Below are 130,461 nucleotides of genomic sequence, written 5' to 3'. Positions count from 1 at the left end.
TATAACTAAAGGGGATAACAATAAACAGATCTGCCAAGATTCAAAAATTCATATACTAAGCGTCGTATTCTTGTGCCGCTTGTCTACAGTGTGCGATCTTTACAGCCAAATTTGGATGTGAGTAGCGAAGGACGTTGGATTGTTTTATTTTATTTACGTTTTCTTTTTTTCTTGTTCTTCAATGATGGAAATTTCTAGCATTAGAGCGATGAGGTGTGTTTACTTGGCTAATTATGTTTTTTTCGTAGATGCCGCGCGCACTTCAGAGTCTCTTCGTTTAGCGTACTTTAAACGCTGTTTTCCTAGCGTTGTTGTTTTATAATATGGTTCAAGCGCAAAATGCATAAGATGCATAATTTTGATATTGACAGGGGTGCTAGTCCAGAAGGCCCAAGTTTGAGCGAAACTCGGGCAAGGCGGAGCTGTGGTGATAATAATAAGCTCATTATAATATTTCGGGGCATGGTTAAAACGCATTAAAAATGCGATTCATGCTATTTGCTGATTATTGAGGTTACGTAATCGGTCTAGGGCAGCGCGCACAAAGGTTGGGCCACTAGGACGTGGCGCATCTTTCAGTGCTTTCTCTCGCTCCACTGATCCACTGGGGGCTACAGGGGACACGCAAATCCAATTACTTCATTTTATTGTACTTTCACTTTATTAATCTGTATTTCACCGCAAAGTCTATTGTATTTTTTATTTTATGCGTTCATATAATCTTTTTGTTTGGAATTTTTCTTCCTAAGAGGCTGTTTGTGCCGTTGGTGGCACACAGTGCAATCACGTGACTATGGCCGACTGGCAAAACAAGAAAGCGGTCGATAAAAGAATGCACATTCAACACAGTTGGTGCTGGTATTGGGTTATCGAAACTCTCCGGTTTCCGGCACAAAATTTCCTCGGCGCGGTCCAGTATGCTTACATGCTTTTAAGTCGAAACCTTGGTGAGACGTATTAGCAAGTTCTTCTTTAATTTATTGTACTTGCGCCTTTTTCCTCGCTTTCGTTTCTTTTCTTTTGGCATGGATTACTTTAAACGACTTTTTTTTCTGCTGTGGCGTGTTTGCGTCAGTTTCTTCTCGTTCATTTGTTCTTCTTAGTGCGCAAGCAGACTGGAACACGCCACCGCCTCCCTAGAATCGGGGTTCTGCGAGGGTGGTGTGCACCTGTCCTACTCCCATAACATCATGTTCAGGCTTCACGCGGCACGCACTATTCTACAAATGTTACTTCTCAAATTCATAGTGTTATGAATTTCGCGAGCCGGGCACGTTCGTTTCTTAAAGGTCCATATTTTGGGCCCATCCCCCAAGTGGCCAAGTGTTGCGAAGGAAGGAACAGCAACAAGAAAAACGACTTTTCAGGTTTCTTTGCTTTATTTCATTTTGCTCTTCACCGCTCTTGTTGGAAGAAGCTCTCCACAGTCGGTTTTTTTTCGTAGAGCTCAATCCACTCACAACCCTCTCTTCATTCGAGCCCTTCCCACTCCCGCTTACCCTCCCTCTGGCGTAGCGCGGTTGCTTTAATTACAAACTCTCCCCTTTACACGCTTTTAATGCTCTGCTTCCTACCACACGACGGTGACGCTGAACAACACCCATTGAAAGGTGTTAAGATCGCTTCTCACAATAGGCACGCGCCGTTGATTGTATTGTAGAGAGGATAATGAAAATATGCAACAGGCCATCAAGCTATCGGGGTATTTGTTGTACCAACATCGACCGTGTGGAAGAAGAAGGCAGGATTATGTCCAATCCAGACACGGGGATATGCGCCACAGACGTGCCAGGGGAAGAAGATGAACCCCATAATGGGAATGCGCGCAAAACGAGCTAGGTTGTCTCAACGCTCGGACCGGCGTTCCTATCGGCTTCACCCCTGCGAATACACCACTTCAACCGACTATCGGTGCGTCGGCTGTCTCCTTGACAGCATATGTAATACGTATAAGCTATCCTGTCAGTAACGTTTTCACAAGAGGTGCGCGCTACGCAACCCCTCGAGGGAGACTGTCCGCCGCGTTGATGAAAAACGAAACGCCCGGTCATTCGAAACTGCTTAGTTCGAAACTGCTTTGCGAGCAGACGATAACTAAAGCGCACGCTACGGCTGCACACGGATAGTCGTGCGGTAGGAACCTGCGGAAGCTATCTCCGCTAAACCGCTTAAAAGAAAGGCGACGTCTGCAACACACGTCTCCACTGATTATATTGCGCACACACCCGCTCACAGTCAACTGGTGACGGGCGATTGAGCGGTCACCACCAACGCTTCTGTAAAAGCTGCCCGCCGCATAAAACCCCAGCGCACACTTCACTTGCTCCTCGGCGGTCATGGAGCTAAAGCCATTTCTAAGTCACCACAAACAGGGGTCTCTCGCCAAACGCCTTCACAACGAATGCAAAGCACTTTTCGGGAGAAATAAACAAACTCGAAATTCCTATTTCGTGTGAAAGACCTGTCGGGGCTGAAATATGCGTGCTACGGAGGCCATAAATTTAAACCACGTCGTAGCAGTGGCCACCACAGGCGTCCCGAGTTCAACTCGGCCGTGCTAAACCATGCCCGAGTTTCTTTCGAGTTCTAATGTTAGTCAAACACATCCAGCCCATTCGGTGGCGCCGCGTAACCACCGAAGCCACACCCACCCATGGCGCGCACTTTGTGTGGGCACAGCGTCGTAGCTACGAATTTGTCATTTGATGCCCTTAGCACAAAACAAAAAAGGATGCCCCCAGGTCACCGTGAGCGAACGGTGCCACAGTCACGGGAGTGTACGGTCCAAACTGGATTTCACTATTGTACAAGCCGACAATAGAGGCAAAAACGACGCGATTTTTCCATGGGAGCCTTTTTTATACACCGTGAGAGCATAGTCGATGACTAATTATGATGACCTCAACGTCATAGTCGATGATATCAACGCGTAAAACGCACTCGCCAATTCTCAAACGCACTCTTCAATTGACACGGGACGATTTCTGGTAAGCGCCAGCCGTGAACCCTCAAGAAAGCCGTAAACAAAAGCCATATTTGATGGTCGGGAGCACGGCGCGTTCCGTTCGCTACAGTGAACCCGTCTGATTACTTGGTTTTCGCTTGCGCAGACCTGCACTGGGACTGCCCTTAGGCCACGTTGCAAACATAATTCAGTGGAAGAACAGAACACCGAGAAAAAGTGACCGCCCCTTAAACGGCGCGGCCAACAGCCACGCTGCGGATTTCAAAGTAGAAGCGGGGTTATCTAGTTTATGCTCGGGAATGAGTATTGGAGAGCGATTTCAGAGGGTGCTGCATGCGGAAGATAGCACACGCCGTACTTCATCAACGTAAGCGGCCCCAACACAGCGCGCTGAGCATACAAGGCGTGCTCCGTGTGATTCCGGTGGTTTTGCTAAAGGTGTATCGAATGCCCCTCTATCTCTACTTTCATAACCCAAGCCGCTGGAAACTCGAGCCTTCTGGAATAGCGCCCCAGGACTTTTTTGTAATTTTGAAACACGATAGTCCTTTTTTGACCACTTAAACGTAGAAATTTTGGTCTGTCTGTCTGTCTGTCTGTGAATCGATTCAGCCACCCGGTCAAAGGAAACAGAAACTGCGCAATAGTCTTATACACCCACAGCCAAATCTAAACGGGTAAGTTCGCCGTTAATGTTCATAGTTGTCAACATTGTTGAACAATAACAAGACATTACGCAAATTAAAGGCGATAAATCAACACATGAGTGGTACTTGCAGTGTTCCTTCATTAAAAAATTCACGGATACTTGGTTTTCGCGACAGCAAATCAGCTGCAGAAAACCGCCGCCTGCTGTCGCCCCGTTACCTGGCGGCATTTAAAAAATTCAGGCGGCTACAGCAACCAAAGGTTCCACTAGATAGGTTTCACGTTCCCCTTGGAACGCTCTTGGAGTAGGGCAACGTGGTTCTATAAACGCTGTAGTAAAGTGCCTCGATTGACGCGCGCCTCCGCCGTACGGCAGCCCTGCCATTGAGGCACCCGACTTTGAGCAGTGGAACACGCTAAATTTAAATTGACTTGATCAAACGCCTAGCCTGCTCTTTTGGGAAGAACGAGACGGGAGAGGAACATCATAAGAGATGAGCGGTAAAGAGAAGGGAGGCATTTACTTGCCCGGGGCGCCAGTCGATCCGTCTTTCGTTGACATTTGCAACGAAAGAAGCAGATACGCGGTCAATTTTTTTGTGTTTTTCTTATTTTGTGATTTTTCAAAATTTATTCAACCATTTACTTGCATTTACGCTTTTATAACGATTACAGGTGTTACTTCCGCCAAATCTGTATTTTGTTGAAATGTCGGCTGGTACACGGTTCGCCATTTTCGGTTTTTTAATTCGTATTGTGAACGTTCTTTCCCCTACATTTTTCGCTTAGTCTTCAGGTTTTGGAGGATAAGTATAATAATATAATATGCATAATATGCTTATGAACATAGCAGATCATTTTTGGGAACGTTTCATTTTTCTCTATGTTTCCTACTCTTTGGTTTACAAAAATTGTGAACCACCACTTATTTACACATACATTGTGATTACCATTTAAGGGGTCGCTTCCGCCAAAGCTTCATTTTTGGGGGAATGCTGGGCATTACATGGTTCTGGCTGCGGGGGGACTCCGGAAAGAATGCTACGCATTAAACCAAACGCGGCCATTTCAATCGCCCGTATCCTTTTGTAAAAAATTAGTAGTGGCTTAGCTCTGCTATGCCAGGATATACGTGGAGTGAGCTAAGGTTCAGCAATCCAGTCCAATCCAGTCCAATTCAGTCCAGTCCTGTGCAGTCACTGCTCCTCGCGCATGCTCAGCACGGCTCTTCACGAGCGACGCGAAACGGCTATCAAGTGGCTCCGGTGCAGCGTCAGACTTGGCTACTGCGCAATTGAGGCGCATACCTGGGCTCGCGCCGGTGCCAGTGCGTCTGCCGCGGCTATGACCCAACACAAACCAACACAATCAACTTTAATCCAATTCAATCCAAATTCAATCCAATTCAATGGAAGGCAAGGCAAGGCAAGCCAAGTCAATCCAATCCAATCCAATCCAATCTAATCCAATTCAATGTCCCTCGCGCTTGCGCAGAAGGGCCCTTCACGGCACACGCGAAACTGCCCAACCTCGGCCTGTGAAGCTTACGCTACAAAAAGAGCATCTCTATGTTCATATTGCAGTGAAATGTTGAGACTTGCCTACAATAAGCAGCAAATTTAATAGCAAAAAATTCCTCCGCACCTCCCCGAAGGGAATCGTGCAGGAATGCGAATGCATTGGGTGCACCGATGAGTGTGTTGCGAGTAATGGCGTAATTAATGACGAGAGTGTGAACGTAATCATTTATTCATCAGCACCTGTTTGTGTTATCGTTGTACCTGACGGCCACAATCACTGCCTTGTGATCGCTAAAGTGCACGGTCAAAGGGTCTTTGAGAAGCATACGCGCGTCACAGTTTCGCGTAAAGACCAGATCAATGCAACTCCCGTGAATGGTAGTGGGGCACGTGTCAAAGCCGGCAGAGAGACAATGCGTAGAGTGCCTGGTCTGCATGTACTCGAACAGCCACTCGCCACTCTTCTTGCGCACGTCAACGTTGAAGTCGCCAACCAAGACTATGGGGTCAGAGGGTTTGGAGCGCACGCGCACACTTTCCATAGCCGCGTCCAGAAATGCATTCGCATTTACGACGACGACGACGACGAAGGCAGAACTACGAGGCGCGAGCGCACGTGCGACGACGACGATGACGGCGAAAGAAATGCATTCGCATTTACGACGACGACGACGACGAAGGCAGAACTACGAGGCGCAAGCGCACGTGCGTGCGCTCACGTGCGCTCGCGCTGGAGGAATGCAGGCGCACGCCGGCCAACGGAGCAAGACAACCCCCGGCTAATAAATGCATTCGCATTTAAAAGGACCTGAATTCCTGAACAGTCTACTGGCGATGCTGTGACAGCGGGAAGAACATACGAGGGACACGTCGACTTCTTATTTAAGCCGGGGTGCACCCACCCGCTCTCACGCGAAGGAGGGATTGACGGTATGGCCACCCTGTGCAATTGAATGCCTCTGAGCTGTCGTCGAATGGCTGGACTTGGATAATATGGACACAGTTAGCTAGCTGATAGTGTTTCAATCGTTGCAAGTTTTCGTGTGTTGCCATGTATACCTTCTTAACTGCATGGAATCATTATATGGGGTACTACTATTCGCGTTGATGCCGCTCTGCGCTGGCGATAAACGCAACTTCCGGGAATTGTACCAGTTAGCTCGTCGAACGAATCATTTGGAAGTGTGAGGTTTTCTGAGGCCAACATGCGAATGATTTTGCGTGGCTTCGGTGAATATCTAAGCTAAACTTGAAAGATACTTCTCTTTGTATATTGTGGTCCATAATGCACACACTGCACTCGAGGGGATAATTCGCATCAGAGAAGTTATTGCCGGGAATATTTGACATTTGAGCGGCTAGCAGTGTTCACTGCACTGGTTGTCAGTGAGCCCATCTTGGTCTCTGGCACAACTTGCATTCATAACGCAACGTTACCTTTTCTTGGGGACTTGAACGGTGGTTGGCTACACCGTGGCTGTTGACGACACCAGGCTGCCAGAATTAGGCGCTTGTTACGCTTTGCAAAAAATTACCCCACCTTCCCGCGACGGGAACCCTGTGGAGATGCGACGCATATTGGGGGTTCACTTGGTGTTTCCGTTGCGTTGATTCTCTAATTTCGTGAAACGTGTGAGGAACGCGTATGATGTATTCTTTATTTAACACGCGGCGTAAGGTTAACGATGACGGCCTTGTGGTCGCTGAAGTGTACGGGTAGTGGATGGTGAAGTAACGGGACCACCGTGCAATTTGCAGCGAAGATTAAGTCTATGCACGTGCCCGAAATCGGAACGCCGGTGCTGGAACGACCGCGGCTATGACGCAACGTGGCGCGGCTATGACGCAACACAATCCACTTTAATCCAAGTCAATCCAACTCCAATCCAATCCAGTCCAATACAATACAATCCAAGCCAAGCCAAGCCAACCCAATCGAATTCAATCCAATGCCCCTCGCGAGGGAGTGTTCGCTATCGAAGAGGAGAAGGGGTGAGCGGCGGAGAGCGCAGCTCGCGCGGCGAGGAGAATGGGGGAGGGGTGTGGACGGACAACAACAACGCCGTATGGAGGGACAAGGCGAGTGAATGAGATGCAGTCGCATCTAATTGGGGCTCGCTGAGGAAAATATAGATTGGACGGGCGGCACTGTAAAGCGCCAAGGCAGGCATAGAGAAATGGGCTTTTAACTACGATTAGTGAAGTTATTATTTACATTTATGCAGCAAAAAAAAGCGATAAAAAGCAAGCGTCAAGAGAGGAAACCGGGACAGGGCGTGATGCTGTTGAAACTGGCCGGTGTTGAATGCAGTGAAAACCGCGTAATAAAAAATTGGCTGCGTCTCTGCTCCTTTCGTTGCAAATGCCGTCAAAACACGATTGTCTTTGTAGACATTTGCCAAGGAAATGCCCCCCTTTGCTTTCCCGCTCACCTATCTTGCTGTTCCTGTTCCGTCGCGCTCATCCGAAGGTAAACACACTAAATGTTTGCTCAAGGCCATTTGAATTTACCGCGTTCCACTGCTCCAGACCAGTTTCCTCGATGCCAGCGCTGCAGTACCACGGAGGCGCGCGTGAATCTAGGCGGCCGACTTCAAGATTTATAGAACCGCGTTGTTGTGCTTCCCTTGCGTTGCACAGAACGTGGGACCTAGATAGTGGGACCTTTCGCTGCTGTTGCCGCGTGATTTCTCATGTGCCGCCAGAAGGTGGCGCGGGTAACAGCTGGCGGCGGTTTTCTGCAGTAGATCTAGAATGTCATTTCCTACCGAAAAAGCAAGCATCCATGAATTTTTAATAAAGGAACCCTGTAAATATCGCATGTGTGCTAATGTTCTGTCCTTTATTTGCGTAGTGTCTTGTTCTTGTTCAAAAAAGTTCACAAGTATGAACATATAAGCTAGGCTTAGACGTTTACATATGGCTGCTAGTAAATAAGACTATTGCGCAGTATTCATTTTACTTTGGCCGGGTGGCTAAATCGAGTCACAGACAGGCAGACAAACAGACGTACAGACAGACCAAAATTACTGGGTTTAGGTAGCCCAAGAAAGACTATCGTCTTTGAAAGAGACGTATAAGTGCTCGGCGAGGATGTACACAACAAACGTGTGCACGTTGCAAGGAAGGAAGGAAGAAAGGCTTTGTTGAACGCCTGCAACAGACACAGTGTGTACTCTGCACCCGGACCACTTACACCGTGGCCCGGACGTAGCCACTCGACGATCCCGACGTCACCCCTACTCGGACCACCCCTTCGCTACTCCCTATGGGGTTGGACGCCGCTGCCCCGTAAGGGAGGGCGTCTCCCCGCAGCTTTCGCTCCGGTGCTGCTATTCGAGGGCCGCCAGGACCTGCTGGACGGCTGATAGTTGGGTGTCCTCCAGATAACTACGCACTGCTTCTTGGATCCACGGCGGTAGGTCTGTCCTGGTTGTCGCCTAGTTCGGTCGCACTTCACAGTCCCACAGCAAGTAGACGTTGTGTGACAACGTGGCGTTGTCACACAACAAGCACGTGTTGTCCGTATAGAGTTCTGGCTGTATGTGTTTCATGACGACCGGGGTCATCAGGGAATTCGTCTGCAGCTGTCTGAACGTGGACGCTTCCTCCTTGGTTAGCTGGGGGTGCGGCAGTGCCAGCCCTCCTGCTTTTTCCATAATATTTGGTGATACCATGAAAAGTATCGTACCTGTCCTTCGTCTCGGTCCACCGCTCTGCAGACGGGTCCACTGCTGTCGAGCGGCCAGGTAATCCTTGCGCGACTGTGTTCGCCGTCTCGTTGTGGTTCGTGGCGAGTTCCGATACCTCGTTGCCCGCGTGGGCGGGAAACCACTTGATTGTCACCTTGCGTCCGTTGATGTTCACCCGCTCAAGCACCCGCACTGCTTCACAGCACAGCCATCTCTCGGCTAAATTGCGCACCGCACTCTATGAGTCGCTAAGCACCAGCGTCGTCTCTGTGTCCGCGAAAGGCCTTATAGGTTGTGTAGAAATTCTCCCTCAGTAATGGTGTGAAGCAAGGACATACAGTCTCAGCGAAATGATAAACTCCAAATCCCGAAGGGTGTTTGCGAATATTGATTTACAGAAATCATTGGTACACGCAAACGCAGAAAATTTCAGTCACCGGAGTTTTGAGGACTGCACTGTTTTGTTCTGCGAATTTCGAGAAGACCCGCAAAAATGCTTACGAGATTGTCCACAATTAGTTCACTGAAGTGTTAGGTTTAAATATCGCTGTATAGAAAGTAGTTTTACGATTCAAGCGCTAAGCAGTTCTCCCAAGTATGCTACGGTGGGTCTCTGCACTACCAAAGTTAACATAGACGTTTCTAGCCCCCGGGAGACGTACCGCCATTTACACTCTCGCATCCGCTTGCTGAATACTTCAATGAAGATGTAGTGACCCAAATATTCAAAAAGCGCTAACGCCCGAGCTCAAACCTTGTGGCGGCATTCCTACAAGTCGAGCAGTAATGAAATTTTCTACTCTACTGCGTGTGTGCAGGGGAACCAAGGAAAATAGAAATGACTGGAACAAACTTCCCTTCTCTTTACGGCGAGAGGAGGAGAAACGATTGAGCGTACAAGCTTACCTTAGGACGTCTTAATAGTAACTAAAGACGAGGTAGTAAATGCTCTCAAGGGTATTAAAAAATTAAAAGCTCCAGGTGATGGCGGCTAGCCGTGGCTGTTTTAAAACAGGGGGGAAGGTCATACTGGAACAACTGGGCAATATGTGCAAAATGCACGAGGACTATAAAAACGTGAAAATAATTCTGATTCCCAAGAAAGGAGATACCTAAACCCTTAAGAACTACCGACCTATCAGGCTACTCTCACTTCTATGGAAGCTTAATACCAAAGTAATAGTAAACAGCTGAAGTGGCAGCCTAGACTTCAAACAGCCAAGAGAGCAGGCTACGTTTAAGCACGGATACTAAACAATTGATCACATTCATGACAACAATCAAGAAACAGAAAAATTTGCAGAGTAGAGTAAACTCCTTTACACGACATTCATATACTGCGAAATACTGTTTGATTTAGTAGACATCCGAACACTGTTGAAGGCGTCCAAGGATTTAAGATACCTACGTTAGACTTTTAGATGACATATCGTCACATACCCCTCCCCTCGATAATTGTGTCCGCTAGCACTAACCAATGAAGAAGGGCGCAAGACAACAGTTATTTATATTTTAGCAGGGTGGCGGGCCCATGCGTTTTCTCGTGTGCTGTGATTACTGGAGTGAATGAAATCACAGCGGAGATGCACGACTACGTTTTTGACAATATATGTTTACTGCAGGAACAAGAGACTACAAGGCAACGCCCGGCAAAAGAACAAGAAGAAGAAACCTTAACACTGACGTCGGCCCTTTGCGCGCAGGCACCAATCTGCCGTACAATAAGCGCAAGCGTGCGCTGGGCGGCTAACGCACGGCGCTCACTAGACAAGTAACAACAACAAACAAGAGCCAAATACGCAATGTGGCCAAAACGGAGACACTCTATCCGCCGTGGCCTACACCTTATAACCTTCAACCACAAAAACATAGCAACTACAGGGAAATAATAACAATTAAGCAACACGGAAAACACTCTAGGGGACAAACATCGTTACCCCCGACAACAGCAACTACTATATACGTCTAGCAGCTATGCAAGCTATACACGACACGCGAAATGCCCTCAAACATCGTTACCCTCGACAACGACAACTACTACAAAAAAAAAAACTCTCAACTCGTTAGCTACAATTGACACCCGAAAAAAACCATTGAGGAGGCAGATAACTTAACCCGAGTCAACAAAGAAATTACGACGGTGGGGCACGGCTCAAGAAACACTCTACGAGGCAAACGTCTTAGCCATAGATGTGGCAATGAGAGCCCTCAGGTTCAAAGACAGCAGGTCATGAAGTCGAGCCGGCCTCGCCGGGCAGCCGGTTACGTGTTTCGGGGCTCCGGGGTGCGGAAGCTGGTCGACCATGGGACCCGTGGCGACAGGCGAACTCAAGCGCGAAGCCGAGGCGTTGGTCGTTTCGTCGCGAGCCTGCCGACGTACTTCCGCTAAAGCGCGTCACCCCGGACCATTCCCAGCTTCTTGCACGTGGTAAAATCTCAAGCCGTCTGCCCCGCTGAAATAACCCCCGCCGGCCACCGGCCGGTCCCGTAGACCTGCTCTGACCCCGTCCCCATTGTTCCTCTTTTCCTCCCTCCAGGGGCCCCGGCCGCGAATAGGCGTTTCCTAGTCAGCACAGCCAAGCGACGCATGGCGCCATCTAGGGGCATGTTTGAGGCTATCTCCACGTGCTTGTGGCCCTCAATTTAATCTTCCAGAACCGCTTGGTCTCCTAGCGTAGTAGTTCCGCTACTGCGAAGCGAACATCCTAACCCGGGGTCAACATCCATTACCGCTTTTTTTTATTTGCGAGGGTTTGTCATATTTGAATATTAACATTCGTTATCGCGCAGATATTCTATTTATGACATCTTTATGCATTCTAGATGAGACTGCGAGTATTTTCGTTGCTTTTTGGTCACTTTCAGCTAGTGGTTCTTGTGCGCTTTGGCGGGTTTTGCTCTTTTAGGCAGGTTTCGGCTATTTATGTAGAATATTTTTCTACACCGTGGTTTTCAACCATTGCAGGTCTGTTCTGCCTGTTATTTAATTCAGTTCGGGTGGTTTTGTACGCTTTATGTGCGTTTATGCTGTGATATAACCCCCATAAGCAAGCTCAGGTTATGGCTGGCTGTACTGACCAGGAAACGCATATACGCTCCCCGGCCACTCGTGACCATCGCTAGCGCGCCCCCTAGCGCGCGATCGTGACGTCAGCCCCTCGCACCTGCATGCGCGCTGGAATGGCGCAGCTCGCTTTGTCCTCGTAGCAGGCACAAGGTAAATATAAATGGTAGCGAAGGTTCGGGCAAAAAGCGGTTCAGAACCTATTGCCAGCGACATTAGCATGGGGGCTTATGGGAGTGGCGATTGAAGCGCGACTAGGTGAGGAGGGAACAAACACTAGTAACAAAAAACCAAGTTTTGTTCAACAATAAAACAAGATTTATATTTTGCGAACTGTACTTATTTCTCAATCACATTTATTTAGGCACAGTATATAAATAATTTATAAAAATGCTGTTCATTCTCAAAAACCTTTTTTGTAGCGCCCTCTGAAGAATGGCACATGTCATTGCTCTGTGATGCAGTCCTTGTAGTGATCGGAAAGGCGCTCCTAAAGTTCGTCTGCTAGGAAACGCCCTTCGCGTGTTTTGGTGGTGCGCATTTGCATTCGTTTTTTCTTGTTAATTTGGTGTGCACTTAATTTTTGCTGTGCGTGGAGTTGCGAGGTGCGTTGTATCGTCGGTGAACACGTGTAGTACCGTGCCCGGCGGGCACGATGAACTACGGGACGATGCTGCCAACGGTTGGAGCGGAGCGCTTTCGTCGGTACCTACAGAAACGGTGTGCAAGGTGGCAACAGCAACTCCCGTACACATGGCGTTTTACTGCACCATTTTCCTCTCATTTCCACAGGTAACGCGAAACTATTGTACTGTTAATATGTGCACGGGGAGTTGTGTAAGGGGACGTGGTGGTGCTTCGAAAAAAATGGGTCTAAGCTTTGTTATTTCACAGTTATCTCTTGATTTCACCTCAGGCTGGCTCAGAGCAAGTTGTCTCAATTACTCTAGGACTTTTCGGCGTAGTACCACTAGAATTTAAACGAGTCGCTTTAATTGTCTATCTCAGTGTCTTCTCTATTGCATTACAACGCTTGTAGTGCTCGTTGCTTCCCGCACTTGTATGCGCAAGCATTATTTCCATCGCAGTACTGTGTTGTGCGGCTCCGTGCTGCGCTGCTGCCACATCTTTCCTGCTATGTGCTTTTACATACTGCCGTCGCTTTCGTTTGCATTCATCCATTTTTCCTCTTTTTACTTATCTGTTGCGACACTTGCCTAATAATGCAACCAGGAAATTGCAGGCGTGAATGCTGAGTGAACTTCTGTATAAACCCTTGTCTACTTGATAAGACGCCGGGACAGCTGCAGTGTGCTCGCTGCACTTTCGTGAATCGGCATTCCTGCGGCCCGGTTTTCTATGTCAAGATGCAGTGCCTAGTTCTTTTCTCTTGTTTCGAAGTAGTTCTGCTGTTGACGCTTTCATTGCTCATAATGCAATGTGTTACGGGTAAAGTCAATTTTTCGGCGCGTAAGGAAAATCATAATGCACGTAGTGCCCACGAACATTTTGTATTTATTGTATACGTGCTCATTTTGTGCAGTGTGGTAAATTTGTTTTATGTTTATCCTGGAATAAAATTCAAATGTCTTGATTATAGCATGACTATGCGTTATTTCTTCTCTTAGAACAGAAGTACATAAACTGAGCAAGCATTATACAACCTTGATCTATACTTAAGGCACGCACGCAACCTGCGTATGTGCGACGCAATTAAACTTAGCAGTGGCGTTGGTAGAAATTGGTATCGGGGTAAGGAGTGGGCACGTTTTTTATATAAAAGGGGGGTCGGGGAGAGTGGTCAAGTGTCATTTTGGGCTCTGTATCCCAAGGCAGAAAATAAATTCCAGTCGGGGGGGGTGGGGGGGGGGTACGTTTGCCACCCGCTGCAATCAAAATAAACAACTTATTGCTTTTATACAGCAGTGGAAGGCATGAATACAGAATAAGGGTTCAGAGAAGATGCTTTTATAAACACCGAGGCGAATCACACGACAGTATCTAAAGTACGTTTCTCTAGTCGCGAGTATAAGCTGGCGTTGACTTGAAGCACACACGCCAAGTGCTCGCCAACTTGCGTCAGATGGCAATGACATGAGCCCTCAGCGATCAGAGTCCTGCTAAGGATATATTGAAGTCAAATTTTCCCGCTAATGCCACTAAAATGACGTTACCTTCTGACCGGATCTTGCGTGACATCCTGTTTATTTTTTGTTCCGCCGGAAGTGTTCCCTCCTCACACAGATGGCGCTAAGCCCCATGAGCAGCTTAAGAGCCGCCATTTTCTGAACGTATGGGCTTCTATGGAAGCTTCGCTACCAGTTATATTTACCTTGGCAGGCACGCCGAAACAAATGAAGCGAGCACAACGCCGAAGGGGGGCTAGACACTGTAGGGTGTCCCCGTATCTCGCAGCGTGCCTGAAAATCCCGACCCTCATCGGGGAGGCCGTTACGTCGGCCGCCCGAATGTAAAAAATGGAGGGCCTGGCCCAACGTTACTAGAACCTAGTCTAGTAACGTTGTGCCTGGCCTGCACTTTGGGACACTTGCTCCCTCCTAAAGAATATTCTCCCAGAATATTCTAACCTACACAAACAATAGGCCCCCGCCGCACATACACACTGCTCTAGACAGGCAATCAGGAAAAGCAACAAAAAAGTTCGTGACGAATCAGTGTTTTGGTCGCGCAGCTCCGATGAATCGTTGAAACGTGCACTCACGTACCTGAGCACGCTCCCACCTGCAGAGCACTTTCGGTCGACTGCACTGCGCAAGTTCACGCACCACCACATCGCGCACACAACTGTTCGAGATTTTCGCGCACCGTGGGCGCTCGCCATTGACGCACACTTCGTCCTCGGAAAAATAACAAAAAAAATAAACGCATCCTCCACTAAAGCACATTTCACGTGCTTAGAAGAGACGCGTGCGCTCCACTAGTTGCGAAAAGAATGAACGCGCACCACACTGAAAAAGTCATTCCCGCACACACACACACACACACACACACACACACACACACACACACACACACACACACACACACACACACACACACACACACACACACACACACACACACACACACACACACACACACACACACACACACACACACACACACACACACACACACACACACACACACACACACACACACACACACACACACACACACACACACACACACACACACACACACACACACACACACACACACACACACACACACACACACACACACACACACACACACACACACACACACACACACACACACACACACACACACACACACACACACACACACACACACACACACACACACACACACACACACACACACACACACACACACACACACACACACACACACACACACACACACACACACACACACACACACACACACACACACACACACACACACACACACACACACACACACACACACACACACACACACACACACACACACACACACACACACACACACACACACACACACACACACACACACACACACACACACACACACACACACACACACACACACACACACACACACACACACACACACACACACACACACACACACACACACACACACACACACACACACACACACACACACACACACACACACACACACACACACACACACACACACACACACACACACACACACACACACACACACACACACACACACACACACACACACACACACACACACACACACACACACACACACACACACACACACACACACACACACACACACACACACACACACACACACACACACACACACACACACACACACACACACACACACACACACACACACACACACACACACACACACACACACACACACACACACACACACACACACACACACACACACACACACACACACACACACACACACACACACACACACACACACACACACACACACACACACACACACACACACACACACACACACACACACACACACACACACACACACACACACACACACACACACACACACACACACACACACACACACACACACACACACACACACACACACACACACACACACACACACACACACACACACACACACACACACACACACACACACACACACACACACACACACACACACACACACACACACACACACACACACACACACACACACACACACACACACACACACACACACACACACACACACACACACACACACACACACACACACACACACACACACACACACACACACACACACACACACACACACACACACACACACACACACACACACACACACACACACACACACACACACACACACACACACACACACACACACACACACACACACACACACACACACACACACACACACACACACACACACACACACACACACACACACACACACACACACACACACACACACACACACACACACACACACACACACACACACACACACACACACACACACACACACACACACACACACACACACACACACACACACACACACACACACACACACACACACACACACACACACACACACACACACACACACACACACACACACACACACACACACACACACACACACACACACACACACACACACACACACACACACACACACACACACACACACACACACACACACACACACACACACACACACACACACACACACACACACACACACACACACACACACACACACACACACACACACACACACACACACACACACACACACACACACACACACACACACACACACACACACACACACACACACACACACACACACACACACACACACACACACACACACACACACACACACACACACACACACACACACACACACACACACACACACACACACACACACACACACACACACACACACACACACACACACACACACACACACACACACACACACACACACACACACACACACACACACACACACACACACACACACACACACACACACACACACACACACACACACACACACACACACACACACACACACACACACACACACACACACACACACACACACACACACACACACACACACACACACACACACACACACACACACACACACACACACACACACACACACACACACACACACACACACACACACACACACACACACACACACACACACACACACACACACACACACACACACACACACACACACACACACACACACACACACACACACACACACACACACACACACACACACACACACACACACACACACACACACACACACACACACACACACACACACACACACACACACACACACACACACACACACACACACACACACACACACACACACACACACACACACACACACACACACACACAAATTCACCCTACACCGAAACTCCATTTGTATGCTTCGAGGACGCAAGCTGCAGTACCCTGTCAATAAAAGAACCTGCAGCGTATACAAACATGCACCACGTGTTTAACCATCCAAAACACTCAAATTACGACAAGCTGCCCCGACACGCCTAGGCAGATTACACTTCGTCCTGGCGGCTCATGTAATCCGCCCCCATCCTATCCAGGTGAGCTTTCCCTTTCTCGTTAGATCAGAACGGGGGATGGCCACGTGGGAGTAGTTTGGTACGAACTCCCTGTAGTACCCTGGCAAATCGGTGAATATCTCCCTGAACTCCTGCAGTAAGTTCCGTGTCTCCCCCTGCTGTCGTTCAGTGAGGCCGGTCCCAACGTCCACGCCCCAAACAAAATGCGATTGGCGTGGTGGTGGGAGCTCCATATCACTCGAGTCTCCATCTTCCCATGTAATGGCCGTTCCTGCACCTGCCACGCTGGCCTTCGCTTACCTCTCTTGCTTTTGACAATTTGACCGACGTGTTCATAGCAGGTCCTCAAGGTTGGGTCGCCCTTCTGTTCTTGCACGAGCTAGCTGCGACTAACCTTCGGAATGTAGCCCGTCACCTTCAGTTTCCGGAGCGGCGCCGCCCGGGTGCCCACGGGGTTTGCCATCGCACCGCCAGACTCGAGCGTATAGGCGGTGCCCTTCTCCTGTGGCCGCGGCCCCTGGGCCTGTTTTCAGGGTGCCTCTCAAGCTCGTTGCCATGTTCCGATGCTTGGAGTTTTGCCTCCTTGTCTCAGTGTGGACCCGGACAATTTACGGGGAGGGCTCCCTCAACGTTCCCCAAAACGCGGTCCTAAATCGGGTTTTCTAGGCACTTAGCCTTCAGGCGACCGGAAAAGTAGGGGGTGGCAACCGTTATGGAAGCCTCAGGCAGCATTAGCACCGAGCGGTCCAAGAGGTGGGCAGGCGATTTTGCCCCGATTAGGTCCTTGTCCGAAACCAGGCACCGCTTCACGATGACCGTATTGCAGCCCGTATCCCTAAGAACGCGCGCCTTTCTCTCGCCGACGAACCCCTCCACTTCTGGCAGGCCTTGGTTCTCTGCCGGAGACTCCCCGACGAAACCGCGCCGACGATTCGGGGCTCCCCTCCGTTCTTGGCTCGTCGAACGCGTCCTCCACACATACTGAGGTGGATTTTTTTTGAAGTGCCGTGGGTTTCTGCGGCGCCTCCAGACTGCACTTACAGCCATGGTGGCCCATTTTGCCACACTTGAAACATCTCGTCTGATCCTCCCCCTGACCGGGCTGCACGCCGCGGCAGTCTTTCGCAAAGTTCCCCACGTGGGAGCACAGGTAGCACTGCCTCGCCTCCGAACCCTTGCTCGCGAGAGACGCAGGGATAGGACCCGTTTTCCCATCGGTACCGGTCGCATCCCCAGCGGCCTTGTGCTTCGGTGCGGCGCGTCTCGCAAAATTGCTCCATCCGTGAGTCTCGACGTACTGCTCCACCCTAGCCAAGAGATACGCTAACCCGGCATCCTTTCACTGCTTCAAAAACAGTTCCAGACTCGGGGCGCACACAGACAAAAGCTGCCCCCTCAGGAACAACTCAAAAAGGGCCTCATAGGTCTTTTCTGCTCCCGCATGCTCGACCCACCAATCCAGGAAGTTGCGCAGCGGAGTCACAAACTAAGAGCACGTTTCCTCGTTCAAGGGCGTGCTTCCCTGAAACCTTTCCCGGAAACCCTCCTTGGTCATCCGGAACCTCCCCATCAGGACCTGCCGCAGCTTATCACAATCCGCACACTACACTGCGGGCATACGGCTGAACACATACAATGCCTCGCCACTCAGACAGAGGCTCCGGGCGGTCGCCCACTGAACCCTAGGCCAGTTCTGGCTCGCGGCGACGCGTTCGAACCGTAAAGCGTGAACCGCATGGAGCGTTTTCTGCTCGCAAAAACGCACCGCGCACGCCACAGGTGCGCTGACATTTCCGCGTACCCACCCGCACGCTGCGCGCGCCACGGCCGGCGGCGGAAACATGGCGGCGGCTTCGGCAGCGAAGTGGTGTCGGGAGCTCGAGCGACCGCTTCTAAGCGCTCTCTAAAATCCCGCTCAAGAACGAACGATGTTGCTTGTGCGGTAAAGGAGCTTATAATCTGGGTGAAAACGGTACTATAACACATCAACCGCGCCGTTAGTGAAAGCGCCCATTCAATATCTGCTGGTGTGGTAAGCCTAAACATCCCCGGCGGAGCCAGCCGGCTGTCTCGGGCGCTTCTAAACCGCCGCCATGAGGCGCGCCTCCCCATTTCCGCAAGTCGCCAGGCTCCTCCCACTGCCGCGCGCGACGCGTGTCAAAATCTAGCCAAGGCAGATGCTGCCGCGGGGGCGGAATCGGCGACGCGGGCGTCGAAAAAACGCACGCGCAACGCCGACGCGCGCGAATCGCGTGAAAAAACGCTCCATGCGGTTCGGCATTAAGAGGTACGCGTCTAAATCATCGCGTCGCTCATTAAAGGGCGGCATAAATTTGTGCGGGCTCATTCTTCTCGTCCCGAAACGGCAGACCCCTCTGACGCGGCGCCGGAAGCTGGGCTATCACGTTTGCGACGCTGCAACACCAGCTCATGTTTCCTGTCTATTTCTCGATTCGTAACTGGGATTCCTGCTCTTTCTTCGGGAGATCCTGTTCGACTCCTCTTGCCTTCTCTGATGCTCACTTTCCTCTTCTTCTTTCTTTCTCTGCCGCTCCCTGTCTTCTTCCTCTCTGCTCTACGCGCGTTCCGCATTCCGCTCGTCCCGGCACCATCCCGTCTCCTCCTTCACATACTCCTGCAGGTCCTCTCCCTCAAAGCCGAGGGCTCGTCCCAGTTCAATTAACTTTGGCGTCTCCGCCATTATTCGCACGATAGATGGAGGCCACAATTAAATTATGTTAGTGCCTTTCCATTCTGGAAGAAGGATGAACTGCAAAGCAAGAAGCAGTCCACGGAGTGGTCGAAACAAAGTACGCTTTCGTAACTTGCGATTAAGCATAATTAATAGATAACTAGCTGAATGAACCTCTGAAGGATCCAAGCTTTGTTCTGGCATATAAAAATAGAACTGCCTGTGTATGCTGTGTGAGCTGTCTGTATAACACCTCATCCAACACGAGACAGGCAGCTCGCCGCTGTAACTGCGCTTCCTGGGCTCCATTCGCTCAATTTTTTTTTCTGTTACTTAACTTTATTTCGAGTTTTTTCCTTGAACTTCATTGCGTGCCATTTTTATTTAACCTTTGTTTGCTCTCTATTGCTGCTTTGCTGATCTCTCACATTCACTTCACTGCATTGTAAACATCCCCATCTGGCGTAGCAAGCACTGCCGCTAGCAGAGCTGACCTCTCCAGCCCACATTAAAGAGTTCTCTCTCTCTCTCTCTCTGTATAACACCTCAACCCACACGCGAGCCTCTAGATTAAAGAGGACAGCCGACAAACCGCATTGAGCCATGTAATGTCGACATCTAAATCTCCCACCAGCACAACCGCCATTTCATCGGAAGTGGCATGAGCCCTATCTGTCCGTGCACGCCCCCCCCTTTTCCACCAGCAAACCGTGCACGCATAAACTGGCAACCGATGATTTTGCATACTTAGGCGTGAAAGACACCGGCGAAAATGTCACTTAGACGGCCTTCCAAACTGAAAAATAAATATGGGCTCACGCCGGATCTCCAACTGGGCGTTTCTTTTCAACCGGGAGCTCCCGCGCAAATGTCACGTGGTTCGGATTAACGGAGAATGGAACAGCGTCTGGGGAAAGTGTCAGGGGGAGGGCGCTCCTTGGTAGCGACGCATGAGAGATGTGTGACGGAAAGACAGCGAAAGAGATGACGCCGTAGCCGCACGTGTGGTACTCCACCTCAGCCTTTGCTAGACCATCCACTCCATTGTCTTTCTTTCATCGCTGCTGCGTTCTCTCACTTGGTTACACGAACATAAACGTACACGACTCCCGCGAAGCCCTGGTAACAGCTGATAAAAGGCTGGCCCCTTAAACTACGGAAACCCGTTGTCACTGTTCCCGCTGAAATTCCACTTCGCCACGTAGCTGCGAATCAAACACCATTTGCAACATGCTGGCCGGCGCCGGGGGCGCGCTGCGTGTTTGGAGCAGGGTAGCGCACGCCTCTGTGCGTTCGCTGATCACGCGAACACTTCCTGAGGCGCACCAGAGATGCTCCGTGACCGAAAATAGTGCAGCTGGCACTGCGCACAAATTTGTTATTACGGAGTATAGTAATCGTCAGTGCATGTTACGTCCATCCGTGATACTGTTTAGTTTTGGCAATCATCTGATAACTACCGTTAGCTGCCGACTGTGCAACTTTCCAAAGGGGCATCGGTGGAGACGAGGGGAAAAATAGTTGTGAAAGACGTGTCAGCTGTGGTGAGGAGGAGCCGTGCAGCTGCGCAGATTAAATCGATGACACCGGAATGAAAACTGGGGGTGGGGTGGGGGGGGGGGTGGTAAACATATACGGCTTTGCAGTAAAAACAAACGCGCGACCCAGCAGCTACAACATGTGGCCGACCCGTCCTGCCGTGGACGCCACTTATTGTCACATACTCCTCCCCGCGATAATTGTGTCCGTAGCACAAACCAATGAAGAAGGGCACGAGACAACAGTTAATTTTATTTTAGCAGGGTGGCCGGCACGTGAGTTTTCACGTGTGCCGAGATTGCTGGAGTGAAAGAAATCACAGCGGAAATACACGACTACGTTTTTAACTATATCTGTTTACTGCAGCAACAAGAGATTACAAGGCAACGCCGGACACAAGAAAAAGAAGAAGAAACCTTCACACTGACATCAGCCCTGTGCGCGGAGGCATCAATCTTCCGTACAATAAGCGCACGCGTGCGCTGGGCGGCTAACGCACCGCGCTAACTAGACAAGTACCAACAACAAAGAAAAACCAAATACATAATGTGGCCAATGCGGAGACACTCTATCCGCTGTGGCCTAGGCCTTAACCTACGACCACAAAAACATAGCAGCTACAAAAAAATAACACGTAAGCAACACGGAAAACACTCTAGGGGACAAACATCGTTACCCCCGACAACAGCAACTACTATAAAACTCTAGAAGCTCTACAAGTTGTAGAGGACACGCGAAATGCCCTCAAACATCTTTACCCTCGACAATTCGACAACTACTACAAACAAAACAAAAAAATCTCATGGCGAAAATACATTCGCATCCCGCCACTACCAAGGAATATGCATCCAGAGCTAAATGTCGAAAGAAGACAAGGTAGAGTACGAGCCCTTTTACAAACGTTTCCGAACCCATTGTGAGCCACGGGAGATTGTCTACGTTGACGCAGCCGACTACTACAACGGCGGCTCTTGTCTCAACGCCATGGCAATTGCGGTCGTCAGCAATGACGGCGTCACGGTGACGTCAGCATCCACGCCGGCCAAACATCCCACTCAGGGAGAGGAAATGGCCATAGCCCTAGCTATAAATTCTACCCGCGCAACCACTATCATAAGCGACTCGAAGTCCGCCATTCTTAACTTCTCGAAAGGCAGGATCTCCCCTGCAGCAGCCTTGTTGTTAGAGAAGACCCCTAACCAAAGAAAGTTTTTTTTTTATATATGGGCTCCGGCCCACTGCGGCCTACAGGGGAATGAACTGGCCCACGCAACCGCTCGAGCTCTGGTCAAAAGAGCTGTGTTGCCTACGACGCCACCACAACCACCATCATCCCCACGCAAGACGTCGCAGGAAAGCCAAGAACAAGCACACGTTACGAGATCTCACCAAGACAGGCTAGTCACATACAGGAATATATTATATCACTACAGGTTATCCAGATGCAAATATCCACCGGCCCAGAACCCGCAGGTTCAACGACTGAAGGTCACGGCGAAGTCGAGCCGGCCTCGCCGGGAGCCGCTTACGTGTTTCGGGGATCGGGGGTGTGGAAGCTAATCGGCCATGGGACTCGCGGTGACGGGCGAACTCCAGCGCGAAGCCTAGGTGTTGCTCGTTCCGTCGCGAGCCTGCCGACGTACTTCCGCTAAAGCGCGTCACCCCCGGACCCTTCCCAGCGTCTTGCATGTCGTAAAAGCTCAAGCCGACTGCCCCCAGCGACCACTTGCTTCCGCGTAAATACCCTCCGGCAGCCGCGGCCTGTCCCGTAGACCTTCTCTCACGCCGTCCCCATTTTTCCTCTTTTGCTCCATCCTGGGGCCCCCGGCCGCGTATAGGCGTTTACTAGTCAGCACAGCCAAGCGACGCATGCCGCCATCTAGGGACATGTTTAAAGCATGTTTAAAGCATGTTTAAACGTGCATGTGACCCTAAATTTAATATCCCAGAACCGCTTCATCTCGTAGCGTAGTAGTACCGCTTCTGCGAAGCGAACATCCTAAACCGTGTTCAACTCCCGTTACCGCTTTTTTTTTTATTTTCGAGGATTTGTCATATGTGAATATTAACATTCGTTATCGCGAATATAATCTATTTGTGACATCTTCATGCATTCTAAATGAGACTGCGGGTATTTTCGTTGCCGTTTAGTCTTTTGCAGCTACAGGTTCTTGCACGCTTTAGCGGGTTTTGCCCTTTTAGGTCGGTTTCGGCTATTTCTGTAGAATATTTTTCTACGCCGTGGTTTTCAACCATTGCAGGTCCGTTCTGGCTGTTATTTATTTCAGTTCGGGTGGTTTCGTATACTTTAGGTACGTTTATGCGGTGATATAACCCCCATAACAAGCTCAGGTGACGGCGTGCTGTACTGACTAGGAAACACATCTGCGCTCCCCCCCCCGGCAACTCGCGACCATCGCACGCGTGCGCCCGAGCGCGCGATCGTGACGTCAACCCCTCGCACCTGCACGCGCGCTGGAATGTCGCAGCTCGCTTTGTCCTTGTAGCAGGCACGACGAAACAAAGAAAGCGAGCACAAAGTCGAAGGGGTGCCCCGTATCCCGCAGCGTGACGCAAAATGGCCGACCCTCGTCGGGGAGGTTGTCATGTCGGCCGCCCGAGTGTTAAAAATGGAGGGCCTGGCCTTCAGTTTTTGACAGATATGCGATTGACGCACAGGCAGGATAATCCGTCACTAGCAAAGCAAAAAATTCGCTAACCAAAAGGAGTGCGACAGGGCGATATCATCTTGCCGAAGTTGTTCACAGCATATCTGGGAGGGTATTCAGGGAGCTTAGCTGGGAAAACGTAGGGTTACGAATAAACGAAGAATACTTGAACTATTTGAGGATTGCAGACCACATAGCCTTGCTCAGTGAATTTAACGAACTATTGCGAAAAGATATTGAACAACTACAATCACAAAGCTTCGCTTTTGGGCCAAAAAAATATATGTGAATAAATTGCAGGTAATTATAAAAAAAATGCTGAATGCACCCTCTGCAGCATAGGTAACAAAATGCTAGAACAAGTAAATGAGCATAACTATTTTGGCCAGATGGTCGGAGTTTATCGCAACCACAACGGAGAAACCCGGCGCAGAACAGGAATGGACTGCAGCGCTCAAAAATAATGAAGGGTAAACTGCCTACATCCCTAAAAAGAATGGTTTTCAACCAATGCGGGCGGCTGCTGATGACGTAAGGAGCAGTAACCTGGCACCTTACGAAACAACTGGAAAGCTGTCGAAGATGAGCCCAACGGGCCATGGAGCGAATAATGATAGGAGTAGCACTTAGGAAAATGAAACGAGCATCGTGGATCAGGGAGCAAACTCGAGTAGAAGATATCATCGCTCAAATTAGGAAAAAGAAGTGGACTTGGGCTAGCTATGCAGCATGACGAACCGACAACCGTTGGACCACGAGGGTAACAGAATGGACGCCGAGAGACGGGACTCTAAGATGGGTAGCCCGTTAACTCGACTGAGCCAAGAAATAAGAAAATTCTCATGCAGAGAATGGACTATGGCAGCGCTAGTTCAGGAGCGGATGAAGGTTAATGGGAGAGGCCTTCGCCCTGCAGTGGACCTTAATAGGCTACTGCTGCTGATGATGATGATGCTGAGCGAGACGAGCGGGGCAGGGCATGAGAAGTGGGCGAGAGGAGACCAAGCGCATTTACGCGGGCGGGGCGGCAGAAGACGGTCTTTTTTTGGCGACATTTGCGGCGAAATGAGCAGACACGAGGCCAAATGTTTTTTTGCCCAATAAAATTATTCTGCTGTTTACTCTAAACCATCCCATGTTCCGCAGGCCTTGTCCTGCAGATGGGCCTATATACACCCGGAAAATTATTCTCTTTGGTTGACGCTCTTTGATTTTGTCTCATTGTCTCGGAACTGTTCACTGTAGCACTATGAATCATTTTTTATATTTGGCACCTTGGACACTTGTCTTTTGTGCCTCACTCTTTTGTGTCCTTTTTTATTCACCCAGAAAGATTATGAATATAGGCGTGATGCGTTTATGTACGCTCGCCTGGCCTTCTACCCCCACTACCGAAATGTAAAGATAGCCCTTACGTCGGCGCATATCTTTCCCCTGTCGCGTTCTTGGGGCAAGCATGGAGTTGGCTGTACCTCAAACTCAATTTTTTGTATATTTCTTGATCATTTGTTGATGCATCCTTATTAAATGCTGTTTATTTATTCCACCTATCTCTCAAACGTCTGCCTCTTTGCTGTCTTAGTCGTATATGGCTGTGTTAGGACTCTCGTTCGTGAGAGCAAATCTCCACTTGCCAAAACTTGACAAAACTTTCTTACATCTCTTGGTCCCCATGCACGTGGTGTGGGCCGAGGCAACCGAGATTTTCGAGCCTGTTCACCTCTTTCGCACTTCTGTCATGGAATCCGTCGAGGTCTCGATACCTCCTATTCGTACGGTCATGCCCTCTCTGCACTAGCCGCTTTGTGATGACAACCGTATATATTCTATGGCGCCAAAAGCAGCGTTCGAATAAATATAAATTGTTTCACCGTTCAAACTTCCCCAGCGAATGTTTCCAAACTGCTAGCAAATTTAAACTGCATCTTTCTTTGTCGTCGCATTTCTTTCTCTGGAGCAATACATTGAAGTCAGAACCGAAAAGCTCCATTTTAACCCTCAACGGTCAGAATAAACCATAGCGCAATCTTTTAAGTGTAATTTCTCTGTCTCTACAGTTAATGAAAGCTTGCTTCTGGGCTAGTTGCTACAGTTGCTAGTTCTACAGTTGCTGTGCTTGAAGCTCCCTCCCTGTGGTTAGCATGGTCGTCCCCGAAAGCGCGTTCTTTAAAACCTGTATTGGCATTGCCCATGGCGTTCCGAAACGTGTTTTGCTTGACTTTCTAGAAGCTGAATTAATACGTAGTTGTTGGTTTACCGCGCAGAGAAGGGAGTGGGTGAAGGGGGCAGAATACAAAAGTACAAGTTGTGATCTCTCGGCCGTGTCGTTTCGGCTCATCTGCCTTGACGAACACCTTCAAATTTACCGTTGCTTATGGTGGGAAGGCAAGGGACCTAGAAAGAGTGGTCATTGAAGGACGTATGTTTTATTCTTGCAAACTTAAACACAAATGGGGTGATGTGGGCAGTCTACGTTGGTAGTATGCACAAGTGTTTGTAGACAACTCGGTAGCTGTGCAAATGGTGGCGAACGCTGACGTCAGAAACATGTTTTCTTGTGCTTCCGGTTTTCTGGCCTGGTAGTGCTCACAGCTTTCAGCCAGCCAGGTTTGTCAGATTAGCCGGTAGCAGCTGCGGGGGGAAAAAACGGGAAAGCCACCATTATGCGAGCATTAGACACTGCTTAAAACCACAATACCGACATACTATAGTTGATCATAGTCGATTCGTAATGCGCGGTTTTAGTCAGAGAACCTGACACTCCTGCTCCACCGCGGACAAACACCTGACAGTGCATAGTTTCCAACCTAATGTTTGTCAGAACTAAATATAAGCTGTGCTCCCGATTACCCTTTTGGTTTGTGCCGATACAAATTACTCACGCGCGTTTGAAGGTTCTAACATATATCTCCCCAGCCACATCCGCAATCCCTAAGAACGTGTTAAGAAAGGGAGCCCAGTCAGGTCAACCCGCCGCGGTAGCTCAGTGGCTAAGGCGTTACGCTACTGAGCACGAGGTCGCGGGTTTAATTCCTAGCCGCAGCGGCCGCGTTTCTGATGGAGGCGAAAAGCAAAAATGCCCGTGTGTACGACATTTCGGCGCACGTTAAAGATCCCCACGTGGTCAAAATGAATCCGAAGCCCACCACTAGGGTGCGCCTCTTCGCCTGCGTTGCGTCGGCGCGTTAATCCCTACAATCAAACAACCATGTCAGGTCAAAGATTTCTGCACATGTTTCAGGCACGCGTCGGTTGGTGACGCGAAGAGGACCACTTTTTTAGTGCATGTTTGAAGCTCTCCTCTCTCAATCTCGTTCATTTCGCTGATTCCTGCCTTAAACACACGCTAATTTTTCGGCCGGGTGACACACGCGCAACACATATTTAAAAGAAGAATTTTTGAGACTTAAAAGATGCTGAACTTAAACAACAGCGCAAATGACAAGGACTCAGAAAGAAGCACAGACAAGCGCTTATGGTGGGAAGGCTTGTCTGTGCTTGTTTGTGCTTCTTTCGCTAGTCTGTGCTTTATTCTTAGTCCTTGTCATTTGCGCTGTTGTTTAAGTTCAGAATGAACCAACTGGCCCCAGTCGAGGCGTTAAAAGATGCATACGCAATGGTTAATCTAGGTTTGTTCACTTTGCTTTTTTGCTATAGCCGCTCCGTTTTCAGAGAAGTCTACCAGTTCTGAGTTATCCGCGGTTTAGCCGAACTGCACTTCTTTGACTGCTCTCCACCCAGGATACCTGCCAAATAATGTTGTTCCTTAACCCACAAATCTCGTTTGTTATCCCCAAAATTTACCCCTATTATTCCTTGGGTTGTCCGACCTTCGTATGTATCCACACAAAATTATTCGTAAGTACCTAGGCTCCTGCGTATTAAGTACTACTGGCTGCAGGCATTGACTGTATGACTGTTTCTAACGCGAAAGCCTTAAGTGTCTCATCAAACGCAAAAAGTGAAAAATGCAAGAATTTCTGTCACTGCCAGAGAACACAGTGAACTATTAGCTAGATAAAGCACGCACATAAGGATGTCAAACCCAGAAAGGCACTGGTGGGAAAAAGAATGTTCGCATATGGAGCTCTCAACCACTCTTTTGGGATTGTACTGTTATTCAGTCCGTGCTCCTATAGTTGCATTCGCGACAGACAAAAATTGCAGTATGTTTTAGAAATTGCTGCCAGCGTTTTTTACGCCCTGTTATATCAGGGCTATTTGGCCTCAAGAAAAAAGTTTACTTCAAAATAGTTGGTTTTATTTGAGGTGGACGCGCTAAACAACGAAAGGAAATTAAAGTGAAAGAAACAGATATCTGGGAGCCCAAACTAAGAATTACTCTATTTTGGGAGTAATATACTGAGGCATGTCCTGAAAATTTTCGGGTCCATTCGTTCACGGAAGGAGCGAAAGAAGACCAGATAATAGGATAGTGTGAAAAGCGCGTAGAGAGAGCACGTGCACCTTTCAAGCTCTGTCAATGTTCAAGGCATACATTAAGCCCGAGGCTAAGGCGTTGTGCTGCTGAGCACGAGTTAGTGGGTTCGATTCCCTGCCGCGGCGGCCGCTTTTTTGATGGAGGCGAAACTAAAAAAATGGCAGCATCCCCACTTCGTGGATGATGGCGAGGGTGCGGAGTACGGGGACTCGAAATGACATCCAAGTTGCGCCCCGAGAGTGACATCCGTTTGCGCCCCGACCGTCATTCGATTTGAGCCGTGAGTTGCACCTTCATGCCTCCCTAAATGAAACTGCAACTCACGGTTCAAATCGAATTTAACTTGATTTTCGCTTGATGGTGGTGTGCGTAGGGATGGACGCGGATGGACATTGGGAGGTGCTAAGATACTCCTTACCGTTACAGGCGGGGGAGTAAGGCGTTTGACTCTAACGTACTAACTCCTGCTCGTAGCCCAATGGGTAAGTCGACTGACCCTAACTCTGGTCTACCAGACACAGGCTCGAATCCTGCCGGTGCTGTGTGATTTTTTTTTTGCGATAGCAAATGCTATGCGCACGGATGCGGACGGACGTTGTGTGGTCCTGAGGAGCTCCGCACCAAAAACGCCCGTGTGTTCTAGATTCCGGCACACGTTAGAGATCCCCAGCTGGTCAAAATTAATCTGGAGCCCTTCACCATGGCGTGCCTCATCGCCTGCGTTGCGTCGGTGTGTTAAATCCGACAATCAACCAATCAGATATGAAGCCGAAGCACAGCTGGGTGTCTGCTCGTGTATACACGCCGATCCCACATCGTTTCGACGGTTTCCGCGACTAATTCTGCCAGTGGTACGCGTAGTAAAATTGAGCGTGCACACAGTGCAAGGCTGCCAAACAAGAGTGAAAACGAATAACGCCGAATAAATGCCGATCCTGGTAAACAACAAAAGATGCGAGAGGGAGCCAATGCAGCTCTTAGAGTGAGCGAACTCAGGGACTCTGCAGCCCTTCCGATAAACGCTTCCACTTTTTCCTTCGCGTCTGGCAGCACTGCAAAAGCTGTAGTTTTCGCCAGTACAGAGCGGCACTGCGTGATTTGCTCTTCGCTGCAGGTAGACATTCCGTTTCTGCGTTGCTCTCACGGCTCTCCTTTTAAAGTGGCCATTGAACGCGTTCACTGCTGCAACTAAAGGAAAACCGGCCAATACCAGCTAAGCATCTATAATAACGTTATTGGAGCGGTGGAAGAACGACAATACCGGGAAAGAGAGAAAGATTGCTTGAACAAACTTTCAAGTTATTAGATGGGCATATAGCAGTAGTTTTTGGTAGAGGTACTTTGCGAGCCCCTTATCTATGCACTGGATGTGTTGGTTGACTGCGGTGTGCAAACATTTAGAATTACAAAAAACATTGAAAAAAGTGTTGTAGGGTCCCTTTAATAGCGGGAATATCAAGAGCGGTAATCGCGGGTGGCGGTGTATACAGATGACGTGTAAACACTGAAGCCTTTCGACTTCCGAGGAACGAGAAAGGCGTGCGTGTCAAGCTGCGCCTCAAATTTGCTGAAGTGAGGGGCGCGATGGTGACGCATTAATAATATCCATTGATGAATCTTAAATTGTTTATATTGAAAAGAAGTAATAACGTCGCAAACGTTGTTTGCATTATCACTATGAAATCATTTCCCCTTTATCTGCTTGTACGGTGAGCTCCTGGGAGGGACACCCCGGTAAAGTGTACACGGCATAAAAAGCTCATCATGCAAAATTTGTAGTAAGCTAGTGCTACGGATAGCTTACCTGCTGCGTTCCTCATACGGGACAGCTCTTACACTGTGATTTCGTTCCTTGGCTCATCTCTTCTAAAAGATGAACGTTCAGCTGGGCGATTTGTTGCATGGACAGTACGAGCCCACAGTGTCTCTCTATGGTATCCTGTACTTTCACTCCGATCATAGAGTCCAGGCCAAGTTCACCAAGGGTGACGTGGGGCTTGAGGCTCGAGGAATCGTTCATGCCTGGAAGATAATGAATCCAGGTGAGGTACGCTGCTGGTCCTGGTCATGCTCAACCTTCGTAGAGTAAATTATGACTACACTCCTAAATGTGAACCTCGCCTCATTGAGCATTATTTTAATTGGACTTTAGCTGCATAGATCAGTATTTTAACCACGTGAGAAGCCTAGCTTGCTTGTCGTGGTCAGAGGTTTTGATCCTAATTTAGTCTTTGCATATCAAAGCCTGGCACAAAAGTTAGTTGTGGCACTTACTAGATTTTTAGGGTTCTGGATCATTCGTTTAGAACACTTACCAGTGGAAGGGGACGAAAAATATTGTTTTATACCAGCTTGGAAAATTAAAACTGCTCCTAAGTGCAATGCAAAACGGGACAAATCAGCATTCAAAGAAAGTATAGTCTCCTTTTAGCCAGCTTCAACTGGCCGTACCGGTTACACAGCTTAGCGAGAAGACAACTAAAACCCCAAAAGTGCGCAAATAGGACGTACCCAGAATCTGAGAAATTAACTCGACGAGATCTTGCGTGTTTTCACTGGGGGTCTCGGGGGACTGGTCAGCCTTTACCGAGCAGGACACTACTGGGACCTTCTGGTTTAAAAGGCGGTCCAATACTTCCAGGCAAGACTTTATTCGCTGAGGGCGTGTGCCATGGATCCCAGCGTCCAAACCAGTGGCCTCGTGGAAAAACCCAACGTCAGCAATGGCTCCCCATTGGATGGCAAGTGCTGGGACGAAACAACGCGTCGTAGAGATGTCAGCCACTTCCAAATTTGAAGTAAACATAAATCATTCGCTGGATAAATGGTGCTTAAAAGCAAGGCAAGGTGCACAATAGCAACGCCAGGCAGTCTTTTCTAGGATCCGGAGTTCATTACAGCTCTACGACGCTGTCAGAGAATTCTGCGCCATTCAAAATTACGTAAACTGACAAAACATTGCCGCAGCTTGCAGTGGAGGTACAAGGCTGGAGAAACAGCAGAGCTGGAAGCCCCTTTTTCTTCACCGGAGACATAGCTGTTTCATCATCATAATCAGCACCAGGCTACTAGGTGTACTGCAGGACGAAGGCCTCTCCCATTGACCCCCAACCGCGCCTGCCCCGCGCCGCTCGAGTTCTGCCTCCGAATCTCTTTATTTGGTGCCTCCATCGAGTAATTGATCTGATCCCTTTTTCTAAACCCGACCCTCAGTGTCCACTCTGTCGCCCTCGTAGTCCGCCAATTGTCATTTCTCCTTCTTACGTGGCCAGCCCAAGTCCATGTTTCTATCTTTATTTGAGCTATGATATCTTGTACTTGTAATTTGTTCTATCATCCACGAGGCTTGTTTGCTGTCTCAAAGTGTTACTCCGATCGTTATTGCTTCTATGGGCCGTTGTGCCTACCCAATTTTGCGTTAAAGTTGTCCAGTAAGGCGTCGAACCTCCGCTGCATGCGTCATCACCCCACATTTATTTCCAAGCTAAAAACTCGTCACTAAATGTTCTCCACGACTGGCGGGCCGCAATCGTTTCTTCCCCAGGCATTGACATCTCTCTCAAAGTGGACCGCGTTAGCACCCGCTCAAACCCGCTTGCAAGTCCCAAGCCAACGCCCGTGCTACGAACCGAAAGGAAATTCTGCCTGCACGGAATGAGATTATACCTCATTCGGATAGACGCCGGTTTCATAACGGCTGGAAACCCAGGTTCGATTTGCACCTAGGGAAGCATTTTGTCTTTCCGATTGACTGCACATGTACTCTTCCCCACCGCTTCTAATCTGTACCACTCAATCCTTTGGGGTGGCCCACTTGTTAGGTTTTCGGTTTCAGGCGCAAGTTCCATGTTCGATCCCCAGGACATCCTTTAAAATATTTTTTTTTGCGGCATCGGCGTGTTAAGGTACGACGGACAGACTTGTGTCGGCCTAAAAAGCTTTGCTGTTAAAAAGGCCCGAGCGTTTGGACCACCACCTGCAAAAACGCTCTTCACTGTATGAACGGGGACGAAGGAGACACAAAGTGTCAAATAGATGCCGAAAACTTCTACCCTTTTTTTCGGAATTTATAGTTTGAATTCGACACCTACGTATATCGTTGATGTTTTGTTTGCCCTCGTTTGTTTACCGGGGTACATTTTCAGCACTTGGTAATTTGAATCTTCATTATACCGAACATTCACTGGACAGAAAAATATCGGATCTCGCCCTCCCCATGAATTGCAAATTGGCCAAAGAGCTTCTACACTTTCAAATGCCTATGCGGCTTTAGAGCCAAACCTTTAACAAATCAGCCTCTAAAATCTCTTGACCGCTGTAGATAACCTATTGTGTTTTGTGGACGCGATTCATCATTGACAGCTCACCTGGAAATCCGTCAGCCACACGACGCTCGCAGATGTGTTCCATCACTGAGTTAGCGTAACCGTAGTTTGTCTGTCCTCCGTTGCCCCGACCGCAAACCACAGACGAGAAGACGACGAAGTGGTCGAGCTCAGGACAAAGTCTTCTGGTCAGAACATCGAAGCACCGAGTTACGTCCACTTTAGGCTTGCAGACAGCGCCGTAGGTCTCTTCAGTCTGGTTTTCAAGTAGGGCATCACGAAGCACCTGCGGAGAAACAAACAATGCTGTTCTCTGTGTTGAGGCAATATTGTTGCAAATATAGATTGCAAATACTACGATAAATTTTCCCTTTTCAAGAACACAAACTGCTGTTGCAGGCGTGATTCATAGGAATCCAGTTCAGTAGGCTAACTCATCGAGGCCGCTTTATGTAGCCACAAGCCGCCGTGGATTGTACACTGAACGCACGTGCTACCTGCTCGCGGGAACCAAACACGGGTAAGTTTTTATAGAAGGTAAAACTACTTTCGTCGCAGAACCAAACGCGCAGCTGTGGTTATTGCGCGATAAGTATATATTTGCGAGATAATGGTGTGAGTGAGGGGTAACTTTCAAAACCCATACGGTCTTGCACGGCCGGACTAAACGAAACGTGTTCAGGAACACATGGCGCGCACACTCCTGAAAGGCGTTCCTTGTGTGCGCATTCGCATGACGACGTTCTCTGGCCCGAAGCAGTTTCACGGCCGTGCAGACTACAGTGAAATTTTGTGAATTCGGTCCCCGTTAATTCGGAAATTGGGATAATTCGGCGTTCTCAGTCCCTCCTTTCAAAAACCTACATTGCCCTGTGCTCACGGACGTTTGTTATTTCGACAAAAACTTACTGGCGCACCGATTAATTTGGACCAATGCCTTCTCGCAGCGTGAGCCGCCACGAGGCGTCCTTCACTCACTCCCTCTCTCCTCCTTGCCTTAGGGAAGATACCAGAGAACAACGCCGATAGTAAACAACCGTACTGTTAACAGCAGCGGAGGGTCGTGCTGCGTAAGAAACTGGGGGTGCTCTTGTTGTTCAGGAGTATAGATGCGATGACGCTCCAGGCAATACTCTTGCTCTGCCCGGATCGTCGCACTTCATGCAACTTGTTTTGTTTTCTCCCAGGTATCCACCAAAAGGCAAACTAGTATCACCGACTTCTTTGAAAAGTAAAGGTACACATAAAATAATTTTAAATGAGTTGTTTTTATGGTTCGATCAATGTTTCGACACTCGGATAATTCGTACATTTTTTCCACCATAGATATTCGAATAAACGAGCTTTCACTGTATTAGTCGACAAAGCAGTGTTTCTCTATGGTGCACATTGTGATTGTCTCGCTGTTGTTGTGTTGCAAAAATTGTTACGGTGGCTTCACAGTTTTAAATGGTTTTCATCACCACTAGCACGTCGGCGCACCCAACGCCCCTTTTTGTTGTGCAATCCTCTTCGTGACCGCATTTTTATTGTAGAAATGGCCACGTATCTCCTCAAACAGTTGCAAATGTAACCGAAATACGAGTCTTTTGCCGCCTCTGCCCGCAAAATGACTCTTTACTTTTCCCCGACCCACCTCTCATGCACTTCCTCTCTCGTATTGCTCCTACTAAACACAGGGGAGAAATGCTACTGGCAATTCATTTTTCCTGCGTTTCGCTGCTCACGCGCCATCAATTGCAACTTTTTCTTGTGGTTCGACTCGAAATACTGCCATAAAGGCAGGGATTGCGGGCAATGTTCTTTTTTGCAATTTAAGGTCGGTATATTGTTTTGAACGCGCTTTTTTTTTCATTTTCAAACACAAATATAAACCCAAAATATAGTTATTACTTAGAAAGCAATGCCTAGAACCAGTTATGAATTGAAATGTTCCCTGGAATATGCTAATGTTTTCATTTTGCTTATCAGCGTTGACAAACATAAAGTGTGGCAACCAAATCAAATCGTGTAGTTTTGCTTTGACCATGTAAGCATTCCAGTTTCAAGTTGCCTTTATATTTTGGCTCGCTGGCGGAGTCGTGGGACAGACAGACAGAGACAAGCCGCCGAAGCAGAACTATTGTTTTTAAAAACCGCACGCCGCAGTTTTTACCAAAGTTCAGGTTGGTCACAACCTGCAACCTCTCCACTGAACGTCCCTTTCGAAAAAAAGCTGGGAAGTGCAAAAAAAGGAAACAGGGCAATGCCTCCGGGGTGCTCACGTGACCTCACACGAACTGTCATGGTTCCACTTTAGCAAAAGAGGTAGAAAACAAAGCGCTCTTTTGCTCTCAGAGAGTGCACAGCTGCGAGAAGGGGGGCACTGAGTGTTGGCAACGCCATCGGGATCAGGGCCTATACCTGCTTAAGCGCTGTGGTGTGCACCGTTTTTTATTGCAGCAGGTTTGTAGCGATGAGATTGTTATCCTGTTTTCTCTATTTTCACTTACCGCGGCAAGATTAAAAACTCCGCCAACAGGTCCTAAAGACTTGGCTTTTTCGATGGTCTCCGTGGCACCCTTCTCTGTAGATACCTCGGCCGTGCTGACCAGGACTTCAGCACCGGCGCGCTTCCAACGGTGCAGGCAGAGTCTCTGGTATCCGTTTCGCACACCGGACCGCGAGCAGAGCAGGAGCTTTCGGCATCCTCGTGACACCATCCAGTCAGCGAGCTCCAAACCGACACCACCCAGTCCCCCAATGATGATGTACGACTTGTCCTCGTAAAAGTGGGTACGCGCCACAGCTTCCACGGTGAGCAGCGAGGCAGGAACAGCGTTACGCTCGCTTTCCTCTGCCCGTATCTGAAAACAGGGGATTTTTTTCGCAGTCCAACATCAGTTTGAAGGAAGGCACTTTGATTAACAAGATAATCATGCTTAAAGCACGCCACCACATGCTGTGCACCGGAGCTTAATAAAATTTTTGTTTGGGGGATTAGGTTCATGGCTTCACAAAACTTTGAACGAGCGCAATGTACCAGGACAGAAAAATACAAGTAGATTGCGCCCTTTTTTATTTTTTGACAATGATGGAACCCTGAGATTGCAAACGAATATTGCTGCTTGTAATATCATATACTAGAAGAGAGTAACAAGCAGTCGACGATCAAAACTTATTTGGTGGCAACAGGACACATTTCGCCATAAACGTTACTCTATTTCATACGCGTTTCAAGTGACTGGGCTATTTGAAGTAAACAAAACACCGGTCCATCGGCACTAACGTGAAACCTGGAGAGGGCGAAGCATGCAGTGTGTAAGCGTACTCTTGGCGTCTTAGTGTTTGTGCCCACGGGGAAGAAACCGTTGGGGGTAGAGGTATACAGCGTTGCTGTAAAGGTCTCGTGTCTTTGAAGCACTAAGCTTTGCAGCGCGAGCTGTTGGTAGACGTGTCCCGGTATCTTCTCTTACTGCACGCTTTTGCACACAAGATGAAATGTCATAGCGCGAGGCGTCGGAAAAGCAGTGTCCCGGTGTTTGCCTTAGTATCGTGACTGCATGAAACGACGGCGACGACAGGAGACGGTGACAGCCCGAGCCCCTAAGGATATTCACCCCTAAAAAGTGATCATTTTGTGGGGAGCACTAGGTGAACGGAAAGATAGCGTTCCTTGTATATTTTTGTATCACTACATAAACATAAATCTGCCGTTACTCATAAATGCGGGCACAAAATAACCATACCAATTTTTTTGGCGGGTTTAGAGCGGCTTTGACCGTTGAACATTTATGTTTATAATTGCAATCTTCAATGAAACGGAAAGAGAAATGACCATGCTGAGCAGTACTGGAATCAAAAATTGCACTCAACGAAAAATCGTATACAACGATGCACAGTGACAAAGAGTTTGGCAGTAGAGAAAGGTGTGCGATGTACATAAAAAGAAGGGCTGGTAGGAAGTGAGTACTACACGCAGCTATCGACAGGCTGCACTTGGAGTGAAATTATATCATCTGAAAGGCTTAGCCAGACAAAGAGAGAATAAGTAAACGGTAAGTTGGATCGTAAGCTCGTGCCGGGGCTGTCAAACAATCAGGGGACTGTTCAGAAAGAGTCAATTTTAAAAATTTTCAAATTCAACAGTATCGCCCCTTGAATTAAGAATTCAAACACTTTCACATTTAGGCCATAGCAAGTTAGACGCGACAGCGCTACATGCCATTAAAAATTGTTTTGTTTGAATCATTGCTCCTGCTTTCGCAATTCACGTTGTTCAAGCTGTGAAGGCGAGCGTGGAGTGAAGACTACCAGGAAGGGTTTTTGGATACAGTGCAAAAAAAAAAAAATGGGCGGAAGCAGGGCTTCCTGATTTTTGGTGCGACTTTGTGGGCCAAGAAAAAAATGTTGCATCCACAAAGGTAAGCAATGCTGTGCGCTAATAGCATGATACGTAAATGGTGCATCCAGTACGAACTGTAGGGGAGTCTCCCGTGCCGTCCTGTCATCACGGCAAAAATATGAGCGGGAAGCCTTCGTCCGGGCTTGTCACCAACGCCATATTTAGAATGTATACTATCACATATCACGTAAGACAGTTTTGGGGTAGACTTGCAGCACTAGCGCATTTATTCCCTAGTGCGTTTTGGGCTGCTTCGCTAAAGTGGAAAAAAGTGCTTGTCAGGGTTGTGGGCTCTATCACGTTGGGGCGGTGAAAGCTCACCATGAATCCATGGGAATGACCTCGGTTCGTAAAGGGAAAGTTCCTCATAATTCTGCCGTGTTCAAATCGTTGGCGTTAAATGAGGCTGGCCTGCTTTGGCAGCTACCGCTCTCCCCACTCTGTATAGGAAGGCGTAGCATGGGTGAGCACTACAGTACCGTATTATTATATTCTTCCTTGTCCCCGCTGTAAGCATTAGGTTCCACGGCAAATTTGGGTCATTCGTCTCCAAGCTATTTTCTTCCATTCTTTCAGAAGGTTGTGAGCCTGGCAAGAAAAATAAACTGCTGTTTTATAAAACAAAAGTCGGGCGTTTAACTTAGAAGAAAATCAGTTCCCAAAAACCTTAGCCATAATGAACGTAGAAACAATTTGTGCACTCCTTATTGCATTCAAATCAAACTTTACATTATTCTGTCTTTCCGAATGTTTCTCGAAAATTTGTGAACATTTCTGTGCAAGTTTTCTAGACGTTTGAAGGAGGACACGAAAGGAGTGACATCCTAGCTGATGGTTTACCTCAAGAACCACTTTTCCAGTGTGTGTTCTAGATGCCATGAAGCGGAAGGCATCCTGGGCATTGTCCAAACCAAACAGGGTACTGTCCAGGGGTCGAACCGCACCGGATGCGATACCACCACGCACGAGTTGTGCAACGTGGCTTTTGACTCCAGCCGCAGAGGCGTCGTTGCCCAAGAGTTCATTTAGCGAAATTCTGTGAAAGGTAATGTTCTTGAGAAGTGTGAAATTCCCAAGCTTGATGTCATCAGAGATGTCTTCGAGGGGGCGCATATCCAGGAACCGGCCATACGGCGATAGGCAGCACATGCTCTCCTGGAATCTGCTTCCGGCTCCAATGTTTAGCACCATGTTCACGCCTAGATGTTGAGGTACAATAATCAGTGTGAGGATACAACGATACAACGAGACCTGTTTCACATGATATTGTCATTGAATGAGATTGAAAAAGGAGCAACCGCCAATAATAGCAAAGCAGATATCAATGCAATCAGAAAGTATAGCATTACGACAACAGAACAGTGATAGACTGTTCTTCTGGGATCTGTCTTATAGCCGGAAGACCCAGCTGCCCGAATGGCTGAAGCTCCGGTAAGGTCTAAGTGATTCTATCTAGGGAATCGTGCAAGATGTCTTCTTTTCAGCCCCCATCTCATTCATTCAAATTCAATATCTCTCTAGCCCTAAAAAATCCTGTCAATAGTAAATCTAATTTCTACATGTAAAGATCATGTTTTTGCGATCTGTAACCTAATGGGGAGATGCTTTTTCACATTTCAGGGTATTCTGCACCTCGTATACACTACGTTATGAAGTATTTGGCAGGCAAAGACACGTTTTACTGCAATGTCCATGGTGTACCCACTCTGATGAGTGTAAACGTGCTATGAAGCACGTCGCATCCAATGAGCGTGCAGGTTTTTCAAGACATCACATGACACCGTCTTTACCTGCCACAAGAAACTGGAATTGGGTTTCACCTCTCACTTCTCGTTTTTTCTATGTAAGAAACCACAAGAGGCTGGTTCCACGAGATCCAGCATGCGTGTACACAAGCATTCTTTTGTTTGTCTCGCTTCAGAATTTATGTGTTATGCTCAAGGTTAAAGCTCAGAAGTGTAGCTTATTTGTATCCAACGTGAGTACATTGCAACTAAAGCTAAAATTAGCTGGCGTGTGAGACGCGCGTTTTGCTGCGAATGAACGTTTTGAAAGTTTGGGTTTTTGCGTGCGGCCAGGGAGAGAATTCTGCTTAATATACGTTTGAGAAGAAGAACTATACACTAGAATTTTAGCCTGTTCAAAGGACACTTTGAGTTCTGCAGTACAGAAAAAGTTTAGAAAAAATTGGGAAATCGGGCCATACGATGAATGACTGCTCACTTTTGGCGCCCCCTATCTCCGCACCTGCGGGAGTGACCAGCTTGTCAGTGATAGGTAATTTCCGCAAGGCCCTTCAAAGATATCTGCAGGAAATCGCTTGTCGAGAAAAAAATTATATGCAGGCAGAAAAGATTCCGTACTCCACTTTTTAAAGAAGTCCAAAAAAGTTATATAAAAAGACAGCTATTTTTTTCTTCAGAGATGGGAAACGAGATTTATAAGGAAGGCAATAGCACTGCGGGAGAGCATGTGTCATTGTTTTCTTCATACTGCAGTTTTAAGCGACCGAGCTCAACCATTCCACACGCATCTCCGCTGTATTACTGCGGTTCCTTTTCTCACTTCACGCTTTTATAAAAGAGATTCTGTTTTAATTTTGAGGCCTCAATTTAAAATGTCCAACATTCTGCCGCCTTCAAAGAGAAATTCACGTTTTTATTTCTTTTTTATGCGTCGTTTAAATACATATGCTGTAGCGCAGCTACGTGTGCTGTAAAAACCCGCAAAAAGTGCTTTTTGTGACAGCCACTTTTCTGAGGAAAAAGGAAGAACACTGTAACAACACAAAGAGTTTTTCTATATATCAACTTCCCTAACTAACTCTGTGGGGAGGGGTACAATAGACGGAATAGACTACACTCCGGATGATGAGAAGTTCAAAACCCGTTGACTCTTCTTGACAGCCGCATTTCCGCTCTCAAAACGCCATGTGTCTTTCGCGAGGGTACATGTCTAATGGGTACATATGTACATAATTCACCAGATATACAAAATAAACTAGTCGCAATGATCACCATTGCACTTCAATTTCTAGTTTGTATTTCGGTCGCTTGTGCACAATTTTTGCGGCACTAACCGTGGCTGTGCAAATGTTTTATTCTACAGAGGTATAAAAAACCTCAACTCACTCACCCATGCCCTTCGTTTCATGAAAGACGTGCCTTTCGATGGACGTCTCCATGCAGTTCACAATGTGCCTTTTGTCCAGCTCCGGGAAGCGCAACTTCAGAAAATGGCTTTCTTCCGCAGAACCTGAAATAAGTGCCAAAAAAACAGTTCCAGAATTCCCACTCATATACTTCGTTAGGAAACAGGTTTTTTCTCAAGTCGGTGTCAGATAAAATGGGGATGTGTTTTTTTGGCCGCGGTACAATCAACTACGCCTCACAAAATATAAAAATTTGCAGTGTTAACTGACCTTTTATTGGCACTCCCGAAGGAGGCTGAGAAAATCATTAGAATCTGAAGATTGAATTACTGAAGATAGGCGAAGGCAGAGGATGGCGAACACAATTTGTGTCTGGCGCGGTATTATTGGACTCATTCCGGTAATAAACCACCCAATTTGAGCATTGCCTTTGGAATAATGTCTTTTGGTGTGCATGGACTATGATATACAATTCATCAGTCTGGGAGAGGAACCACCCGGCATTGTTTGTAGCAGCACACAATCTAAGCTTTTCTTAGATTAGCTATCTTGCGATTCTGAGAACTCACCAATGGTTGTAAACACGGTGCATCCCATCGACAACGCGATCGAAATGGCGGCCTGGGCGGCATCGCAGCTGCTTCCATGAACAAGAAGAGACTCTCTGGCACGCATGTTTCCGCGGACCACCAAAGCGTAGTAAGCAGCGGAATACGCCATTGGAACTGTAGATGCCTGTTGCAGAGTCCAGGTGGCGGGCACTTCCCACAGAAATTCCTGATCGGCTGTCACTATCGTTGCCATGCCCTCGGATGCCACTAAACCCATGACCCGGCGTCCCGACGGATCACGACCCGAGAATTCAATCCCGAGACTGCTCTCAGCTGTGGCCAGTGTTTCTGAAAGAACAGCCAAAACGTTTGTTCTTCAAGTGTGCAAATGGATATAACGTGCGCACAGGGGAATGCATTTGGAAATTTGGGCGCCAATTGGTTCAGAAAATACGCTCACAGTTGGAGGATGGCCACGCGAATAAACTGAAATTTTTTTTTATTGAGGCTACCTCCGCCTATGAATATTATTTCAAATAATAATTCAAATACTGCCCCATATTTTTTTTCTTTTCACTCCAGCAACCACTGTTAGGCTACATTCTTCACCATTCAATTCAATTAGATTGAATTTCTTTCTGTCGGAGAATGCATTCACGCACAATATCTCGAAATACAAAATAGAAAACGAACACAGCTGCCAAGGCAAGTGAGGCAAAAGGCGACTATCAGAACTGTATCCGGGCCTCACTGCCTTGATATCGTAAAGTGCTAGAGCATTCCTACAAAAATATCATATTTCTTCCAATGCACTTGACCGAAGCGTGCAACACTATATGTAAGTTTGAAGCACACACAAGAATAGCATCGGCTTAAGGACGAGAAAAAACAAATATAAAATAAAAAAGCTACAGAAAAAGAGCATAAACTAGACACAGCACATCATCACTTACGGAAGGCTTCTTCTCCTATTCCATCTTTTTCTCTGGTCGCAACTCCACCTTCGCTTACGTTGCTTTTCCATATTCTCTTTTATGGTGTATATATCCTACTGCCCTTCCTCCTCTGCCCGCCTAAGCTACTTGCTTTCCCTTTTCGACTTTTCCCCTCAAATACCTCGGAACGCCTAATGCCTGCGCTGCACAGTAACTTTCAATTGGCAGTAAAACGCTGACACACAGTGTGCCCTATATAATTACAATGGTGTAATCAATAGACAATTCTTTCAACGGCCTTCCGAAGGCCCTTGAAATGGCATGCTGCATAGGTATAGGGTATTCGCCTTAGAACTGCGGGATAGATGTCCTAAATTTGCATGACGTGTCTGCCTTGTGCCACGTTGGAGTACTGCTCAAGACGTTCTTCGTCTTTTAAGTACGCCGCGCGTCGTCGTCTTTCCTCACGTCTTCAAGTCAGCATGCTTTCCCGGGCTGCACCGCTCTCGCTGCCTAGCACGCCGCTTCTGTTTGGCTGCACACGGCTTATAGGCCTATTACGAGTGCAGAGCTCGCAATAAAATGTTGCAATGTTACATGTCCGGGGTTGATTGCCGCCGTCACGCAGAGTTAATCGGCCTTTTGCCTCTCCTCCTGAGACATGGTTTGTTTAAATAAATGAAATGAAAAAAAAATGAAAAAAGGAAAACCCATGGAATGCTTCCCCAATGACGCTGGCCATGGTAGCCGGAAGCGAGAGAAATTTAATGGCGTACTTGTGTGAGACCAAGACCACAGCAGCAAGAGCAGCAGTAGCAGCGCCGTCTAAAGAGGTAAGGTGTGATTCGCTTCGAATAAATGCAAGGTGAGCTGAATCGACCCAAAAATCTACCACGAGGGTCTGAGAGGCCGGCAATGTTTTCTCACCTCGGAAAGCATCTTGCCGCAAATTTCCGGTTGCGATCTGAATGTCCTGGGAGTTGAGAGGCGCATAATACACGCTGCAAAGCACTCGATTGGTACTGTTGGCTGTAGATGAGGATTTGTACGGCTGCGGAGACCCGTACCACTGAATACTGGAGATGTCACCCGGAGTCACCTTGAGGTGCGCGAACTGCGTGGTCTTTTTTAAGGCGTCACCTGTAAGACAAGGTGGAGACCATTTCTGGGGTTGTTCATATAAATAGCAAATTTATAACCCAGAAGTATGAAATCTTGTTATACGGAAAGAAATTGTCACAAGACTGAAAAGTGTCAGGGGTGCTGAATTTCTTGTTCGTTCTTTGAACTGTTACCCGAAATTAAACCTTTGTTCGGTCCCATAAAATTGTTCAGAATACCTCCTCACAGTATACACAAAAAGTGGCTTTCCGTGCCACAGTCCCTTTACCTCAAGTAAAAACTTTTTTATCTTTTATGTGGCTACAAAAACCTGACAATACAATACATTCTTCTAGGGCGACAAGATGGTTATTGAGGTGGCAAGTGAATTGTGTATAAAGGGTGACATTTTCGGGACCAGTTTCTTGCTCGTTCACGCAGATTTACGCACACAAACTGTGGGAAATTTCTTATTCCCACGAGTTTAGCTCGCATTATTGTTCTGTTTTTCAAAACCTACTGTAGCATGCGGGGGTATTTTTACGGAGGAAACGTTATTAATGTTCATTGATTTATGTTTTTCAGAAGTAGAGCATCCGTTCTGGTTTTGGGTCGGCAAAACAAAAAAGAAAGTATCGCGAAAGCATTCGGTTCGGTTTAGTTTAGGTGTGGGTATGCTCGGAGACTCTGCCAAGTTTTGTGCGTGGTTTTCCTTTGAGCCTCGATCAGGTTTTCTGCGTGGCGTAGTCATTAGCCCACCAAAGAGCAATTACCACTGGGGAGGGACGCTCTTCTGTTGCCTCATCGCTCCTGTCTTCGAAAATGCGGCTGTTCTGACGCCGCGGCGGTGGAGCGGAGCTGCTTTTATACCTCTTGGGGTTACGTCAAGGCTTAGCTCCGCATCTGCGCATGTGCGGCCGCCGTTCAGCATGGGGAGAGAAAGCTACGGTGAAGCGATGGTGGCGCGCGCGATGGCGTCATTACTCGGCGATATTTTCATTGGCCTAACGTCCGGCTTAAACAGGTAATATGGGGACCGAATTAAATGAGTACGTGAGGGTAGTGCACACTGCAGCAATAATTTACTAACCGTACAGAGCTCAGTTTACAAAAAACACCAGGGTGGCACCTAATTCACTTACCAACTTTACGGATGTATGGCTTCAAGAAAGGCTGCTTTGTCACAGCACAAAAAAAATCCGTTTATACAGCATGACACCCGGCCGCAAAGGCGGAAGCGTTAGTTTGAAAAGGAACGAAAATGCAAAGCGAACGGTGTAGTACCACAAAATTATCCAGTAGCAGGTGTTCTTCTGTGCCTGTAGGATTGCGACTGGTAGAATTTATACGGTTGAACATTACTGGCGTTATTCTGCCGCCTTGTTTGGGCTTTGGTAAAGACATAACTGTATTATCAACCAAACTCTAATGTAACATTTGTTGGGAACACTAGAAGCACTTGTTAACGGCGTCCAATAATGTTTGGGGCATCAGAATAGCGCTTGACTCCATTGATAGCAAGAGAGCATTCACCTCTGTAGTAAAAGGTGACTGCGTCCGAACCACTGCACATGCACCACGCCGCTTTGCGCAAACTTGTCATTGCGCACTGGCACATTTCGCTTTCGCACAGGAATCGCTGTTTTATACCATTTCTCTGTTCAGTTACAGTTCGTCATATTTCGTAAATGGAAGTTGTGATCACTGATGACTCGGGCCGAAATGTAACAGCTACGGACGGGCCGGGCCGTCCTGATGGCCCGGGCTGGCCCGGCACAGGGAAGCAATACTTAGGTTTTCTATGATATCACAGAAGCTACATGTTGCTGACGCGGTAAAAGCACGTATCACGTTTCTTTTTACATTCCACGGGACTTATTGTTAGGCCCTGAGGCCTAAAGGAAAAGCACAAACAGGGAGTAGGGTGGTTTAAATGCGCCAACAACCACCTAAACAGTAACACTTAATATGATTGAAACTTTATAGATAAGCGATATGAGTTGGTATAGAACACAGTGAAGCGGCAACGATAAAATGTGCATGAATGCACGCGTGTACTTTGCGTCTCGATAAAAAGAAGGGACCGAGTCCAACAGCCCCATATACCCTAGATCTCGAGAAAAGGAAACGCATACGGACGAAACAACAAAGCAAGAAGACACCCTGTTTAAACAAACACGAACCATCTGGTGCCCTGAAATACAGGTTCCATTTCTGGATAGCAATTGTAAAAATCAGGTTCAAGTGCCCGAGGTGTCACTCTATTTTTAATTGCGTGTTATAATTCCTTTAAGGCACATTATAAAATTTCTCACAAAATTCCGGGTGGCTTTGTTCCCTTTAGGTCAGTTTCCGCTCTTTTCTTTACTTTTCAGTGGTTTTGGCCATTTCGGTTTTGGCTACTTTTCTTGAATATTTTTCAATATTACCATGAATTTTCCGTGGTTGGGGGGGTTCATCTTTTTTTTAGGTTGGGCTGTGCGGTCACCTTTATGTCACCTGTATGTCGGTTTCAATTCTTTCGTATGTAGCTGAGCGAAGGCCAGCTGCCGTAGGGATATGTGCATGATTGTTTTGATATGTGCATGATATGTGCATGATATGCGCATGATATGTGCATGATGAATAGGGGTTGTTTTGCCCGTTTAATGTTGGTTTTGCCTGTTATCATTTCCCTTACGATGGATTTTACCGCCTTTAGGTAGTTTTTGCTTCCGAACGTGCCCCAATCAGGCGCATGCCCCTACGGTATTTGGGTTGGAAACACGCATCCGGGACGGGCCGGGCCATACGTTTAAGGTCTGAGGTCGGCCTTCTTCATCGGGTTGGGCCGGGCATACTGCGATAAGCACCGGGCCCAGGCTGGGCTCGGGCCCAAATTTTCGGCCCGTGCACAGCTCTAGGCCGAACATGTTCAATAAATGCTTGGTTCCATAAATGCAAGATGTTTAATAAATGCAAAAGCAATCGCAGATTGCCAGAATGGAGCAGAAAGTTACTGAATTTATATAAATATTAGGTGCAGCCACAGTGAAGGCGAAATCGACTCAAATAGGCCAAGGCTTCTCCAACCGTAAGTCCTGAAAAATTACAAATTTGGCAGAATAATTAACGGAAGAGATGGGAAGTGCGAACACATACTTATGCCTAACAGCGTTTTTGTAGTCGGAACATTATAATGCGTATGACCCCAGGATTTTGTGGTTTGGGGCTCCACCAAACTGGATTGTACTGAATCTGTTTGTACTCAAAAGAAATTTTTATGAGTTAAAAGTGATTTAGACGGCTCTATATACTGTACTAAAATAAAGTAGGGCATTTCTTGTAACTTTTTCGCCAATAAGGATACGAAACAAGGTCCTCGGAATGATCCGGCGCCATTAAACGAGAGAAAACTGTGCTTACGATAGAAATTCCGTGGACCAAGTAACGTAACAGAAGCACTGATAAAATTTCATTTGGACCAATACTAAACCCCAGCTTAAAGAGCCATGAAGAGAAAATACAACTTTGTTTAATTTGAAAGAACTAGGATTCAGTATCTCACTCAGCTCCATTACAGCCACAAAAGATGTTTTTTAAACGAAAAAAAGCAGGAAATATTTAAAAACTTTCAAATTTCGCGCCACAGTGACGTGTTATGAGCAAGAATGACGTCACACCGGCCAACAATAAAACAATTTTCAGTGCGTTAACTGCACGTTAGCATTAAAGTGATGCGGTCAAATGGAACTAGAGGCACCATTACAGTCGTTGCGACAGGTCAGTTAGGCGGGCGTCAATCGCACAAACAAGGTTCCGTGACGTCATAGAAAAGTTTCGGGAAATTGGCGAGGGGGTCGCGACTGCTTCACACGTTTTGTTTAATATCTTCGTTATTTGTTCGAAGATTGCGATGATATTGGTATCATTGTTATCGGGACTGAGCAGTCTTTCTAATAAACTCAACTTGGATTTTGTCTTCATGGCTCCTTTAAAAGGGCAAAATTATTTGCTAACAAGCACCGAGTGTTTACTTTTTGCGTTCCTCACTACAATAAGTAAATGTATCAATCTTCAGAGGGGTTGGAGATAGAAATTTGTTGGACCATATCTTTCGAAAATGAATTGTTTGTGCAAGGAGAAATGGGAACTGAAAAAATATGCACGCGAGAGGAATATACGTCGTAATGGTTGCGCACTGAAGATAGTTACACAAGAGTGCCACTGAACAAAATTTTACATAAGCCTATTGACGGCTAAATGCGCCAGTACTCTCCAAACCTACCAAATTTTACCACGAAGCCCATGAAGACAGCTCTTGCATCAATCGTCGGCTTTAGCAGGGTTGTTTTTCAGAATATCCATGAAGAACTGCCGTAACAAAAACCACAACCGCGGCACCACTTCTGTAGCGCTTCAAACGCATCCACAAAAGCACAAAAGTTTGTTTCAAGAAGAAGGCGAATCAGAAGCGGGTCATGTAATCAACCCGGAAAATTTTCCACAAGGTCTTCTTATCGGCCTGTCGAATAGTGATTGGAAGACTTTACAAGGCTTAACTTTCGCTGGTTGTGTTTAGCCGGCTTGTTTCCTCCTTGGTAAAAAAATGAACTGATTAGCAACCAAGCTTAAAAGTGACATTGATTGGCTAGACTACAATCACGCATAAAAATGGCTTCGAAAAAATGAGGGGGAGGGGCACCACAAAAGCGATGGGTGCACCTTGACACAATAGCCCTTGCCCCTGTAGCAAAGAATGCTCCTTTCGAACCAACTGCACACACCTAAACAACCGTTTTGCGCTGTTGGGCTAATGCTCAGTGATGCTGTTTGGATAGTACTCTGTGTTTTAGGAACGTTGCTCTGGTCTGGAACAGCTTGCGATATTTTTCGAAATGTGAGAACCAATCTCTGTGTCGTTAACCGGGTGAAACGCGGCCGCCTACGAAATGGCTCCTAACACGGCAACAAGGTACATGGCTTACTTTATTAATCAACCATGAAGAGGTTTTGCGTATATTTGCACGCCTTATGGTTTATACATAGGGTTGCTGTCGTTGTCACCGTTAAGGCCCGCCAGTATTACATGCAGCTTTAAAGGCACCCGTCAACACTTGCCATAAACGCTTTTATTGTTTCCTTCACGCCTGGAAGCATTGTGAAAGCAGTAGCGCCCACCAGCACTGCGTGATTTGCTCGTCGAAACAGAACTATGGGCGCTACGTTTTAGCTATGATGGTAGATTTTATAGTGGATATGGATTACGTTTGCGGCTGTAAAAGAAAGGAAGCGGCGAATAGCCGCCACATTGGTGTAATGACGTAATTCCAGCACTCAAATAGTCTGCAAGAGAGGAAAACGATTTGAGAGGTTTCCGAGTTATCTGACGGCCATGGAGCAGTTTTTGTCTGAGGTACTGTGTGTCCGCCTAATCTTCTGACTGGATGTGTTTGCGGACTGCGTTATGAAAAAATTTATAATCTCACAAAAAAGCTACAAAAAGGGTTGCAGGGTACCGTTAATTAATTAATTGCCATAATGTCTTAACAAAAACTATTGAATATACTTACTGGTCTGCATAAGGGTGTGCCTGTAGGATCCCCACTGTCCATCACAGTACACGTTCAGGACAAGATCTCGTTTCATGATTTCTCGGTACTCCGGGTGGCTCGGGCTAAAGTTGGATACTTTATTAGATCCGGAATGACTTGCATCGAAGACGCACCTGGGTATGGCGTAAAAACGAAAGCGGAATATAGCGGACCACGATTGTCGTGGTTCGGAAGCGATGAACATTAGCAGAAAGAAAGTTCAGGATGTACCAGTAAGTGAGAGAACTCATTCTCTAACATTTTCGTTCTCACTAATAACGGCATAAATTGAATACGTACGCGCTACACTGGTTTTAATTGAAACCTTTATGACCGATCACTGTTAGGGCGCTTTAACCAAGTGGCCGGGCGCCTTCCCCGAAGTGTTTTAAAAAAAAACACGGCAGTTATTTTCTAGATATCGGTGTTAACTTGCAAAGGGTAGTTTGCAATAGCATAAGTGCATGGTTGTTAACTCGAAGATGTTGCAATTTTTTTCAAGCTTGGGGCTTCCTGTAAGAAGAGGCCTTAAGGTAAATGTGCAGCATCAGCCCATTATACCTAAAACATGTAGGAGTACGTGAACAAAACCAGTTATAGGAGATGAGAGAACTCCGGCATTGCTGGTGGCACGCTATGCCGTGGGCGACGGCAAAAGCATTGGGCTTACTTAAAATCTTTCTGGAAATGCTTATGGGGATGTCTGTAAACAAAATATTGGTGGCCTATTTTTCTGACGATCACGAGCTCCTCTCTGTGTAGCACTACTTGTTAAGGCCTTTTCACTATCCATTGACTCGATTGGAGCACATAGGGGCCTGCGCACGTAAGCTGTGTGAATAACCACTGCCGGAAATGTGGTCACCGAAGTCTGCATTGACGTTATCGCGTGTCGAAAGAGCCCTGGTTTCTATCCTGTAATCATACGCCTATTGTAACGATTTGTAGCGCACGCATGAAGGAAATGTCTCATAGCTTACAGCTGCGTCACGCAAAATAAATGCCGACTAAAACCGCTTTGACGATTGCAGTCTTTAAGTAGCATGAACGTCTTCCCACGCTTATCTTAATACCCGAAGTAAATGAGGATGTTCATAGATGAATATCATTCTCCCGTGGGGATCAGATCTTGGCCCTATTTAATAGAACTTGTCTTCTTGAATGAAGAACACTATATAGAAGAACGAGGCTCACGGCACTGCAAGAGGGAGAAAGAAAAGGGCACCAAAATTATAGAAGCTTCATTGCGCATCTCTAACCATGCGTGAGCAGCTTGTCCCGTGCCTTCACGGACTTGAGGCTCGCCTCGATCGGCAGGCCTCGGTCCGGCTTCCGAAGCTGGCATCAAGGCGTCTTTCACGCGCCACGGCGCCGTGGTCTAACCGTGCTTTTAATTCGAACCACCTCAGTGGTATCGTTGGCTCGCTTGAGTAGTACCATTGGCTATCCGTCGACCCTTTTAATGTTTACCAGCATCGGCATTCATTTACCGCCGCTATTTCTATTTCATCCTCCTAGGCGCTAACTTAATGCTATCCTCGCTTCAAACGGGTCTTTGCGCTGGGACCAAGGAAAAGGGTGCACGTAGCAGCGACGTACTTCTACCTCCCGATAAACAAGCCGCCAGCTGCACGAAAGCAGTGCCACCACCTTCAGCTTAGATTCACTTCAGCTTTACGCCCGTGCCCTGCCCTTCTCTATTGCTCTGTCGCTTTCGGTCCGCTAATTGACGGCCTATATTTTTACCCACACAGGGCTTCTGTTGCTTACGTATTAGAAAAGGCAGCTGTTTTTGGTGAATGGTAAACGCAGCTGCACGGATGACGGGGATTCAGTGCAGGCGAATGGAAGGCGTAGCAAGTTTCGCATAAACATTTTGTCTTTCCGTTCTTTGTAAAATACAGCCACTGTATTTAATAACGTCTCTAATTCCGTCAAACCAACTTTTTGAGGGCTCATCGACGGCATTCAACCCATCTTACTAGTAATTTGCACTCGTGGCTCAAATGGCGCTTACGCTAGACTTTCACCAACGAGTAAAACTATGAGGATACCGAGGGAAGAGAGTTTTGTTTACATATAAAATTATGTTAGAACGGAATATGAGTTTTCTTGCGAAAAAATGGGCCAGAAGAAGGGCGCTCAAGACATATGAATGAAATGCTCCGAAACGGCTGCGGGTTCAATGGTTCCACGCAGATGTGAAGTTCAGTCAGGTATCTCGAGGTGGCACGTTTAATTATATATGAATTGTACACTTTCAACTGCAGTCAGTTGGAATACTGAGTTTGAATAATGCGGACTCATAAAATCAGAGCTTTATTTATTGTAGGGTTTAACGCACCGACGCTACACAGGCGATGAGGCGCACCCTAGTGGATGGCTCCGGATTAATTTTGGCCACCTGGGGATCTTTAAGGTACCCTTAAGTCTACAACACACGGCCGTTCTTGCTTTTCGCCTCCATCAGAAAAGCGGCCGGCGAGGCCGTGAATCGAACCCGCGCCCTTGTGCTCAGCAGCACAATGCCAGATCCACTGAGCCACCGCGGCGGGTATAAAATCTAGGCTTAATGCGTTCCGTTGTATGCCTACCTGATATGCCTCCCAGCACTTTCCAGAAGAAGGCACTTCACGAGTCCCATGATTCCACTGATTCCGGCGTTTTCAGACAGAAGCCACAGAGTACGCCCACGTGGCCCGCTTTCGAGTTTTTGCGCCTTGTCCTTGAGTTCCTCGACCCAGTCAGAGTCCGTGGTGCGTATTTTGACCACTTCTTGCGCGAATGATTCCACCGGCGATGTGCACTTTCGAAACAGCAGGAGCGACGACAAGTTGTTCGACTTGTGCGCGACTAGTCGGAATCCGTTGTCCTCGAACCTCGCTTGCAGAGCTTCACAAGCAGGAACTTTGAAGGCCGTTTTGCTAGCATTTCTGAGAAACAGTTCGGCGGGGCTCAGAGCTGTGCGCACGGCGATAAGCGCAAACCCATTTTCTTTGCAAATTGAGGACAGTTTCTCAGGCAGAGAACGATGCCTTACGTAGTCCAGAGTGCTCACTCTTGTGACTACTAAATGGGCTTCGGATAGTTCACCTTCGGAGGAAGAGACCGATTGCAAATCAACGACATTGATGTCGTTAAGTTGTTCCTCCGAGATTGTAATGTCGCTGAATGCGCGGGCCACAGTATACTCACTCTTCAGTGTTGAGTACGAAATGTGCAACAGTGAGCGTATCCATGGTGCCAGAAGCAAGCTGTTTTTTTCGAACGCAAGCTCCAAGACCTTGACTTTCTTGCCGATCACGTTCTCAGTCACAATGTCAAGGACGTGCCTCAAAGGGTCTTCCCCAAATAGGGCTGTGTTCAGAATGTCAGCCTCGAGGTCCCGTTTGTGAAGAGATAGAGCTGAGTGGACGCATACGGCCAAGGAAGATGTCGAGTCGTTTACGAACTTGAGAAGAGTGATTAGGGTTCGTAGGAGGCCATGATTCTCGGCAAGATGCGCCGGGAAGCTGTCGGGAGATTTAGCAGAGATGCCATCTACTTTAAAGAACTGAGTGAAGGGATCTGTGCCGTCTGGAGAGTAGCGGTCGACAATTTGGTAGGCGATGGAAGAGCACATCTCAATGTAATCTTGCAAGCTTGCCTCCCGCCGTTGTCTGTCCGCCTCACTGTCAAAGTAAGGAATGAAACGAAACTCTTCGAGGAGGGGCACTTCTGGATCACTGCTACGCGGAATGGGGTTGTATGTGACATTCCGTAAGGCGACTCCGCCCGCTCTGCACGTGTTGAGGTAGCGTTCATACACCACGTCTGCACCTGTTTAGAGAATTAAATGGAAAAGGAATAGTGGTAATGACTACGGTCTCCTTCGACGACATTTTTCTATAGGACAGTTGCAAGTTGGGTGAGTTGGTAGGTGTTCATACTTAATCACACCGCGAACGACAAGCCAGACAGAAGAATAACGACAGGACAGGCGCTGACTCCTAACTGAATTAATTGAATACCCGCCCCAAACATTTATACCGACCGCCACACGTGCGGCTGGCACCCGGTGTTTGAGGAAACTGATATTGTTACCAAGCCCCCGCAGCAGTTACACCGAGAGATAGTTGAAGCCTATCAAATTAGCAAGAGGGGCAAAAATTATGTGAGCCACCCTTCAGTGGTGCTTACTGATTAAGAGGTCCAGTTCATGAATAACAACAAATAAGTCATGTTCCCTTCTTTCTTTTTTCTGCTTTTATTTGTTTTTATGCTACTTTGACACGGACGGGGTTGTTTGCCTTCGGTATACTTCGGTATAAATGGTTGTGGCGGGTTTTCAATAAATTCAGTTGAGAGTCAGCGCCTGTCCTGAGGTTATTCTTCTGTCTGTCCCGTGTTTCGCGCTGTGATTAAGTATAGTTTTTTCTCAATCAACACTTTCACAGCAGTTAACAAGTCTACACCTTTATCGCTAACGTTACCACCAGCGAAAGTGAAGGATATAGAACTTCCCCGTTCGCGACAAATGTATCGAATGTATAGCGATAAATGCAATAAAGAGGAATTTTTTTCTTGTTCCATTGTATAATAATTTGACCGAAACAACGTTGCTCTTTATATTTCTATATCTCGTCGGAAGCTCTAGTACGATTTTCCCAGCTCACCAAAGTAAAAACGAAAAAAGAATTTTTGTAAAAACGGATTCTGTGAACTTTAAGGCTACAATCTTCCGCAGGGAGCGTTTAATTTAAAAGCACATAAAGCCATCTCAATAACAAACTTCAGGATTTGTTTTTGTAGTTTTGAGTACAATATCCCATACTAAACACTTTGCAAAATTAGTAAAAGTAAAATCAGTTACCTGCATCTCCAGCGTTCTCCACAATGCGTGCATGCAGCTGGGGGTCTATACAACAGAACTCGATTCTCGTCGGCATTGTAAATGTCCGGAAGTAGTTGTGTAGTGCAACAAACTGGAACATGGCGTCCATAAATGTCACCCAGTTGTCCTCCCATTGGAGCTTACCGTTCCGAACTGCAAAAATGTTAACAAAACAAGCTGCTTACTTAGACTGCAACATACATGCGGTCATGAAAACACTGGCACAAAGGTGAAGAACGCAAAAACAAGTGATTTAAAGGGCGAAGTAATGTCCTCATTCACCACTTCACAAGATCTGATGCATGTGCATGTAAAACATCAGTGTGCTGGTTTTCACAACAATTGCGGGACTTCAAAGAATGTTTTAAGTGAACCGGCTGGCTTCGTTGCACACAATTTTTTCACGAACGTAATGATGTAGTCTTGTTGGTTGTGGAGCTATCATAAATTCATTGGTATTTCGTACAATAGAACAAAAGCATTTTTCCGGATGGTATTCGGCTACTTCTTTTTTGTTTTTTATGCACGGCTACGCAAAAAAGTAGATCCCCTGATTAGCCCCGTGAACCAGAACATTCCCACATATAATAAAAAATGACCAGAAACTGGTTTTGTTTTGGGTAATATAAAGAAGCCTAAATTTGACCTTCGTTTGAAATGTAGGTACTCGGAAGACCAGGGCTAGACAAAGAATATCGGTTAACGGGGCTTAACTATGGTGGCGCCACATAACATGTGCGAAACTTGCTTTTAATGTTTTCGTATAGAAAAATACCACTCGAATGACTGCGGGTAGGTACGCCCTTGCTTTCCTTGCGCGTGCGTAATTTGAAGTCGCATAAAACTTTAAATTAATCCCCAACACTAACACCGCACGCATGACTGCTGGTTACGATGATTTACAAAAAACACCACGTACAACTTTGCATGTTGTTGTTCCTTCAGTTTTATGTCATTTTGTAGAGTTTTCGTTTCCAGATCAAGCAATCCAAACTAGCAATCCATCCCCAGAGGAGGCTTTGCGTATCGGATGAAGAGATATGCATGAGCAGAGGCAAAATAAAAACACAAAATACTCACAGTTAATATCGGTCTTGCAGATGCCCCGAAACACCCCGTTGCACTTGTATCCTCGCAGTCTAAGTTCCTTGTACACGTCCTCAGCTTCTAGCTCGTAAACCACTGCCTTTTCTGGGGTAGGATGTGGTGAGGCGTTGAGAAGCTTCATGTCATCCCCAGCAACGCGAATGCGGCCACTTGCGACAACAACACCATCTTTGCTCACTTGAAACTGCACTGTGTCACGCGTGACATTTACCCGCAAACTGACGGCACCTGTGGAAAAAGACGAAATTTTTTAACATGTGCAAGGGCTAAGGCTTGGGCGAGGTGGTGCTTCATTACAAATTATTACAAATAGCGCTCGTGGTTGCCACTTTCTTCTTCTTGTGTTTCTTCTGTGTTGCGCTGTTGCTCAATTTGTAATTTCAGATTTGGTTCCCGTGGAGAGTTCGTACCCCGTTCCGTCCATATATTAATTTCTTATCTGCGGCATTACCACAGGAATGATAAGCAAACTTTCTTCAACGAAAACCTGGCAACATGATAACAGTGCTCAGAACCCTGGTAATTCACGTTTTGGTTTTAAGTTGTCGTGAGTGGCAAAAACATATAACGGTCTTGTTGCAAGTTTTCCGCTGACGATGAGCGCAACCAAGAAAATGCTGCGCACAAAATATAGCTCCAGTACTAAACACACACTCAGAGAAACGAATAAATGCACTGCTCACAAATGTTCATTTGAAAGAAAGGATGGCGTAATACACAGTCTTTTACATACACACAAAAACATAAAAGCAGAAAGCAATATCACTGAACACCACTAAATTCAGTCTGCCTGCCGCATACTGTCAAAAAAAATGTTGTAAAATGTGATAATGACTGTTCCCTCATGCACTCTTCGCTATTTTTTTAATGGAGTTAGGCGTCTGGAAGCTTATTTGCCATCGTGTCTTGGCGTCTGTCAGTGGTTATTGTCTTCTTGAAGCGCGGCGTACAACCACTATCACAAAAATGACGAGGCACGTGGGATGCAGTGCCTTTCGTAATTGATAAATGATACCAAGACAATGCCAACTTTGCATACCGCGTAATTTATGGCGCGCTTCTTTCCGTGTAAACTAGGCCTCTGTTTTCCGCTGATACGGCTGCACATCCAACTATAAACTTGCACGTTGCGGAAGAACAAGAAGGCCCGTTTATTCTGGAGCGACCCGCTCAAGTTCGTGATCCACTGTATGGGAATACGGTACCTCCTGACGCGTTGTTTTGTTCCGGCTGTCACCTCGGATGTACCTGCTTACGCTTTAGTTTCAGAAGCAAGGCTTTCGATGCAGGCGATAGGTGCAAACTAGGGTAACCGGCATCAAACAATCCTGAAACTTGGGTGTCTAAACTGATTTGCATACGATAAGGAGAGGACTTTGTAATAGCGCGCTCTAAGCACATCTAGCAACTGCACGTTTACCGCTTTTGAATGAGCAGATTCAAAGGGCAGAAGCCACAGGGACAGGAAATTCAACATACATTGTGGTCTGCTACGCAAAAGTAAATGTCTACAAAATGGAGGTTATGCCCTTTCAACAGCGGAGCTGTCGAAGTTTGAGCTCTGGCCGCGCCGAGCGTTAGCAGAAACGTCCGCCTGGCGAAGTGGGGAGGGGAAAAGTGCTAGGCCAATATGTGTGAGTGAAGTGTCGGGGAGGCAAGCAGCCCACTAGCAGGTTTTGGGAGTGTCGGCGTCAATAAAAAAACGCTTGCCGTTGTTGGGGTCGAACCTGGGACCTTCACGTTAAAAAACGGTGTCTATCCGGTTCGCCGTCATGGCGTTCGGGGGTTCAGCATTTCCTTTGAGTTCACACCACGGGAGTCGGCTTTGAACTTTAACTGTATTGAAGTCGAATTTGTATTCGAAATTTGGCAGTTTGAATTTTGTACTTTAGAAGGGTGGATTGTAAGTTTGATTTAACTCGATTTGCATAAAAAAAGCTTCGGTTTTTAATCATCTTTCTGTTAAGAAATGGGCAGGAATAAGAAAAGCCAAGTTAAACCCAGTGAAGACCACCAGCCCTGCTGTTTCCTCGCTCTTGGTAAATAAATTGTGAAGGTGGCCGAAACTTTTAATTTCTTCTGTGAACTTTTGGCTAACGGCCAGAGTTGTGAAAGTCTGTAACACCTCCGTAACGCTCTTTTTGTAGCTATGACCTTCCCGTCTTTTCCCCTCAATCGAGTAGTGGTCGACATGTCTAAAAAAATGGACAAGTACATTGTTTAGTTCACGTACTGCGGAGCTATGTGAGCAGCTATGCATCAACTAGCCCCACAGCACGCTTTACAGAAACTACTACTAGGTGTATAATTCCGATGGGAGGCTTGGTTTTCATCTTTTGACAGGCTTTCTCAATTTTATTCCGAAATTTATGTTAGGTATTTATCTCAGTAGCCTGCAATAACAAGTTTTGACTTTGTCCAGCGGCTTAACACGCCGAAGTATACTTCTCATCGCACACGTGGCCAAATACGCCTGCTTTTTAGTTTCAACATTCGGCTTCGCACATTGTTGGGTCAAACATTGGGTTACCACACGAAAGGTTTGAGTGAGACTCCAACAAATTCCCACTCATGTGAATTGGCCAATGAAAATGACAGCTGGACGGCGGGGCTCGCGATCTATTCACCAATTCAGATTTTCTACGACATCAACATGCCTATATCTAGGAACACCCTGAGGCGTTTGATTGGGCAATATTTTTTGTTGCCTTCACAAAGCATAAATGCTTTGAATCAATAGACAGAAAAAATGAACAAGCCGAAGCCCTTGGGCTTGTTACGTCTTCCTGTCATTGTCCATATGTGCTATATATGGTAGCGATGGACCACCGGCCAACTAGCCAAATAGACACTCTTCTAAGTGCTTAAAGGGGCCCTGAAAGGCATTTTGAGCACACTAAATTGACTAGCGCAACCGTTAGATTGGGTCGTCAACGTCCTCTGTGCCAAGTATTACTCTTTTACGCGCAGCGGAAAGCTCACACTTTTGTTGCAAAGTTTGTCGTTTTCTTCTCACCCTTTCCTTTGTGTTTTTGGACGCCGCCATCTTCACATGTCTACATCATCGATTCCCAGATGTTCGTCATGAGCTAGACATCCTGCTATTGGGCAGCTTTTTCACGCACTTCCAGCAAAGAGATGAGTCGTCTGCTCAGCGTCGGCTCGCCGGCTGATCCGTCAGCGGAGTGCCGGAGTGCTTGGGCATTTTACGACAAACGAAACAAGTGTAAAACAAACGCCTAACCGTTTGTATTGAATGTAACACGGCCATAACCCGACATGGATATTCTCTAACCTGAGTACGTTCCATAAAGAAAGCGTTGAAGCCCCGTGGCACTTCTTTCGTGCAATCGCAGAGAACGCCCTGAGCCGAATGCCCGGGTTCGACGCATACATTTTATTCAACTTCAAAACAATCCAGAGATGCGTTTCTAACGAACACAACGTCACAACATGCGTTGAAAGTATGAACCACGATTGACAAAGGATGGGTTGCCTCCTGCCCGTCGTAAATTCGGTACTCACCTCGCGCGCGGTTTGCGGGGACGAACAGCAAGTCACTGAACTCTGGCGCACAAGCCGATGGCTTTTAGCCACGCACACTGCACATACCCCATGCGAGATTGAGTCGTACGCCGCTCGAGAAAGATTATCTAGACCATGGGAAGAACAATCCACCCGCAGAAGCACAACCTCGCATTTCATCGCGAAACAAAGGCGTCCACAACACACACACCATCGCCTCCTGTAATGCCAAACGCATCTCGCACTTCCCAATGGGAGTGGGTGGTACGCCTGCAGTGCCCACATGTCGCGAGGTGGGGCCCCAAGCTGAACCGGGATCATGGAACCGTAACTGACTTCTGGAGAGGTTAGTGCCTTGTTGCCAAGGCAACCGATGTTTGAGATTGTCAAAGAAATGGCGCTCGCTCCAGCGCTAGAAAGCTCAGAGCCGCGGAGGAGCACGTTTTGCCAACGTTGCCGCTCTCCACCACGCGTCGCCCCAAGCTGAACTGGTCACATGATTGAAGCGTTTTGTGCGCGGGTTCTCTATCGGTTTAATACGACTTTTTCACATGCCGCCGGCAGGAATTACCACCGCCGCAAAATAAGACCCGGCACCAGCGGGGCCACATCTGATACGGCGCTTTTTGGATAAACAGTGCGCGGTGCATCAAGGGAACGAGCGCACGACTCTCCCCGTGCGGCTGCGAGTTCGCCGCCGATAAAAAGTCATGTGCCGCCAGCAACGTACACCGCGAAAGGGCAAGGCCAGGCCGCCGCATACATGCGGCCAGATTTTTCGTTCGCTTTTCCAGCCTTGAGCAGAGTGCGGGATTCATGGTGTCAACAAAGCTTGCCCGTAGCAGACGACAGTCTGAGCAGCGCAATAGCGGAAGTACGTCACCGCTGCGGAGCGCAGCATCATGGGAGGCAAAGCTCGCGCGCCGTTAACAGCGGAGAGTAAGTCGAAAGGAGGAGGAAACTCGGAGCGACGATAATGCGCGGTTTTTGATTTACGATTTCTCAGCTAATACTCATCGCTTTAACAAAATTCTTGCGGGAGGAGATTGCAAATACATTGCTTTATTTGGTTACATGTACATCCATGCATCGGCGGAAGGTATTTCACGACACCTTTAAAAGTATTTGGACATTTTTCTATTTATTATAGGGTGGCCACGGTCACTACCGAATCGGGACTATGCACTAGTTCAAAATATCAGAAAAGCAAGCCGTAGGAGTAAAACGCTTGAGTTAGTCTATTGTTTAAAAAGTGGAGGACCTTAGAATCTGCATTTAGGCTTGGAACACGGTGGCATTATAGGGAACGGTTGGCATGGCAATATTTGTCGTTTGTCATCTTTTACGGCAGCACATTTAGTTCGAGTGTGTGGGTGCGCTACAGCACGTTTCACCATGGCGCTGACGTCACCACGTCCGTAGGGGCCCCTTGAGCGGTGAGAACATTACGTTCCGGCAGGACCTCCCTTCTGGAGCAGTGCCTTACAGATAAGCGGCCTCCAGTGAACGCCGAAATGCGGTGCGGTAGGACGCATCGCACACGCCGCTATTTTGGTCGCCGTCAGTGCTGCCGATGGCGACCGGGTTTGCTGCAAAACCGGCACGTTACCTCTAAGCGGTGACGCATACAACTATCCACACGAATTAAAGTTATGCTTGCAAAGATGCAGCCAACTGGAAACCTATATCGGTCAGTCGTTCACTCACCACTCTTCGGCAACATTATTTCCTGATGAATAGTCACATGCTCGAAGATGACAGGAACTTCGTCAAAGGGCTTCGCACACTGTGCGGCCAAGCTCTTCCAAGCCAGGATCATGTAGGCGGCAGCGGGAAACAGCACCTGCCTGTTCAACTCCCGCTCTGCAAGGTACGCGTCTCCCTCATTCGCCTTTAGGTCCACCTCTACGACCTCCTCGGACGCCTGCGGATGTGTAAGCGTTTTTTCATGGCAAGTTTACAAAGCGGGTCTGGTGCTTTGATCGTTTCGATAGCGTCTTTTCACAACTCTACAAGTTGTGAGCATTAAATTGTGCTTATTGAAAATACACCACAAGAGAGAAGTATACACACTTTAATGGCTCAGTCACTACCGTTATTGGAGAACTTTATTGGATGTCTTCTCACCTTTGCAATGTTGACCAAGTCCTTCCAGTCGATGACGTTCCAGTTCTGCGAGTGGTCCCAGCTGACATAATGTGCGATGCTTGGTGTTCCTCGAGGAACTGGCCACGTCACAGGAGGGTAAAGGGAACTCAGATCGAGTTGTACACCAAGTGTGTGCAGCTCGCCCAGCGTGCTGAGGAAGAGTGTGCTGTTGTCGGTGTCACGTTTCATCAGTCTGAGGCATGTGGCATCACCCAACCCTCCACGCAGAATTCCCTGGCGGAAATAGAGCATGCAGTAAATGGTTGCCCTACTGGGCTACAAAATGTTAAGCGGCAACAGAAGGGAAAAGCTGTCAATATTTAGGGCATGCCTAGAATGTTGCACAGGAAACCAGTGCTGGCGCCAAGCGGTGGAAGCAAAGGTCTTTCACGGAAGAAGTACTGACAAGCACATTGAGCTTTCTCTGCTCTGGAAGTCAGTGGTAACTGCATATCAATTGACGGTGCCGTTTCAGCTCCGGTAAGACTTGTTAGGAGGTAGAAGACAGCACTGGTGTCTGCGGCAGACAGGCTTCGACGACGACGAAGATTAATACGAAGATGAGATGACCGAACGTGGACAGTCGCCTTTTGTGGATACGTGCAACGCGAGATGTCGCTACAAGTGAACCAGAAGAATAGCCCGAGGCATAAAAAGTGACGGAGGAAGAGGAAGAAAAAAGGCGCGAGACTAGGTGACGAAGCCGGGTTGAATCGAAGGAGCAAGGGCTTGGAAGACTACCTGCAAGATGTGGTAGCCGCGGTTCCCTGAAGCCTTCGTGAGGACGCCTGGAAACCCAGCTTGGCTGCAGTGCCAGCCGTGTCTACTAGCTCTTCGTCGACCGCTCATTAAATCGACTTCACTGCGCAACCTTGTGTTCTTGTGTCGATCTTCCAAAGGCCGCGACAACCGGGACTGCGCAACGTATCGGCATCTAGGGCGCCGTACCACGTGCGACGTGTTGTCTACCACGGGCGTGTCCACACTGAACTGGAAACTGTTGCTTTTTTCTCGTCCTCGCCGAACGTTTGTATTTTTTAGCATCTTCTGTCTTCAGGATAGAGATTATTATCGCATTCTGCTTGTCCCGGCAAAGTCGTACTCATTAACCCGTCCCGTATCCATAACTGCCTCCGTATTCTACGTACTTGTAAAGCGCCTGTCTCATGTTTGCATCGCTTGTTCCGAAGACTAGCCGCTGACACCATCAAATAATCCTTCGTAACAGCACCTATACATACGATTCTGTTTAAACAACGTTGAGAAGTGATTTTCACCTGCAGCAGAGAATGGGGAGCGATCTCAATCACAATGGCGTCCCTGGGCACGCGCTGCAGGCCCTCGTAGAAAAATACTGGCGAGAGGAAGTTGTTGATGAGGTAATCCGCAGAGCAGCGTTGGCCAATTGGTTCAGTCCAGCATCTCTCGGTCACAGAAGTGCTGACCCAGTGAGAACTTCGCAACTTCGGCTCCGGAATCACCTTTGAGGCCGGAGAGAAAAGAGAATGTGTGAAGAAATTAAGTCTAAAATGTGCATAACTTTTCTCAGTTGCGGCTACCGCAAAATGATTTCCTCTTGCTTTAGGGATGCAAGAGTTATTCAAGAAAAAACCTGCAAAATTTTAGTACAATTTACGGAGAAATTTGTTTTTGCTCTTTAGTAGCCACGTCGGAGTACACGGTGCCGTTTTTGTGATTGATATCGAAAACAGTTGTTTTTGTTTGGTTTTTTATTTTATGACTTTATAGAATGCTATTCTATCTCAAACTGAACAATACAGCAAAACAAATCCAACTGGTGTTTTTGTCAAATGGGAGAATCTGCTCTAGTGTAAGGGACACTGAGTATACCTTTAGGGATCCCCGCGAGTGTAACCTGGGGTCGGGGTTAACAACAAAAAAATTGGCCGGGCATGTGCTCACTTCTCTGCAAGTGCCGTCGAACCGCCGCCACTTCCATATAAATGTATGTTTTGTGTTTCCCGCGCAGTTCTCATGCTGTTTACCTCCTGTCTTGCTGAAGGCTTTCTCAAGTCAATTTAATTTCTCCGCGTTCCACTGCTCGTGCGCCATCCACTAAAACTTTTGTGTTACTGATAAACTTTTTAGAATGTCATCACGTGCTACAGACTCGTCGAGGCATTTCTGAATTTTGAACTAGCAGGTAGAAAGAATAATTTCAACAGGTATTTTAATTTGACAGCGGGAAAATAAAGGAGCCGTCTATTTTAATTAAAGCCACCGTAGATTATCACTTCTCTCGTAAAGAAATGAAGAATTAACTGCCCTTGTTATAAAAATTGAAATTCCACAGTTATATATAAAAAATGCACTTCGGGCGTGCTGTCGGCGCTCTTCTTATTCCGAGTACAGGATGTTGTTGAGATTTATGCGAAATATAGGAAAACCTTTGTTGAGGTTGGCGAGACGTCCGTACTATAACAAATAGTTCTATGAAAATCGGTGCTGCCTCCCGGAAACTTGAATAACAGTTAACCGTATATTGGGTTGGCCCTCAAAGCTATATATTAATGCAACTATTTCAAAACCCTTCCTTACTCTCGGTCACTGTACGCAATAATTAAATAATAATATTCCAAACCTCCAATCAGGTGACAAATTCCCACCACAGCTCTCCGGCCCTCACATAGCAACGCCTCTCCTGCATACTTGCCTCCCGTAACTCTGTTGATTCGCACGATATCATATTTAGTTGCAGGCCCAGAAAAGCCCCAGTCACAGACGGTTTTTACGTAATTGGACTGCAGTGAAACTTCAACGTGTTATGCAACGCAATAAGCTTTATGCTCAATTCTTTTTTGGAGCATGGTTTATTGCTGCTGAGCTCAAGATTGTCCTGCCGAGGCCGCTCCATATACGTGAAGGCTTTAAAACAACCGAAGATTACACACCGATATCTATCCTTCTTTGTTTTGTAGAAATGTAAGAAAAACATATTAAAGCGGAAGCTTTCTCAGTAGAACCGAGAGCGCCCTGTCAAAGAACTAATGCATTTCCCTGTAGACCGATTGGTCGACCGAAAAGTTCTGATAAGATCTCTGGCACACGGCGCATGCCTGAAACCGTGCTTCTGTTGTGTCAAAATGGTTACGTGAAAATCGCAAGAAAAGGAGCGGCTCTAGGTAATACGATACAGGAATCGATCATAAAGATAGAATGTACCAGTATTCTTTTGCCTCATAAATCACGTATCGGTATGGATTGAGTTCGCTCGAAGATGCGTTTACTCAGTCCAAGTAAAATAATCGCATATGTTCTTTCTTCGTTTGAGATTTGGGTCTTTGAAGGTTTGGCGCCTTCACGGACGTAGTTTCAACGAAGGCTAAACGCACTTTTTGCAAAGGTTCTAACAAACTTCTGCCGCAGTTTTGATGCCAGAAATCTTTCGCGCTTCTCTTCTCGTGATATAAAAAACTGAAGTGTTTTTCAAATTCTCTGTTTGAATTTAGAACAGAAAAGTTAACTACAATACTATTAGATAAACTATTGTGACGTTATCTTATCTGTTTTCAATATCATTAAGGTCTCTTGTGCTCATTTCCTGGCCGGCGCAGCATCCGACTTTGTTTTCTATCATTGCTCATTCAAAGGCTTGAAATTTTAGGTTTCGGGGCCCTTTGGAGTAACTTTGAGAAAACTTCTGTCTTAATTGGGCTATAGCAGTGAAGATATAGAATTTATCGAATTATAAAGTTTTTTTGCAATCAGGAGTGGCGCAAGGGTCTGTTGTATCCCAATTTTGCACTTTGCACTTCTACGTCGCCCTATATGTGGTTCCTGAGAAAAAGTGTATTTCACATGTAGTACGTGTTGGTAACGCAATAATTTACACTACTACTGTTTGCATGACATCAAAAATAAAAATTTTGTGCTTCTCGCAAACGTTTCAAGTTTAATATTCACCTTTTCGAGGGCCTCTCGCAATGCCGGTCCAATGTTGTGCACATGAGGGCAATGGAAGGCCACGTCCAGGCAGTTCACTGCTGAGACGAATACCCTCTCTGCCTTGAGTTCGTCTAGGAACCTTTCCATTGGTTCAGCGAGGCCGGATACCGTCACAGAGTCGGCGGCGTTGTGACAAGCCAGAAATATTTCACTACCGCAGCGAGATTCAGCCTCTTGCCAGGTGAGCCCTGCAAGAATTTCCCCGAGCTTTAATATGGCATAGACAGGGCAGCTGACAAATTTCACTTGATTGAAATATTACGGGGAAGACCGTGACATGGGTTACTGAGCGTTAACGGAGACAAGAGAAAACTGGTATTTGGCATCAGGTTTGCCCTAATATGCAGCCCCCTAGCACTGGGTGACTCATAGCGAGGTATTTTAGCTAAACGTTTTGACTTTCGTTTCTAGTGCCGTTTGGTACGTAAAGCATGAGGCACTTAATGCCGAGGACGTCGCTCTCTGAAACGTAATCCAGAGCAAGCCTGGACGATGGCGTGCCAATCAACGTCATAACTTCCTTCGGGGGCTATAAAAGGAATATAAACAAGTAAAGTTATAAAAGCTGTTCATCCGGCGACTTTTCAGCCGAGGCTGGCCATTTCAAATATGTTGAGAGAGAAAAACAAATAGCAGTCCAAAGTGGTTAATCTCGAACCTGCATGGGTGGGGGAAGGCTTCAAGAAGCTTACATGCTTCAAAAAGCATTCCCGTTGTCTCTGCTGCCGTAAGTATAGTACGGAAATGTAACATTTCTGTCCTGTTGTCCTAAAAAGAGATGCCTCCAAAAATTCGGCGACACCAAAATACAAGACACTAGTCTGGAAAACAAGCTATATCAACTTGCTTTCTATAGAGGGTATTTGGAGGTAAAAATTTTTTTGTTGTTCTGGTATTCGGCTCAGGTAGTAGTATTAACAATGCTCGGATCGGCTGGTGACCATAACGCAACTCACGAACATTTTCACTCCCATTCGGGCAAGACTCATTGCCTGATAGATCTTATAGATTGATTTTACTACGAGTTTTAGACAAAACCTTGCAGGAGCGACCCAAATGGTTGATTCAGACTGATGAGGCTGGCATGTAGTAAAACACAGGCTCTCCTTATTAACGGGATGTAAACTTTACATGGCAATGAAAAAGCTGAGTGTGAAAAAATTAATTCGCCTCGTATCTGCTCATTTTGCTGCAAATGTTTTCGAAAGACTATGAACTTCTGCAACGTAAATGGCTCTCTTTTATCCTCCGCCCAACTCTCCTGCTCTTCGCCTCTTTTAAAAAGCGCGTGCGATAAACACGGTGGAGGTTAGCTAATGTCAGTTCATTTTTCCTGCATTCAAATGCTCCTGCCATCTAGTAGAACATTTTTGTGCTGTTTAACTCGGAACACTGCCACGAGGTCGATGGTCTCGGAGCTCTTCTGGTAACTTATGGTTTTCATTGCATAAAGTGTGGTTTTAATTCCGTATTTGTTTTCACTTAAAAGAAAACTCTTAGTAGCAGTTGTGCATTGATGCTTTGCATCAAATATACCTAATGTTTTCTTTTTTCTTAACGATGTTGACAAGTATGAACTATGCTTCCAGATTTAGTGCCTCGCAAAGGTTTTGGTTCTGTGAACTTATAGTTCAAGAATTCGTTTACTTTTGGCCGGAACCTGAACACAGGGACAGACAGACAGACAGACAGACAGACCGACAGACCGACAGACAGACAGACAGACAGACAGACAGAAGACATAAAACATGCATACCTAGATCCATCCATCCATCCATCCATCCATCCATCCATCCATCCATCCATCCGTCCGTCCGTCCGTCCGTCCGTCCGTCCGTCCGTCCGTCCGTCCATCCATCCATCCATCCATCCATCCATCCATCCATCCATCCATCCATCATCCATACATACATACATACATACATACATACATACATACATACATACATACATACATACATACATACACACCAAAAAATTCCCCGCATTTCCCCGAGGGGAAGAATGTGAAAGTGCAAATGCACGAGTTGAATTTGCGTGGTTCGGTAATGTTCGCGAAAGAGAGATCACACACACACACACAACTACAAAGAAAGAAAGATGCATTTATTCACAGACACCTATTTGTGTTGTCGTTGTACTTGATTGCTAGAGCGGATCTCAGCTTTGAAATTTCGTGTCAGTACTCCTTTAAGCGGCTGCATTAGCCCTTCTCACGCCCGATTCCTGGCCAATCCCCCACGTGGGTATGTGCCATGTCAGCGGCCAGGCAGCGCGCGCCCATCTCCCCCCGTTGCCAAGGAAGACGAGGAGATTCCTGGCCAATCCCCCACGTGGGTATGTGATGCGGACATCGCCGGTGGACGCAGGTTCAGGGTCGCTTAAGAAGTGCATTCGCACTTAAAATTTTCACGTTGAAGTAACCAGCCTGAAACAATTAAACTAGCTTCACTGACTGGACGTAGCGAATGCTGATGTAAAAAGCAAAGCTGCTAGGAGTCCCCTAATCGCAAGGCTAAGCTTAATAGGACTTCTCAAAGTCAGCAAGACGCCTTGCACAAGCTAAGTCTGGCTGAGCGATTATCTATCCTCTAGCGCATTTCTTCAGTATTCCTGGATCGTACTTCTGGATTCGCCCGACAACGCCGGACCCGTTTTCGCGCCAACTCTTGCTGGCCATCCCTGATGCGCGGCTTTCTTCCTCTGGAGAGGGCGCGACTGAACCCATTTTCCGAACATTCTAGTAACGACCGCCAAGCGCACTGGTCTATATTTCCACGCTCCTTCGAACCATCTGTTGGGAGCGCGCTCCCCACATGCCCACTCCTCGCCTCCTCTACTTGGCTGCGTGCACCTGCGCTTGGCGCATGCTCCCCCTGTTTCCTTTACGCTGCACGTGTGCTTAGCTCGTGCTGCTCTCTCTCTAGGCTATGCGTTTTCCACGTCGCTGCGTCAGCGTTACCACGCCTCGTCCCACAAAAGCTTCGACCAAGAACAACTCCGCTGACAAAAAGCCATGGCGCACTTGCTAGTTTCCTATGTACAAGCGGAAATTGGATGATTCCAGTACAACGGTTCACTCAATCGTGCAAACAGAAGGAACGAGATTGAGAGTTACCGACTACGGCCATGGCTCCCTTGGGCATATTCCCCAGTTCCGTGCAGCGTCCCCTCCAGTATGCGCACAGCACGGCCTGTTCTGCTGTTAGGGCTCCGTCAAGGTACGCACAGCCGATTTCACCCATGGAGTGGCCGAGAAAACCATCTGGTTTAATTCCCATGGCGGTGAGCATATCGACGAGCGCAACCTGCAAAGCAATAAGACAAACTCAGAGATGCTCTTCCAAGTAAAAATACTTCAACCCGCACACTGGAAACGTTATACTGGCCTTACTTTGCGCACAAGGGTTGATAGTGACCAGTCTTCAAACTCTTTCCTAAACACCGAACGTCATTCGGGAACCACAGTGACTTGCGGTTCAGTCATGAGGTTAATATTAGAGAGTTTCAGCATACCATGCATACCGTATGTTCCGTGTGTTCGTTTGCACCGGAACCATACCGGGCATGTGGGCGTTGGCCCGGGTAGGGCAGCTCAGTTCCGCTAACAGGAGTCCGACCCTTGCCGTGCCCGCTCATATCTTCCGCTGAGAAGCGGCCCGCCCCGCCGCGCCCGCGCGTGCATGCGCACTCGGGTCCCGGTACAAACGGCACTCGCGGAACACACGGTACGTACAGTAAGCTGAAGCTTTCTAATTATGCCGGTTATGGTCACCTCGGAGACGAGAACATCCCCATGTTCAGGTTCGGGAATTCCCTGTAACTCTTGCTAACCGGAGAGCCAGAAATTTCTACATAGTTAGCAGGACACAAGGCTTCTGAATTGCGGTACTCCGCTACGCAAATCATTCAATTCTGTTTTGCATTCCATGATAGTGTGAAGGCGATACCAATGAGCGTATGCTATATGGCTTGTTGGTAGCTTCTTACAGCCCGTTTTATTATTCTATTGGGAACGATTGTGAGTGAATGCTTCTTAGACCACTGCAATTATAACTTACGTGCTAACTGGGCTTTACGTGTTCATACACACATAGGGAAACTATATTTATGATCACGATAGACTGGTGTAGGGGTTCTTTCTCTATTCGTTCAGTTGATGATGTGGATTAGATATTTCGCTGAGTTGTTGTTGTTGAGCATCCACTTATAACTTATGCCGTGCACACGGATACGGATACAGCTTTTGATTGCTTGTATACAAATCACCTAAAACGTTTCACCATACAATTGGGTCCTGTTGACTCCAGCTCGGGTAACTGAAACTTATTAATTATTCAGCAAAACTGAGGATTCATATTTTGGCTATGTTTTTCAACTTAGGTGATTGAAATTTTAGAAGAACTTGTTGGTGGCCGAGTTGGTGCATCGTTAACGTGAAGTAGAAACTGCGCAATTTGAGACGGCCACAAAAAGGAGCGAGTTCTCTCCTTTTTGTAGCCGTCTCAAATTGCGCAGTTTGTTGCTTCACATTAAAAATTGAAATTTTTATTTATTTCGGTTATTTGGGAAGGACGTCACACCAGGTTCCTATTAGCGCGTGCCATTCTTTTCGTCAGTAACGTAATTCGTTGAACTCCAAGTGAAGCGCGTGGTAACAAGCCTATAAATTGTAAAAAATGATTTTTTTCCGTAAGTTACAACATTTCGCGTAAAACGCCTGGTATACCTTGTTTGTGATTTCACCAAAGCCTTTGAGGCAAGTCAGAACACTTCCCCAGTAGATATTATCTCCTGCAGTGGTAGCACCTCATTTTAACAGCGGATCAGTTCTAGGGCTCACTTTGGCGACAGTCTGTCCCGGTATAGTGTCCCGCTCTCTCTGAGCAGGTTTACCCAACGCACAAAAACTGATTACCGGTATACAAAAAATTCATCAAAAATAATAGTCCCAGGGTTTTCTCATTTTGATAATGTACGGGTTATAATGCCCCGGAAGAAATGTCTTCTTGTGAATGCGTTTTTGCTTAGAGGTGAAGCCAACTAAAAAACATCGGTGTAAGGTTGGTATTTGCAAGCCGGCTTTTCCACACGATGTGTTGCACAGTGGATACCGAGGAGGATAAATAAAGAAAATGGCTATTACTCTAGTATTGCCATGACTACACTGAAAAAAATTATACGACAATTGGATGCTACGACAACTCTACTCTTACGCCGAATTATATGCTTTTGTCAAAATTAGTGCACAGTGAAGTCGTAAGCGTTACATAATTTTTGCCAGGCCATCTACGCTGTAAGAATGGTTACAGAAAGCGGCTTTAACTGTTGTTATAGAGGACTATCGAGAAGCACATTACATAAATATTAGCTGCTATAACGACCCTAACATTTCGCACCACTGCTTCGGTCTTCATACATCTTCACAAAGTTGAGACACTGAGTTTTTGAATGAGTCTGTATTGCATATTTAAAATAAAGGTATTGCATTCGGAAGGGAATCTACACGGGCGATCACGCCAATTCACGTTTTCCACATACGGATTCAAGTAGAATCAGTACTTCTAATTCTGTACCTGAAAAGCGGTGATGGAAACGAACGTAGACGCCATGCTCTCTGTGCCCAGGTCTTTGGTGGTAACCAGTTGTATTAGGTCGAGGTTGAACTGCTTGAGGACTTCGTGCGACTTGTGGATCGAGCGGGCGAACACATCGAATTGCATCATCTGCCGAGCCATGCCGTTCCACTGGCAGCCCATCCCGGTGAAGACATACCAAAGTGGCCTCCTCTTCCATGGAACCTCTTTGGGGGCCCCTTTGACCGCAGCCTTGCATGTTTCATCGGGTGGTACCAAGGTAAATCCTCGAAAAGGAAACTGCTTCACGCTGGGCTGTCCGACGTTATTTAGAAGCGCGTACGTGGAGTCTGGGTGTGGTCCTTCGACTTGCAGTCTTTCCAACGTGCTCTGCGGAAAAAGTCATTTCAGAGACATAAGCTACCTCCAAGATGGGTGTACCGAAAGCAGTGAACCTAATGTATCGTGGACAAACATGGCTAAAAGCAGTGCAGAAAAAGCTCACATTAGTGTAGCAGAAGATGGTAAACGTAATAGTAAACAAAATAACTTTACAGCTTTAAAGCAATGTGATACTGATGTCGTCGAGTGGTTTCGCGGTCCGGGTAGATTTGACCTTCGTTTGATCGCAGGTACGCCGTGCCTTGCAACGGATTACCTCCCTCACCGGGCCGAGTCGCGCTGACCGAGCGGCGCCGACGGCCGCGTTTGCCCAATAAAGTACAAATAACAACCGCGTTAATCACTGACGCCTTCGTTGCTGGCTTGGCGTATGCGCTCTGCACAGTTGAGTCGTGCCGGGCCGTCTACTCTGAGCGGTGCTCGCGAGCTAGAGGCTTTGCACCGTCGCTGGCAAGCGGTATCTGATCACCACGCTTATATAAGCTAATAGGTTTCGAGGGGGGCGATGGGGGAGGGGAAGAAAAGGGCCGAAAACTGACTGGCGTGGTGTGCCGACACCTTATTCACCCCGCGGGTATTGCCCGACGAGCCGTTCATCTCGGAAAACCCCGGAAGCGTAGAAAAAGCCAGGGGTTGGACGAATAGTATAAAAATTACAGCTAAATGAAAGCTTCATCAATAGAACCCAAGACTTAACCAAGCCAAGCATTCGCAAGCCAAGCATCCTCTCTGCATATCCAGGGTTAGCTGAGCTGTGCCGCAGCCATTTTAGTAATTTGCTTGTGATATATTCATACACTTAGGTCCATTTAGAATAGAGAACAAAAACTACAGAAAGAGACCTCGTGCTTCAATGTGTTTTCGGTCACAATCCACGATAGTATGCGTTGATGTTTTCACGCTCACTTCGCACGAAGTACAGTATTCTGCACGTATGCCTATTTACCATGACAGGTTAACACATAAAAAGAGTATATAAATTCGTGTGGGTCGAAATAATTTATGTTATACGTTCCTGTTGGATAGAGATTTCGATCAGCACGAAGGCCAACATCTAATGAGAAATATTCTACCAGACTAAAAGGTCACCTCCAAGCAAGATCCCTGCAAGAACGCGGATGACTTAGCGCATACTTACAGTCAGTGCATCTGCCGTCCTCCCGGCCATAATAACAAGCCTGGGAAGGTGAGGCTTCAGACGTGGGAGGCTTTTGACGTGTGGTCCTGAGTGCGATTGCAGGATGGTGTGAACGTTCGTGCCTCCGAAGCCGGATGCATTGATTCCTACAAATGCACCTGGCAAAGGCTTGTTGCGGTCCACTACCTCGATGGTGCCATCAAACAGGGACGAAATGTTTGGGTTGGGTTCCACAAAGTGTATGTTGCCAGCAATGGTTCCTGTTTCCATTGCGAGAATTACTTTCGCCATAGCGCAGATTCCTGAAGTTGAAAAGAAAAAAGGTCACTTTCAAGCCATTGTTTGAGAAAACGTTGTAAGTTTGTAGACAGTAGTTAGGTGATCGGGATAAGCCGGCACTAGGGATAGGCCAGCTTTATTCATATTATGTTTCTTGTACGCTCGTGAAGAAGTCACAGGTGCATTTTGCTTTCCAGCGTTTCCAGATCAGTATTTCGGCTCACCTCATGAGCCGAATAAAATTGCAAATATAAGTACGCATTGTACACTCGCATTTGAAAAGTTATTTCTTAATAAATGTGTAGACGGTGTCATAATGTATCCCACAAGCCCGTTCTAGAATTTAAGCTGCGCTTGAATTCGGTACGAAGGTTGGTTGTTGTTTATTGTTAACATATACAGCGCCAAAGTGAGCCGTAATAGCCGTAAGACCTAGGGAGCGACAAGGCATCTTAAAAGATTTGAAGTCAAATTGAAGCAATCCTACAGGCGTTTAAGGCACTATCAATTTTTTATCAACTGAGCTTGGAGAGCAGAAAAACATCCTAACCGATATCAACAGAAAACCATTTGCAGAGACCAAAGCCCCTAATCAGGCTTTGCTAGAATAAACATGTTTGGAGAAACACATGGTGAGAACCAAAGAAAATGTTACGTGCAGAGAACAAGGCACGTTTGATGGGAATACACTTGAGTTAAAGTGCGTGGGGTGTAACTTTGCCCTCAGGTGTCTTACAAGAAAGATAAAGAAAACTTTTATAGGTAGGAGTACAGATGATGGGTGCAATTCTGTAGCCGGAAGCAGATACGAACAAGCATGAACACACAGGCGTGCGCGCGGAAGCACCTACACGCGCTAACGCACTGCCACAGAACGTGGACAGACTGGAACGAATTAAAGAATAATTGTTTTAAACAAGCATGACCCTCCGGCGTGGTGGGCAGATAGGGGAAGTAGTTATGATTTACGGGTTGATAAAGCCCATGTTCTGTTCATAAAGAGGTGACTCTACTTCACGAAGGACCACAGTCCCAGCAGAAATAAAACACGAGGGCGGCGATGAGAAAAACTCCGGGCACGCGGCTAGACACGCAACACTCCAACTTTGAGACATGCGCGAACGCAAACGTGTATACCACACAGGAACCAGGGCCTACACACGCACTCATACACGCACACACACGCAAGTGCGCACACAGTCGCCCGCCAATCAGCAAACCCGTGCTGAATTCACCCCTCAGCAGAGGGAAGAGCGGATGCAAAAGCAAAGGGACATGCTGATACCAGCTCAAGATGAACAACGTGGTATTTACGTGCTTGTTTTGTTATAGGAGTTTGGTTAGCCATCACCTCTCGTTCCAGCCGTATCAGAAGCGATCCGAGCATGTCGTATACTATGGTAGAAATTGCTGTTACATTTGTACTCATTGCTTCTGCGAATCAAAATGACCGTCATCCGCGTGCATCTGGGGTATTTGCGCAACGCCTGCTTTAACGCGTCGATGCCACACCTGGGTAATGAGGCGCGCCGTATTGGAGGACGCTAGAATAATTTCGATTACCTGTGTATCTTTAACGTGCCCCGAAATCTCTACACACCTGCGTTTCCGCTTTTTGCCTCCATCATAAAAGTAGTCGGAGCCGGCGTCTCTGGGATCAGCAGCACAACGCCTTAGCCACTGAGCCACCGTGGAGGGTGCGCACATAACAGAATCCTTGGCTTAGCTCTGCCGGATATTGTTACGTAGGTAACGTTAAAGTAAATGTATTAAGAGTTGTGTTTACAAAGAGAGCAGCCACGATCACGAAGACAGACACACTCTATGTTTTCTTCTTGGCTTGAACGTAGCAAATGTCCACGATGGTGGGAAGCAGAGCACACTTTTCATCTGTAGCAAGGAAACTCATGTTGAATTTCAATGGCAGATCCTAAGCTTGTTCTGAGCAAATTTTTGGCTCCGTTTAGATCCAACACGTTCCAATGGCAGATCGGGAGCAACGAAATCATGTTCCCATGGCAGATCGAGAACGCAATCGCAGCCGAGATATTTCCGTAGAGCAAGAAAAGTTGCTCCCACGAAATCGTGGAGTCCGCCGAAACTCGCGGGGGGCCTAGTTTTCTCCCGTCTCATCGTCGCCGTCTGTCTCCGCTCTACACTTCTTTTTGAATCGCAGGGCGCCCGCCCCGACAAATACACGTAACAGCCACAGTCACAACAAGAAAATAGATGCTGCATGCGGTGTAGCGTTCATGCTTGCTACATAACGAAAGCGAGTGGGGCAGCTGAAACTCGGAATCACGTACGCTGAGGCGGAGCTAGGCGACCGCTCGCCATCTGCTATGCGACATCACCAAAATGAAGCATATTTGGAGTGCCGATACCACTTACCAGAAGCCCCTTCGGCGTGTCCAACGTTGCTTTTGACGGAGCCAATCATAAGCGGCCTTTCACGCGGCGACTGGCAAAAGAAACGGCTGATGGCGCCAACCTCTTCAGGATCACCCTTTTTAGTTCCTGTACCGTGGACCTCGACGTAGCAAACGTCGTGCGGGTCAACTTTGGCCTCTGCGTAGGTCTCACGTAAAAGCTTCTCCCGCGCATTTCCTGACGGGTATGTGATTCCTGCGAGATGTAACAGGCACGCGATGCCTCAATCGGTGTGTTCTAAACGATGCGAATTTTAATTGTGTCTCATCGTGCTGCAATAAACAAGTAAATTGAAGAGAAGAAAAAAGAACGAGCCCCCGGTTAGGTGTATTTCGAAAACGGCAGAAGTTGATCGAGTGAAAGATTCTGTGTGAATAGTTCCTTGTAACACTACACTTTTCGTCACATTTCAAATAGGTTTGAGGGCCGATTAAGTGGCCTAATTACGTCGACTTTTCGCGGTCTTTTTGTGTGTAAGTATTGGTCATTCAAACAATTATCTTGTGTTATTTAACTCTATTTCGACTTTGCTTGATTTCAAAAGTCTTGGCTCGTTCATTGTTTGATTTCGTCAGTCACCATAAATGTGATTGGACAGAAACCAATTTTAATACACTTTGCATCTTATTTCTTCAGGGGGTAGCAGAAAAATTTGCGAGGACAGCTTCACAGGTTAAGGCGTAGTTTTACAGTGCAGCACAAAAGGCGGAAAAAAGCATACAATGGGCAAAAACGTTCTTTGGAGCAATAATGCACAAACAGCTTCATAAAATGGCTGAAAAACGATTTAAAACAATGATTCTGTTTAAACAACGACGAATGACAAGTACAAGCACTGGGCATAAACATCAGAAGCAAACACATCATTGGCACACATCAGATCTAAGAAAGCAGAAGTCCTACTTTTCGCGGAGCTCTTTTTAAGTTAACACTTGTAAAAATTTATAGTATTTCGGCTAACGTACGTAGTAAAATTTGTTTCCCACGATGAGTACAGCTTTTGATGACCATCGAGATTTGTGATTTTGCTCTTCTCGAAAGTCGTGTTTAAAATGGTTTACTTGTCACTGACCAAAGTCAAAATATACAAATGACGTTTCGGGAGCACTACGGGAGCCAGAGCGCTCCCGAAACTACGGCTCCCTTGTCTTACTGGTCACTGAACAAATTCAAATTCAAATTACGTTTTGGGAGCACTACAGGAGCCGTAGTACTCAGCGAAACGTCATTTGTATATTTTGACTTTGGTCAGTGAGAGGTAAAACAAGGGAGCCATAGTGCCCCCGAAACGTCATTTGTATATTTTGAGTTTGGTCAGCGACCAGCAAACCATTTCAAGCATGTTTCATGGCCAGACGGTATGCCGTCAAACCCTCGACTATGAAAGTGGTGTACTACAGCGAAGCTTTCTAGGTCCCAGTGATGGCGTCCGATGTCACTGCATATATCCCTGCAAAAAAGCCAGCTTTACACTATGGATTTACAGAACGATGATGGGGATAAACGAAGGCTAACGACGGGCCTCAAGAAGAAAACGCTTCTCATGGTCAGCATTGAACCTGCGTCTCTCGTGTGATGAAGCAGATGCTCTGATAGCACCATTTCTACGCGGCCGAAGCCGTTTGGATGTTGAATTTCACTCAGGTTGCATGCGACAAATGTTCGCGTAATAAACAACTTCGTCTTATGAATGGGGCTTCGATTTTTTTTTGCAACTTGGCTTGTATAATGAGGTTGTCTATATTTTTAATTTGACTGAGGTGCTAGCAATGTCCACGCTTGTAACTGTAGGGGGTTTAACCTTGATCACTGTTTGGTGTATGGGGAAAGGCCGCATTGTCTGGGGTATTGTAGGTATTTATCATTCCTTATACAACCTCTTTATTCCAATTGTTTTATTGTTCTATAATCAGCTTATCTTTCCAACATCGCCTTGTTCCCACGTTAATACCAGGTTGTAAGCAATTGTTACCAAAAAATATCCTGAAGACTTAATTAAGCAAAGTGCGTCCTATAAACAATTAGGGCGAAATTCAACACTGATTTTTCACTTCCTCAACATTTCAAGATATTTTTCCCCAATTAGACTTTTATAAATAGGAACAACGAAAAATAGTTTCTCGCCTGTAATTACTACTGGGTGCCTGCAGGCAAGTAATGCACCCGACACAAGTGGATCCCCCAATAATTTTGACTCTATAGTACCATAATACCAGAATCCCTAATACATAAGGAAGAAAATTACTTCTTATTGTTTTTTTTTAATAATTGTTTCGCAAGGCATGCCCAGATGGCGGCTATCATTCAAGGTGCATCAAATTGACTCAGATGAGAAGCTGCACATACAGTGGTAGCTCACGGATTCAACAAGCACGTCAAGTCGACAATGCGCAAAGTTAAAACGTCTGCAAACTGGTGAAACGGGATGCCCTAATGCAAGCACGGAAGAGAAACCGATAGAAGAAATAGCCGTTTTGTAGCGCAAAATGCAACCCAACCATTTGCTGGCATTTCACCTAACCCAAAAACGACCCTACGCTACTTTCACGCCAAGTGACGCTCACGCCCTAATTTTGTTGTCAAAATTTTTTTTCGGTGCTGCGTTAATCCTAGTTTCCCGACGTAGTATAGCGGTGTCCTAACAATAATGGCGTGAATGATGTTGCGCTAAAGACAATATAAAAGAAGGAAAGCCTTACCTTCTGTTTTGTAGCCGTCCGCGTTGGAACTGATGTCGACCAACTTTGCGTATACTCGACGGGCCTTGGACCCCACTTGTACAAAGAAAGCGCCCACAGCCTCACTTCTGACGTAGCCATCAGCTGTAGCAAGAGAGCCGAATTCCTGTATTTAACAAGCTCTTGTTTCAAGAAGTGCAAATTTATTTCATGTTTTAGAACTGTTACTACGTATATGGCATCGCGTACATAGCATGCCGCATTGGAAAAACGCGCAGTACTCAGAGTAGCGTCGCCGTATTATAAAATATTATAGACAAATGTGGCTTTAGAACAAAAACACAAACGCCATGTTTTGCAATCTGTTGTAAGACCTCTTCCCAAATCAACGTTTACCACAACTTACCATACGAGCTTGAGCAACGCTTGAACTTATTAACATAAAAAAGGCAAATGGGGCGAAGACAAAAAAACTTCCTTAAGGATAGTACTTAGGGATAAGGAAAAAAGTATTACAGTCCACCCCCGCAAGTACGACGTAGGCAGAGACCACAAAATACTTCGAAATACATTGAATTTTGCGGCCGCCCACGAAGCGTCTTTTTTGTACTGCCTTGATAGTTTCTGTGAATAATTTACGGTCATTTATAGCACTGGCTGTGGCACTGATAGGTTACGGTAGTTCTTTTGGAATGTTCTGGCGAAGTGGTAGTCAGCTACGTACCAGGTATTACGAAATGTATTCGAAAAACCAGTCGCTTGGTTACCAGAGAAATTAGTCATAAAAAAAGAAAACTAGAACACACAAAAAAATTTGTGTGAAAAATCATACGCCTGAAAGAACGGCTTGCATTACTTCAATGAGACAGGAACTGAAAGGTCTGAACAAGAAATCCAGGGATAAGTTTGTCAATGTGACGTTGAATAAATATCTGAAGGAGGCCCCTTCGAAGTTTTGGCGCTATATAACTTCCACGGAACCTCCCAGAAGCTACCTGAAATTACTGAACAACGTGTTGATGATTTCAACATCTTTTTTGCTTCTGTGTTCACTATGACAGTGGTATTATGCCCGCCTTTTCTTAGTCATCAATTCAGCAGCCGATTGAGGATGTAGTAATTAGTAAAGAGGGTGTCCTAAACCATTTACTTAATATAAATGCAAGAAAAGGCTCGCCCCTGCACCCTCGTTCTTTCCCATCAGCGTGGAATCGGGCTAAGTTTAAGCCTGTCCACAAAAGTGGCTCTCTTTTGGACGAGCACAACTACCGTCCTATTTCGCTCATCAGCACATGTGAAAAGTTACTTGAGCATATTATTAACAAACACCTGATTTCCTACCATGATGTGCACAATCTATTATTTTCAAAGCAGCACGAATTCTGCCGATGATTATCTACAACACAGTAAATCGAATTTGTTCACGATCTTTCTAAAACAGTAAATTTGATTGTCAAATTGATGTGGCATATATAGATTTTACAAAAGCCTTTGATAAGGTGTCGCACACAACGCTACTGTTTAAAATTGACAAATGTTTCAAAATAATCTCCTGACAAAATGGTTTGCGTCTTATCCCAGCTCTTCTGAGCAGTTCGTTCAAATAAAGGACAGAAAGTCTAAATCGGTAACTGTGAATTCTGGAGTTCCCCAGGGGAGTGTACTGGGTCCTCTTTTATTTTAAAGCAAAGCTTTATACCTCTGCCAGCCAAGGGTTCCTTCGGGGCGTGCGGGGCCAGAAAGTCACAACGCGGCCGGAGAGGGTAAGGGTGGTTTTCACTCACGGAGCCGAGTGTAGATGGCGTGGCAAATGGTTACACAGCGCTCCCCACGCGCATGTGTCTGTTCTCATCGGCGGCCGCGTCAGTGGACAGCTTTGTGGTCTGTTTCCGCGACGGTTGTTTGGGGCCTGTTTTGGCAATATTCGTGTCTATTGCGCGCTTCTATCGCACAGCTTTATTAACTTACCCGAGAGAATCCCTGGGTAACCCGGACCCGACGAAATTTAGGGGTCGCACGGCAAAGTTACGTTGAAGATTGGTTTGCCATGGAATGTAGAGACCATATACAGACATCGAACCGCTGGAGAAACGCTACATTTGGCGCACTGCGTGTCACGAATGGATTTTTTATTATTTATAAATGATCTACCAAATCGTGTCACGATTCCGATGAGGTTGTTTGCTGACGACTGTGTTGTTTATAGCAGAATTCAGACTGAACATGACCAAGCTAACTTAAATATTCACCTTCCAAAAATTAAGGATTGCTACGAAGAATGGCAAATGACATTGAACTCAGAAAAACAGTGTTTATGTCTAACTACGAAGAAAGCATCTGCAGTATATAATTACCAGATTGACAATAGAAGGCTGAAACACCTGCAGAAATATAAATATTTTGGGATATGGTTTACGCCCGACCTCCCTTGAAATACCCACTTTGATTACGTGTGCTCCAAGATTACTAAGGCGTTTTATGTCTTCAGGCGCAACTTTTAAAATGCCCCACCTGATATCAAGTGCCCAGCTTAAAAAACCCTAGTCGCGCCTATTATCGAATATCCTATAATTGTATGGGACCCTTGCACACAGTCAAACTCTAATAAAATAACAAAAATACAGCGAATTAGTGCGAGGCTGATTTTTAATAAATATCGCCGGCATCATTCACCTGCTGAGCCTTGTAGAAAAACACGCTGTGAAGTTTAGAAATTAGGTCAAAGATTGAGCGTCTGAAATTCTTTTCCCGGTTACTTCTTAATCAATTTAAACTAAACTATTCAGGTTTTTCTAGGTCAACATACAAGAACACTACCGACATCGCCGTAGCATGTACGTGCCTCCCCTAGCCGCACGTAATTGCGGCTTTAGGTACAGTTACTTCCCAAGTACTATGGAAGTTTGGAATACGTCGCATGAGTGCAATATTGTTTGTTCCTTGTTTACGTAATTTGAAAAGAATCTAAAACGGCTTTTTTCTTGAATAGCGGTGACGAAGGAACTTCGCTCAGTTTTTGTGTGCGTGTGCGCGTTTTGTTGGTGGCATGAAACTGCCATACTTGTTTTTAGACGCAAGTTTCCAAAACAGTGCAAGAGGGCCACCTCAAATGCGTCACGTACTGTTTGCTGGTGTGTATCGCACACATGCGTGTTCTATTTTTATGAATAACTTCGAGCTGCTACTCGCCACAACCTCGATGAATTTTCTTCTGACCTGTAATGTACTTTTTTGTTAATACATTTTGTATTTAAACCCTGTAACGGCCTACTTCCTGGCTAACAGTAATAATAAATGAAATAAAACCAATTAACCAAAATTCAAATTAAACAAATAGCGTGAGAACGGAATCCCTCTCCCTCCGAAGCGAGCCTGCTTCCTCGATTTTGTTCAGAATCCCGACTTTCGTCGCCACGTTGAGCGTACGACACAGGTGGCATGATCGCTGGAATTCGAAGCCTTGATGCGTCCACATCACAGACTGCTCACACGGCTCTGTACGCAACAAACAAGGTTCAGGACCTTAAAAGGAGAGATGTGTCAGTGGGCGCCAGCCTCGACTGAATAGCGCTGCCGTGATATAAACGGTGGTGCTGCTTCAGTTGTGATGGCGACGACATCAGTAGAGGACATGGTGCGGTTTTCGCGCTGTAAAATTTGCAAGTGTATCGTTGAAAGAAGGTCATCTCGATTGTTTTTATTAAGAAATAGCTTCCTAATAATCAGGATGATGGGTTGCAGCTTCAAATTATTCAGCATGTTTTTAGTTTTTTGCGTGCAAAATATTCCCGACCAGTATATCACTTTTAAATAGCGGAAAGTTTTAATTAGGCGACTTCAAATTTTGGAGAGTCTGCCGTAACAGCTTTTTCTATGGTCACTGCTTTTTGTAATTGTATTCTTTCCCTGATTTGTACTTACACGAAACATTTAGAAAAAGCAGTATCTCGAGCTCATTAGTGGAGCTAACTGGGAACTTACCGTTGGCATCGAAGACCTTGCACTTTCCTTCTGGGGAAAGCATGGTCATACGGTGCAGCGCTACTGAACAGGCAGGGTTGAAAAGAAAGTTGCTTCCTCCCACAATAGCCGCCTCGCATTTCCCGGAACGAATCGCCAGCACAGCGTGGTTGAGGGCAGTCATGGTAGAAGCGCAGGCTGTGTCGACAGTTTCGCTTGGCCCTGGGTAACACATGACTCCAATGTAGAAGGGAGGGGAACACATGTTCAGTGCAGCTAGTAGTAATACAGGTGCAACGCTTACGTTAAGACCTGAAAGGTTATTTTATGCTGTTCTCTTGTGCTCCCTGCACTCTGAATAATGGTTGGGCGAAGTTCCGCCAGCCTTGGAATAGGCACTGTTCATCTGCGTAGCTATTCGCTTCTAAGGAATTCTTTGTTAGCAGGGGAAAAAGAGCACTGCCCTTCAATACACGTCTTTCAGTGGAGTTTCTCTTCATAAGCGACGTGCTCCTACCCATATTCCGGCATCAGCGAAAATGATTTTCGATTTATACTTTTTGTCTACAGGTGATCAGAGGTTCCAAGTGCGGACTAGTGCACATCAAGAGGTTTTCAAAGTAAGGTTGATAGGATAAAGATGAGATTTCCGCAGTGTTCAAAAGCTTAGTGGGAATCACGGGTGTGGAGAGGTGGTCGTTGCCACACCTGCAGTGCGCGCACCTTGAAGTTTAGCTCTCACAGAAACTGTAACCCCGCTACCCATTAACTAGGGTTTTTGCAAGTCATGCTCCATGGTTTTACTATTCTACGCCAACATAACCAGCGGTGTGGACGCATATTATACCAGAAAATCATCAACACAACCTTAAGAGGGGACATAAATTCTAACCCAAGCTATCTTGAACTTGTTTCGTGGAAGAGAAAATTAAAAGAAGTCCAAACCTAGCGGATGATTTTTGTGGTAGTTTGTTTATGAACTGGTCTAAGGCATTTGTTTCAGTAATGTGCTCATTAAACTTTCAAAAGGATATGGGTGTATAGAATACTACGGCTGATATGTAAGGCAAGCCATGTGTGCGAAAGGTAAAGTGAATGCTGTATTCACAATTGTTCTGTTCAGCAGGACTGGTCGCAAACACCATCATATAAACGACAATTTTTATGAAGACAAAAGTAGCTTATATTTTCCACAGTGAATGAATACCAAGAACTAAGAAAGGGGTTATGGCGAACGAGATAGGGCGTACAAAATCTTCATTGCTCGTGTGGCAAAGAACTCAGTACTATGGTTTGGAGGAGGACGAAACAACATGCTTTCAGCTTTACAACGCCTACATAAAAAAAATAAGCACCCCTAAAGAAGACGGACTGCACACACAATTTCTTTGCCAAAATTTGATCCCAATGAGTTGCTTATGCTTGTAAATTACCATGGCATAGGTTTAGGCCCGCAGCCCACATATCATAGTAACGGCAAGCGTCCCGAATACCCGAATACCCGTGTAGCTGAATAACTTTGAATCTGGAGGAGAGTCGTCGAAACAAGCTCGCGCGTGCCGATTGCAGGAGAAGAACAAAGCCGTTTCACTCAATGTGAAACCTGTGGGAAGTGGAGAGCAGTGATTCGCCATAATGGGCTGTACCGCCGTTATCCACGTACTGCTACCACCCCATGCAATTCAAATTTCCCGCCTTCGCAGTGCTCGCGCGACCTCTGCCTGAAACAACGCCAGCGGGAGTTCTGTTCTCTTTGTGCTTTTCTCGCCGCACGTGCCGGCGTTCCACTGCCCTATTTCGCGTTTACTATCGTAAAAACCAACCCAACGGGCGTCCTTAACCAAAGGAACGCGGGCGCTGACGGTTAAATACGCACATTTTCCCTCAAATGTACGTATAGTTTTTTTGCGCTAAACAACGTGAAGATGTACGACAGGCGCCAGCGTTTCCCGAGTTTTCGAACTCCTATGACTATATAAACCGCTTGGCTTTCGAAACCTCTGGGTTACGCCACGAACAACAGCGTTACCCCGGGGCGCCATGTTGGTGCTTCATATACTTTGGTCGAGCGAGCGAGGTAGGACGACAGGGTGACCGCCTAAAGTGCTCTGCACTTAAAAGTGAGAGCCCGTAGTTTTGCTGACTAAGCTTCGGCCTGACGAGTAAAAGGAGGAGACCGACGGCTGCATGGATTCAGCGTTGGGGAAGAGGGAGGGCGCAATTTGGCGGGGAATAATTAAGAGAAAGAGTACAGCAAGCAAGCACGGAAAGCGCGTAAAGAATTCGGTCGGCCCCAGAATCCCGGGACGCTCGCCGCCGAGTCTGTACACAAAGCAGCCGCGTCGGCGGATTGCCTCGAAAGCGCGTCATCCCTATTTCATATTTGCCGCGCTTTCGAGACGCTTTTTCAAAGAAAGTGCTACGAGTTGTGCCGCGCCTCCGCCAGATGGCACCATGGGTCCCGCGACCGAGAGAAGACGCAGTGAAACATCCCGCTCGTGAGGGGCACGATCAAATGCAGAGCATTTCCGGGGGCGCACGACGTTAAGTAGTTTGCATTACGTTAATGTTGTTGCACTTGTGGCAACTGCTGACGAGAGAGCGCTCGTCAGCAGTAATTTGAATGAGTCAACGATATAAGGCGCGTTCGTAGCGTCCCATTCCGTGTCGGTTTTGTGGCGCAGTGGGTAGAGCACCATGTACATTGCGTTCCGCCCGCAGGGTCGAGAGATCGAAACCGGGCGCCGGATAGTTTTTTTTTTATATAGTAGGGAGGGGTGCGGTGCGGACTACGGACGTCAACGCGGGTGACATCGTTAGTTACTGAAATGCTCTGCATTTAAAAAAGAGTGAGTGGGAATCAGTGAGAGAGTTGGCGCCGAACACGCGCGTGTCGCTGTCTTCCTCGCCCTTTCAAAGACGCTGAAAGTAAACCCAGAGAAACGTCGCGTTCCAAACTGCGTAGTAAGGTTCCAGCACGTGCGACATGAAAGCAAGTAAAAAAAAGCACTGAGCTCCCGCTCGCGCTGTTCGGCCAGGGGGCGCACGAGCAGTACGAAGGCGGGAAATTTGAATTTCATTGGACATACCTCCGTTCAATTGATCAAGAGAGGAGTGCGACATGATGGCGAAGAGCGTGATGGGTGGTAGCAGTGAGCGTATTCCTCGTGTGTGAATTCAAGTGACACCGCGTGGGCAATCGCGTGGGTTGTAGGTGCCATTTACAGCTTCGAACCCTGGCCACCTTCACAGCGTGGATTAGACCCAATTTTTTACCGGAGCTTGGTTTCAGCAATCATATGCCGGCGCCCCGGCAGTTGATCGCGGAATGTGAGGCGCAATAAGCTCTTTGTGTGATTGGCCTCCGCTCATGGGCTTGTGCCCTGAGTAATGCGAGATAATAATTACAGCGTATGCTAATTGAAGCTTCTTTTCAAAATTTTATGAGCGAAAACTGTCAATCAGGCCTCTATTTTTTGCGGGCCACCCTCGATGTACATAAATTGCTGGCCATAAATTACATAAATTTTTTGCTGCCACCCTCAATAACCCACAATTAGTTCACTGGATTTCTTGCTTTCTTTCGAACCGATCTCAATTTGTGTACTTTGATTCCGTTGCTTCTTCCCCGGTCAAAATCACTTCTGGTGTTCCGCAGGGCTCAGTCCTCGGGCCTCTGTTATTTTTGCTTTATGTTAATGACTTGCCTGACATTGTTCACTCTAAGATTCGTTTGTACGCTGATGATTGTGTTTTAAATAATGTAATTCACTCGCCCAATGATCACATCCTTCTCAACGATTCATTTGCATCTTTCTGCAACTGGTGCCGTTCCTGGCAAATGAATATTAACTACAAAAAAAATGTGTTCTTGTCCTTTACTAATAAATTATTTCTTTCAGATTTCAACTACTCATTTAATGGACTGTCCCTGCTGAGAGTTTACCAATATAAATACCTTGGCGTGCTTTTTACTCCTAACCTGTCCTGGTCACTCCATATTGATTACATTACTTCTAAAGCCCTAAAAAACTTGGTTACCTCCGGCGTACACTTATTGATTGATTGATTGTGGGGGTTTAACGCGCCGACGCAACGCAGGCAATGAGGCGCGCCGTAGTAGAGGGCTCCGGATTAATTTTGACCACCTGGGGATCTTTAACGTGCGCCGAAATCTCGTACACACGGGCGTTTTTGCTTTTCGCCTCCATCAGAAAAGTGGCCGCCGCGGCAGGGGATCGAACCCGCGTCCGGGGATCGAACCCGCGTCCATTATGCCACCATGTGATGCCATTTCTTGCCACTTTGTATTTTACTTTCCTTCGCAAAGTATTACACCATGTTTGTTTTGTACCGGCCTGTTCCCCACTCCTGCCATAGCCCTTACGGGTTGCAGTATTTATAAATAAATAAAATAAATAAGTTTATATACCACGTGTCTTCGATTTGACTGCCCTCGCTCAACTTATTCAGGCAGTGTCAAATTTGACTCAATTTTTGACTGCAGCCCGCGGCCCCCGCACTTTTTTCTTCAAACTGCCGGCGGTACAGGGAGTGCAAGTTGAGTTGATAACTCCATGCACGCCTCAGAAAGAATGTGCAGGACCGATTCTGCTGTGGAGGCATGTGGGCTGCTATTGTGAACTGGTTCAGAATGTGGAGGCCAAATCGAAGAAAGCTATGAGTGCCGCATGGGGTGCTGCATCTCTATCTGTGTTCGTACAAACAGAATGTCGCGCGTTTTATGGCACATGCCTTTTGCACTCACCAAAAACATTTGAAACAGTTTTTAGGGAGCAACAGTGCGAAATTCCCTAAAACCAAGCACGCAAACAAATCGCATGCGCAGTGGAGGAAGCTGGGAGCGGGCGCCTGCACCGGCAGGTCAGCTTCTGCTATCTCACCTATGTCACGTCCGGCCACCGCTAATTGCCAAATTTTTTCATTGCGGATTCCGAAGACGCCTATTTTCACAAGCCACAGGCGTGACGCACATTCTTATTTTGAGGACAGACGACGAGCTGCTCGACTTAACCTACTCCGTCTAATATATTTTTCTAAACTAGAATTTAAAGCCGGATAATTACACAATAAAACATTCTTCCAGGCCTTCCCGTCACAAACACAACTGCAACATCAAGCCAATCTTCGCAAGAACTAATATTTACAAACGCTATTTTTCCCGAAAGAAATACCTCAGTGCAATTCGTTGCCCCGAAACTAAACTCTACTTTCCGTTCCAACGTTAAATGCACTTTGCTTCATGACTTTCACAATACTTCCTTCATTTACCATGGTGTGTGCTAAGAGTGTGGTGCTTTCATTTTGGGTTGTGTTGCAGTGAGTGTACTCTGCCCTGTGAAAACGCGTAAAATTTGGTGGTGATTGACATATCATTCCTACATTTTATGTATCTTAGTAAGAATGTTGCTGTAACTTTGTTGTACCTTTGTTTTACGTTTGAACGTGCTGTACCTTTCCTGCTTGGACCTTAATTGGTTCGCATTATGTGTGAATAAAATAAATAAATAAAATAAAAACGTTGCTCTCTACGTTTGTGTCATTTTAACGGGTACTAATAAATTACAGTATTTATACGTTTCCAAAAAAATTCAGTAAGATTGCTATTGAAGGACATAAAAAAGAAAAGGTATTTACCGTGGAAGTCAAAAGAGTATGAGATGCGGTTAGAGAACATCGAGAGGCTGGAGCCGAGCATAGAGTAACCTTTGGTTTCGTCGGATCCCAAATACGGCTGTGCACCAGCCATCCCCGACACAGAGCAGCCGACGAAGACGCCTATCTTTTGCCCGCGTAATGTTGCCGGATCGTAGCCCGCGTCAAAGACAGCCTCGTATGATGTCTCCAGCAAGAGCCTTAGCTGAGGGTCCATCACTTGTGCCTGCTTAGCGAGCACGCCGAAGAACTGGGCGTCGAACTTGGAAAGGTCTCGGATCGTGCCCATGTGGTCCGGGAGGCCCATGAAACCTGAGAAGGTCAATGTCACACAGCTTCTATGAGAACTGTGTAAGAGTATACTGTCGTCTACACTTTTTTAGAAAGCCTGCAGTGCTTTTTTGCCAGACGCAAAGAGCACCGACCTACGAGCATTGCTGCATAACTGATACATCTTTTGGGGCTAGCAGTTTCGCGTAAATATTGATCACGTAATAATTCATGAGTGAAGACACGAAAGGCAGCATTAAGAGCTTCAAAAATAACTGCTGCTGGATAACGGCACAAGGCGGTGGCTGGGTGTGTTGTTATCTTCCCTTTTTAAAATTCCGTGGTGCGCTTGTACATGTCTCAAGGAGCACCGACTTATTTGCAATGTTGAATTTGCTGCAATTTCTCTCTCATTTTTTCGTAACAATCGCTCACTTTTTCAACCACTGCATAAGGTGGAAAGGGTTTCATAGAGCTTCCAAAATACCCTTTCCTGGAGCGAGACATTAAAAAAAGGGAAAACGCAATCCGTCTTTCAACTTGCTTTTGAAGCCAAATTGCGTTCACAGCATTATATAAAAGGACATTCAGTACATAAAATACGGACCACGAAGAACCTAAAAAAATAAGCTCCTTGAGCCCATCAGACAATGAATGACATGCGGAAATATATTCGCTCTTTTTCGGTTGCGCCCTTGTTTGCGGACTTGAGTGGCGTGACTAGAGCTATATCACGTCTATTGGCAGGCTTCTTTTTAGTTTCAGCAATAAAGACGTTGGGCAGTTACTTTAAAAAAAATTCCGCAAGAGAAATATAGCAGAATATAGAAGGGAGACCTTCTCTACTGCCAAATAACGCAGTGCCATTCTGTGCTTGCGATAACTATAGCTTTTGCTGTGCTTGCTGGCACGAAAGCGAGACTGAAAGCGTTCATTAGAAGTGTTAAAACGTCTGTTTATTGTTCACAACTGATAGCGGTGAGAACCGTTTTCAGCCGCTCAAAACCTACATTCTTGCCTGCATATTGCCTACTTTCAAAACAGTTCTGCTTGTGCTATCTTCCCGACATGCCAGAATTCAGCTGGAAATGCATCTTTCTTGTTACTAGGATGCGGACTGCGGTTGCTGTCACTGCCCTTCTCTAAGAAAATAGCCGTGTTTTTTTTAATGAGCCAGATCCACCTAACGCGAATTTCAGAAACAAGCAGAGGTCTGTTACCGGAGCTAAATGTAACGCCGTCAAAGCAATTATATCATATATTTTACACGTCGTCCAGGGGAAGTTTATGGCCACAAGTAAATAAAAGTTATGCCGTGAATTTGAGGGGTGATAAGTTTCAAGTTAGCTCATATTGAATTAAAAAACTGAAGTTGATGCGGCATTCTCATGAAAACATTATTTAAATTAACTATCAAGCATGGTGCGATCGAGGTTTGGTGGAAAAAGCACTAAAATATGAAACAGGGCTTCAAGAATCTTATAACTACGCCAGAAGAGCAGGTGAGTGCTCTTAGCACTATTAGCACCTGTTTTCACATTTTTCCCTAGGATATGTTTCTTGGGCACACTTGAAGCGACTCATGAAGTAAGCGAGCTCTTCATGGCTTTGCCACGAATTTACTAAACGCTTCACAAGAAGGCTGCTGACGTCGTCCTCGTCACCTTAATGAAGTGGTTCGTACTGTCAGAGGCAAAGGGGGGAGATTTGCCACTGCTTGTAAGCAGCGGCTATTTAGGTGTGTAATAAAATGGTAAATATTGGATTAACAAATGAATACAAGAAAGAAAGAAAGAATACAAGAAAGAGAAGAAAGAAAGGTGAGAAGAAATGAAATCATTGTTTGACATCCCTGAGTTTCATTTCGTTCATATCCGTTCACTTCGTCATTGACATCTGAGGTCGGATATTTCGCCGATCTCCTAATGGTCGTCTAAAGTCATGGTAAACGAGCTCGAAAAAGCAAAAAAAAAACCCAGAAACACCTACAAAACAGTCTCAACAGTTACGCCAAACGAAAACTCCCATTGGGCAAATGAATTTCGCTCATTTTGATCCGTGAAACAGCAGAATCTGGCTCATTTTCAAAACGAACTAGCATCTGCGTACACGCTTTCAGGACGCTATCTGAACTACCTTCTTGCAACCCGTTTGTGAGGGGAAAGTTGTCGAGTATTTCTCGACAATGCCGCTTCATCCGACTCAGTTTCTGTTTCTGGATACGGCTCATTTCGAAAAAAAAAACGCCTGAAATGGCAAACAAGATCGTTTTTAACATTTTTGGTGGGATGCTCGCACTTCCCACGGCCATAGCCGGCACATGATGTAGGACAGTTGCAGGATCATCATATGAGTGCACAATGCCAAGAGTCGTCTTCCTCTTATCCTGCCGTCCAATCATTCTGTATGGAAGCATAAACACTTTCTCACGAGACAAACTTTCTAGGCTCTTTTTCGATTATTTTTGACCCTCCTAAATACGAGGGGTGCATGTTTTAGCCCGGTTTCCTGAGTGTGTGTCAAATAAAACGCGTGCATGCCTACAAGCTTACCACTATATAATGGCACTTAAAAATACACAAAAGTTTGATTAGGCTGACTTAGCCTAACTCTACACGGTATTTTATTGCAATCTTTTCTAAGGACATTTTGGGCGATAAAGGGCACACTATATTGCAATTCAGAGCTAACGGAAATTGCACCAACGGTATTGCAAAAACAATTCAGTTGACGCAGCGCACAAAACAACCAATGGCCGAAGGTATATAGAGAGTTCGCGTTTATTGCAAAGGGTGGCATGACTTTCGTTGTACTCGAACAGCCGCAATTAGTTACCACAATTCTGTCTGTCTTCTTTAAAGAAACCGTTCATTCGAAGAATAGCTTTATTTTTTGTTCCGGACAGAAGAGTCTGTTTGGTATAATTTAAATACATCAAAATGCAACTTTAGTTTTGTTCAGCCCCACGACATCTCTATTGCGTTCAGACACCTTTAAGATATATTTCCCTTTTTCCTAATCTACAGCTTTCGCCCCCCCCCCCCCCCAATATATTCTTTTGCGTGCTGCATACAGGAAAGATATACCTACGTCTACTGGCCGCTTTCGGCTTACATTCACTCACCTAGGGGCCATCGGGAACCGTCGTCGGTGACGAAGTCATCGCCCCTGTAGAGTTTTTCTCCGAACTCACTCAGGCTGTCCGCTTGAGGAAAGCGAGCCGAAAAGCCACTGATAACAATATCGTCATCAGACATTGTTGCCTGCAAGGATCAATAATATTAACTTATGTTAAGGCATGAAACGAACTACCAAAGGCACACCCGGATAAATGTATTAACAAATTCCACAGGGGCGGCTAAACCATTGCTATTGAACCTGGATAAATAAATATACCTTCACAATGAAGTGCGAAAACAAACTTCTGGTGGTTCATGTCCAAGACGTAGCGTGTGGACACTGCCAAAGAAGAGGGGCGAGCACAAACTTCACTCGCTTTTACTTTTAGCAGCAGTACGCGCCAACCCCGAAAGAATGCTTCCCGTATACTTCTGACAATCAATACTCCACGTACCGCGCACACGCTAGCACGCGAACATACTAGAGCAGCCAGGTGTTTAATGCATAAAAAAAGAGAAGCTATTCTATTGAACAAGTGTTTGCGCAGCAGAAATCGAAGAAAGGCTCACATCGGATTGCGGTGGGCATGTGGACTGCAGAGCAGAGTTCATGCAGCTCTAGACTGCCAAGGTATAGGTGAACCCAGCAATTTTCTACAAGAACAGGAACGCAGAAATGACGACAATGCGTGTAAAATTTAAAGAGCGCTTCATTCGGCTGATCCGCAGGGAATCTGTTTCGGCTTGCGGAGGTTGAGAAATGAAGCCCGGTAAAAAAGAAGAACTGCAGACGATGACCTACTTCTTACGATGACCATCACCATCCCATCTTACCTTATGTGCTGCTCACAGTCCCCCACATATTCAACTTTTGGGCTGAAAATGATCTTTGCAAGCGCCAAAAGACGCCCCTTGTCAAAAAGATGACGCTTTCGGGGCCAGACTGCTACAGCCACTTCACTCCACTCCAGCGCCCTTTGCTTTCGGATCTGTCGCAGCAGATCTCCCCGTTTTGTTATATACGAATGCCTCCGGCTATCATCGACGAGTATCTGCTCTTGACCTTATGCCAAGTTGCACAGCGATAGCGCCGTCTTGTAGGGTGTGTGCAATTGGGCTACCCCACTTCTTTTTGTAAACAAGTGTAGTCCATCTCTGCCGCACGTGCAACCTCTTCAGTTTCCGCGGCAGAGTTATCTTGCCTAAGATAACCCTGAGGAGTGCGTTGAACTTTAAGCGCAGTTCGGGAAACCCCTTCCACACAGTACGCGCCGACGGATAGGTTTGCAAATAGCTCTTATCGTATTACATCCCACAACGTTTCCATCTGAACCAATCGGCCGTGACCATAAAACCTTTGACATCATTCTGACTGTTGTTGTCTTTGTAAACAGCTCCATGCTTCTAAAGACTAAGGAGGTTCTTTTCTATTTTCAATGATACATGGTAGATGGGAGAGCCGAGGGAAAAAAATCTGCTCGCAGGCAGCTTGACCAGACCACAGCCCCTATTCCATTTGGTTCGGTGGAGCAGCCCACCTTCACAGCGCTACAATGCATGCAATGTACATAGTAGGTGAACTAAGCACACTTGAACAAAACAAAATCTCTTCAATATACTTTGGGGAAAAATAAAAAAATCAAGAACAAGAAGAAAATAAGTTTCAGTGTAAATACAAAAAAAAGTTTAGCAGGAACTTAGAGGAAAAGAAAGGCACGAAACTTAAGCATTATAAATGAGCCGGAGGTTCTGGTAAGACCTAGAAAACAAACAAATGCCACCTAAATTGTAGGCGTTCATAAGAGAGGCTAACATGTAAGATAAACGCTTCTGACCAGTATTAAGCCCATTGTCGTTGGCTGTTGACTCCGATTGATGACAATCACCGCTTTCTTACCTGCGGCTGCGAATAAATCAGGTTCGCCCTCGAAAAAAACGTCGGCCCAGGCCTCGCCGTCGAGGGGATCTAGCTCCATCTGTCTGCCAACATGGCCGCAGGCGTGAGAATGACACCGACGATTACTCCACCCGTTTCTGCCATTGTAGTCAGGTGCCCTACATTTCGTGATTGCTTTTTTTTCAGAGGATTCGGTGAAGAAACCTATGAAGCAACCCTTGTGGTGTGTTACCTCATGCGCATGCGCGAGTGTCCAGTCACTGGAGCGCACTTGTTGTACGGCGTTGCTACACACGTTCTGGTGGTGTGGTTAGTATTCATTAGGTCCTAAACATTATGTTTCAAGACGACATATTTTAGGCATTGTCGCTGCGTGGCCTCTATGGTTACCTAGGTAAAGAATTCTTAGTTTGGCCTACCTCTCACTACGAGCATTTAATGCCTCTGCTGACTGCCGGGGACTGCCAGACAAGCTTTGCATGGCTTCGGCTGATCCGATGTTAAATGCTATTTCACGAGAGTTCAAGTAAAGCTATTATATTACTTGCTGTCACTACCGCATTGCAATTCGATAAATTTCTACATAACGTTACTGGTCCCCATATTTTCATTGAAGAATTTTCTCTTGTGAACGAGCGCACGTCTCCAAGTTCTGATTTTGTAGTCGCAGTCCCTAATAATGCTTAGTAATCATGGGGGCATACAGTGCTCAGTCCTTTGTGTCAGACACAACGCTACGGTTGCTGCCTGGTGGCTTCTTCCAAGCGCACGAAAGAATAAGCGTAAGATGTATTCTCTGCGATGCGTTATCGAGTACCTTTCGAAGAGGTGGCTAAGGTTACGTACTTGTGTATCTGCAGGAACTTGTACTACTGTTCTCGCCTGATTCAATGTTACAATATACATTGTCTTTTTTTTTTGCATTTCTAATATTGTGCCTCGTCATTAATCATGTTTCAGTTCGAGGCTACCGTGGCAGTGAAGATCATTGCGCAATCTTACCCAAATATCCTGCCAATGTATTTTGACGGAGTAAATCAGGGAACAAGGTTTGTGTAGTAAATTTTGCCTCTTGGAGACAACTTGCGCTTCGGAAAAAATTTAAGAAAATCACCGAAGGGGGCGAGATAGCCCCCAAAGTGATCAATTCAGTCGAGAGTCGGTGAATTGGCCACTGCAGAGTTGGCTTTATACACGACTTTATCTCTGCGCGCTCTCCTTTTCAAAAAAATCTCGTTCAACCGAGAACATTATCGGTGAAATAGGAGCAACCAACGTTACTGATAAAACAGTGGAAATCTTTTCCTATGAAACCAGTTTCTCGGGGCCGGCGTACAACATAGGCAACAAAGCCTCGCTTCTTTTGAAGCACGTGATAAGATAGCTGGGTCGACTGCGCATGTCACAAAAGACCTACAAATGATCTCCAAAGGTTAGTCCACGGCGGTGAGGGGGCACGAAGGTTTAGCAAAAACTGAGGAAAGCAACTGCCATTTTCACAACAGAATCATCCATCCCACTGTTGGGCCGAAAACCCGCCTTCTTCATCAATGCAAAGACCTCAAAAATCTGGTGGTATACACACTGGTGGTATAAAAATCTGGTGGTATCCACACACAAAGATTGAAAACCATGAATGGGTTCATTTAGGGGAGGAAAAATTCTCACTTTAGGGAATTCAGTGACGCGTAAGCAGGGAAACGAGCCTGTAAACGTAGTGGGCAAGTTTGCGCGTCACTAACACTAAATAAAACGCCATATTTGTGTTATAGGGAGAGAATTCTCGACGAATCAAAATTTGCGATGTCACCTCGTTCCTTTTGGGCGCGAAAAATACGGCAGAAGATTCCATAAAAGGGGGAAACATTGACAGCGATGGTTTCCTGTTCAAACGTAAGCTCCTTTTTACACAACAAGTTTAAATAAGAAACAGAAACGAGAAGGAAATCGATAAATATTTTGCGTCTCTAGTACAAAGTAGAAAAAAATCAGTGTTCTGGAAAACGTCCAGGGAGGCAGCAGAGGAGGCCGTCGTCTAGGAAAAGCCAACATATTTACCGAATAATTACAGAGAACCGTGTTCAAAGCAGCCATTTTGACGCCTCGCTAGTCGTCTTTGTCTTCTTCGTCTGTGTGCCTGCTGAGCTAGGTGCCAGCTTCATCTTTGTCTTCCATAAGAGTTTCAACATCTTCCGTCCCCACAAGAGTTCGTATGAGCGGTGGTCAGCTTGCCATTCGTGTCCAGCCGGTGTCCGAATTTATCCTTTTTTAAGTGCGAATGCACTTCTTAAGCGACCCTGAATCACGCGTCCACCGCCGTCCGTCCGTCCGCACCACATACCCACTTAGGGCGATTGGCCAAGTAATCTGAATCACGCGTCCACCGCCGTCCGTCCGTCCACACCACATACCCACTTAGGGCGATTGGCCAAGAAGAGTTCCTAATTTCTTTAGCACATACCCACTTAAGGCGATTGGCCAAGAATCGGGCGTGAGAAGGACTAATGCACCCGCTTAAAGGAGTACTGACACGAAATTTCAAAGCTGAGATCCGCTCAAGCAATCAAGTACAACGACAACACAAATAGGTGTCTGTGCATGGCACATACCCACGTGGGGGATTGGCCAGGAATCGGGCGAGAGAAGGGCTAATGCACCCGCTTAAAGGAGTACTGACACGAAATTTCAAAGCTGAGATCCGCTCTAGCAATCAAGTACAACGACAACACAAATAGGTGTCTGTGAATAAATGCATCTTTCTTTCTTTGTAGTTGTGTGTGTGTGTGTGTGTGTGTGTGTGTGTGTGTGTGTGTGTGTGTGTGTGTGTGTGTGTGTGTGTGTGTGTGTGTGTGTGTGTGTGTGTGTGTGTGTGTGTGTGTGTGTGTGTGTGTGTGTGTGTGTGTGTGTGTGTGTGTGTGTGTGTGTGTGTGTGTGTGTGTGTGTGTGTGTGTGTGTGTGTGTGTGTGTGTGTGTGTGTGTGTGTGTGTGTGTGTGTGTGTGTGTGTGTGTGTGTGTGTGTGTGTGTGTGTGTGTGTGTGTGTGTGTGTGTGTGTGTGTGTGTGTGTGTGTGTGTGTGTGTGTGTGTGTGTGTGTGTGTGTGTGTGTGTGTGTGTGTGTGTGTGTGTGTGTGTGTGTGTGTGTGTGTGTGTGTGTGTGTGTGTGTGTGTGTGTGTGTGTGTGTGTGTGTGTGTGTGTGTGTGTGTGTGTGTGTGTGTGTGTGTGTGTGTGTGTGTGTGTGTGTGTGTGTGTGTGTGTGTGTGTGTGTGTGTGTGTGTGTGTGTGTGTGTGTGTGTGTGTGTGTGTGTGTGTGTGTGTGTGTGTGTGTGTGTGTGTGTGTGTGTGTGTGTGTGTGTGTGTGTGTGTGTGTGTGTGTGTGTGTGTGTGTGTGTGTGTGTGTGTGTGTGTGTGTGTGTGTGTGTGTGTGTGTGTGTGTGTGTGTGTGTGTGTGTGTGTGTGTGTGTGTGTGTGTGTGTGTGTGTGTGTGTGTGTGTGTGTGTGTGTGTGTGTGTGTGTGTGTGTGTGTGTGTGTGTGTGTGTGTGTGTGTGTGTGTGTGTGTGTGTGTGTGTGTGTGTGTGTGTGTGTGTGTGTGTGTGTGTGTGTGTGTGTGTGTGTGTGTGTGTGTGTGTGTGTGTGTGTGTGTGTGTGTGTGTGTGTGTGTGTGTGTGTGTGTGTGTGTGTGTGTGTGTGTGTGTGTGTGTGTGTGTGTGTGTGTGTGTGTGTGTGTGTGTGTGTGTGTGTGTGTGTGTGTGTGTGTGTGTGTGTGTGTGTGTGTGTGTGTGTGTGTGTGTGTGTGTGTGTGTGTGTGTGTGTGTGTGTGTGTGTGTGTGTGTGTGTGTGTGTGTGTGTGTGTGTGTGTGTGTGTGTGTGTGTGTGTGTGTGTGTGTGTGTGTGTGTGTGTGTGTGTGTGTGTGTGTGTGTGTGTGTGTGTGTGTGTGTGTGTGTGTGTGTGTGTGTGTGTGTGTGTGTGTGTGTGTGTGTGTGTGTGTGTGTGTGTGTGTGTGTGTGTGTGTGTGTGTGTGTGTGTGTGTGTGTGTGTGTGTGTGTGTGTGTGTGTGTGTGTGTGTGTGTGTGTGTGTGTGTGTGTGTGTGTGTGTGTGTGTGTGTGTGTGTGTGTGTGTGTGTGTGTGTGTGTGTGTGTGTGTGTGTGTGTGTGTGTGTGTGTGTGTGTGTGTGTGTGTGTGTGTGTGTGTGTGTGTGTGTGTGTGTGTGTGTGTGTGTGTGTGTGTGTGTGTGTGTGTGTGTGTGTGTGTGTGTGTGTGTGTGTGTGTGTGTGTGTGTGTGTGTGTGTGTGTGTGTGTGTGTGTGGTGTGTGTGTGTGTGTGTGTGTGTGTGTGTGTGTGTGGTGTGTGTGTGTGTGTGTGTGTGTGTGTGTGTGTGTGTGTGTGTGTGTGTGTGTGTGTGTGTGTGTGTGTGTGTGTGTGTGTGTGTGTGTGTGTGTGTGTGTGGTGTGTGTGTGTGTGTGTGTGTGTGTGTGTGTGTGTGTGTGTGTGTGTGTGGTGTGTGTGTGTGTGTGTGTGTGTGTGTGTGTGTGTGTGTGTGTGTGTGTGTGTGTGTGTGTGTGGTGTGTGTGTGTGTGTGTGTGTGTGTGTGTGTGTGTGTGTGTGTGTGTGTGTGTGTGTGTGTGTGTGTGTGTGTGTGTGTGTGTGTGTGTGTGTGTGTGTGTGTGTGTGTGTGTGTGTGTGTGTGTGTGTGTGTGTGTGTGTGTGTGTGTGTGTGTGTGTGTGTGTGTGTGTGTGTGTGTGTGTGTGTGTGTGTGTGTGTGTGTGTGTGTGTGTGTGTGTGTGTGTGTGTGTGTGTGTGTGTGTGTGTGTGTGTGTGTGTGTGTGTGTGTGTGTGTGTGTGTGTGTGTGTGTGTGTGTGTGTGTGTGTGTGTGTGTGTGTGTGTGTGTGTGTGTGTGTGTGTGTGTGTGTGTGTGTGTGTGTGTGTGTGTGTGTGTGTGTGTGTGTGTGTGTGTGTGTGTGTGTGTGTGTGTGTGTGTGTGTGGTGTGTGTGTGTGTGTGTGTGTGTGTGTGTGTGTGTGTGTGTGTGTGTGTGTGTGTGTGTGTGTGTGTGTGTGTGTGTGTGTGTGTGTGTGTGTGTGTGTGTGTGTGTGTGTGTGTGTGTGTGTGTGTGTGTGTGTGTGTGTGTGTGTGTGTGTGTGTGTGTGTGTGTGTGTGTGTGTGTGTGTGTGTGTGTGTGTGTGTGTGTGTGTGTGTGTGTGTGTGTGTGTGTGTGTGTGTGTGTGTGTGTGTGTGTGTGTGTGTGTGTGTGTGTGTGTGGTGTGTGTGTGTGTGTGTGTGTGTGTGTGTGTGTGTGTGTGTGTGTGTGTGTGTGTGTGTGTGTGTGTGTGTGTGTGTGTGTGTGTGTGTGTGTGTGTGTGTGTGTGTGTGTGTGTGTGTGTGTGTGTGTGTGTGTGTGTGTGTGTGTGTGTGTGTGTGTGTGTGTGTGTGTGTGTGTGTGTGTGTGTGTGTGTGTGTGTGTGTGTGTGTGTGTGTGTGTGTGTGTGTGTGTGTGTGTGTGTGTGTGTGTGTGTGTGTGTGTGTGTGTGTGTGTGTGTGGTGTGTGTGTGTGTGTGTGTGTGTGTGTGTGTGTGTGTGTGTGTGTGTGTGTGTGTGTGTGTGTGTGTGTGTGTGTGTGTGTGTGTGTGTGTGTGTGTGTGTGTGTGTGTGTGTGTGTGTGTGTGTGTGTGTGTGATCTCTCTTTCGCGAACATTACCGAACCGCGCAAATTCAACTCCTGCATTCGCACTTTCACATTCTTCCCCTCGGGAAAATGCGGGGAAATTTTTTCTCATTTTTAGCCTTCTATTTCTTCGAGACTTCGCCTTTCTTCTGAGTTTCGGTCCGGGTTTCTCCATGATGACCACGCGAGCTGATGAATCCCAGGCACGACATTGTGCGCAGTGATTTTAACTGTAGTTGTTTCACTGGCGTATTGCCTTGGTACCCGATGGCCCAGTTGAAACCGTGAACGTTTATGCCTTTTTCAGTGTGCACCTCCCCAGTACCATAATCTCGTGGTTTCTTCGATTTGCGAACACATCTATCAGCCTTCTTAATCACAGTTGTCCCCATACCGGCGGTAGCCTTTTTATGTAGCCTCTTTCCTGAAGAAGGGGATGAGCCGTCTTTACCGTCGTCCCTCAACCCGATGGAAAGTTCAACCGTCGTCGAGGGGTGCGGGGTTTTACAAAGGCTGCGTTCAAGCAGTTTGCTTTTCCTGGCCGTGTCCCCGTGCTGATATAGCTGGTGCACTTTTCTTGTCATGGCCGTAGGTCAGGCACTGTACGCGGTCCCGCCGCATCCACACATGCACGAAGCGTCAGCGCGTTTGTCTCTTAGCAATGACTGTGTTCTGACTTCTGTAGTTGTTTCTACCTCTGTCGGCAGTCCCCCTGCGTCTAAGTTGGCATGTCCTTTCTTGTGATTGTCCTTATTAATACTTTCTACAATGTGCCTTCCGACCCCAGAGGAGCTTTGAAGCATCTCGGGTGCGTAATCTTTGGCGGTAACGTCTTCGGAGGCCCGGCCGTCGTCCACAAAATTCTGTTCCAGTGCGGCTGCTGTCGACGTGGATTGCGGTGATTCTTGCTGAATTACTTTCCGCTGCTGGGATGGTGTTCCCAGTATTATGGCGTCCTCCGTTCCGATCGAGGGAGGCACACTCGTTTGGCTTATCACAAGTGCTATCTAAGTCGAGTGGTTATTTATAGAGGCGTATGATGGCGTTGGGGCTGGTGAAGCAAACATGCTTTAACGTTCTGAAGGTCGATGACCTATGACTGGAATACACATCGATGTCGTTGTAGTAGTTTGCTCGCGAAGTCTTATTTCCAGTAAAGCGATAATCCTGTGCGCTTCTTTCACTGACTCTAGAGCGTCATCGTGCTGGCCGTCGATTCTGGTTCCGCATGCCAGGGCTTCCAGGTTCTCGCTTATTGCAGCAAGTCGATCGCCGCTGTGCTGGAGCCTGGCGGACGAAACAGCGGCCTCGACGTCCTTGGTTTGCTCGAGAGTTGGCGTTATTTCGGTGATGAGCTTCCGGTTGATGTCGAGAAGGCTTTTCTGAACAACACGGAGCCGTTTCCTCTGCCTCGACGCCTCCTCCACGCTTCGGGGTGAGCAATGCGGTCGAATAATTGTATTCCGCTCCATGGGTCCCCCCGTCGTGTCGCTAGACGTCCCGGGTATCGGCACATGTGGAAAATGGCCAGGGAGGCAAGGCAGGAGGCCGTCGTCTAGGAAGTGCCAATAAGTACCGCTGCACACTGTGAAGATGGATGACGAGCCCTGCTCCAATGTAAAACTAAAGGGGATAACAATAACCAGATCTGCCAAGATTCAAATAATCATATACTAAGCGTCGTATTCTTGTGCCGCTTGTCTACAGTGTACGATCTTTACAGCCAAATTTGGATGTGAGTAGCGAAGGACGTTGGATTGTTTTATTTTATTTACGTTTTCTTTTTTTCTTGTTCTTCAATGATGGAAATTTCTAGCATTAGAGCGGTGAGGTGTGTTTACTTGGCTAATTATGTTTTTTTCGTAGGTGCTGGGCGCATTTCAGAGTCGCTTCGTTTACCGTACTTTACACGCTGGTTTCCTAGCGTTGTTGTTTTATAATATGGTTTAAGGGCAAAATGCATAAGATGCATAATTTTGATATTGTCAGGGGTGCTAGTCCAGAAGGCCCAAGTTTGAGCGAAACTCGGGCAAGGCGGAGCTGTGGTGATAATAATAAGCTCATGATAATATTTCGGGGCCGAGTTAAAACGCATTAAAAATGCGATTCATGCCATTTGCTGATTATTGAGGTGACGTAATCAGGCTAGGGCAGCGCGCACCAAGGACGCGCCACTAGGACGTGGCGCATCTTTCAGTGCTTTCTCTCGCTCCACTGATCCACTGGGGGCTACAGGGGACACGCAAATCCAATTACTTCATTTTATTGTACTTTTACTTTATTAATCTGTATTTCACCGCAAAGTCTATTTTATTTTTTATTTTATGCGTTCATATAATCTTTTTGTTTGGACTTTTTCGTCCTAAGAGGTAGTTTCTGCCGTTGGTGGCACACAGTGCAATCACGTGACTATGGCCGACTGGCAAAACAAGAAAGCGGTCGATAAAAGAATGCACATTCAACACAGTTGGTGCTGGTATTGGGTTATCGAAACTCTCCGGTTTCCGGCACAAAATTTCCTCGGCGCGGTCCAGTATGCTTACATGGTTTTAAGTCGAAACCTTGGTGAGAAGTATTAGCAAGTTCTTCTTTAATTTATTGTACTTGCGCCTTTTTCCTCGCTTTCGTTTCTTTTCTTTTGGCATGGAAAACTTTAAACGGCTTTTTTTTTCTGCTGTGGCGTGTTTGCGTCAGTTTCTTCTCGTTCATTTGTTCTTCTTAGTGTGCAAGCAGACTGGAACACGCCACCGCCTCCCTAGAATCGGGGTTCTGCGAGGGTGGTGTGCACCTGTCCTACTCCCATAACATCATGTTCAGGCTTCACGCGGCACGCACTATTCTACAAATGTTACTTCTCAAATTCATAGTGTTATGAATTTTGCGAGCCGGGCACGTTAGTTTCTTAAAGGTCCCTATTTTGGGCCCATCCCCCAAGTGGCCAAGTGTTGCAAAGGAAGGAACAGCAACAAGAAAAACGACTTTTCAGGTTTCTTTGCTTTATTTCATTTTGCTCTTCACCGCTCTTGTTGGAAGAAGCTCTCCACAGTCGGTTTTTTTTCGTAGAGTTCAATCCACTCACAACCCTCTCTTCATTCGAGCCCTTCCCACTCCCGCTTACCCTCCCTCTGGCGTAGCGCGGTTGCTTTAATTACTAACTCTCCCCTCTACACGCTTTTAATGCTCTGCTTCCTACCACACGACGGTGACGCTGAACAACACCCATTGAAAGGTGTTAAGATCGCTTCTCACAATAGGCACGCGCCGTTGATTGTATTGTAGAGAGAATAATGAAAATATGCAACAGGCCATCAAGCTATCGGGGTATTTGTTGTACCAACATCGACCGTGTGGAAGAAGAAGGCAGGATTATGTCCAATCCAGACACGGGGATATGCGCCACAGACGTGCCAGGGGAAGAAGATGAACCCCATAATGTGCATGCGCGCAAAACGAGCTAGGTTGTCTCAACGCTCGGACCGGCGTTCCTATCGGCTTCACCCCTGCGAATACACCACTTCAACCCACTATCGGTGCGTCGGCTGTCTCCTTGACAGCATATGTAATACGTATAAGCTATCCTGTCAGTAACGTTTTCACAAGAGGTGCGCGCTACGCAACCCCTCGAGGGAGACTGTCCGCCGCGTTGATGAAAAACGAAACGCCCGGTCATCCGAAACTGCTTAGTTCGAAACTGCTTTGCGAGCAGACGATAACTAAAGCGCATGCTACGGCTGCAGACGGATAGTCGTGCGGTAGGAAACTGCGGAAGCTATCTCCGCTAAACCGCTTAAAAGAAAGGCGACGTCTGCAACACACGTCTCCACTGATTATATTGCGCACACACCCGCTCACAGTCAACTGGTGACGGGCGATTGTGCGGTCACCACCAATGCTTCTGTAAAAGCTGCCCGCCGCATAAAACCCCAGCGCACACTACACTTGCTCCTCCGCGGTCATGGAGCTAAGGCCATCTCTAAGTCACCACAAACAAGGGTATGTCGCCACACGCCTTCACAACGAATGCAAAGCACTTTTCGGGAGAAATAAACAAACGCGAAATTCCTATTTCGTGTAAATGACCTGTCGGGGCAGAAATATGCTTGCTACGGAGGCCATAAATATAAACCACGTCGTAGCAGTGGCCACCACGGGCGTCCCGAGTTCAACTCGGCCGTGCAAAACCATGCCCGAGTTTCCTCCGAGTTCTAATGTTAGTCAAACACATCCAGCCTCTTCGGGGGCGCCGCGTAACCACCTAAGCCACACCCACCCATGGCGCCCACTTTGTGAGGGCGCAGAGTGATTGATTGATTGTAGGGTTTAACGCGCCGACGCAACGCAGGTGATGAGGCGCGCCGTAGTGGAGGGCTCCGGATTAATTTTGACCACCTGGGGATCTTTAACGTGCGCCGAAATCTCGTGCACACGGGCGTTTTTGCTTTTCGCCTCCATCAGAAAAGCGGCCGCCGCGGCCGGGAATCGAACCCGCGACCTCGTGCTCAGCAGCGGAGGGCGCAGAGTCGTAGCTACGAAGTCGTCATATGATGACCTTTGCACAAAACAAAAAAGGATGTCCCCAGGTCACCGTGAGCGAACGGTGCCACAGTCACGGGAGTGTACGGTCCAAACTGGATTTCACTATTGTACAATCCGACAATAGAGGCAAAAAGGACAATATTTTTCCATGGGAGCCTCCTTTATACACCGTGAAAGCATAGTCGATGACCAATTATGATGACTTCAACGCCATAGTCGATGATATCAACGCCTAAAACGCACTCGCCAATTCTCAAACGCACTCGCCAATTGACACGGGACGATTTCTGGTAAGCGCCAGCCGTGAACCCTCAAGCAAGCCGTAAACAAATGCCATATTTGATGGTCGGGAGCACGGCGCGTTCCATTCGCTACAGTGGACCCGTCTGATTACTTGGTTTGCGCTTGCGCAGATCTGCACTGGGACTGCCCTCAGGCCACGTTGCAAACATAATTCAGTGGAAGAACAGAACACGGAGAAAAACGGACAACCCCTTATTGGGCGTGGCAAACAGCCACGCTGGGGATTTCAAAGTAGCAGTGGGGTTATCTAGTTTAGGCTCGGGAATGAGTATTGCAGAGCGATTTCAGAGGGCGCTGCATGCGGAAGATAGCAAACGCCGTACTTTAATCACCATAAGCGGCCCCAACACAGCGCGCTGAACATGCAAGGCGTGCTCCGTGCGATTCCGGTGCTTTTGCTAAAGGTGTATCGAATGCCCCACTATCTCTGCTTTCATAAACCAAGCCGCTGGAAACTCAGGAGTAGGCGAAACTCGAGCCTTCTGGAATAGCGCCCCAGGACATTTTTGTAATTTTGAAACACGATAGTCCTTCTTTGACTACTTAAACGTAGAAATTTTGGTCTGTCTGTCTGTCTGTCTGTCTGTCTGTCTGTCTGTCTGTCTGTCTGTCTGTCTGTCTGTCTGTCTGTCTGTCTGTCTGTCTGTGAATCGATTCAGCCACCCGGTCAAAGGGAACAGAAACTGCGCAACAGTCTTACATACTCACAGCCAAATCTAAACGTATAAGTTTGGCGTTAATGTTCATAGTTGTCAACATTGTTGAACAATAACAAGACATTACGCAAATTAAAGGCGATAAATCAACACATGAGTGGTACTTGCAGTGTTCCTTCATTAAAAAATTCACGGATACTTGGTTTTCGCGACAGCAAATCAGCTGCAGAAAACCGCCGCAAGCTGTCGCCCCGTTACCTGGCGGCATTTAAAAAATTCAGGCGGCTACAGCAACCAAAGGTTCCACTAGATAGGTTTCACGTTCCCCTTGGAACGCTCTTGGAGTAGGGCAACGTGGTTCTATAAACGCTGTAGTAAAGTGCCTCGATTGCCGCGCGCCTCCGCCGTACGGCAGCCCTGGCATCGATGCACCCGACTTTGAGCAGTGGAACACGCTAAATGTAAATTGAGTTGAGCAAACGCCTAGCCTGTTCTTTTGGGAGGAACGAGACGGGAGAGGAACATCATAAGAGATGAGCGGTAAAGAGAAGGGAGGCATTTACTCACCCGGGGCGCCAGTCGTTCCGCCTTTCATCGACATTTGCAACGAAAGAAGGAGATACGCGGCCATATTGTTTTCTGTTTTTCTTATGTTGTGGTTTTTGAAAATTTATTCAACCAATTACTTGCATTTACGCTATTATAACGATTACAGGTGTTACTTCCTCCAAATCTATATTTTTGTTGAAATGTCGGCTGATACACAGTTCGCCATTTTCGGTTTTTTAATTCGTATACTGTGAACGTTCTTTCACCTACATTTTTCGCTTAGTTTTCAGGTTTTTGGAGGATATGTACAATAATATAATATGTATAATATGCTTATGAACATACCAGATCATTTTTGGGAACGTTTCATTTTTTTCTATATTTCCTACTCTTTGGTTTATAAAAATTGTGAACCACCACTTACTTACACATACATTGTGATTACCATTTAAGGGGTCGCTTCCGCCAAAGCTTCATTTTTGCGGGAATGATGGGCGTTACATGGTTCTGGCTGCGGGGGGACTCCTGAAAGAATGCTACGCATTAAACCAAACGCGGCCATTTCAATCGCCCGTATCCTTTTGTAAAAAATTAGTAGTGGCTTAGCTCTGCTATGCCAGGATATACGTGGCGTGAGCTAAGGTTCAGCAATCCAGTCCAATCCAGTCCAATTCAGTCCAGTCCTGTACAGTCACTTCTCCTCGCGCATGCTCAGCACGGCTCTTCACGAGCCACGCGAAACGGCTATCAAGCGGCTCCGGTGCAGCGTCAGAATTGGCTACTGCGCAATTGAGGCGCATACCTGGGCACGCGCCGGTGCCAGTGCGTTTGCCGCAGCTATGACGCAACACAAACCAACACAATCCACTTTAATCCAATCCAATTCAAATCCAATCCAATCCAATGCAAGGCAAGGCAAGGCAAGGCAAGGCAAGGCAAGGCAAGCCAAGCCAAGCCAAGCCAATCCAATCCAATTCAATGTCCCTCGCGCTTGCGCAGAACGGCCCTTCACGGCACACACGAAACTGCCCAACCTCGGCCAGTGAAGCTTACGCTACAAAAGAGCACCTCTATGTTGATATTGCAGTAAAATGTTGAGAATTGCCTACAATAAGCAGCAAATTTAATAGCAAAAAGGACCTGAATTCCTGAACAGTCTACTGGCGACGCTGTGACAGCCGGAAGAACATACGAGGGACACGTCGACTTCTTATTTAAGCCGGGGTGCACGCACCCGCTCTCGCGCGAAGGTGGGATTGACGGTATGGCCACCCTGTGCAATTGAATGCCTCTGAGCTGTCGTCGAATGGCTGGACTGGGATAATATGGACACAGTTAGCTAGCTGATAGTGTTTCAATCGTTGCAAGTTTTCGTGTGTTGCCATGTATACCTTCTTAACTGCATGGAATCATTATATGGGGTACTAAGACATGACTGCCATTTTAACCCGGTTAAGACAGTATCCATCATTCGCTGGAATGTCGCGGGTGCTGAGCAAAGGCCGAACGGGAGCACTTTAAATTCATAGAGTCCGTCAGGTGTGACGAACGCCATTTTCTCCCGGTCTCGCTCATCGACCTCAATCTGCCAGTATCCGCTTTTGAGGTCTAATGACGAGAAATACCTGGCGTTGCGCAGTCGATCCAGGGCGTCGTCTATGCGCGGAAGAGGGTACACGTCTCGTTTTGTCACGCTGTTTAGCTTCCTGTAATCCACACAGAAGCGCAGGGTCTTGTCCTTCTTTTCTACCAGCACCACAGGGGACGCCCACGGACTTTTCGACGGCTGAATTACGTCGTCTTGAAGCATTTCCTTTACTTGGCTCCGGATGGCTTCCCTTTCTTTGTAGGACACGCGATATGGGTGCTGGTGCACGGGCTTTGTGGTTTCGTCCACGATGATGCGATGTTTCGCAACAGGTGTTTGTCGGACCTTTGACGACGTGGAAAAACAATCGCAGAAGTTCGCCAGGAGGTCTGTTAGCTGCTGTTTGGGGGTCGGTGGCAAATCTGGACAGATGTGCACCAACTCCAGAACAGTCTTGGGATCAGAAGCTTCAGGTCCTTCTGTCCCCATGGTGCACAGATCTGTCAACTGATCGAATTCATGCAGGGAAGCAATAGCAGTTCCTTTTGCAACGTGTTGGACCTCGTTCCCGACGTTTGTCAGAAGGACGTGGGCGCAACCATCCTGCAGGTGTACAAGGCCTCTTGCTACGCACATTTTTTTTCCAACAGCAAATTGGTGTTCCCTTCGGCTAAGCGCTCACAGTTTTCAGATGCGTCTCCCCTTACGAAGACCACGACACTGCTTCGCGGCGGTACAGTGGCATCGTCGTCAACCACCTGGAGGGCGCAGACTTCTGCAGGGTCATTCGTGGCGATGGCACCTCTCGTCGAAAACGTTACTGTGGATGACTGCAGGTCGATGACAGCTTCGTGCGCTCGCAGGAAATCCATACCCAGTATGATATCTCTTGAACATTGTGGAAGTACGAGGAATTCGCCGACGTAACAGTAGCCCCGGATGCCAACCCTAGCTGTGCACTCATATATGCCTATAATCAGCACTTTTATGACAACTTTTTGTGCGTGTGAGGACGTTTCTAATGTATGTTTTGGTATTATAAATCGCCATCCTCTTGGCGTTGTGCCTGGTTTCTTTCTTTTGTTCAGTACAACAATTTCTCAGCTATAACGGCGTGTAATTTTTCGCCCTTTCTTTTCGATTTCGTCCCCATTTGCGACCTGCTGGGATTGCATAGCGACGGACACAAGCTCATACGAGGTAGACCTTCCTGGGTTACTTGGAAGAGCAAATTAATGCTACTAAGAATAGTTATTCCGTATTATTTTTCTATTTATAATTTATTAATTCCCCGACTCTGTGTTGCAAACATGTGTGAGCTAATCTTCCTGTAAATGAGCACATTTTTATTCTTGCGAAGAAAATCAATGCGCGAGGTTCGCGCCATCACTTGGGCATAAAATGGCAATTTTGGCACCCGTCAGGTCAATGTCTTCTAGCACGCGACAGGTCACGTCACATCTCGGATGCGGTAATTCAAAACGCGTGCTAGCTGGGGGCCGCGAAACGCAGCCCCCTAAAATGGTTGCAAGTGCGTGGAAGCACGCGTGAGGGTGCTCGCCTCCCGGGCTGCTGGTGGGGTGCCTGGATGTTCATCTAGCCACTCTACCGGAATGCCTCACAGCTGCTGCATCGCTTCTTTGGCGCTCACGATGACGGCAAGGACGGACTCGAAATCGCGGCTGCAGCTGAACAAGCCATCATTCGCCTGAACCAGACGCGGCAAAATCTATCAAGGAATATTTCTCAGCGAAGTGAGCCGCCAGCTCATGTGCTGTCGAACGATCATCGGTGAGCCGTTTAGCGGGAATAAGGTAGTGATTCTTTGCTGTTTCTCTGGTTTATTTTTCTTGTTTTCGCGGGCTGGAGTATCAGTGGTGAGTACACCTACCTCTTGCATGCCCCTTATCGGAATAAATTCCCATTGGCTAAATATAGGCTATAACAAAGTAATTACGACCTCCTCTTCAACTTTGTTATAAGGCGGTTTTACTGTATACTTGCGTACATATGTGTGCGAGAGAAGCCATCGGAAATGCAGCCGTATAGCAACAACCAAAAGCTATACAGCTTTTTTGGAAACTTCTTTCTTGGGGAAATTTTGTTCTATCCTGGACGAGCGAAAATTTGTTTTTCAATTTGACGTTTCAAGAAAGCTGTATAGCTTTCCTTTGCTGCCGTACAGGTTCGTCCCGGGTGGACGTCAATTGCTTTTCGCACAAAATAACTCCGCCGTTGAGAATTTCTCCAAATGTCGTCGTTACCTAGGTGTCGTACTTACCGTATTTACTCCCGTAATGATCGCACTTTATTTTCCAAAAATACGATGCGAAGTTAGGGGTGCGCTTTTTCAGAGAAACGTTTCAGCGCAGAAAACGCAAGTTGCAGGTCAGAATGTTTATGATACGTCTAATGAACATAATAAACCTAACAGATAAAAACATAATAAAAACTCCACTGACCACCGAATGAGACCGAGTGATGCAAAATGCAGTGTTATTTTTATGCCGCTATCTCATTCAGATAGTGTGTTTCACCCTAACGCCGCTAGCCCAGAATAATCTTCTGTGATCTACAATGTTCTGGATGCGAATCGACGGTTCCAGAAACTCTCGCGCCGAAAGATAAAAGCCTGCACAGCAGACGCCGCGGCATTCGATTCTGCGACGCTCGCCGACGCACGTACGTCGCTCTGGTGACCGCTGCTTCGCCGCCTCTGTATTCTTTTCAGTTGTTAGGGGAGCACAAGTTAGCTCCAATAAACTTGTTTCTTTTCCAAACAACTGCGTCGTCCTTGGCTTCGTGACAATATAGTCACCTTCTGCACGGCCTGACACCTTTCGCTTACTTTCGTAGCGTTTCAATGTATTGGTCTTACTCTGCGGCATGAAAATGCAGTGCTGCTGCTACGGTCTACAGGTTTTCAATGGTCAGAAGCTACTGGCTCACGATTTTGATACAAAAGACAGTACGGCACACTGTAGCGATCTATGGGGCGCATCTACCATTGTCCTCCGTGCCAGAAGGGGATCTACTTTTCTGGCAAACAGCTGATTTCACAGCTGTAGAATTTCACAATCCTTATAGACCATTCCGTGATGGATGTTGAACTAGGCAGAGGTTTGTCCCCAGCCGAAGTCTAGTTATACGCAGAACATCGGCATCGAAAACGTCCCGTTGGTCAGCTACCTTGCTCGACACAGTCCTCTCAACAACACCAGAACATTTCTTGCCTAATAATGTTATAGTCGCAATGGACAGCTTCAGGCAGCAACAGGTTCACACGTTCAACACAATTCGCCCCATAAGCATCTCAGGAATTCAAAAAGGCAGCAGCCGGCAGAAAGTAGAAATTACATTTAAAAAAGTAGCAAACACGGTGCCTCACATGCACAAAAGAAAAACATAAGCATCTGCCGAGAACTTGCCTCCGTCTGCACTTTATGCTCCCGATCTTCCAAGTCTTACGGACCCCCCAGTAGCCAGTAATTATTTACTGATCAGAGAAGCTGGAGAAATTACATAGAGAATGATTGAAAAACAATCCGAACCCTAACACGTCGGCAAGACCATCCAGTGAGCGCTGTTGCACCCAGAAAAATCTGGAGCCAATAAATACTACGCAGATGATTAGGCCTTGCCCCCAAATAACAAATTGCTTTTGCTTACGCGATCGCGTTATGGACACATACATTAGAGCTCTCATAGCTGGTAAGAAGAAGCACTCATAATGCCAATAGAAATCATAGCTCTTATCCCGGATGAAGTAGCAGTCAAGTGTTGGAATGCGGAGTAGCTACGTTTCACACACCACCAACAAGGGGAATTTGCGGGGCGGTTAAAGACGATTCCAATATATACAGGGTGTCCCAGCTATCATGCACCAAGATTTTAAAAAAGAGTAAAGGCGTAACTCGAAGAAAACCTAGTGCATAATGTTCGCAGTACTGTGAAGAAGTGGAGAGTAATTTTTTCGTTAATGAGACTTAATTAAGTAATTGTAATTAATTATCTAACTCGAGAAATACTGTCCTAATCACTAAAGTGTCAATGAGGCACTTGTAGGTAACCACGAGGGGCATCTAACTGCGGTATTTTCAGCGATGAACTAATTGCGTACACATTTATTCTGACTGATAAAGAAAACCCGCGAAATATGAAAAATACCCCGTGACGGCGCCTCCGCGCGCACCGTAAAGCAACGCCCTCAAACAGGCTGCCTCTGAGTTAGCCAGAATGAAATAGACAAAAGAAAGAAAGAAGAAATCGCGACCGAGTTTGTTCCTTATCTGCACACGCGTCCCGCGAATCTTGCTGCTGCTGCTCCTTCTATGCATGCTATTATCAAGGTGATGCGCTGTCTCTTCGGGCGGGTAACAGGCAAAGCAGTTGCTTTCAATCAGCTTTGTTTGGGGACGCTGCTTCACAATGCGCGCGTAAGCGTCGTCACGTGGTATTTTTCATATTTCGCGGGTTTCCTTTATCAGTCAGAATAAATGAGTACGCAATTAGTTCGTCGCTGAAAATAGCGCAGTTAGATGCCCCTCATGGTTACCTACAAGTGCCTCATTGACACTTTAGTGATTAGGACAGTATTTTTCGAGTTAGATATTTAATTACAATTAATTAATTGAGTCTCATTAACGAAAAAATTACTCTCCGCTTCTTGACAGTACTGCAAACATTATGCACTAGGTTTTGTTCAAGTTACGCGATTTCTCTTTTTTTAAATCTTGGTGCATGATAGCTGGGACACCCTGTATACATAAGTCCGGTAGCAGTGCTGCTGAGGATCTCACTGCAGGTGAGGTGACACATAAGTAAAAAAGAAAGCGATAATGTTTCTACATGTTTCTACAGTGTAGCTTTTAATACCCGGACAGTTAAAGTGTCCACCTGCTTGCTTCACACCGGCGAAAGCAAGCAAACAAGTATCAACGATATTGGCAGCTGTTTAACATTTGCAAACATTCTCCTTTTTATGCGCTTAAAGGCGGTGCATTCCGTGTCGACGACGACGAAAATAACAACGCTCGGCTAACTACTTTGACATAACTAAGGCTTCGTGCATTCGCCTATAACATGAAGCACGCAGCTCTGAACGCAAAGGACGTCAAGGACTCTTTTAATAATACCGTTCATCCCAACTGATAAGCTCTCTCAAAATCGGTGCAACTATGAATATCTCTTCAGGTTCGTACGGAATGCCATTGGCACAGCGCAATATTCTAGTTAAACGGGGCTAAGAATCACAAAGAGAAAAGAGCGGATTTCAGACTGGTAAAGACATTTAACTAGTCTGCTGTGTTTTCAAGTGCGGGAAAGGTATCTTTCCATTGTGCCTTCACACACAAACACAATTCATTATTTTAAAATTTTATGTTGTTTGCTTTGAATGAACCGAAAAATCTCCAACATCAGGTCTATACACGGTTTATTTATCTGCATTTCTTTTTTCTCTAATTTCTTCCCACCCGCAGTGGCATGATCGGAAAGGGTGAAAACCACCGGACTGATTACTGCACCCCGTATATCTCAGTCGTCCTACCGGCGTTGTTTAGCTGCTCTGGCTGCTAACTGCTAACAGCAACCCAGCTGGACGCACTAAGATAAGTCTTAGAAGTTTTTGCACGTCCGTTTCACTAACGTTGAGGTGCGCATACTGCGTCGATTGTATGAAGGGCGTCTGATATTGCATTTGTTTGAGGGTGACCTTAAAATCAGCCATTTTTTTGGGATCAAGCAACTTCCCTCTCCCATCTGCACGACTTACGTTGCTTAAAATACACCATTGAACATGTCGGATTTGCCGGCTCTATGCTTGGAACTCGAAGATTCGTTGTAATGTTGTGTTAAGGAGTCTTGTCCTGTCAAAGCATTCTTACACGTTGTCTTTTAGAACAAAAGCTATCTTTTTTTTCATGGGACTCTCTTACCCCCTAGGGCACTGTGAATATTTTGGGCACTGCTTGTTTCAGGTGAGTGCCCCATGCACGTGTGTTTTTTTTGTACAATATCTTACAAGCTGCGATTTAGTTTAGTCTAACCACACTTCCATTTGTTCTACAACATAACATGCAGGCGTCACTACAGAAACGATTATGTATTAAGCCATTAGTAATGAGACCACAAGAGTGCTAGAAGGCCACCCTCTCACCCCGAATCACAGAAGCGACTTGTTCAACTGCCTCTTCAAGATGGCTTTGAGATGCCAAGAGTATTTCTGAGGAGCGGCGGTTTGGCTGTATTTTGCTACTGGTTATTTGTGAAAAATTCGCATGAATTATTCTTGCGAGCTGCTGGGATAAACCTTGAAATAATTTCTTACTTTTTCCAGCAGTCTAACGTCTTGAGATAGGTGTCAGTTTCGTTTCGACAAAATACATGTTACAGCCATTTTCTGTAACCGTACTCCTGCCGTGCAGACGAAAGTGAGGAACAGCAGAAATAATTCTGAAGTGGTTTGTCTCCCCAGTCAACTAATCGTGACAATAGATAAAACTCGCTGTAATGAACAATCCGTTTCATCCAATTGAAGTACGAATTCTTTCAAGATATGTACATTACAGTGGCAGTTGCATTGCATTTCGGATAAAGTTGGCTGTGCCGCAAGGCACATTCTACTGAAGAAACAAAAAAAATAAATCCCGGTCATTTAGACATATACAACATCGCGTTAGACCTGTATGTTTTCAGCCTGCCTCATTTTACTTCAATACAAGAGTAAGCGACAGCAGAAAGAACTCCGAAGTGTTTTGTGACGCCGGTTGACTAATCATGACAATAAAACTCGCTGTTAAGAGATCATTTTCATCCAACTGAACTAGGAATTCTTTTAAGATATCTACATTACAGTGGCAGTTGCAGAGCATTTAGGATAAAGTAGGCTGTGCCGCAAAGCATATCCTACCGAAGAAACAAAAAATAAATCCCTGTGATTTAGAGATTTGCAACATCACTGTATATCTATATGTTTTCTGGCTGCGTCATTCTACTTGTCTGGCTAGAAGGATTCATGTTTACAGGTATTGCAGTCGACAATGCACTTCGCTGACATCGATGCACAGGAGACATAATTTGACCTGCATGCCTTCACGTGTGAGGAACGTTCCTGGTGACACATTTGTGCTACCGCTTGTACACGCACTTTTGAAAGGTTCGATGTCGATATTGAGCCGGATTTACGTGGTAGTACAGTTCTACACCAGTATGCATTGTAAGGTTTTGTTTATTTCGCGCCATTCTTCGATTCAATTAATCTCTGCAAGGCAATCGAAACCCGGACTGGGCGTAGTCTGCTCCAACGACGAAAAATGAGAACATCTGACCTACAACAAAAAACACAAGGCCTCCTTCGCCATTGAAAATTGAAGGCATAGGAAACAGAGGACCTGGTGGTCTTCACTAGCTTTGAGTTTGCAATCCTTACATCTCGCCCTTTCTGATGGTAAAAATGGTTAACAGAAAACAGAAAAGCTTTTTACATGAAGAATAAGTTTAATCAAAGCCCCCTTTTTCCCTTCTAAAATCGTTAATTCAAACTGCCACTGTCGGAATCCAAAGTTCACCAAAACTCAGCCAAAGTTTAGAACCGACGCCTGCGCTACAATCCCAATTATAATGCTGTGGGCCCCGAATGCGATAATAGCCCAATTGAATAGACATAGGTTTCATTACGCGAGGGATCCAGCTTAAATTCCCGCCACGGGAGGCGTTATTTTCTTTTAAATTGGCTGCATGTGTCATTGTTCTCCACCGCTGCTAACCCCGCTGCTGCTAACTCTGGGGCATTTCGGAAAAGAAAAGTTCAGGGAAGCTTGTACTCCCGCGCAAGGCTTTAATGGTGAGGTCGTTGTTGGTGATCATTGGCGGACACAACGTTGAGTTTTAGTATCGCTATGGTGGCGTCGTTGACGTCGGCCGCAAGGCGTTTCAATCCCCCTATGTTCAGCAAGGCCAGAGTAAGTTCACTGTTTCCATCGACGTGCTCGTACGGCACTGTGCAAGCGCGACTTATCGTCTCTAGCAGATGCTTTGCACGCCGAGCCTCGGGAAGCGGGGCCTCTTCCTTGTCCAATTCTTTTTCCTCTCCAAAGTTCGTGAGTAAGCTGCATAGCCTTTCTTTCTAATGGCAAAGCTGCATTCTAGTTGACTGTGAAATGTTTTGTTCGCTCGGAGCGTGCTTAGGCCGCACGGTGAAACATTCCATGCAGGAAATCCAGTGTCCCGGATACACTTCAAGAAAGAAGAAGAAAGGGAAGACTGTTGTTCAAAAATTGGGGTTTAGAACTCTTTTGAGTTAATTTTTTATAAGGATGTCCAGGTCTGCGGTTTCATCTTAGCAAACAAACATAGGGTTGTACTTTTTACCGAGGTTTGTGTAACGACTGCAACAGCTTATGACCGGCGCCTTCATGCTATTTGTATTAAACAAAAGTTGAAGGTTGATAATGACACCTGTCGAAATAAAACTCTAACCTAATGGAGTCATTTTGAACATATGGACGGCGCTTAATTTGTTTTAGGATATTTCTGACAAAACAACGACATTTACAACTGTTTTTTAGCCATACTTGTACCGAAGAAGGGCTAGAATTGGCAACAGATGGGAATGGCGTATTGTTTACAACTACACTGGGGACAAACCATGGCGTGTATATGTAGGTCGGCGTAAGTATGAGGTTGTCTCAGCGGCTGAGTGCTGTGATTGTTTCCAACATATTATATTGCACTTCACTAACATTAAACTCAGAATTGCAGAGCATTACCCTGATTGGCGGCTAGCGCAAGGCATATTTTGCTGATGAATTACGATCAGAAGAACTGCCATGTACAGCCTTGCTGTAACATACGCAGGAAAGGAAAAGAGTGTGAAAATTTCGAGGAAATCAAGCAGTTGTTTATTTGCGAGGAATGCTCAGCACAGAAAACTTCAGATAGTGTGGTCACAACACCGAGTTTTGTTGGTCTGTGTAAGCGAAGTTAATGGTTTTGCAATAGAAGATGTTCTTGGTTTGGCCCAAGAGAATTTGTTCCCGTGTTTTTGTGCCATGCCCAGCTGCTATGGCACACCGATAGTAGAAATGACAGGGTTATATGGCTCTCCAATGTACACAGTTTGAAGGACATATCAGTGCCAGGAGATATAGGCAAGCGCTAAACAATGCAAAGTTTTAGGTGTATTACACGGAACTTGAATTGCTGTTTTCCTTGCACACAAAACGGAGAGCAAAATTCAAAGAACTTCATTGTTAATGCAACTTCTTTTTTATTCCCCTTAAGTGCAGTAAATCTCAAATATTTTAAAGTGAATGTACCAGGAAGTGTCTTCGGGGAACCGCATTGTAATACATACCGCCATTACTAGGCGGAAAAAGCTTGTATTGTGTTAAGCTGTTTATATCACATCACAATATATACTCGCAATAACTGTTGTTGAGGAAACACCTTAGAAATGCAAATTTCGGTTATACCTGAAGCGAGTGTGGCGACAAATAGCAATAGGTTTGTGTTAAGCTGTTATTGCTATAGCACAATCTAAAGCCTAATTTATTGTTCAGTGCATCAAAGTGTTTACATTTCAGAAAAGCTCCTGATACCTCCAGCTTTAATTAGTCTGTGAACTGTGGAGCGTACTTACAACGTACGTTGGTGTCTACCCGAGTCCAAATATTTTTTACATGTCAAACAGGTGGGAGTAGAGAGATAGAGTATGTGGGCGATGCGCACAGTTGCATTTGGAATCGCGTACGACGAGTAAGTGCCACGTCTTCTGATGTGTTTACCACACAATTCTGAGCTATTGAAGTGTAATTCGAAACAGCGTTGTTCTCTATGGCTGCTCGGCCACGGTTTCCTTTGGAAAAGCTATATGAGTCTTGTACAGTCGCCTGTGAATCTTTGGTGGCAGTTGGAGCAAATTTACCGCCAACTTTCATCACGATTGTACCCCACACCTAAACCTTCCTGAGCTAAACATTGCCTCATGAGAAAAAGCCATTGTGCCCCACAGAGCCTTATTCTTAAACCATTCAAGCTTCCAGTCCATCCGTACCTCTCTCTAACACGAAGCGCGGCTTCCAAAAGAGTCACCTAATCGTTAACAAATTCTCATTACTGTACCCCATACATATTAGGGGGGATGGGGTTTACGAATACATTTAATCTTGTTAGCTGGGTCTGCTAGACTCTGGCTTGCATAAGGTAAGCAAGTTCAAAACAAAAAAACACAGGCGGTCTGGCTCAGCCAACCACGGAATATCGCGTGAACACAGCCACATCCTCGCATTTTCTCAGCCTGCAGTAAAGCCATATTTACTAGATTGAGCTTGTCGCTTGCGCTAAAGCGCACTCAAACACGGCCCAACATGTGTGCCATCCGCAGCGAGACTGAGCAACCAAGCGTTGACGAAGGAGCCAATAAACCCTCTCTCAGTCACGTGGTACAGCAGTGGTGAGGCTCCAAGCCACAGAAGCTGCGACGCCTCTTGGCTGAGGAGCACTTGCCGTGACCTAACCAATGCACACTTGCGGCCCGTGGATCAAGTTCCTTGCTAACTGATGAATGATCTTGTGAGGCGTGGCCGAGTAGAGCTTTCTCCCGAATAATAAATTTTTGCAGCATCCCATGTTTTTTGTAGGTTCAGGCGTAATAGTTAGAGGTATCTGTCTTTTCAGGCAAATACTCGCTGCATGTCGAGACGCCTGTACAAATGGGCGAAGGTTCAAACTTTCAAATAATTGAAGTCGGGGTGTCACGTGCCGATGCGTAATCTTATAACTAGAAGGCACGCCGTACTGGAGAGTAAGGAATAGTATTGATTCCTATGGACATTTGACGTGAGTTCAAAATCTCAGTATATCGACAGCCTCTGCGCCAAGGAAATAAAACGGCGGCCTCGGCTTCAGCAGCGCGATGCAGTAGCCACGGGTTATCCTTGCGGGTGCGGAGAGGACTCGGAGTCAATTTAATAGGCTGAATCTCAAAGCATCTCAAAGATGAGAATATTAAAGAAAGACCAGCCTACCGAAAGCACTGGGAAGTACAAATGAAGAAAGCGTTAGCTGGCTACGAGAGCAGGTATGAAACAGGCTGAGTATCGTTGAAAAAGGAGCGGAAAGGCGCAGAAAAACAATCGTTGGAATTATAGGTAACTTATGTAGCCAGGAAATCAAATACAGACTTAAAGCTAGAAGTAAAAACAACATGACTTCATGATCATGACCATATAACGAATCCTGTAGCGAAATACAAAATAGAGGGTTGGAGAAAAACAGCATTGCGCGCTAAATATTTGCTTACAGGACGAACAACAAGACGGAGGACGAAGAGAATAGCGATACGACCCAGCTCTGTAGCACTTGTCCTGGTAGACACTCTCTTCATCCTTCGTCTTGCTGTCCGCCCTGTAATCAATAATTAAATGGAGTATCAACTCGCCCATACTCTCACGTTAATGATTGCACCGCAAGTTTCTTGATTCATACACCCGGCGCGGTGGCTCAGTGGCTAAGGCGTTGCGCTGCTAAGCACGAGGTCGCGGGTTCGATTCCCGGCCGCGGCGGCCGCTTTTCTGATGGAGGCGAAAAGCAAAAACGCCCGTGTGTACGAGATTTCGGCGCACGATAAAGATCCCCAGGTGGTCAAAATTAATCCGGAGCCCTCCACTACGGCGCGTCTCACTCATCGCCTGAGTTGCATTGGTACGTTAAACCATACAATCAATCAATCTTGATTCATACGAGCTCCAGACCGGTTCGATTGAAGTTATTTGTTTTGATATCTTATTATTGCATTGGTCACGCCGGTGCACCTATCTGATTGTGAGTATATTCAAATTTCTGCTTTTCCCCACCCACGCTACATGGCTTTTTATAAGTGCGCCTCAGTGGGTGGTTCAAAATGACTAAAACCATCTGGGTACGTTTACTAAAGGCGCTTTCTCGCCCATGCCGTGTGAAAAATCGCTTTAGCCTTTATTATGCCGAAATCCTTCATTAACAGGCAACGTATCCGACGTCCTAAGTTATTCCAGAGAGCGGAAAACGATTAAGGATATCCTCACCAAGTTAAACCTATAAAGCTTTGGGGTAATCATTGAGGTCGTGTGTATACGGAGAAATGCTGGTTAGTGTCAATTAGAACAAATTTTAGCCAAAACGGAATAGCATGGCATGTTCACAATGTTAAAGCGAAGTTTCGTAAACAGTCAAGCAAGTGTAGTTGAAGTGCATCGTCTGTATGGTTCTGGAAAGAGAGGTTGGAGCATGTCGTAACTGAAATGGTCTCAGACGCATGAAAAGCAAGCATTCTGTTTTTTCTAGAAAGTAATTTAAAAATCACAATTTTCACAATTCAACTGCATTGTTCTGTGTGCAATTGGTCTGCAGCAACTCAAGCCTGGTCACTGGCCGAAACGTTCAAATAAACTTTGTTGTGTTTTTACGGTGACTTCTTTGATTAGTACTGCCAGTGGCCGTGATTTTAATAGTACATACTTTATATATATATATATGTATATATATATATATATATATATATATATATATATATATATATATATATATATATATATATATATATATATATATATATATATATATATATATATATACATGTGTGTGTGCGTGTGCGGTCGCGCCCCCCTATTACAACGTGTGGCCATACAGTCACCGCGTTTTTGCATTTGTTTTACCCCCACGTGCATTGCCCGTGCGGCATTTTCTGATGACAGGAATATTCAAACGTGTAATGGTGGCTTCAAGCCTGATGCTTCTGACCTCACTACAGCATGCATACCTGCCAGTGAAAAAGATAATAATAAAGGTGTACGGCTATAAACAAGGACCGATCGATAAAAAACAGAGCGTCAGACTTTTGGGTATGCGAGCTATTCAATTCCGCAGTGGCATTGTGCAAGGCACATTGGCTACTGTGGTCGCAACTTCCGGCCGCCGTTATTCCGGGAGCGGGTTGCTCCCGGAAAAACGGCGGATTTTTTCTCGACCTATATGTTCGCTTATTTATCCATGTATTAAAGAAACGTGACAAGCACACGTCATTCGGCCCTATTAAATATTTCGAAAAAAAGCCGAATAGCACTGGCAATGACGACTGCAACCTTGATATGTATATATATATATATATATATATATATATATATATATATATATATATATATATATATATATATATATATATATATATATATATATATATATAAGGTTAGTACTCTGAAGAAAAGGAGTCCTCTCCCTGAAACGTCAGTAAACTTATTTTTATTTTCTAAGTCTTTCTCGTTTGTCTCTGTCTCTACTAACCTTATTTTTTTTGCGCTCTGTGTGAGTTTTTATCTTTTCAGTCTATATATATAGATATATATATATATATATATATATAAAGAGAGAGAGAGAGAGAGAGAGAGAGAGAGAGAGAGAGAGAGAGAGAGAATAAGGGTTGGCAGCCACGAACACCTCGGAAAGCAAAGGGGTTCTTCATCTGTTTCTATGACCTACCGCATTCCCCCCTTTGCTTTCCGAGGTTTTCTTGACTGCCAACCCTTATTCTGTGTTAATTCACCGAGCCCCTCATTTCCGATATATACCATAGAGCGAACAGATGAACGGGTAAAATTCCACCACTGTGCGGAACGACCTGTGCGGAACGGACAAGACCTGTCTGGGAATGAATAGTTCTGGACAAAAAAAAATTATTTGTTCAGGTGAGGGGTGGGGACAATATTATTAACCCAAAAACACCTCAAACCGCACTGGTAAGCAAACAGCGATATGCAGTTGGTTACTACTTACACAGGCTTATTTGCGGACTCATGCGGGACTAATCAAGGCAAAAGCGTTTTTTCTGCCTAGGCAACCAAAAACAATTCCGTTATCAATCTGCAGCTGCAGAAAGGATGAGAGTCACATTAATTTTTGTGGGGGCCTGCGTGACAGGACATCACAGAACTAGAACTCAAAAACGACTTCGCTGAGGAGTACGCCTGTAGCAGCAAAAGCATGGAGCGTAAATGGGAACAGGAAACATTGAAGCGCACCGTAGAGGATGCGTCAAAAATGTCAAGCAGCAGGAGTTCATGTCGTCCCGTTAAAACTGCGAATGGTGTACTCCACAGCGCTTAGCAATGGTTCACTTTGTCCAAAGATTACCCGATGCCGAACGAAAGTTACTGTATCTAAGCAGTATCAAACAGCCCCTAAGTGATATTTTGGGATATTTGTGTGAATTTCGGCATTTCGTACCATCCAGGGGCTTATCGTGGTAGTGAGGAATGTTCCACTACTTACGCACACAAACATTTGTCGCGTATTTAGAGCGCGGGAAGAGACCGCTGCGACACTACTCAGAGTTTTACCGCGAGTCCTCTAGCCTAACGTATCTTTGTTATGCTGTGATCAATGCAAGACCATCTCACAGCGTCGTTCGCTGAGGGAAACAAGGTGGCCTAAAAACTAATTAGCACACACGGTGCCCCTTTGAATACCTGATTTGTAGTTTACGAATTTTAGAAAAACCACTGTTGAACCTGAGGGCAAGTGTTTTTTTTTCACATAAACATACAGCTATTGTATTCTTCCGCTTAACAATCTTGAAATTTTGCACATGTCTTCGTGTTTCTCTGTAAATGCTACTGCCTTTGGAGAAATTAATTCTGCTGCTCATTCAAAAAAGTCAAAATCATGAATGGTGCTTCAATCGTGCAAGCAGAAATGGGATGTTCTTGCTCGACTGCGGAACTACGTGTCTGCAGGAGTCCCGTTGTCCATCACAGTAGACTTTCATGACAAGATGTCGTTCCAAAATAGTCTTAACATTGTAGATTGCTGGGCTAAATTCTGAAGCTGTGCTTCGCACGTTCAGCATCACAGATCATTTATCTAATAAGGGAGGCAGCAACAAAGAATGGCTTCTTAAATAATATGTAATTCCGTTAACGGGATCGTTTTCACACTGAGGTATGGGGGGTACGTTCGGCAATGAAAGACCACTTTCCTATCGTATCCCTTCGTCTGGTAAGGACAAACCACTAACAACTGATGCCTAAAGGTACCCCTTTTTATCGTAGCTTGGAAAACGTGCACAGAATACGTACGTTATGTAAGTAAGCGAACAGTTCTAGCATATGAAGGACGTTCCCACTGTTTAATCTCCCCAGGAAGCTCCTAGCATTTCAAGATCAAAACAACCGTGGAGTGGCATTTCTCCTGTCGGAAAGAAACAGTCTACCATATTTCCTCAGCAATGCGTACGAATTACGTATCTAAGCTGTTTCCGTGAGCACAAAAAATTGCCCATTGGCGTATCAGGGACAGAGCATACACGACCTTTAGACTCTACAAAAAAAATCTGCAGTGTCGCTTGAGTTTCCTTCCCGGAATAGGAAAGTATTCAGAATCAGCATCAGAAAAAGGCTTTCTTTTTTCATTGATAATACATACATCAGTGATATTACAGAAGGAGGTACCAGAGCAAAGGTCTCAAGGCGGAACTCCTATAAGTAAGCGGAAGGGCAATGGTACATGAAATATTCATCATCATCATCATCATCATCACCAGCCTATCTACGCCCACTGAAGGGCAAAGGCCTCTCCCTATATTCTCCAATAACCTCGGTCCTGTGCCAACTGTGACCAATTTATCCCCGCAAACTTCTTGATCTCATCTGCCCATCTAACTTTCTGCCGCCCCCTGCAACGCTTGGCTTCTCTAGGGATCCACTCTGTTACCCTTAATGACCAGCAGTTATCCTGCCTTCGCATTACATGCCCTGCCCACGTCCATTTCTTCTTCTTAATTTCTACTAATATGTCTTTAACACCAGTTTGCTCCCTGACCCACTCCGCTCTCTTCTTGTCCCTTAATGTTACACCTATCATTTTCCGCTCCATTGCCCGCTGAGTCGTTCTCAATTTAAGTTGAACCCTCTTAGTGAGCCTCCAAGTTTCTGCCCCGTAGGTGAGTACCGGTAAGGTGCAGCTGTCATACACTTTCTTCCTCAGTGACAATGGTAGGCTCCTATTCATTATCTGAGAATGTCTGCCATATGCAGCCCACCCCATTCTGATCCTTCTAATTATCTCTGCCTAATGGTTGGGATCTGGGGTTACAACTTGGCCTAAGTAGATATATTCGCTTACCACTTCCACTGCCTCGCCACGTATCTCAAACTGCTGTGCTGTCCCGAGGTTATTGATCATTACTTTAGTTTTCTGCATATAATTTTCAGGCCCACGGTTCTACTCTGCTCGGCCAGTGCGGAAAGCATGCTTTGCAATTCGTCCCCCGAGTTACTTAGCAAGGCAACGTCATCAGCAAATCTGAGGTTACTGAGGTATTCTCCATTAACCCTTACTCCCACCTGTTCCCAATCCAACGTTCTGAATACTTCTTGTAAGCATGCTGTGAATAACATTGGAGAGATTGTGTCTCCTTGTCTGACACCCTTCCTTATAGGTATTTTACTGCTCTCCCTATGGAGGATGATGATAGCTGTACACCCATTGTAGATATCCTCTAGTATTCTTACATAGTGCTCATCTACCCCCTGGTTCCCTAATGCCTGAATGACTGCTAGGGTTTCGACTGAGTCAAATGCTTTCTCATAATCTATGAAGGCTATATATAGGGGTTCAGTATACTCAGCGCACTTCTCTATCACCTGATTGATCGTGTGAATATGGTCCATTGTTGAATAACCTTTACGGAACCCTGCTTGTTCTTTAGGTTGAATGAAGTCTAAGGTTGCAGAGATTCGGTTAGCGATTACCTTGGTAAATACCTTGTAGACGACTGACAGTAAGCTGATGGGCCTGTAATTTTTCAAGTCCTTCATGTCGCCTTTCTTATGGATTAGGATGATGTTCGCATTCTTCCAAGATTCCGGCACCATTGCGGTCATTAGGCATTGCGTATACAGGTTTGCCAGTTTTTCAAGTACAATTTCGCCGCCATCCTTCAAGAGGTCTGCTGTTATCTGATCCTCACCAGGTGCTTTGCCCCCTTTCATTTCTTTCAAAGCCTTCCTTACTTCTTCGGTCGTTACTGGTGGGATGTCTATCTCCTCTGAGCTACTGTCTCGTTCGGCATTATCCTGTATGTCCCGGCTACTGTACAGATCCCTATAGAACTCCTCGGCCACTGTGACTATTTGATCCCTTTTTGTGATGACATTGCCTTGCTTATCCTTAAGTGAATACATCTGATTTTTCCCCACGCCAAGACGTCTCTTCACTGCTTTCAGGCTACCTCCGTTCTTTACAGCGTATTCGATCCTCTCCATATTATACTTCCGTATGTCAGCTGTCTTACGCTTATTGATTAACTTCGAAAGCTCCGCTAGTTCTATTCTGTCAGCTGCGGTAGAGATTCTCATGGTTTGCCGTTTCCTCATTAGATCTTTCGTCTCCGGTGAAAGTTTACCAGTATCCTGTCTAGCCATAGTGCCACCGACTTCTACTGCACACTCCGTGATAATGCGTGTAAGGTTGTCACTGGCTTCCTGTGTCGTAAGCTCGGCTTCCTCGTTAAGGGCGGAATATCGGTTCTGCAGCGCGATACTGAATTCTGCTTTGCGTCTTACTGTTAGCTCATTTATCGGCTTCTTTCGTACTAGCTTGTTGCGGTCCCTCCTCAAATCTAGCCTAATTCGAGATCTTACCATACCGTGGTCACTACACCTTACTCTTCCGAGCACTTCCACATCCTGCACGACGCCAGGGTTATGGCATAATATGAAGTCTATTTCATTTTTGTGCTCCCCATTCGGGATCCTCCAGGTCCATTTTCTATTCTCCCGTTTACAGAAGAAGGTATTCATTATGCGTAGGTTATTCCGTTCTGCAAACTCAACTAGTAGGTCCCCCCTGCTATTTCTACAGCCCAGAAGTTTGCGGGGCAGAAGTACAGGGCAGATGATATCAAGAAGTTTGCGGGGATAAATTGGTCACAGTTGGCACAGGACCGAGGTAATTGGAGAATAGTGGGAGAGGCCTTTGCCCTGCAGTGGGCGTAGATAGGCTGGTGATGATGATGATGATGAGAGAGTAGTTGTGGTAGAGACTTCACTTAGGATGGTACTATGTGTTACTGATGAGTGTATCTGAACGAATGGTGTAGAACTTTACTGTGGAGACTTTTTTGGTTTTGTTGTGAATTGTATTTAGATATATTCAGTTAGGGGTTGCATTGTTTATTAGTTGCGTGCAATCGATTTATTAGGTGCTTTGCGTTAGGGGATTTCGAAGTGTGAATTAAATGTGTGTTTTTTCAAACTCGTCAATGGCTCTTCGGCGTCCATCTCTCTGAGCTGGTCAGGACAACCTCACCATCCGTTCACGTGGTAGCTACCACCCAATGCCATTCCAATTTCCCGCCTTGGAAGTGCTCCCTCGCTCCGTGCGCTAAACTGCGCCAGCGGGAGATATGTTCTTTTTATGCTTGCTTTTCCTCCCGCACGTGCCGGCATTGCGGAGCCGCTTTTTTTAAGTATGCACTTTATAAGCGACCCCAAACCATCCACCGCCGGCGGCGGCGGCGGCGGCGGCGTCCGCAGTCCTCCTCTCTCTATATATAAAAAAACAGCATCCGGCGCCAGGTTTCGATCCGAGGACTTTGCGGCCGCAGCGCGACGCTTTACTGACTAAGCCACGGACGCGACGCTGATATTAGTGTTAGTAACGCGCTTTATATCTTTAACGCATTCAAACTACGTCGTCAGCGGCGTGCGTTGGCGACTCAGCGGCGTTATAGCGGCGTGATAACTGCGTGGTGTACACGTGATACTACAAACCCGATGGAAGAGAAGGCGGCGAGGCGGTGGGCTGCGGGGGCCGAGCGCAAGCGCCGCAAGCGGGCCGACAACCGTGCATTCGCACTTTCACATTCTCCCCCTCGGGGAAATGCGGGGGAATTTTTTCGTTTACTATGGTAAAAACCAAACCAATGAGCGTTCCTAAATAAATGAACGTGGTCGCTGCGGGTTAATTACGTATATCTTGCCTCAACTGTCCCTACAGTTTTTTTTGCGCTAAACAGCGGGTAGATGTATAACAAGCGCAGGGAATAACGAGTTTCGAGCGCTTATTACTATATCAGTTGCTTGGAGTTCGTAGCCTCTGGGTTATGCCACGACGACAGCCGCTACGACGGAACGCCGTGTGCCTCTACTTGGGCCCAGCGAGCGAGTTACCACGACGACAAGGAGAGACCCTAAAGTGCTCTGCACTTAAAAAATTACTGTGAGGAACGCTGGTGGTGCTTCTCAAGAATTACTGGCGAGCAGGGTATATTAGAACAAAAAAATCATTTAGCGTGTTGGCGATATCTAAGGAGTGATTGTAAACATACACGGAAGACCGAAGCTCAGAGATAGGTGCCTTATGCTTATGATTCAAAAATGACTTATTACTTTTTATTGTTTCCTTACATCAGAGCCTGCTTGCTGAATTAATTTCTTTTTAATGTTTTCGGTTTGCTTCTTTAAACAGTTGGTTTAGTACATTGTAATATTTGGTATAGACGGCTCTGAGTTTGATATTATAGGGTTCTTTTCAGTCTTTTTATAGAAATTATCTTTGTTCCGCATGCTTTTAGGTGAACTGCTCGTGAACCATAGATTATGAGGAGCACGGAACTTTTTATGCACTCAGTAGCAACAGAAGACTGATTTACGCATTTGTTAATTATCAATAGAAATTGATCATACACATTATTAGCGTCATTCGATGATAAAATATTGGACTAATTTACGTTATTTACGCGTGTAATAAACTGATCCTTATCAGTTCTCACTGCTTTAAATTATCGACTAGACGTGAGTAGGCGACACTGATAACGGAAGAAAATTGGATAATGATTAGTATGATTAGTGATTCCAACATATACAACGCCACAGTGTTTAGGGGTATGAAGTTTGAAAATATATGATCAATTAAACTGCCACCATAGCCAGCGACGGACCTACTAGGGAGAGGAGTGATTAACAATTCATACCCAAATTAAAAAAAAACCAGTTGGTGTAATCAATGCATGTAGGATTCTCGTCGTCAAAGATATAATTAATAATATCACCCATGATAACAACTTTGTGCTTTTCAAAGGAAACAGTACTGAGAAGGTCATTGAGGGCGCTGCAGAAGTCCGACACACGTGATGACGGTGAACAATCAATGCAACCTAGGATAATTTTGCTAGCATGAGATGATAAACGCAATCTTCGAGTTCTATTCACACCGATTCGCAATTTATCACGAGCAGTTCTAGAGTTAAGTCGTCTTTCGTATTTTAGGGATGGGGAAACGAAAATAGCCGCACCACCTTGATTGCTCTTCGAGCGATAGCAGTATTCTGATGAGTAGGATAGAGGGCTGTGTAAATTTTTATCATCATGCGGAAGCCACGTTTCTGTCGTGGAAATACAAAAAAACTATTCGGCCCTATTGTTTACAGCAAAGCGCAAATTTTGTCACCGCACTTGTTCAAACTTCGGGCATTAAAGTGTATTCCTGATAGACAAGGGTTACGAAGAAAAGGTTTAAGTGTATCTGGTTACGATATTGCGCGAGAAAAAGTGACAATGCAATGCCGGCCCCTGCGGGAGGAAAAGCAAACACAAAAAATAAAGCCGTTCCACTCACTGTGAAAGCTCTCGGAAGTGAAGAACAGTGATTCGCCATAATGGGCTCTAGCGCCGTTATCCATTCACTGATACTACGCAATGTAATTGAAATTTCCCGCCTTCTCAGTGCTCGCGCGCCCCCTAACCACCGCGTACGCCTCGGCTAGTGATTGCTACGATTCGAAGCCGTCCTGGTAGGCTTATCTGAGACATTTTACATCTGACAACATGACAGAAGCGCGGTATGACGATTTTTGAGATATCCAGAATACTCATCTAATGATAACGTCGGATGTCAAGCATGCTGTCTCACAGAACCGAAACTAAAACTTGTTTGAATGCTAAGCTTGGGCATCGTCTTATCACGTTATACCTTTACCTGACGTCACTGCGGTTAGTTGGTGCAGCCGCCGCAAACCATGCATGGTAGTTTTTTTTTTCATTCAGGCATTTTAAAATGTATACTGCCTCATCGTCCGGATAAACGATGTAAAGTTTGTCCACTTGAGCCAATCTACGTAGTGCAAGTAAAAGTGTGAGCTTGATAAACTCACTTCAGTGTCTTTTTAACAATTGCCGTCTTGGGAAGACGGAATTCTCTTGAACGCTATATTGTTTATCCTAGTACTGTTCTATCTCAACAGCTTTTTTTGTCAGTGCGTCATTCTGAGCAGTCAATGCCTTGCTAGCAGCAACAAGAGTTTTGTTTCCCGTACCAGATTCTTCGGCAACAGAGTTTAGATGCGTAGCACTAGCTACCAGACCACCGAGCTCAATTTTCATTTAGGCGCGATTTGGTACTGGAGCGTGAGCATCACGTTTGATCTTCGCGCAAACCTGCTCAACCGTATCAGCCGTGTAACGCTCCAAAGGAGCCTCTCGTTAATCAATTCTCCTAAGTTTGGCACATAAGTCCATAGCAGCACCTTAAAAGGCACTCAAGACGGGTCAGTGATAGCAGCAGTGGCGGCAGAACAATTTTGTGGGAAAGCAACTGACGGCTGTCCAACCTGTAAAAGCAAAAGAGCTCGAGCCTGCATTCTTCAATCCACCACTGCTGCTCCCAAATGAGCCACAGACGATGCTGTCGCCACTGTTCAGCACGCCGGGATGATACTCCCCGCACACTGCGCAGCACTTAGCGCTAACAGCCCAGGCAGCGAATCCATTTGTGTTTGCTTCGCTTCCAGGTCATTCGATGATGGTGGCCACGAACTTCCCGGAGCACTCGTGGCAACTGACACTTCAATCTTGCTTAGGTGGCACGGCGATGGCGGTATTCCTGTAAAAGCAAACGAGCTTCAGCCTGCGTTTCTCCAGCTAAACCTCCTGCTGCCTAATGCTGCTGCCAAGTATTAGAACAAGGTCTTCAATATATCTCCACAAAAATACACGATCACAAAATGAATACGAGATGCTATTTTAAAACCCCTTTGTTCCTCCACGTGCAAGCTTGTCATTTATAATAGCGTTTGCGATGAACCATCCGGGTCAACAGCGTGGCGCTTTTAATGTGTAGCATTCTTTGCCGTGTAAACCCCAAGCCGGACCGTGTAGCGCCCTGAATATGCAAAAAATGGATAACTTGGGAAAATAATACGCCTAATTGTTATAATAAAGTAAATGGAGATAACTGGTCGAATGGAATTTCGGAAACGCAAGGAATACTGAAAATCGAAAATTTTGAAATTTTAAAAATAAACTCACAAAGCGAAAATATGCGTTTTAAAGTCACCGATTTACTATCAGTGAAATTTAAGTAAAAGTACGGCAAATAACTTCAGAAATGCGAATAAACAATAGAAAAATTATCAAACCATGCGAAGCCCTGCGTTTCCTCCAAAATACCTAAGTGGCCGAAATAACACATTTAATCGTTACAATAGCGTAAATGGAGATAGTTGGTAGAACGGAATGTCGAAAAACCAGAGAATACAAAAATATAAAATATAAAATCTTTACAAAAAGGAACTTCCTAAATAAACATTATACATCTTCAACATATCCTCTAAAAAACGAACCATAAAGAAATCTCATGAAAGAACGACGCAAACCAGAATAAAAAATTGTGGCAACGTACTATCATTGCACTCCGCTTTACATCGTGGGGAAAATTCATAATTCCCGAACTAAGTACACTGGATCGCTGTAATGGTATAAATTATATCATTGGGGAAAGAAAGGAAATAAACAATAATTTAACTAAACGTGCTTGGCGACCCGTTGCCAAATCTGGATCTAAGGAACACACAATGTAGACAAGCGGCGTAAGAATTCTGCGCATTAGTAGATGGCTCTCTGAATTTCAGTATATTTTTAAAATTTTACGACATGCAAGATACCACCATGAGATTCGTTCCTGAGGCCGCTCAAGGAGGCCTGCAATGAAGTCATATACCTGATGTACACGCGTAAAAAGATTTTTTTAACAGTGCAAGCAGTTGCAACGTACGCAAACAATTCCATTCGGGAGAGGCGATGAGCATGCCCCTTTAAAACAACTTTCACATAATTAGGGCACGTGGCCATTCAAGAAGGCTAGGGGAAGTTCACATTACTTATATAAATAAATATATATATATATATATATATATATATATATTGTGAGCGTTTATTGGTGTCTTGCCTCATGAAGAAAACTCATGGAATGAATTAATTGCTATCCGCTAGTGGGACCAATCTCTCACCTGTACATACCCATTATAGTCATCATTTGTGGGCTATCATCATCGTCTGGGCTCGTTCTGCCGAGTCACCAAGTTCCGTGCGGGCTGAGTAAAGAGACGTGTCTTGGAATTACCGTTCCCTTGTTTCAGTCTGCTTTCCTCTTACAATATATATATATATATATATATATATATATATATATATATATATATATATATATATATATATATATATATATATGCGTTCGTCCTTCCGTGCATGCCTAATAAAACCATATGTTGCTGATGTACTTCTTAAAATGGACGAACAATTGCATACCCGAGTGCCACTGTTTTCGCGTGCAGCTTGACCATTACTAAGGGTTTCGCTTGAGAAACCTTCACGCTCCTATGTCAATAGATGATAAAAATGACCGTCGTCACCGTGGTCCTCAAAACAAATGGTACAAAAACGGCTGTCGCTGTAAATAAAACAAAGGGTACTGGAGATTCCTAAAACTTTCTGTGTGAAGACGAAAGCCAAGTTGAACCTGTGGTCTGCAGCTGGACATTAGGCTGAACTTTTCATTCGCACCCTTTGCCACTTGACCAGCCCTCCTGGGCAACACCCTCAGAAGCGCGTTCCCCTTTCTCGCCATCGCCAGAACCAACCAGTTCGCCCCCGGTCGTAACTAAACCTCTCAAGTGTGCTCGTATTGCACGTGAGGCAATGAATTACCTTCGCCTGCCTAGCTGTTTCCCTTTTCGGGCGACGATCCCTGGATCGGGCTCCTATTTTCTGCAGCTCACAATTTTTTGCGCCACATAACGCGTTCTGTGGAACAAAGATTTAGGCTCGCGTGAGATTTGAACCCTGCGGCCCAGTTGTGCAAAACAAAGAGGAAAGGGGGACGTTTTGAAACGGCATAGTAGGGCCATGCCAATGCGTGCGTTCTTCGGCTGGGGCGCCGCTTTGAGGTGTTCTGAAGGCACGAAAATGGCCCAGAGAAGCACAGTAGCCCGGGCACAAAGCGCCCTTGCTACTGTGCTCCTCTACACCAATCGTACACAATCGTAAACCAGGCGGCCACCTTTGACAACTTCAATTGTATGGTCTCTTCCCTGTTACGACATTTTTCCCATTCACTTCAGGTTATTATGACTTCCATCGACAAAGTGCCAATACTTCAATTTCATGTCTTTTATTCCGTAACTATGTTAGTAACGTGCACAGCTTCCTTCGTTGCCATTCATTTTCTCTTCGCATTACACGTTCCCCGTAATTAAAATATTCTTGAAGGAAATTTTACGGTTTACTATCCTTACATTATCTCAAAACAGAGCTGACACAGTTAACTAGGAGCAGCTCCCCTAACCTATCATTATGAAGGTATGCGATGCGAAATGCGAAACGCTTTCGGTATTGCACAAGTATTCGTAAGGAGCACGTCGATTTTCAGGTTTCAGGTTTCAGGTTTTATTGAAAAAAAAATTGCTTACAGGAGAAGAACAAATGGCAATTATTATTACAGAAGGAGGTCCCAGAGTTTACACTGTCGAGAAGACCTCCTGTGCTGAGTACAAAAGAAACGCACACACAGGCAGGTAGAGGGTTACAGAGATCAGTGAAGCGATATTTGGCAAAGAACAAAAAAAAACATCAATAGAACATAATTAAGCAGATATATTCAAAAAACGGGTTAGATGTAATAAATTAAGGTAATGGTCACTGATTACCGACAAACTGTTGACCACAAGTGATTTATTAGCAATTAAGAATATTAGCAATTAGGAAAAATTGCAAGCCCCTCTAAAACTCAGCGTTGGCAAAAATGTTAGAAAAGTCGATCTTCCACTGTCAAATAATTTTGTCAACGCAATTTCATAGCAAAGTTCACGTACATTGATAAAATATCTACAATGTATTTTCTGATAAAGAGAAATGGGTTCATGTGTGATCGCTTTTAT

At 46.2% G+C, this 130,461-nt stretch overlaps 1 protein-coding gene across 3 annotated transcripts; it reads right to left on the bottom strand.

Moving 5' to 3' along the window:
• Positions 1 to 26,822: 26,822 nt before the first annotated feature.
• Positions 26,823 to 91,026, bottom strand: LOC144138023 (fatty acid synthase-like). 3 transcript variants are annotated; one of them, XM_077670064.1, is made up of 26 exons: positions 90,858 to 91,026; positions 90,029 to 90,167; positions 86,617 to 86,946; positions 80,980 to 81,180; positions 77,020 to 77,142; positions 74,282 to 74,515; positions 71,612 to 71,913; positions 70,072 to 70,461; positions 67,614 to 67,803; positions 64,454 to 64,683; positions 61,807 to 62,010; positions 60,509 to 60,763; positions 60,089 to 60,305; positions 54,830 to 55,084; positions 53,729 to 53,902; positions 51,471 to 52,695; positions 48,856 to 49,010; positions 43,130 to 43,342; positions 41,286 to 41,615; positions 40,701 to 40,820; positions 38,406 to 38,764; positions 35,674 to 36,027; positions 33,224 to 33,467; positions 31,368 to 31,604; positions 30,661 to 30,878; positions 26,823 to 27,046 (listed from the first exon to the last, which is right to left on the bottom strand). In XM_077670064.1, exons 2-25 carry the CDS (start codon positions 90,159 to 90,161, stop codon positions 30,673 to 30,675), a joined length of 6,681 nt encoding a protein of 2,226 aa, XP_077526190.1. In that variant the 5' UTR covers positions 90,162 to 90,167; positions 90,858 to 91,026; the 3' UTR covers positions 26,823 to 27,046; positions 30,661 to 30,672. The 3 variants fall into 3 exon arrangements, with proteins under 3 accessions (XP_077526190.1, XP_077526192.1, XP_077526191.1); XM_077670066.1 differs by lacking the exons at positions 48,856 to 49,010; positions 51,471 to 52,695; positions 53,729 to 53,902; positions 54,830 to 55,084; XM_077670065.1 differs by lacking the exons at positions 67,614 to 67,803; positions 70,072 to 70,461; positions 71,612 to 71,913; positions 74,282 to 74,515.
• Positions 91,027 to 130,461: the final 39,435 nt, after the last annotated feature.

Source organism: Haemaphysalis longicornis, unplaced genomic scaffold (assembly GCF_048455015.1).
Source record: "Haemaphysalis longicornis isolate Haplotype H1 unplaced genomic scaffold, Haemaphysalis longicornis Haplotype H1 scaffold_5, whole genome shotgun sequence".
Lineage (NCBI taxonomy): Eukaryota > Metazoa > Arthropoda > Arachnida > Ixodida > Ixodidae > Haemaphysalis > Haemaphysalis longicornis.
This window is presented reverse-complemented; position numbering and strand designations above follow the sequence as displayed.

Coding starts and splice junctions, on each gene's coding strand:
- LOC144138023 (XM_077670064.1), bottom strand. CDS start 90,161: ATGTCTGATGACGATATTGTTATCAGTGGCTTTTCGGCTCGCTTTCCT. Junction 86,947..90,028: donor CGGTTCCCGATGGCCCCTAG/GTGAGTGAATGT, acceptor TGACCTTCTCAG/GTTTCATGGGCCTCCCGGAC. Junction 49,011..51,470: donor AGTGCTGGGAGGCATATCAG/GTAGGCATACAA, acceptor CGCCATACCCAG/GTGCGTCTTCGATGCAAGTC.